This window comes from Larimichthys crocea, chromosome I, assembly GCF_000972845.2.
Source record: "Larimichthys crocea isolate SSNF chromosome I, L_crocea_2.0, whole genome shotgun sequence".
Lineage (NCBI taxonomy): Eukaryota > Metazoa > Chordata > Actinopteri > Sciaenidae > Larimichthys > Larimichthys crocea.
The window spans coordinates 13,623,704-13,767,882 of NC_040011.1; the positions used below are offsets into that span (position 1 = coordinate 13,623,704).

General features: G+C 40.4%; 1 protein-coding gene and 2 long non-coding RNA genes across 6 annotated transcripts; 2 read left to right on the plus strand and 1 right to left on the minus strand.

Moving 5' to 3' along the window:
* Positions 1-1,282: 1,282 nt before the first annotated feature.
* On the plus strand, positions 1,283-82,805 carry LOC113747351 (uncharacterized). Its single transcript, XR_003463595.1, has 3 exons — positions 1,283-1,441; positions 12,139-12,208; positions 82,704-82,805. It is a non-coding gene; the product is annotated as an uncharacterized LOC113747351 (long non-coding RNA).
* LOC109138377 (uncharacterized) lies at positions 27,290-84,976 on the minus strand. Of its 4 annotated transcripts, none has more exons than XR_003463591.1 (3): positions 84,202-84,976; positions 82,190-83,793; positions 27,290-27,528 (listed from the first exon to the last, which is right to left on the minus strand). It is a non-coding gene; the product is annotated as an uncharacterized LOC109138377 (long non-coding RNA). The 4 variants fall into 4 exon arrangements; XR_003463592.1 differs by lacking the exon at positions 27,290-27,528 and adding an exon at positions 80,688-80,939; XR_003463590.1 differs by lacking the exon at positions 27,290-27,528 and having other exon boundaries at positions 81,703-82,293; positions 83,629-83,793; positions 84,202-84,975.
* Positions 84,977-85,239: 263 nt separating this feature from the next.
* slitrk4 (SLIT and NTRK-like family, member 4) lies at positions 85,240-91,024 on the plus strand. Its single transcript, XM_027283807.1, has 2 exons — positions 85,240-86,752; positions 87,722-91,024. The coding sequence occupies exon 2, from the start codon at positions 87,764-87,766 to the stop codon at positions 90,353-90,355; it is 2,592 nt and encodes an 863-aa protein (XP_027139608.1). The 5' UTR covers positions 85,240-86,752; positions 87,722-87,763; the 3' UTR covers positions 90,356-91,024.
* Positions 91,025-144,179: the final 53,155 nt, after the last annotated feature.

The following is a 144,179-nucleotide window of genomic DNA, read 5'->3' on the forward strand; positions in this document are numbered from 1 at the left end:
TCATGTACACAATGCCTGTCGACACACGTCCTTTAATGTATGCTTAGGGAACTAAAAACCTTTCCATGCCCACCCATTAAACACCCAAGTCCCATCCCAATTAACCTTTTATTGAATAAATAAAAATATGTATCAAGAGGATAACAGCAAAAGAGACGGAGGCTTCATCCTCCACTCTGTTTTCATACCGTTGAGTCTGTTGGATTGTATTGTCCATTATAGACACTGGTAAAGAAACACACACACATACACACACAAGTAAAGGCAGTGTTCGACCGCACACTGTTACTGGCCCTATAGAGAATTAATACCCAATAAAAAGCTAATTATCTAATAAAGCAACTGACAGACAAGTGATTTATTGCATCAATAAAGTCCTCCAACACTGCCGTAAACAATGTAAACAGAACGTATATAAATGGCCATCGCCATGAGCTGCTTGTGCTGGTGACAGACAATTTCTGCGTGCTGCTATTTCTATTCTATTCTGAGATTACTGTGTCGTCTTTTTAACGTCATTGTAAAACAAAGCACACATCCTCAGACAATAACAGGTCAGTGATGAGTTACTGTATCTCTTCAATAAAATTCAAAGCGCCGCTCGTCACAGCACAAATTAATCTGTTAAAACGGCTCAGTTCATTTGAGATAAATGATTCATAATATGCCCTTGTACTCGTAACTTCATTATGTGCTCAGCTAAAGCCTTTCTGTTTTCTTGTGTTTGCAGACACATAGGTTATGAAGCGTTATCTATGAAAATGATGTGTTTTAATGAGCCTGGAGTCCCTGGCTGACAGAGTCCATCTTTCATTTAGATGCCGGGCTTGTTTCAACTAAAGCTGGACTGGGAACAGACGAGGGCTCGACAAAGACGAGTGAAACCCCAAATTATTCTGGCAGAACCGGCAGCAGCACTAATGGCTGTGCTGTGCTGCCAAAGCCTCCTTGAGTTGTGTGATCAGTGGTAATTGAACAAAGCTGATGGTCTGAAATGACAGTTTGTTTTTTCTTCTACAGCTTTTATCGAGGCAAGCATGAGGTGATGTCACTATAATTGCTTTGCGTACCTCTGAAGACAGCAGTTTTTAAATGGTGCAATACTTCCTTTACTCAGGTTAATTTAATGTATTTCTTACATGTGTTTGCATTATGTAATGGTTTCCCCTTAAAATACAGTATAAAGTCAGTTGTATAACTAAAAAAAATCTAACACAATGATGATTTCAGATCCAATTCAGTGATTTTGACAGTGACAGGATTTTACAGAACAGAACACTGTGCAGCCACTAGATGGTGTCTGTTATGTTTTTGCATGATACGAGCCTCATTGCTTGCCCTTTGAACCTGCTAGGATGCCATTTTGTTTGTCCTTGCACTCAAAGAACACATGTTGGAAAACATGCATCTTCTTTTTGGGTCACTTGTAGCAGTGTTGTCTGTAAGTACAGTGTTTTATAAGATGTATATATTTGCATGATTGTTGGATGGCTAGATTAGGCCATGTTTTTGTGTTGTGTACTTGTCATTGCCCACCGAGTGAACCGTGGTTTTAATGGGGTTCAGTTTGCAGTGGTGCACTGTAAATATATCTTTCTGTGATTACAGTGTGTTGAGGTCTAGTTGAGGAAGGGGAACCTTCTTTTTCGATAGCAGGACAACATGAACTCTTCAGAAGTGTGTTATCCATTCTGGGTACTCTTTTCAGCCAAGCACTCTCTCAACACTGTGATGAACTCAAGTAACCAGGTTACAGTTGGGTCTTTCCATTAAGCTGAATTCCTGTAAACAAACTTCTTCTGACATAAAGTGAGGCCTAAACATATTTCTGAAGAGATACAAGGGCACGTGCCAGATAATGTTATCGTTTGCCATAGACCACTGGTTCTCAACCTTTTAGAGATGTAACTCATTAATAATCAGGTTGTCATTAAACATGTGTGTATATAGTGTTTTTGAGTTCTTGTTCCCCTTAGTCAATGTCACATCTCTGACATCTGCTTCTTGTCTCTAACGCCACACTAACTGCCACAGTGTTATTTTTTTTTTCATTCTCCCCAACCATCTGGTGATCCGTGGAAATGATCTTGTTACCCCCTCGTGGAGAAACCTCTGCTGTAGACAACAGTGTTTATATGTATTAAGCAACACAGATTGCACAGCCATGTGTTGTTTACATCTACACACTGTATAAGATGAATTCTGGGGGTTTTCCATGAAATTAAGCGTGCCGTGGTAACTAGTTTCAGAGCAATATGTAGATAATAAAAAATGACTGAAGGCATCTCAATCCAGCTCCGACATGGCAAAGCAGTGTCGCGGGTTTGTACATATATATCAGTGTAGACATGCCAAGACTCAAATGAAGCATTGGAATCCACAATTCCAAAAATATGAGCGTGACAGTGATGCCGATTACCTTGTTTGCTTAACTCTGAAGGTATTTAAGGGGAAATTAACTTCATCCTGAGTTGAAACAATTCCAGTCGAGGCATGCTACATCTACTTGCACCTCAGACAGCAGCGTGCTGATTGGTCATACATCATGCTATGACAGTGATAATAGAAACAGTGCATCAGCTCACAATATTAAACCCAGGAAGGCAACAGAAACTCATAGAAGAATCCCTGCAATGCTGCAGGATTCTCTGCTGTTTTTGTGGAAATTAAGAGTTTAGAGTGATTCAGTAACTCATACGGGAATTGAATCTCAACGTAATATTAGATTCAGATTTGGTGGTTTTCTTTTAGTTTGTGCTCAATAAAATATTATATTTGGGATTCTGAAACCTTCTGTAAAATTCATAACCAAATCTTTAAAATGGTAGCATTTCACAGCTAACTAAATCATAATTAACTGTGCACCAGTTTTATTGAGGGAGGTGGTGTGGCTCATATTCCCCCAGATCTTCTTAAGAAACCCATTGTAAAAAGGTGGACTGTCATTTTTACACTTCAGTTATTGTACAGGTTTAGAGGTGGTAGTATATGGGTTTTGTTCCTTTCGGACTGGACCAGGTCAGCTATTTTCTGCTTTCAGTCTGTGTGCTAAGCTAACAGACTGCCGGCTGTAGCTTCATATTTGCTCCACAGTCACATGATATCAATCTTTTCCCCTAATACTCGCAGAGAGAAAATAAATTGTGCTGACACCCGCTCAGTTTTGAGAATCCCTCAGGAGAGAATTATTATGTCACTCTGCAGTACTACTCTTCCCAGGCAGCTTGACTGGGAAGATCATGATATCACAATCACCTGAGAATGCATCTTGCCAGGCTTCAAAGAATAATGGTTGTGTCCAAACAATTGTCATTTGGATCAACCGGTATCCTATGTGGGCTACTGGCACTTATAGCATGATCCCTGGGTGTAGTTTAATGCTAAATGTGTGTGAAAAGTGACCGTTTGTTCAGAAACAACAGTGGCAGCTGCTAAAGAAGACTCACTTTGGTAGGAGTTTGATGACTACTATGTTCTGTTAATCTGATTGGTTGACGTTCAGCCATGAAAGATGGTGACAGACATCGTCTAAGTACATCTAAGTAACAATGGCTTCTTAAATGGTTTGTTAGACACAACCATCTGAGATCAGTCAGGTTAGTGCTCCTTAGTTTTAGGCACTTTAGCATCTTTCAGCTCAGTATTTTGGTTTTGTGGCCTGTTACAGTACTTTACTACTTTGTAACTGTACTGTAACTGCTTTCATTAACTTTGACCCTCCTTTGAACTGGTGGCTGATTTCAATAAATAAGCTCTGATGAACCCATTGGAAACCAGCTATCAACTAGTCAGAGCTATGAGATTATAATGTAAGGTGAAGTTTGATATGCTTATCTACGTCTTAAAATATGTCAGAAAATAGTGAAAAAAAAAAACAGAAAATAGCCGGTTACAAGTTCCCACAGCCCGAGGTAACATCTCCATAAGTTTTCATGGGCCAAAGGCCAACAGATGTTGAATTTACAACATGAAGCAAAAAAGGAGAAACTCCTGTTTACTGGCCAAAGGGTGTGATATTCAGGAAAACAAAATAACAACCATGACACTGCTGAAAAATATTCTTTATGGAACAGCTTATGTCCTCTCACTTTGACTCTGCTGGTTTGTTTGATGTAACTTTGTAGACAAGTTTCTTTGGTGCATGTTGTACTACAAGAGTTGGAGAGTCCACATCCACCACAAAGGCTGATGTATGGCTGCTTGGTCCAAGAGATGGTGCTGTGGTTTTGGCACAGTGGGAGAAGTCAAATCACCAGATCACACACAGTTTCCTTTCAGCTAAGAAGACATTATACTACACAAAAGTCAGTGTCAGTGTTAGAAAGTGAAGTTAAGTTCAGGAACAGGGACATAAATGTATCATGTACAGACGTCTGCTGTGGTAGCTGACGTTGTTTTGTAAGACGTCTCGAACACTGCAGCGTTTATGTTAAATGACCATTAAAGTTGAAGACATCTCACCACTGCGTTTCTAAAAGTAAACCAAGACGCGTGCTGCCGTTACAGACGGACTCCGAGGGGGGTTCATCTTCTGTTCAGCCCCCATTTATCATCACTTAATACAAAAGATATGGAGCTCGGCAGGCATCATGAAGGAAGAAACTCATTTGCTTTCACAGTTTCTTACTTTGTGCTCGGAAATGAATGATTAAAGTTCCTGTCACAGCAGGAACTGAAGTTAGTGGTTAGTGTTTGCAGCCCACACATACTGAATGTATTATCGTCATAGTCATCACAGTGCTATCATTGGACATCTCATAAAAAATGTTTTGTTTTGTTTTTTTAAATCGAGTTGTTAGATTTTCCTAGAGCTTTAAACCATCTCTCTCTGCTATGTTTAAACATTTCTTCACTCTTCACATCTCCAGAGCTCAATACAAAAGAATGAGAAAAGGGAAAATTTTTGAGTCAGGCCACTGTTTGATCGAATTAAATGTCAGCTGCTCTCTTCATCATTGGTCAGTTGTTGGGAGTGACGAAAACCGAAACCCCTCTTGAGGCTGGCTACACAACATTTCAATCACCATAAGAGCTCGTAACCATCTCAGCTGGCTCCTTACGATGCAAAGGAGCAGCGGCTCTACTCCTTAACCTATCTCTAACACCGAAACCCCACCGGGCCCGTCTGCAGTCAAGCGTCAAAAATAGAACAGACGCGTGATGCGTAGTCGGGCGTAGAGACGCTTCTGGGACACGGACCACGGCGGAGCCGGTGGGGTTTAATACATTGACTAGAATGTCTGCGTATTACTTGCGATGACACGACACTCATGCACCGCGCCGTGGACGGTGGGGTTTGGGCGTAAGACTGAGCCCAGCCACCTGGCAGAGAGAGCTCATTTTAGCCGCTTGTATCTGCGATCTCATTCTTTCAGTCACCACCCAAAGTTCAGGACCATAGGTGAGGGTTGGAATGTAGATGGACTGAAAACCATCCAGCTTCGCTCGCTTTTCCCCACAAGTTGTACTGTAGAGGCCACACTAACCCGACGGTCCATCTTGCGCTCCATTTTTTCCATCACAAGACCCCAAGATACTTAAACTCCTTTGCTTAAGACTTAAAGTTATGCATAACTAACAGCGTGGTCACCTTGATTGACAGGTAGGTGCCATTACAAATGGCTTGTTTCAGAAACCAGGTGTTATTTGGCCCAACTCAGGTCCACCGATGATCCACGACTTCGCAGATTTTCAGATTAGTTGAGAGGAAGTAGCAGGACAGGAAAGATTGTAGCGTCTGGAGCCCCATATTCTGAGCATCAAAAACTCTTTTCAGAAACCTGTGGATGACATCATGCTTATGCCGTCCATTCTTTATACTGGCAGTGGTTACAGCCTGGGTTTGATGATGATGGGTGTGTTTTGCATAAATCTCACGCCTGGTGAAGCTTTGAACTTCACATCGAGGCTTAATGCAGTGTTATGTTGTATTACTCCTTAAAGAAAGATCTGACTGATGTCTACGGAGAACAGCAATGGACACACACACACACACACACACACACACAGCTGTGTCTCTTTGCCAGTGTGCTCACATTGTCGCACCGCTCCTCGAGGGAAAGTATATTTGCTTCATAAAACAGATGGTTTAGTATCCTGAGAGTGTTTCTCTTTTCATTCCACGTGTCTGTCTTCCTGCCTTTCTCACTCCCTCAATCAATTCCATCTCTCCGTCTTTTCATCACTCTCTCTTTTGTACCTCGTCGGTTCCCCTCATTCCCCAAACAGCAGATGATCTGACATCGTTACTGAAAGATTTTTTTTTTTTTCCCCCTTTTAGAAAGAGGACAACTAAGTGGAGCTCTGGGATATTTGTTTTCAAAAGGCATCACTTCCACACCACGGGGAGAAAAAAGAAAGGAGGGAGGAAATGAAAGGTAGAGAATGAGGGATGGGAAATGATATAGATCCGAACAGTTGAGAAAGAGAGAGAAAGAAAGGAAGCAGGGTGGGGAGACAGACCTGATGACGGTGCTGAACCGAGTGCTGCGTTCGAGTTCCAGGCCTCTGAGATATTTGTTTTCAAAAGTGTACCTCAGAGCTTTAGGTACAGGAGGAACAAAGACGGATGAGGGAATAAGGAAGGGATAGTCTGATGTGTGCTTCAAAGACACTGCCAAATAGTGAAGGGACCACATTTATCAAGTATTTTAGAGTCCCTCCAGAGTTGAATTACAACTAAAAATACTCCTATTTTATAGACTTGAGTTATTTACCGTGTATGCAAATTCTACAATAGATTAACAGCTCATATCTCATAATGATATTTATCGATAAAACATTTGCAATAAGCTGTAAAGAACCACTGACTGAGCCACTCGCAGAACTTAAACTACAATTTAGAATATCCTGCTCAGCCCGATCCAATCACTTTACTTTACAGTGCTTATAATAATGCTGTGCTTTGCATGTATTGTGCAATATTGCACACTCAGCGATGATGTGGGGCACATCTCTTCTCCTTACTCCAGTTCCCCTTTCCACCCCATCCCATTAACATGATTTGGTATTTTTCAATAAGGGCACATGTCACTGCATCCTGTCACTGTGTCACAAAAATGGCACATGGTTCCATTAAACAGGATGAACCGGAGTCATTGTACTGTAACATTAGCTGCTCCTGTGAGTTTTACTTGCTTTTGCCTTGTGCTAACTTAATTTAAAAGGATAGTTTGGGTATTTTGAAGTGGAAGTGAAGTATGAGATATTATGCATAGTCGGTCTATTACAGACAATCGTCAGCACACCCCCAGTTTGGACAAGCAGTGGACAGGGTCAGCAGAAAAACACATTGTAATTTAGTTTCTATCTGTTTAGGTGTACCATATATCTAGAATATTTCCGCCACCTCAACTTGCTGTGAGGTTTTTTTATTTATTTTTTGGCACTAGAACCTTTGTATCGGCACACATAAGCCCAACTGCGCCAGCATTATTATGCTGCAGATCAGCTATTTGGATCAGAGTAACAGTAACAGTGACGGAGCCAAAAAAATAATAATAATACAAGTACGCACCATTTTTGAAGTTTGATATCAGTCTGATCTCACGACTTCCTGACCCAAACAGCTGATCTGTGATATAGTGTGCAGTTCTATGCTGACTGCTGTCTACTGTCGGTAATGCCCTGACTATGCACGATTCTTTAACTTTATTAGTGAGGTTTGCGGTAGGTCCACTATATTTTATGGAACAGAAGACATGATCACAGGTGGAAATGATTAATGTGAAACATTAAAATCAACTACAGATTGTTTTAGTTGAGGTCAGTTTGTTTTCTATGTGCTTTTCCTGCTATGACAGATCAAAATGTCTGCTGTATTAAGATGTCAGACTTTTTTATTTGATCTATGGACAATTTGAAGAAGGTATGTGATAGGGAAACTTATTAAAATGCTTTTGTGCAGCATGTGGAACAGATCTGTGCATCATTGTACCCAAATGTCCTTTTTTTTCTGTTTTCCAATATGCCCAATCCAAAATCAGTTAGTCTCCACACGCCTGCTTTCCACATCCCAACATTGTGACGAGCTGCTCTGATTAATTACTGAGCGAACATACAATATGAACCATCATCAATCACTCACTGAGCTAAATCTGCTCTGAAACTCAATTATTGAAAATTAGTAAAACTTTGTTGTAACTTAAGTGGAAGTGCTCTTTATTTCAGGTGAAATGAGGTGACTTTACTATAAAACTGTACACAGTATGAGATATCAAAGTGGATTAATGCTTTAGCATTTCATTAGTACTGAAACTGTTGGTTGTGTTACGACTTGTTACAAAGCTACATTATTCATGTTCCAGTAAGTCAAAGCATTATATTCTTTATATTATCCATCCATCCATTTTCCATAACTTTGCATCTTTATCAGGGTTGCAGGGAGCTGGAGACAATCCCAGCTGGAATTGGGTGGAAGGCAGGGTACACCTTGGACAAGTCGCCAACCCATCTTTACTCCATCGTCTTAAAGTACAGCGAAAAATTCTTCATTCTGTGAAATTTTGGCCACTTAGGACTGATTTCCTTCTCTGAAACGCTTGATAAATATGAGCCCTGGAGTGCTTGTGAATTTCTGTAAACATTATCTCTCATAAGTCTCATACTCGAAGCCTTTTTAGTATGGACAAATGTGGCTGCCGATAAATTCTGCCAACATCCTGCACAGTACTAAACATTTCCTGCAAAATGTAAAGTCTTTTATAGTTGATTTGTTTGTTCAGCAGTTCACTAAACTTGTTTATTTGCTTCCACATAACAGATGGAAACGTACCTAATTTGCATTTTATGTTGTAATATTTTAAATGTTTCTGTTTACATGAGAGTTGAATGGATATTAACTTCAACAAATGGGAAGGAAATGGAAAAAATGTAGAGCCGGAGTGAGGCATGCCCACGCACACAGGTGATGTAGCATTTTTACATGCGCATGTTCTCTGAAATTAGAATTTATAAGAGGGTAATATCCTCCTCTTTGACCTGAGTGATATTTCACCTCGCTTCACTGAGCTGGATTTATAACTCCAGTACGATGCAGCAATAAAATAAATATTACACTGTCTAACGAAGGAGGGTAGAGAGTTGTTGCCTGTATCTGTCAGCTTCGGTGAGGCTGATTTACGGCTCTGATACAGCTGTAATGCAGTAAAATCTAGTGTCTGTCTGTGCAAGGTGTCTCTTTGATGGTTTAACTGATTGCAGACTTCAACCCTGGAGACGAAGGGATAAAACTTCCAAAACAACTCAGGGTTTTTGAAGTGATGGTCTTGGACCTTTGGGTGGGGCTTGAGTGTGTTCTCAGAATACATCATTTTGCTCCGTTTAGTAGAATCAGCATAGAGGGAAGATGTATTATGATGACTTCATTAATAAGACCACTTAAAGCGCTGATTTCTCCCCACCTCTACAACTGTGGAAGGCAACAAGTATGTTTACAACACTGTGAAAAAAGCAAATTAAACCCATGAGGGACTGTGTACCTGGGGAAAAAACATTCAGCCTCATATCTGGACTCCTGACATGTATGTGTGTCAATGTGTCATTGGGCTGTTGCTAACCTATAGGTAAATGCTATGCTTCAATTTGCTTCCATTAGTGCTCTCTACATAGTACACTGTGTCGTTCCTGCAGTAGCACTCTAATTTCGGCAAGGTATTGTTTTCCCAATTCAAATATTGCCGTTCTGGTATTGACAATTGCAACACTTTACTGATTCCTCTTCATATAATTACCACCAGGCAACATATTTCTGCCAACATTCATTTGCCAAAATATAAAATATATGTACATTTATTCCTTGGTCACCATTTTTCCAATGCCAGTGGTATCTCCCCTTCTGCTACATAGCCAAAATGGTGACCATTGAAGAAGACAAGTGTCCAGCATTCCACACTCAACTTGGAGCACCAGCGAGCTTAGTCCTTCCCCCGTACAGGTGACGAAAATGCTGTGTTCATGGTTTCGAAAGTTGTACTTGGTCGGTGGGTTAAGCACTGTATCATTGCTAAGTTGGTCCAGTACGCTTCTGAAAAACAAAAATGATCCTTAAGTGTAAAGCATGTTAACTCATGTTAAAACTGGACAAGCAGAACCTTTTTATAGTTGATACCAGCAGGACTGTAAAGACGTGGCTGTTTGATGTGAGACTTGGCAGAGAAAATCCAAGGGACAACGACTGGTTGATGGGAAGATGGTGGATAACTGAGTCAGAGAAAACAGGTGTCAAGTGTCATGGACAAGCAGAAAGCGTAGCACATGAACAAACCGTGAGCAGACCTATGATCCCCCGAGGACTGACTGTTTGTGCGGAGCTTTTACGGGAAGAGGCGATTTCTTGATGGCAGACAGGTGTGCTGATTGCTGATTAAGGGCAGGGGGGTAGCGAGCAGAACCAAGGAACCGGAGTGAGGAAAGGAGACGACAGGAACACAAACACAGACAGAGACAAATGGGAACACAGGGGACAAACAATGAAGCAAGGCTGTGCCCATGACACTTTCCTTCCACCGTGTCAAAACCTGGCAACTACATTATCCACAACTGACACAATTTATCAGACTTCACACATCTCCCTCAGGAGATGCAGAGACATACAACTTTGTACATGTGCAGTAGTACTCCACGACACCTAGAAACAGTTTTTTTTAGTCTGGAAATGACCACAAATCATGTTTTTCAACCACATTTGTGGAGATGCAGACAGGAGTCTTTAAAAACACGGCTGATGAGAGATGAACCTGTGAAAACCTATTTAAAAAAAGCTTCTGTCATTATTAGTGAAAGTAAATCCCTGACTTAAAGAGCGTCAGCTATGCACTTAGAATAATAACTTGGATGAAATGAGCGCGTTTCTACTCCTTTTCACAAGTGGTACTTACGTTTCTATCAATGGTTGATGACAGAAAACACGTTCAGACTGTCAATGATAGAGAGGACATTGTCTTGTCATTCCAAGACAATGAGATGAAACTGTGGATTCTTCTCTGGAAAGTCTTCACTCTTTTGTCTCAGTCGGCGTGGTTTGAACTTGAATGAAATGACTCCAGCACACTGACAAGGCCTCCTGCTGTCTGAATTGGGGTTATGAGGGAAGTGTACAGGTAATACCAGTCTGAGGGGGGGTTATTTTTTCAGTCATCTTTGCTGTTATGTCTCTCTCTCTTCATCTACCACTGTGACATCTCATTTTGCATGACACTTCCACTGCAAATGTAACACAAACAGCTTGGTGCCAAGTTAGAGGTATTCCCGATGCTGAAATCACTCTAAGTGGACTTGTCAGTTCTGTTAAAGCTCTTTCATAGAATCACTTTAAGGCAACTCAACATGAGATTTAGTTGGCATGTGAAATGGCACCATTAAAAAAAAAAAAAAAAACTGGCAAAAGTAAAGCAATATAACCTTCTGTATGGTATAATCAGCCAAAACAGAAATTGTTTGCTAAAAATATCCGAGGTTCTAAAGTAAGACAAGAGACATACAAGTGTGTCAGACAAAGCGGGAGCTGCTACGTGCCCTGAAATCAAGTACCATGGCAGAGGCACATGGGAGAGTCTTGCCTTCGGGGCTTTCTGCCAGAAAGGTTTTCTAGCATGATCTATTCCAAAAGCTAACCATGTAGTTTAGGCTTCCCGGGCAGAAAAGGCTTTCTAGCAGTGAGCCTCGAGGGCAAACTTCTCCCGAGTGCGGACCATTTTCGGACAGTTTGACATCATCTGATTTGATCAGTCCCGGGATGCAGTGTATACGGACATTCGTCCATTCAGCAGCACAATCTGGTGACTATACAGTACATGGGGCTGCTCATGGGTGCATGCAAAAGTAAGCTTTGGAAAAGACTACAAAACCTGTGCTGCTCCTCATCTCTGCTTTGAGGCTGGAGGCTACATTAGTTGCTACTAGTGTAACACAGCCTAATCTGACTTGGCGGTCATTGTGGGTAACGTAGGCTCGGATTTCACAAGGAAGAAGAAGAATATGTGGAATGCAAAGGATGATATTACTGTAGTGGTTCTGTTGCATCAATGTTCATGCATTCTCTTCATTATACTGCCCATCATGTTAGAGTGACTCTTACATTTCAAAATGGCCAAACAAATATTTATGTGCATGTGTTATGTCTTTGTCATATGTTACCAGGGACCCCCAAGATCATGCTAAGACAGCAGAGGGATGACCACAAAACCCGAGCAGATCACTGGAGAATGAGGTCAGTATACTGAACACATCTCCTTGTGCCCTCTACACTGAAACCTACACAAATCCCGTCAGGGTATAAATGTATGACACCTGACTCATTTACATGCAGAACAAGTCATCTTGTCCCTCTAACCCGTCCCTCCCTCTCTGCCTTTTTTACTTCCATCATTCATTTAACCCCCGTCCATCCATTTAGTTATCTCCTGCACTCACTCCCCCTCTCTCTGTCTGTCTTCTTTTTTTCTTCCTGCTGCTTCATTTTTATCCAACGAGTCTGATCATTTATCTCCATTTGAGGTGGCAGGAAGTTCATCCCCCCCACGAAATGTAATCTCCCTCTTTGTCTCTCTCTCTCTCTCTCTTAGTCTCTCCCATATGCATTCTCTCCTTTCCTCAGCGTTTTCACCGCTCTTTCAGTCACTGATTTCTTTGTTCCCATTCAATCCTCTCTCTCATTGTCTCTCGCCCCATCTTATCCACTGTACCATAAACTGTCTGCTAATAGACGGCAGTGCCACAGACGGCTCTACAAAAACTACCTTATCTCGAGCATTCTCCGTCCAACATATATTACATTAGTCAATGCACTTTCCAGATGTTTGTCTAGCAAGAATATGGGCTATAAGGGGACAAATTATTTATGACAACTTTACTCAGTTGTAAAAATTTAGTCTCAGACTGCTAGCCCAGAATCCAGTGGGTCACACCGATGTCACCAGTCTGAGTGTTTTTTGAGGGTTGGATGTTGGATGCTGTCCAGCCTTGGAGACCAGGTGTCTCTTTAGTTAGTTATGTTTAATGTTCATCCAACTGACTTCACAAAAAATATAATTTTCCCCAAATAAACCCATGTCTGATCTAAGATTAATAATTCATGCCTCGCTAAAGGACCACAGTAGTGATATTATTTTTACTTTGTCAGTACTCTTCACATTTTTCATTGCGCCAATGTTTATTCATGCTATGCTGTTTTGTGTGAAATGTAGATCCAGACAACAAGATGCAATCCATGCATTCATACCTGGTGTTAAACATTCCTTTAGCTGGCTGCCTTGCAAACATGCTTGTTTGGATTGGCATCATACAATTATCCAACGCTTTTTGCGAGGGGATACTTGTTCATCACTGTTAGAACTTGTAGCTCTTCCAGGCTTGAACACCTTATGGCCACAGGGTGTTGTGCATACATGTAAATGTGTCAGTCAAATTATTATCTCAGTAGGCGGGTTTCATTCTGTTTTCTGCATCATACATATCATATATTCAGATTTTTTCTTGTCCAACCTTGAGCACTCTCTGCTGAGTATTCAATATATTCATTTCATGAAGACTGGCTCAACTCAGATTATGCATTTCTGTCCTTATCCTTTTCGTTTTGAGCAAATCAGCACACAAGCTGTGCGGGCTCCATGTTGTCAAAATATTCAAAATAAGGCTAATACATCAGAGAGAAGGGCTGCACATGCCTGTTTGTTGAAATGTGTTTTATCGCTTCGCCTCTGTGTTCCTTGGTGTCTTTCTTTGTCTTATTTTTCATGACACACAAACACATTATTTTCAGCTTCAGCTGTGCCATAGCCTTTGGCTCTCCTGCAGTAACATGCTGCGAATGTCTCTGTGTTAATTTAGTCAGTTTGTCAGCAGCTGCCATTTCAAATCATCGCCCGCGCATATATATTAAAGCTCCTTTGCTCCCCGCACACACAACTTCATGTTTCTGTGACAACGTGTTGCCAAAACGCACAGATAAAGAGTCAATGTAATTCTGTAAGGCTGCAGGGTACAGGTGTGTTTATTTATGTGTGAGTGCCCATTAAAGATTCATGGCTCCTGGGAATTTGTCATTTCCAGCCAACGTGAAGCATGTGCTGCTGGCAAATGGGAGAACGTTACACATCACAACTTTTGGTTAGGAATACAAATGCTGTTTTCGTGCGTCCGTGTTGATACATGAATTAAACGTTTCCAATAAGTAGTGGCCAATAAACAGTGCAACATGCTGCAGTTTCCATGTTTGTTTGAGGCCAAACATAAAAATGGATTGTTTGTCTAAGTGCATCATTTACAGCCAAACCTACTTAAATATACTAAAATGCTGTATGTCAGTAAAAATGCTGTAATAGAACGAGTAACTGTGCGCGAGCGTGAGGACCTTACATGTCTGTGTGTGAGCATCCAGGCAGGATATTGGATATGATGAAACTATATTGGTCTCTAATCCTCAGGAGAATTTAATGCATCTGGTGGTGAGTTCAAATCCCTGCTGTCAACAAAGAACTGTCATCTGAACTGCAAGATTAAATGTAAAACTTACTTTGGGAAGTACTGCAATGCAGGGAAGAAAGAATTAACATTTATTATTATTTTTCAGGGCATATGTATAGAGTTTAAAGGTAAAACGAAATTATTCTTTGCCTGAGGGGAATTCGATTTGAAGTGTAGGAGACAGATACAAAAAAATAGATATGACATTAGTCTAATGTTAGTATTAGTAGCAGCAGATTAATGAATGAACTAAGTGGAAAGTTTCTTAATTTTCTAATTAGGCGTAGATGTTTTTCAAATTAACATCTTTTTGCTTTTAAGAAGTTTGGTACACACTACAAACAACAGACTAAATATTAATCCATTGTGGAATAAACAAAAAGATAATGGGATAGCACCATTACTGTTTGGTGTTATTCTACCCATTGATAGTTTTACTCTTAATTTCAAAAGCTGTTTTCATCATTTTCTGTCATTATTTTAAATCAACGAAGCGGACCACTTGACTGATTTAGCAAAAACCCAGAGAATGAGCTGAAGTTTATTATCTCACCTCGTTTTACTTGTTCGAAGGATAACATCATTTTGAGTTGTTGGTTTGTAATAGCATGAGCATTTTGTGTTGTGAATAAACACAGCGATTTCTCAGTGTATTCAGACTTCATCGTCCAAACCACATAACACAACCTGTCATCTGTGTGGATATAGGCTAATGATTTAATGCAGAAATTGTGTTGTTTGGCTACAGAGGAATGAGACAAAGGAAAGTGAGAATCCATTTCACGGAATTACCTCCGACTCGTAAATAAAAATGTTGGATGATGTGATCCGTGGTCACTCTGCGACACATGGAGTTTTCAATCTATATGCATGTCCATTTTATATTCTGATTCTGTTTCAGGTTATCAGTCATTGTTTTCGTGTTCAGTTGGGTCAGATGAAAAGGGTCGTGTTTTTGGGGGACATGGAGCCACATTTGAAATGAATATACTTTTCATGGTGGGCAGAGACAATAATGTCCCCTCATGCATGGCAAAGTGTTTCCTTGGCTTTGATTATATGTCAAGTTATGTTTGTTCCTTCAATGTTCAATCAACACTGCGGTGAAAACGTGATTGCAGGGTCGACAGGTCACACGATATTTAAATTAACATTCATGAGATAAATTTATAATCTTACCCTTTTTAAAAGCCCATGAATGTCAAGTGCAATCATTTGAATAAATACATTTAATGGACTAAAAGTGGTCATGGACTGTATGATGTTTTCTATAATATTAAAAGCCTCTCAACTGAATAGTCAAAATATGATATTACAATGATAAGTTGAAGCAAGATAAATAAAAAAAAGTGACAGACTGTCAGCTTGTGGAGGTTTTCATTAGCCTTCATAATATAGTCTATATAAATAACACTTTTTGGACACATTGCCCACTCTTACTTTATATTTTGATTGATTGTCACTTCTTTTGACGGTAGACTTTTCATCTTTCTCCTGTATGTCAGAGTGATTGACGAGGCTTTTCTTAAAAGTACTGACAGTGTATGACAGTTTAACAGTTGCAATTACAACCTATTAAGATGCATTCCTGTCCAATCTTGAGAACTTTCCGTCAGTGACTTTGACATGTATTCGGAGTTACATGAGATCTAATTCACTGAAGCTCGGTGTGTACTGTTTGTTGATGTTGCTTGTTGACTAGGCTAACAACTTGACGAGTGTCACCTTGTCCTGTCCCACCAGTTTGACATCTTTTGTGTTTCACAGGGCTGTCTCTGCTAGTCTGAAGACAAGAAGTCACTTAAGACCACATCATCTTACTGGGGACATTGTTTGTTATTCTAGGTTTGTGTTTCTTTAGGTGGTGCTCCCAGTAATGAGAGTGATTACTAACCACAGACACTAAATTACAAGACTCATATCAGTTCCAGTGAAAAACAAACAGGAAAATGTGTATGTCCATAATGAAACGGTGCATTCAACAGAACCTACTGTACATCATGCATCAATTCATTAAACCCCATTCGATTTGTAATCTAATATACCTCACATTCAACCTTGTTAATTACTGCAATTATCTACAAATGTTAAATGAAACACACTTTATAAATGTTGTCGCGTTAATGTATGTAAATGCACTTGTTTACATGGACGTATGTAAATGTGGCAGCCACAATGCAACAGTGAGTACTGCAGCTATGAAGCGTTAAGTAGCAAAAGCTTAACCTTTTCAATCTGTGGGAATCAAACATGTTCAAATACAATAAAACGAGTTATCATCTCCAGTTGTGAGACATCATGGAGGGAAATGTTGGGTGTTTAGGTGGTTTCCATGGAGAAACACTCAACAATGATTAATGTTTACCTTCCCTAAGATGTAGACAGACACAGTGCATCCATCAGGCTAATTAAGGAAACAAGTGTCGAGTGGTAAGAACAAACTCCATAGTAACTGGGTGCATCGCACTGCGGGAATAACCAAAAAGGAAATTCAACCAAGGCATCATCCGTCAATGTAAGAGACACCAGGAACGCATCCACAGGTAACTGAGCAGATAATCCATGTTAATTCCCATCAGCCACTCAGTGTGTGAGCACTCACACGCACATGCATGCTGAATGGAAGCATCGCACGCCAGCCACCCTCAGGGCATAAAGTCGTCATACTGTGTAAATAAATCCATGCAATCAACACATAAACAGAAGACTGCATTATGTTCTGTCCAATTAAGCAGCTCATGAACAGCCACTGTAACACAAGCAGAGACTGCACGCGGCGGTGATGCGCGGATCACGGTGATATCTGTTGGCATAGCGAATAAGCCACAGATCAGGCAGGCCAAGTTGGAAAAAAAAACATGAGTTGTTATGAGGTGTGGGTGGGTAAAATAATACATATTAATGTCGAAGTCTGCAGCGATCCCACAGTAAGTGCGCCTCCCCGTTCAGAGGGACGCTGTACAGATTTACGTACAAGGCGCAGCAGCATAATAAATGCTTTGTGTTTCGTTCACACATCCAAAAGGTCACACACACACACAGTCCTGATTTACACAGTGAAATAGTTTAGTGAAGCTGTCGTCCTCCTGATAAATCCTGAGCTCCATCAGATTTTATTTTTTAGGAAGCTAAAGAGTTTCTTCTGTCCTGTCAAGATCAAAACTGCAGTTTTGTTGCAATGCACAACGTTATTGCAGGCTTGGAAATCTTAATCTATAATCATTAAAGTATAAATCTCATACATCAATACAGTGTGGAAAAAGAATCATCCAGAGAGCTTGCACTGCTCAACATCATTTAAAAGGCAATATAGCCTACAGCAGCAGTTTTTCAAAGTCTGACACTGCGGGCCTGCCCCCAGACAAAGCTTAGAAAATGGAACCCCCCCCTCAACCCACTCCTTTGGTTTGCTTGCTCAGTTTTGCCTTCCTGGATGTCTATGCCATCACTATCATGTTATTTAATCCCAAAGACTAATATAGCCTAAAAGTATTGTTCTTCCACTTCAGAATCAACTAAATACATAATAGAAATCTATTGGTTTCTACCCAGGACCCAAAACTGTTATATCTCTTTAACCAAATCCAGTCTACGTCACATGTCCTCCTCTGAAACTGTTTGGAACCCCCCAGGGGAGGCCCACAGGGACCTCTCGCCTACAGGGACCAGTGGATGTGGACTGAAATGTCAATGAAGGTGCATGTCTTTAAACAGAGAAGAAAAAAAAAATCATTGGTTCAGGTGGGTGGTGGATCGATGATTGATACATTACGCAGATTCTGATGACATCAGAGCCGATCTGTGCATCACCACCTTACGGGCTTTAAAAGGTGTCGTAGTAGGCAGAGTTGTAATTGCACCTTTTTTTCTCTCTGTATCACTGTTTTTGTTATATCTTGGATCTATAATATTCTTTAAAGTACATGTTATAAATACTCAATTTTATACTATATTGCAGGCCATATACTCCACATAGTAATGTCACATTGATCAAAGTGACACACAGCAGTGTCTTGGATCATGGAGGCACACTGTAGCATTCATAGTGCTCAGATCATATTTTTATGATATTTCTATTCGGTAGCATCTGCACTGCCGATGATGACAGCCACCTCTGTGACAACATACATTTACGGGAGACACTACTGCTGATTATGAGGATTATGGGTATAGGTTGTTGGGATTAGGGTCACGTCCCCCCTCTGTTAATTTTTAACAGCTCACAGGCTGGTCGATGCCCTGTCGACATCGTATAGGTCTTTAGCACACGTGTACTCAATGCTACATATACACACCCCGAGGCTCAAGTGCACTGCAAACTGACACTGCTCACATGTTCTCTCTCTCTCTGTCTCGATATTAATTCCCTCAACCACCCTCTTTCACTGTATTTGTTTGTGTGTGTGTGTGTGTGTGTCACTTTCTTGCTCTATGATCTTTGTACCATGTTCATTGACGCCGCTGACCTTAGCTTGGCAAGCGGAGATCACATAGCCCACAGGACACATACAATAAACACACGCACACCTCTGCTCGCCACTCACTGCGGCGTTGTAACCAGAGCTCAGTCACCTTTGCTTCGGAGGAAGAATTCTACGAAGCCATTGTGTGCTGTAAAATTATACTGTCGCCACGCATGAATTAACGCAATGACAGTTTGGGAAATTGGCTCGCATCCCATTTTGACTGTCAGGGCACAAACCTTATTGAAGTTATTATTACCTGCGCTGCACTCAAATCAGAAAGATGTACATTTCATAAACTAAAAGGTTGATTCCTTTGTGTTGTCAGTAGTTTGTGCCACTATAAAAACCTCTAACACATCGTTTACCTCTTATCTTTTACCATGCCAGCATTTTATGGCATGTGACATACAAAATAACTTCTGTTCTCGCCAGATTTGGCAGCTTTTAACATTCCTTTAGTCACTGTCTTTAAAAAAAGCACATAGCGACGATTCTATAGGTGTTTTTTTTTGGCAGATCTTTGCTTCTCTCTTGAAGAAACTCAGCAGTATTTCACAGTGAATATACTCTTATGTTGTTGTACTTGTTTGGACTGACTGTTGGCAACGGGAGGTGGTTGGCATAGCCTGGCATAAAAAAGTGAAAGCAGGGAAAATCGAACAGAGCCAGACTCTGTCCAAAGTTATGTTTGGTTGTTAAGTCCATATAAACAGATACGTGATCATGTGTTGACACGATTTCTCAAGGAACACAGTAAATCCACCTACTTATGCGCAGTAGATGGATACGGTACGGTACTGTTGCCAGATATGGACGGTGGGTTGAATACTACTGGCTCTTCATCACCCAGAAATAAGAAAGTTTGGACGTGTAACTGCTTGTATTTCACAAAATATTGAATTAATCATTTAAAACTCAGAACTTATAGTTAAAAAAAAAATAATAATAATAAATGGATAAATACCAGTAATATACGATGTGGATCACATTTGGAAAATAGACCTTTGGTAGACAGCCCACTTCCTTCACGTCTGCTCCAGTTAACGAGAGGCCATTCAAGTTTTAATTAATACTAGAACTTTACCAGAAGTAGAACTCGAGCTTCAAGGTCTGGCCTCATTTGATGGGAAAGTACTACACCAATAAATATTTTCATGATTGTTATAAGTTATTTTGAGGTAAACTGATGTTGGAAACCGTTAGATTAGTTGATAACCAATAATATTAATTGACTAAAATAATAATTTAACAGTACCCTTTAACCTCTTTAAGTATAATTACTAACTGATTCAAGATTCAACACATATAAAGACATAAGGAGCTGCACTTTTCATGAACTGCTAAACTTAACCTACCTCTCTCACATATAGGCACACTCACAACTTCTAAATAATTCAAACAAGTCTTTCCTTGTTAATCTTTAATTCTGTAAGTTAAACGTTACTCATATAGTCTGCAGTGTGGCACAGGCCTTTAGCTTGTCTTAGAAAGGGAGAACATTTACAACATTTTATAGATCGACCAGTTAGGAATCAGGGATTTGCACCGGGGTGAAGTGCTCTGCACTGTGCAGCAGGCAGAGGCGTTCATACATGCGTTCGGTACTAGAACACCTCAGACCGAGATCGATGATGGACTTTGTAGCTGTATCATCAGATCTGTGGCAATATGTCTTGAAGATTGGAGCAGAGCTGTCAAGTGATCACTGTAACATCTTCAAGTGCACCCTCATTCATCCCGGGGGAGGTTGGCGACATGAAATCATGTTCAAAGCCTCCGCTGTAGCAGCTCGTAGGAGCTGTGGTCAGAAGGTCATCAGTGCCTGTCGTGGCTGCAACCTAAAAGACAACCGGTGGTGAAGGAAGCCGAGCTTTCTGTTTTCTTATTATTAGGTAATGCAGATAAATCTGACATTATAATTCAAAAACATGAAACAGAGACAATTTGAACCAAGGTGTGGCCGTTAAAAATGCATAAAGATTAAGCGAAGAACACTGATCTGATCCAGGGACAGAGGTGAAATGTGTCAGATTTAAAAAAATCTGAAATGGTAACGCATGTTAAATATCTTTACGCTATAATTTGAGAATTTTTTTCATGGCAAGGTAGAATTATGTAGCATTTGACACAGGCTTTAGGATTTTAGACTTACTGAAGCAGCACATGGACCGTGAGGCTCCACACTGTACAAACATCTGATGCTGTGAGGTCTCCACATGAACAGAGCACAGGCTGAACATGAACAGACTACTGTATCTGATATATCCACACGCCGTTCTTTCCATGCATTTCAAACTGGTTTGAAGCTCTCAGATTCTGTCGACTCTGTAGACCAGAGAGTGACTGCATATATGAAAGAGAGAACACTTTTCCAGACTGAATATTTCCATCGGGATATTGAGGAATATAAATGAATATTTGGATTTTAATGCAATCTATACATTGTAGAACTCCCAGCACAGTGTTACAGTATGAGCAGGGGCATATCCAGGGGGTGGCTTAGGGTGGCCCAGACCAATAAAACTCAATTGGTCGCTCAAGGTCGCAGCCCATTATCCTAAATCATGACTGCCTGTCAGCCCGATCAGAGACGGGACTTTAGTTTCAACTGTTGGACGAATAAACTGGAAAACTTTTGTACAAATGTTTACATCCACAGCTATTTTGTCACCTATAAATAATATATTACTTACTGCTACAATTTGTTTGATTACTTCATTACATTTATGGTGCAATAGTCTGTCAGGGATTCTGTGGAATATGAGGATCCCATAGCCTTCAGGTGTCTTCTTAAAAGAAAAGCAGTTGTGTCTCATTAAAATGTATCTTCAGTCCCTTCATCATTTTATCACTTCACACTGTCTGTGTATGCTTGTCCAGGTTTGATAACCAAATGTCGCCACATTATCATGGCAGTGGTTATTTTAGCTGTATGTTCTCAGCGCAATAAAAACATACAACTGGATACGGTTGCAACAGTTATAAAAATGTGCATATTTAATAACCTATTGTAAGTAACTGCATTTTATACTAGTCTCAGCAGACAACTAAAAAGACACACACCCATCCCCTCTCTCTCTTACACACACACACACACACACACACACACACACACACACAGGCTAATCAGTAATCCCCTCCTCTCCCAGAGCGGTCACTCTGCTTCCAGCTGTCTATCTCCTGGACACGGCGATTACAGCAGGTCCTCTCTGTTTAATGTCCTTGCGCTTGGCTACTTACGGGTCGTACCTTAAATGAACCTTATGTAGATAAAACGAGATTGTCTAATTGTAGAGAGTCATTTTAAAAGTCGGGAGCCGACTTGCCAACTGTCTGTTCATACATAGGGATAAGGTAAACTAATATGGCTATGATGGGACTACTAATGTCAGGGAACCCCATGTGTGAGTTGTCCTGCCCTCACAGGTGAAGAAAACCTTAACGAGAACACCAGAGAACTGCAAACGCCCTCACACTCCTTAGAAGAGGTCTAATATAGATTCCAGAAAGACAAAGCAGACAAAGGACAAACTGCATGAGCCTCCTACATCGTTCCAGATTAAGCATGGTTTTTTATTGAACTATTTCAAAACCTTTTCTCTGAGTCCGGCCCAGAATAAACGCAGAAAGTAGCCAATAGTTTTTAAACCAGCATAGTTGAGGATGTTTAAATTATTTCCTGTTAATTCAATCATCTGTCCTTTTGTGCAATATACTTGTTATTGACATTCTCTGTCACACATGATGACAAAGTAAAGTGAATCCAAGACATGATTCCTACATGTTCATGTTTGTGGTCCTATGTATCCATACCTTGTGACAGGGAAACTCCCACACATTGATTTGTTTGTGGCAGAGTCGGTTAGTCTCCTCTCCACTACGGCGCTGTGGCTTGTGGTTGTGAATGCATTGCTCTCAAAGTGTAACTGCAGACATGAATTTGAATTCAGATGATCGAGCACAGATGCACACTTATCATGCACACACAAAGATAATTATGCTGTGTCCATGGTTGTACTTCTGCGTCATCTCTTGCAGCGTTATTCCCAAAAATCTGCTGGTCACAGCAATCAACTACGAATTTAATCAAGAGACTGGAAAGTTCTGCAGTACATAGCTTTTTTAATATAACTGATTATGCCTCAGTGTACCTAAGCCAGAGCGATTCTGTCCACCCGACCACAAACTAACTGACTTTTCTAGTCACACACAGTCTGTGCACTGATTCCTGTCACGGGTAAGAGAAGTGCACTGGTCAATGTTAACCTGGAACACCAACACTATCTGTAACATAATGAGGCCCAATAAATGTTTTACTGCTAGCCAATGTATACAGCAGCCTAATGGTCATATATAATACATGAAGACCCCTGACACTTATATAACCTGGACATATATAATTTATTTGTTTAGAAGCACTTGTTTCTGCACTGTTTTTCTCATGCATACATGTATATAAGGTGCAGTATGGACTACATCATGTGTCTCTGAACACACTTAGAATGCAGAGCACGTAATCCGGACATTAAAACAATAAATACATACGTACAGATGCACATATTTTTTTTTATTTTTTAAAAGCATGTCTGATGAATGAGTTACGCCAAATGACAGGCAGCATTATTCATTGTTTGACAAATTGATGCGTTCAGTCCTGCTTAGATGCAATATTTAGATCATGCACGGATGCGCACATACACATGTGAACATATACAAACATATCGCCGCTTACAAACGACAAAGGTGCGTTCATATTACAAATTCAGTGGATAGACAGAACAGAGAGATGAGGTGTGAGGGTCACTTAACATGTATTAATCATTTGTATCGACTGACAGCTCGAAAGCGTGGAGAAGAATAGCAGAACAGCACAACGGGATTAAAATAAAGACGGATGAATGAAGAAGGACTAATGTCAGAATGAGTCAGCTGACAGTGAATGCGTAATCGATAGTTCCACTCATTTAGCTACAGGTTGTGCTGTAATCTATAATCCTAGTTGTGACTTTCTGAAATTTCAACTTTGTTTTTGTGTTTTTTTGTAACTCCAAGTAAGGGATAATGTATGCTGGATGTACGTTATACTGATTATCATCAATTATATGTCAAATGTCCATACCTTCTTATTTGTGATTTAGTCTTACTTACATATGTACATACTGGTTTGACGTTTCCCGTTGTGTGTAAGTGTGTCTACCTCTTCATGCAGCTTCATGCACATGTCTGCTTTTTGCAGGAAACTTAAGTCTTCATGTGACATTTTACCCTTTTTAAATAACTCGCTGCTTAATTATCACCTAGACTACAAAGACGGGATTCAAATTTACAAGTGCTGAGCACAATGTATTAGCGGTCCATGACACAGCCCGTCTTATTACCTGATCCAGCTTTGCAGTGTAACCTCGTCATGTCAGGCACCGAGTCTGATGCAGTAATTCCATTCACAAGGGTTTAAAAGCCTCTTTTTAAGATATGATTTACAGGAATAAGTTTATAGCGTGTAATGTGAGCGATCAGACTGAATTTATGGATCCATAAATGTACGTCTTTATGTATAGAATTTGTAAGGTTAACACTTTTTTTTACTACAGACACCTGGCTCTTCCTTAAACATGCAGCGCAGTCTTTCATTGTTCACGGTGTCAGCAGAACTCTACATCACTTGATGTTCATACTACTATAGATGGATCGGCCTTAGAAATAAGGCGTGACACATCCTCTGAGCATTCAACTGTTTTAAAAGAGGCCTACATCCACTTGGTAGAGCGTTGGTACATGTCATATTTATACTGTATAAGACTATTGTGTGTAGGCCATCCTTGTGTAGAGTTTAACCGCTTTATATTAAATGATACTGTAGGAGGCACTTAAAGCAACTGAAATGCTACAGTGGTGTAGAGCTTGGCCTTTTAGACAATGTTTTACCCCAAGAGTCTTTACACACCACTATGAACACTGTATTACAGTAACAAAAGTCATCTTCATGAATTACTTCACTCAAGTGATCTATGAATCAGAGCCAAGGGAGTTACTGTATATGTGGATAAAACCCAATTCTCTTTCAAATTGCACATACAACAGTCAAACAACCTTCTAATGGCAGAACTTTGTCTAAAAACGCAAATAAAAAGGCCCAATTATTGCAAAACAAACATCTATGCTTATCTGAAACGGAAGCTCAGTATCTTCAAAAAGAGAAATTAATGATAAAAATAGATTGTTTTTTCTTCTGTTATACTGCTGTTCCTCAGCAAATAACCCAACAGAACAAAACGAGTTGGGGGACCCTTGTTGCGTGTCACGGTGCTCTTCGTCACCATAGAAGCAGATAAAAATACAGAAGGTTACACATGGACAAGATGACACAAATTCATTTCTTCATTCAAAAAATAAAATTGAAAATAACACTACCATGCAAAACCATGATGCATCTTCTCGGTATTTACATCAGAAACTTGCTTTAAAGGCTTTATTTATCAGCAAGTGTTTGTCCAAGTAACAAAACCCATAGAGGAACATGTTTGCCCAACAACTATTAAAACTATACCTCAATGAGTCACACTTTGACACCATGAGCCGAAAAAGGCAAAAGGTACAAAGATGCAAAGAGATATGTAGCCTTAAATCTGAATAATGTTAAAAAGAAATGACACAAGTGGATAAATCCAGAATAATATATGAAATAAGAAATAAGAAAACATAACCTACAACATTAGATCCCAAACTCAACAGAGGTCAACTAAGCTTTAAAGTGCATCAGGCTTCAACTTAACAGATCAAAACTAAATACACCGGTCCTCCAAATGACACACAAGGAGAAATGTGACTTACAACATTAAAAATTTAAAAATATAAAATCATAAATAATTTATTAAAAGAACTGATCTGCAAAGAAAGAAAAAAAAACTGCTACCAGCAAATGACATCAAGACCAAACAAATGTTTTTGAGGATTCTGATATGAAGAGATGGATGAAGGTGCTTCTTTCTGTTGGTGTCCTTCCACCTCTACTTCTTCTGTGTTTCTTGCATAATAAAGAACCATGTGGCGAAGTGCGTGCACCACATTTAGAAAACACACTGCCATAAAGTGTAATATGTGACACACAAATGCCAGAGTGTAAAATGTAACCAAATATAAAGAAACTCTAACACTGGTGGGCAGCAGCTGCTGCCGCCACCACCACACATGGTGGCTAACCTTTATTACAATGAACACACACATTGTCGCTTATTTCGACTCCATCCCACACACACACCGTCCTGCTGCCACAAATACTCACTCGAGCAACAAATGCACTATTTACTCCTGTTTGTGTAAAATCAGCTGAAAACTGCAGCGACCATCTGTTTTAAGAAGCTGCAAAAACCCTTTTTACAAAGCATCTTATTATATTTTCATGACCCATTTTTTAAAGATTTACAATAGGAACAAATGAAGTTTTGTCTGAGGGGAACTGACAAGTGTGAAAATATTGAGTTGAGGATTTTGTGTGTGTTTTAGTCCTTTTGTCGTGTTCACCAAACTGCTGCTGCTCTTATGTCTGACTGTTCTCCACTCAGCTCTCTTCAGCGGGAGAGATAAAATTAAAGTGTTGGAGAATGCAGGCATCGATCCCACTACCTCTCGCATGTTAAGTGAGTGCTCTACCATTTGAGCTACTTCCCCTGTACACAACATTATATCACATAGACACAAGCTGCCATGGTTTTGCTACCAGTCACTAGTTAGTCGTATAAGACCCTCCATCCATTCCAGGATGTCTGTTGTTCTTCTGAAAAGAAGTTCCCTCCGAGTGCTCAGTGCCCAGACTGTTACTGTGTGGTAGAGGCAATCTTTCTTAGACATTGTGATCGCCATAGGGAATCCAAAGAAAGCAGCAAAGATGACCACTATCACAAGATGGTTGTGGACACTGGAAGTGAATCAGACCAATCTCAAACAGTGGTAGAAATGCAAGGTGAAAGGTTGGCAAAGTCTGCAGGGAATCAACTCATACTGTAGGAGTCCTGTGGCTCCCAATGTCCTACCACCAACAGCCAATGTCCTTCATGCTGTTGCTCTACAGCAGCTGGTCGAAGCCCACATGTCTGGTCTTCCACAAGGCGTTGCAGGACAAGCATAAACTCAAAGGAAAGCTCGTTCTGTTGGGTATGGGAATGTAACCAATGGCTGGGTTGTCATATATAAATAAATCATGGATCTAAGTTAAGAAAGAAGCCTAAAGCTCTGTAACAGGATGCTTATTTCCTGACCCGAGCCTTTAGCAGTTGAAGTGAAGACACTGGACTGCCAGGTTAGCTGAAGCAGGATTCATCAGCAATGTTGCTTTATGTGTAACCACATGTGTTCCTACATGTAGGTGACGTTCTTGTTGCTTCCTTTTCCTGTCAGGTGATTAATCCGTACATACCCATGGACGGTGCAGTCCCGTATGTTTAAGTCGGCCGTCTGTCTCTCGAAATGATGTATTTTTCCATATCTCAGTGATTTACGTCTGCTGCTTTCCATCTGTACATCCCTGGGGGTTTGATTGCTCTCCTCGCTGAATCTTTAGCGTGCTGCTTTCATTCCTTCAGCCTGCAGAACGTGTCCTTTCCTGTCAAAAAAACAACAAAAAACGACTGCATAACCGTCATTACAGTCATTTGAATTTCATGACAAAAGCATTCCTCGGATGCATTTTTTTTTTTTGCAGATTGGCCTCGTCAGACGGAAACTCATATTCCATTAAACTTTAGGGCCAGCGAGCTTAAGCTGTCGTTTGACGCGTTTTGATCTTGTTTTCATCTGGTGTAGCATGGACAGTGCTAATAGGATCCAGCTCTGGTTGGAAAACCAAGAATTTTTAACTGCGCTAAGTCTTCTTCTTCTTCTTATCAAACTCTGGCAAACAGCAATTAATATTCGCACAAGCCATGTAAGCACTTTTGTTGCATATGAAGACCCTTGACCACTCTCTGTTCCACTCCTAACATGCTTTTGACTACATGTTACAGGGGGATTAAGATGCAAATTGTTGCTTTAATCTTTCAAGTAAAATTAGCTTTCGTGGTGTGGAGTTAAGTAAGCGCACACTGTATTCTGTTAAATCATGAGCACTGCGATCAGTATGCAAAGCTCAGCCTCACTGGCATATCCAAACACGTGATGTCATTCGTATGTGTAATGTGTGTGAATGCTGCAATATTTGTTGTAAACTTTAATTATGTGTGTACTTTCACATTTGATATACAGTCGGTCATGCAAGCACTGTAACACACACACACACAGTATAATCTGTTGCTGCTATTTAATCTGCATGGATGTTGACTAACCAAATCATGATTGATGTCTTCATCGTTAAATGTTTTCTTTTTTTCAGTCACACACACACACACACACCCTGAGATTTATATACAGTCTGACTGAAAGCCGCACGGCTGACGTCTTCATAAGTCTTGTGTTTCCTGCGCCAAGTGAGCTCCACAGAAGAGGAGATGAATGTAAATCCATGCCTATAGATTATCCATTCTCCTCGCACAAAAACTGCCTGCCACAATCCCCCCCGTTCACCCTCTTTATATTTCTTCCCTTCATATGGATTTCAGCAGTCAAATCGTATTATGTAGAGACACCCCGGTGGCTCGCTGGGCAAGGACGTGTGCTGTGCTCTTGCAATTTTCTGTCACTTTCCCCATGAGCCATTCCTTCCCGTCTACTAGAAGCAGGAGTTGTTTCGAAGCTCAGAAGTGTCATGAATGAATTCATTCAAATCTGATGCTTTATTCATTCTCTTTGCTCAAATCTCATTATGACAATACTCGTATGCTTTTTGCATCATTTATCTGCTAAAACTTCTGTGGGAGGGGTTGTACCGGTTCCATTGTGCAGCTGTGGGTTCAGAGATGGGTTGAGAGGACAGACTACAGGTGAACACCATGAAATTTATAAATAAACATTATGAAATTCTGCAGCTAATTTGCATACATTTCCAGAACAGAAATCTAAACATCTGATTTAAAATGGTTGACGTATTAGAGTTTCATTTTGGACGTCATTTTTTAAGACTCCATAAATCAGAATCAATGTCAACAGCAATAAAAAAAAAAAAAAATCAATGTTCACCATGTTGTATAAATCAGGTTAAGAATGACATGTGAAGAAGCCCATCTGTAATAACCTTCAGAATATAGATCGTAATAAAACGAGAAGGTTTGGCCTCTATAAGAGCTCAAGAAAATAGCTTTTACCATATGGACTGTACTCCAGACAACTAAAAAGACATCACCATGATTATTTACAGTAAGACAATTGTTGCTTTGTGAACTAAAAATCATGTTTAAATATGCAAATATCTGCACACATAACATGCACAAGATGCAGTAATATATACATCTAAATGTGTATTCTGTGTGTCTTCTTTAGATTAGTCTGATAGAAGACAAAATCAGCTAAATAGCTCAATTATGTCTTTATATGTAACGTCTCTCCAATGTGAAGTATCCACTTATGCAAGGTCATGATGTAGCAAAAAAAAAAAATAATAAAAGGACCGGAACCCCACGCCCGGTGGGAGGTTCATTCAGTGGAAGACAGTTCTTGGTATTTTGGTGGAAGATGTTTCTGCTGACAACTGTAGATGTACCTGAACATCGTTAGACTGATGTTTTATCAACAAGAACAAACTAAATAGTTGTGCAAATGTGCATCATTGAAGGAATCATGCTCAAAATAAATATTTTTAATAGGTTTATTAAACAGAGATGTGTGTTTACTGCACCGACATCCAACATTAACATTAATGTGCTGAAGGCAGGAACGTCAGTAAATCTGCATCTATCCTTAAATTAACATGAGTAATTCTTACAGTATCTGTTCTCCACAGCTGTTTTAGAGTGCGTGCAAAGCTTCTTCTTCTTCAGTTCATTAAGTCTCTGCAGCCATCTGAAGGCAGCACGACATATGTGCGTCATATGCTGTTAAATCTGTAGTCTCTGATTTGAGAGGTGAAGTCACGCAACCGCCTCCATCAAAACACGTGCAAATGACACCAGGCTGCTTCAGAGTAACCACACACACCTCTACACACACCGGGCTGCTGTGTTATAACTTGATATTCTGTTGTTTATGTGCTAGACGTCGGATTACAGTGGGTCAAGAGCCCGTTGTGTAATTGCCACTACACTATCGAACCTATATTCACCTACAGCCGACCCTTTTGCACTTTGCACCGCTGCACCTGCACAGACTACACAAAGCAGGTGTGCTTAGGGATGTTGTTGTGTTCAAACATTACAATATGACCCCCAAGTGGATATATTTCTGAGAGGTAAGAAAAGATGCTTAATATATCACCAAAGTCAAAGAAATATGAAGGATATCTTCCTCTTGAGTTCAGTATTAGTCTTTTATGTTTACAGATGATGGCAGCTTGAGCAGAGTTGCTTTTCCCAGTAAAAAAGTGACAGAAAAGCTTTGAGAAGCACTGATTCAAAACCCTCACCTGACAACATAGTTTTTGAGAATTTGCATGTGTAATTCATAGAACCTCCAGGAGCTAAAACCGTGCATATATGCACGTAGATGTTTACTTTAAGATGCATGAATGCATAGATGTACTGCGCGAGGTGATGAGGCTTTGAGGCTACATTACAGTCCACAGTCGTTGGTTGGGTGAAATCAGAATGTAAAGCAAGAGTTCACAAACTTTATAACATGCTTACAGTATTTGTTTTCTTGCTGGGAGTTGGACATGGAAATCATTATAACTTCCTAATACTGCAGCAGTTCTGCAGCTGGTAAGCTTGGTATAAAGACTGGAACCAGCTAGCCAACGGTCAAGTTGTCACTGTTCATCATTTAAACTAACCCCTGGATCCCACTGGTTACAGCTCTGTGACATTGCAGCCTATCCCACCAGGAGTGTTTTGCCTGTCAGACATGCTCAGATTTGGATATTTCCTTGGTTCATGTGCTCCTGCTATGAGTGCTTCTACGCACTTCTTGCATATTCTTTGCGGAGCACACTGGAGAGCCACTTCTTGGATGTTTCTGAAAGGCGCCGTGGTCCTTCTGGTGGAATCACAATCATTGACTGCAACAGCCACAATCAGCTCCATCAGCTGGTGCCTGTTGGGATCCAGCAGTTACGTACAGCACACAACTCCCTGTAAAACCGCAACTTCCCATTTCTATATTTCTGCTTAGAGATTGATGAAATGAGATACATGTTAATTAGTCAGCTGTAGATTGGAGAATTCAAAGAGATCCAATGTAGCATTTGTTCCTTTGCTTCCAGTCCAATACCTGACCATCAATGAACAAACATCTTTTTTTTTATCAGCAGGTGTTTAAAGTTCACTTTTACTGTAAACAACTCATGTTTATATCACCTAACCAGAAATCCTATTAAAGAGGCTTCACGTGAATGTGCCCTGCAATAAGCGTCCTTTCTATTAGATGACAGGCGAATGCAAATTCATGCCTGGAGATTATACATTCTCCTCGAGGGGAAACAGAAACCGTCACAGCATCCTTTGATTCCAGCCAAATAGTCCAGTCAAATCCATTATCCATGCGGAGCCTGGGAGAAGAAGAAGGGGGGATCTCCTGTCTTCACCAAGAACATTCCTGTCACTCATTTCCATCATAATCCGCTGCTTTCTATGTTTCCTGTCAAGACCATGGAAGATGCTACACACAGGAGAGGAACACAAATCTCATTCTGTTTGTTTATTTTGTCCCTGAGCTATGTCTTCAAGAGTAATCCTAAAGGCTGATATTCTGAACTGAAAAATGAAGTGAGGATTTTCCCTCAAGATTTCAGACTCATCCTATACTCAGATATTCACTCCTAAAACTGATTTTTCTGCAGGCCTAACACCATCCATCGCTCTTTGAAATCTTTAAAATATGACACCGCTGTCTGTCATGCTGTCTCTTTTGATACTGCCACAAGGAGTTAGTCAGAAAAACTCGATGTGTACATTATTTATCTTGACTGATTATTCCCAAATGAATTCCAATAGCATAGTCCAAGTGTATGCATGTGCGTATGTGTCTCGAGGTAACAAATGGATGAGTGGAACTTAAAGAGTATCCTGCTTGCCAATAAAATGCTGCATGTAGTTTAATTAAAAACATAATTTGTTCATTATCCTGTTCTTCTGTCTGAAGCTGCCTTCACGTGACAAGGAATTTACCCTTAGCTTACCGTAAAGTACGGTGTAGAGTGTTTGCAGAGGCAAGTGTGCTGTCATCAACAAGAAAAACAAAAATATAAATAAATCCATAAGACATAGGATTTACTTATTGTCTGCTCATCTGCCTGGCATAGTTAACTTACATGAACAGCAAAGCTATCTACACACTACTACACAGATCAGCTATGATATTATGACCGCTGGCAGTTTGAAATGGAAGAAGGTGGCTCTGAAGATGAAGCATGTCTACTGTTACATCACATGGTTACATGGCCGGGTGCATGTGCGTCACTTAGCAGTATAATACACCTCAAAGCAAAAATGTGCAGGAGTGGTTTGAAGAACACAAGTTCAAGGTGTTTACTTGGCCTTACTTGGAATTCCTCGGATCTTAATCCAATCAAGCATCCGTGGAATGCACTAGATAAACAAGTCCAATCAATGGAGGATCCACCTCACAACTTCCAGAGGTGTAGTGCAGTCCATGCCTCGGCAGGCTCAGTGTAGAGGGACCTACACAATATTAGATGGTTATAATGGCTGAGTAGTGTATGTGTTCATTGACAAAGCCAGATTTGGCATTTCTCCGTGGATTACTTTTCCTAGTGAGATTGTAATATTTTTAATGTGTGTGTCTCATGGCATTGAGTCGGAGAGATAAATTTCTTCCATCACCTTCTGCTGCACTCTGTGGCAATTTCGAGGGTAACGCTTCACCTAGTTGGGTTTTGCTGCCCTCCCCATAGGAAATGCCAATTAATCAACAGCGCTGTGTCTCTGGTGTGGAAACATTCAGGTTTCTAGGATCCGCAATCTCCCAGGACCCAAAGTGGGTGTCCAACACACACACACACACACACACCATTATCAAGAAGGCCCAGCAGAGGATGCACTCAGGAAGCTCAACCTGCCTAAGGAGGTGATTTAATTTAATTTTACACCGCCCATTATTCAGTCTGTTCTCTCTTCATCCATCACTGTCTGGTTTGGATCAGCCGCCAAACGGTCAGGAAACATTACTGCAGATCCATCATACACCGGACACAACCTACCTCTGGAAGGTGCTACTTAACGCCAAAATGTACAACCACAGAAGTAGTTTCTTCCCACAGGCCAGCATCACTCGGATGTACAGTTAACATCAGAAGATCACATTTACCTTGTCGAATCCGTTGTCTTGAGAGCATCGTAACATCGGAGTGAGATTCCTGGTATTTGTATGCATACCTGTCCAAAATATTCTGATTCTGAAATAATGACACAGAAGCTTGAGTCACTTAGTTGGGCATCTGCGTTACATACAAGAAAAAATGGATTGCTCCTCAAAAAAGAGAGGAAGTTAAGTAAGCTGAGACATTGAAAGAAAGACCCCTTCAACAAAATGAGAAACCCAAAACCACGACGTATCTTCATTTCTCTCTTCTGTTCAGTTATGGTCACATTCCCTCCCTCCATCACCACTGCAGCTGTCCCTCAAACATCACCTCAGACATTAAACATTAGATATCAGCTACACCATAACTTCAGTGTCCTCCTTCTCCTCCTCCTGCTGTCAAACCTCAAATTAAATTTGCATGCCTCTCACGTAACTCGGAACTCTTAAGCCAAAGCTCACTGTTGTTGTTTTTAGGACTTTTAATACTTGCACATTCATCCTGAATGGTAATCTACACACCTGTGTCATGGGTGTCTAATTATTAAATGTTAACTCACACGTGACAGCCAATCAGAATCAAGAACTCTCAGTGGCATTGGCGTAATTTCATTTAATTAAACATTGTTTGTGCTTCTACATGAACAGCAAAGGCTTTTAGAGGCCACGGCCATTAGTCCATATGTGTACGCGACTGATTGCACACTTTTATACTCCCCTTGCTCCCTGTCTGCTCTAACTATGAATACATTGTCTGCTGACATTTGAAAATGCAGCTACTGAAAACTAAGTGTTTTTTTTTTTTTTTTCTTGAAATGAAATACATAGCAGGTTCTTGTAAATCAGATGGAAGGAGTCACAACTGTGATTTAATTAAGATTCCACAACTGTGTACCTTGGAGCAACATGCACAATCACGATGTCAAAAGGGAGAAGCGGTTTCAGATTAGACTGATCGAAAAACAATTTTCATCCCGCTTCATTTGCACTCCCTGTTTATTTCCTCTTTGCGCTGTTATGTATCCACCTTTAGACCTTGTACCACTCTATCAATCAGAATTCACTTGCAAGACATCCCAGCATCCCATGTGTGTGTGTGTGTGTGTGTGAATCACGGTTGACGTGATCTCCCAATAGTTCTTTTTATCCCCTTTGTCAGTAATTACTGTTGCTTGCACACAACAGATAAATACCACAGCTCCACCTCATCCCTCATCCTGGGTCTAAACTGCACCACCGCGCTGAAGCTGTTGCTGTTTCATAAATCTCTGAGGACATGCCACGGCAGTTATGACTTAAAATGGCAATGTTTGCACACGGCAGGCTGGGAGTAACAATCTGATAATTCTGGAAAATACCACAGATGGGCCGTCTCACATACAGGCCACAAGGCTCCCACCTGCGATGTGGCAAAAAAATAAAAAAATGTATTTGGCCAAAACAAAACTGTGCCAGTGCCAGCCGTGAACCACCCATCTGTGTAATGTTAGAGGTCAAGCAGGAAATAATCAAATAATTAAATGAATAAAGGTTGTCAAAAAACTAAAATGAATAATTGCATAAATTAACAATAAAACTTTGAACTTTGGAAAAGTGAATTTGGGGAGTTCAGGATGGTATATTTGGTACGTGAGAGGGAGCAGGAGCACTGTGATGATGACGTTAATGACATCAAGAAATAAAACGGTTCCCCTGCTCTCCTATCGGCCACTTTAATAAAGCGAAACAGTTTCTATACTTAAAATGAATATCCCAGATTAGATCCACTTCTCACTGGTAGATGTCCAAATATATTTTACACTATGAAATACCGTTGTCTGTTTTATCGTGTCTGACAGTACTCGGGCATAATATGAGAGCACGTTTTGTAGTTTATTAACCTGACATAGTTTCCTTGTTTCTTTGTATTTTTACAAGATCGATGTATCAAACGTGTGACGTTACAGGAGTCCTGCTCGGCGATAAACCCAGACAAGACTTATGACCTGAATCTGCAGCACACTTCAGCTTTATAGAGCTTCATACAGAGTTTTAGCTCGTTGTTTTTCTGTCTGGCTGCAACTTTTTTTTACTGTTTTGGTTCACTCTCGCTGCTCTCACGGCGTTGCTTTCGGGCAGCTGTAAAACAGTTTACGCCGCCTGCTCAGCAGCAAACACAACATACGACATACAGACGCAGACTAGCTGATGAACATAGTGTTTGAAAAAATACAATATGTGTCATATTTCAGTCATCACATTCATCTCTGAATGGTGTTGTCAAAGACAGAGGACATGACGTGTGTGTGTGTGTGTGTGTTTGTGTTTTTTTCTTTTGTATGAGTGTTTATATGTGTCCTATTGTCTATGTATTGTTGTGTTTGTGTGTCGCCCTTTACATCTGCCTTTGTGTTTGTGTGTGTGTGTGTGTGTGTGTGTGCGTAACTGTGCATGATCCATGTTAGCTGTCCTCTCTGGCTATAATGGGCCAAGCTGGCAACCTGCTGCCAGCCTGACGTTTGACAGAAAACAATGCATATTCATCTATCTCCCTCACACACACACACACACACACACACACACACACACACACACACCGGGTGGCTCCCCGTGGTTCGGCTGCCACCGAGCCGTATGGACAATTAGTCAAGGCCGCAGCCTTCACCTTTAAAGTGTTCTTTCTTTTTTTCTTTGTCCTCCTTTTCAAAGTTTTCTTCTTTTTCTTCATTTACACCTGAACTTTCTCTTTTAAGACTCTCATCTGATTCTCTGCTCAGTCTCTTATCTCCACCTCCATTTAAAAAATAAATAAATATTCCACATATTCGCCTCTTCCCTACATCCAAATGTCAATTTTAATGTTATCCCTCAGTCCTGTCTGTGTCCTGTTGTCTCCTGACAGCGTCTTGTCCTCGGTGTTTTGTGGTAAAAATAGATTTGTTTTCAGGACAATCGTAAAATAATTGTACCGAAGGTAGGGAAAAATATCTGAAAACGTTCCTGGTGCAGAGTCAAAGATGGCAGATTTGAAAATTACAGACACGCTTCGATAATGATTACTTTAGCTCCCCGCTCTAAAACTCATTTGGACTTCTGTCTATACAAAGTCTTCCTGTTATTTGCTTTCCATTTATTTCATCGGCTGTCACAACTTTGCCTCCCTTTGCATCATACGCTCGAACATTAAACTTATTCGACAGCTTCTTTGGCGCCTCAAAAACTGCAAACTCAATACTACCAGAGGCTGCGAGAACGAACAGGCTTTCATCCAATCGTTTTTATGCAAATGATGATGCATCACATCTTCATAAAGTTGCAGCGAGAAAAGAAGTTTTAGTGATGGCTTGGGGTGAAAACAAAGTTGCCGCTGAAGAAATTATAAGCCGTAGAGATGATCAGACAGACAAATTATTCATTTTCACTGCACCTGAACTCGAAAATGAGTTTGAACATTATGAAATATTTCTGGAAGTCTGTCTCCTTGGTGATGATGCAACGATGGCTTCATTTTCAGGATTAGAAGTGAAATGAATCACAGAAAGTTTAAGGTCAATCATGGCAGAATGACTTTGGGTTCAGGATTTCAACTCGGGCTGTGTTTCTGCTGTAGAGTGGACCTTCACACAGAACTAGATACTTCAGCACAAACCTCCAGGTGTGCTTATATGACATCAGCCGACCCAGACAAATTATATAAGAGCAAATATAAAGACTTTGAGCTGCTTGGCTAAGTCACAAAAATACTGATGTTGACTGGGCTGCGGTAGCACATAGACTTACAGATCAAATCTAACAAGCCACTGTTCAGGAAAACGTTAATGTATTGCTTGGCAACAATGCAGTTTCAGTTATACAATTATTTGTGTTGGTGGAGCCAAATATACGATTAAATAAACAAACAAATCATATTCTGTCACTTATTACTGTAAAATAAAAAAAATGGAGCTTGTTGTATGAAAGCAATTTCACCCGAGTGTTAATTTTGTCACCCATTTTTCAATTTAGTCTTAATCTTGTTTCAAAGTTCATTTTTAGTCTTAGTCACTTTTAGTCTTTCACAAATCATTTTTGTTAGTCATATTTTAGTCGACTAAAAGTCTCAAAATTTTAGTCCATGTTTATTAATTCCAGTTCACTTGTGTTCCACAACTAACACATTGATTAAATGCCTTGATTGAATTGAAGGAATTCATCTTCAATGCAACTTTGTGTCTAAGTGTCTTGTCTGTTGTTTCAATACACACTTAATATGCACTTGATTTCATTTTTTAAATCTACTAATAGCAGGTACACCCTATTATGACATGTTCTGTCATCTTCTACATGCAATTGTTAAATTTCAATATAAATAAATAGATTTTATGCCAGTTGCATCTATTAAAATGTTCAAATGTTTTTGTTTATTTTTTATTTCATGCATGACATTTTCGTCTCGTTTTTATCCGTCAACAAAAACGCACATTGGCACATTTTTGTCAGTGTTTTTAGAACATATCGTCTCGTCATCGTCTCGGCTTCGTCAAGGGATAAAGGGTTGTTGACGAACATATTTCGTCTCGTCTCGTCTGACGAAATTAACTCTCTTAATTGTTTCACACTGGAGATTGTGATGTTCATGGACCCTCATTCTGCGTTTGGTGGCTGCGACACATTCCAATAAAGTTGGTACAGCAGCAACAAAAGACTGTGGCAAAACATTTTGTGAAAAACAGTTTGAAAGTGTTTCTCAGTGCACAACTGCAATGAATTTAGGGATTTTCACTGAAACACTTCAGAAAACCGCTGAACACAGTTCATTTCTACAAATGCAAGTTAAGACTCTACCATGCAAAGAGAAAGCTGTGTATCAACAACACCGAGAGGCACAGTTGACTTCTTTGAGCTCATCTGCAAGGGACTTACAGAAAGTGAACAGGTTATTAGTCCACGTTACAAATTACTTTAGGAAAACAACACCATAGAGTCCTCCAGGCTAAAGACAAAAAAGAAAAAAGGACATCCAGATTGTTTCCAGCACAAAGTTCAAAATCCAGCATCTGTGATAGTATGGGAGTGCATTAGTGCCCATGGCATGATGGTTAACCTGCACATCTGTGAGGGCAACACTGATGCTGAGAGGTACATACAAGTTTTTGAGCAACATATGCTGCCGACACCTCCACATCCGGCAGGTTTTCCAACAGCGTGGCTTCAAAGTTAAACAGTTAGATATCGGATGATACAGATTTGCGTTCTGTTTTTACTTAGCATCGCTTTCTTTGCCATGTTTTAATTATATGTTCATCAATACCTTCAGCCTTTTTTGATTTCCCTACGGGAAACACTAATGTTTCATCGTCACCTTTTCTGACATCACAGCTGGCTGAGAGTTGCTGTTGCTGTTGTGATGTCGAGGTTTGACTGACAGCTGCAGATGACAGAAGTCTTGCTTCGATGTGAGCTGGTCTCTTTTTTATGTCACTCTTCTCCTGCACTGCTGTAACCTGGCTGACCCCCGCACAAGGCAAACAGAGAACTTCCACTTTGCACAGCCACTTAAATGTGTCTCAACACACTGTAATGAAAACTTCCCTTCCACATAAAGAAAATATCTCCTCCTAAAACAGAATTGGCACATCTTCTTCTGTTTGGTCTTTTTTTTTCTCTCTTCCAGTCCTTTAGATTTTTATCCTCTCTTCCTCCCTCCTTCATTTCGTTCCCCTCCTCCTCCTCTGCTCTCATCTGTTCTCTTTCTCTTCCTGTCACTTGTCAAAAGCTTTTTTTTTCCCTTCTCATTTGCTTCTGCTCTTTTTCTCTCTCCACTTCTCCTCTCCCTTGGCCTCGTTCCAAACCTTTCCTTAGAATTTCATTTTGTAACTCACCCACTCACCGACTTGAATTTCACTTTCAGCTATTTTATGCCACAAAGTCTTTACAGTAATTTAATAAAAAAACACATCTCTAATGTATGTTTTGTTTTTTTTGTCATTAGGTTACGCCACTTCCTTCGCTCTCTCCCTCGCTCTGTTCATATGTATATGTTATCGTCTTCTCTTTAACCTTGTTCCATTCTGTCTTTTCCTGTGAAACATGTCCTGGCACATTAGACTAAAGCTTTATTTCTACAACAGTTGTGACACTGAGTGGTCTGGAAGTTTTCAAAGCCTCCAGCAGCTCTACTTTTACTTCCTGCGCGGATGACATTGGCCAAACTGCTGAGGTTGTGTGTGCGCTCCCTGGAAACACTTCTCCTGTTTTTATATAAATAAGAGTTTTCAAAGAATCGTGTGAAAGCAACAGCACGACCGTGCGATTCGATGGTTGTCCTGAAGAGAAAAGACAGATATGGGTCATCTTGGAGGACACGTTTTTTTGGGTTTAAATAACGTTGATGTTATATTATTTCAAACTTAAAATATCTTCTCCCTCCGTGACACGGAGCTCCATTGTCATCCAGAAACAATTAAAAAACACACGAAAGAGTCAGACTGTTGCACTGGGTGACATCGTCCTTGATTACTTTGAACACACACTGTATTTAGACTTAATCCCACATACACAGTCCTGCTGCTGGGAATTCTCACTACAGCACCAAATGCGGATTAATCCACCGCTGGAAATAATCCCTAACAAATGGACTCTTTGCTCCTTTTTGAGCTTTTGACTTTCTCGACCAAGTTAAGTTGTAAAAACTAAAGTAAGCAGCTGCTTTAGGAAATTACTAAGCCTTTTTTTATGTAACTTTATGTTTGTGTACTGTTTTTAAATATTCATGTCTTCAATAAGAAGCAGTGGATACGGGGTAGGAAAGTCAGAGAGCATTGAGAGACAAACTAACCGTTAGTGTGAATTTGTTCATGGGATTTGTTGCCAATAAATCATATATAGAATACCGACAGTCTTATTTTTAAAGTATCAAGGAAACTTAAATAAACCTTGCTTGTTAATGTGATTTTGAATTAGATCTGGACAGCTGCCTGTTCTGCATTTGAGGAGGGTAAAATCTAATTTCTTTTCTCTTTTTACTTTTCCACTGTGACCAGTAATGAGAGTTCACTGACAATCCTTTTTGCTGAAAAACAAAATGGGTTTTTAGAACACTTAAAGCTGGAGGACAAGAGGATGAATGAATTAATCACTAAAACTACAGCAGTCCTATTATATCAGTTAAGGCTGCAGCACAACGATTATACAATATGTGATTCATCTTTAACTTTTTCGCTTCATTGATTCATTGTCAGATCAAGACATTGATGTGTGAAAAATCAGTGGTGTGGGCAGGTGCTGGGGAGAATGGAGAAAAGTGCATGAAGATGTTGGATAGATGCTAAAAGAAAAAACACCAAACAAACCCAGGAGAGCTCAGAGAGAGAAAGAAGCAAACTGAACTCGCCAGCTTCATGATCTGCACTCTGCTAGCCTGTATCCTGCAAGGGGAGGAGAAAACACAAGCAGGGAAGGCAGAGAGGTGCAAGGAGAGGTCGTCAACAACTCATTGCATGAGAAGAAACAGACGGGTTAATCCACTCATGTAAAAAGACAACACCTGCTCCAACATGACTTGATTCAACGTACGGTTTAAAAGATTTATCAAACTCTGGGGAAGACCAAAACCAGAGAGGAGGACCTTTTCTAAAGACCCACACTCAGCGGACCAGTCAAACTTGACCTAAGCTCGAAGCAGATCTGTCAGTGTAGCTGTAAAGATGGAAAAGTTGAAGCTCTGATGGTAGCCTACCATGCAGAAAACCACATCAGTTTCTTCTTGGTGTTTGGAACTAAAAAAACATTGGATAGCCTGAAATGAACACACCTCATCCGAACCAACCTCTGCAACTAATCCAAGTTGACTGTCAGCCTATCAAACAACTCATGGATATGACGGACATGTTCTTCCCAAGTGTCACTCCAGATGATTCCACCGCACAGAGGCTACACGGTTCATGAGCCTCTGAAAGGTAGCTGAAGAGCTTCACAAGCCAAAAGGCATTACATTGTAAGAACTGAATCCAGATGGTGTCATGACTGGCCCTCAGACACAGCAGGACGTGTCAGTAATACTTCAGTAAGTCAGATTTGCTAACATACTTGGCTGGACTAAGTTGGTTTGTTTGTCTTTTGGAAGTTTGTGCAGGGTGACCCCACCTGAGATCGGAGGGTTCACGCTTTTCAGGGAAAACACAGTCAAAATGTTTCATTTCAGCATTATCACTAAATCATGACTTGATGGTTCAAGTTCAATAAGATTAGAACTTCAGAAAATAGCTCAGGAAAACTCTTTTACACTCATCCAAGTGCTCTGAAAGGGAAGGCAAACCTGCCTCAGAATCTTTGAGGTGGCCTTCTCAAAAGAACGTCGTCAGGTGACGATTTCCACTCGCGCACAGGAAAGAAAGTTCCCAGCCTGCCACAAAGAACAGAGTTTAAGCATGGTGCAAACACACTCGGACTACGAGACAAAGACGGACAAGCATAATAGGCCTCAACAGTTGTATAGTTGTACGACACTTGACACACACAGACCAGAAATATCTACCTATCTATCAATCTATCTATCTATATCTATTCCCTCTTTTCAACCATCCGTCTTATTTTAATTAATGAATAAGCCAGTCGGTTCAGAGCTGTCAGAGTGTGTGTTTGCTCTCATCATGTTTCCTCTCCTGTGCTCCAGTTTCCCTGCGTGGCCTTACAGTAGGGACAACCAGCACCATCAATATTTAAAACGCATTCTAATTAAGCTCCGGCTGCACCCTTGGCGCCTGCGATGAGCAAAGGGGTGAAATTAAAGGCGCCCCTCACCCTCCACTGCCTCCACGGTCCCCATTGGCTTTTCATCAACCTGAAATCAACAACAACAACAACAAATTGACGCTCACTCTCCACAATCTGCAGGAGGCGGGAGGGTGGGCTGGGAGTAGGGGTCTGAGTGTAGGGGGGTGCAGGAGTGGGTGGACAGTGCACAGTGAAACATGGTTCATCTAATGGAGGGTTAAATATTTATGGCCACCTTGATCCTTCTGTACAATGTGGCTGTGCCGATGGATGACTGATGTATGTAGGTTAACCTGGGAGAAAAAAGGAAGGGGGGGGTCTGTCTATGTATGCTGGAGTGTATGTTTGCGTGTGTGTGTGTGTTGGTTTATGTTCCTTCGTGATCATGTTGCATTGTTGACAATGAGGAAAACGTTCCCCATTTGATTAAAGTGACCTAAAGAGACACACTTATAGTGTAGACAGTCACTGTGTGTGTGTGTGTGTGTGTGTGTGTGTGTGCATGTACGGGTGTGTGTCTGATGGCAGCAAATCTGGTTTCAGTCGAGCGGACAGCAGAACGGAAAGGGAAAGCATCAGACAGATGAGAAAAAAAAGAGATAAAAAAATGATCTGTTATTTTACAGTCGGAGAATGTTTAGCACATGTTGTGTGCAGAGCAGCTTCTTTGTGTGTGTATGTGTGTGTGTGTGTGTGTTAAACCTGTAAGAACGATGCCTCACCTGTGTGTTTCTGCACAAAATCATTATGACATCATGCCCGCCACGTTCCTCTGACCAGTGTCATTTTATTATTTTTCTTGAACGCCGAACAATGATGGATTACTCGAACAAAAAAAGCTGTCAACACGTCACTTAGAAATGCATTGTTTTTTAACTGGACAGCTTAGACATGTATTATACTTTAATCGAGAGGCTTAGAAATCCATTTTGTCTTTCAAAAATAAACCCACCGTAAAGTATGAAGTAAGAATAAACCACGTTTAAAAACCAAATGTCCCCTTGGTTAAAGGTCAATTCTTCCCTAGTTAAAAATAAAGAAAAACAAAACAAACGTGGGTGGAGGTCTGCTGGGAATTATGCGAGGTCACTGGAGCCCATGTAGTACTGAGAATGATTATGTTGTGGTGTTTATTAACAAAGCGACATGTCAATCAAACAGTCTGTCATCTAATCAGCCCATCAGGTTCTGTGTAAAAACAAACACATGTTCATGTCATACGGTTAGTGTAATTATATATGCAGTTTTATACTGTCAGTCAACCAACTCTAATCGTACCATCATGGGTTGTGACGTGTGATGTGAGTGCTTCCCATTGTAAGTTTTTATCATCCATTCCATACGGCATTAGCAGCACAAATACAACTTATTTAAAAGCAACTTTGTTACATAGAGGAATAGAACAATGGGACGAACACTGTCCCCTGCATGAAGAAGCTGACCTGTTACAGACCTCTGCACTACGAAGGCCAAATTCCACCAGACACAAATGCGACAAGCGGGTCTCCACTCAACTCCCCGAACTTCCCACTGTAAACAGCCGAAATGAAAACAATTTAGCTACCCAGCATATTTATCTATTTAAACATTTAGGAGCACATAAACCAAAGAACATGTCAGACCCTCCAGGAATTCGCGATGTTGCGTTTTGCAGCTTCAACGCGACTTGAACAGTGAATTCCCGTGAATTCAGGGCGGTGTTGCAATTTTAACCAATCACCACGATTTTTCCGCAACTTCCGCGTAGATTCAACTCGGCGGGTCAGGGACGCTCGCACAGTGCGGGAGGATCCCCTCGTGGGACCTCTCCCCGGCACTGGCTGGCCTCCACCGGGCGCATTTCCTTCCCGCGACTGGCTCTGGGTCGGCTTGGAAAGGCTCGGGGGAGAAGGTGGCTCACGGCTCTGGATGCAAGCTTCACAGCGTCCTCCCACCCAGACCACGCCGCTTCCCGGGGCCATGGACGTAGTGCTTGCTACGCCCTCTCCGGGGCTCACCCGCCGGCGCCACTGTCAAATTGCAACTTATCGCGACTTTCACTTCCTCCCGCAACAAAAATGTAAAAAGCACCGCAACTTTCACCGCAATTTTTTTGAAAACCTCATGCAACATCAGGCATTTTAGGCTTCAACTATTTTAAAAAAGGCCCGCGAAATCCTGGTGGGACTGACATGTGGAGTAAGTCAACAAAGTCTGATGGGTCAATGGCTGTGCCTCTGTTTCTGGTGGGGTTTGAACACGTGGAGAACCCGGTGACCCGTGTGGTTCCACTGTTCCACTACATTCACACCAAATCAAGTGCTGTTGTTAGTCATTGAGGGTTGTGCAGTAATGTTTAGGGGTGTGGGCATGTAGTTGCTGTCAAACAACAAATAACACTGACACCGCTCCCTCTCTTCATTCACTCTGTAGCTCAGTTGACCACGGCATTGACGCGCGCACTACCCATGTCACTTTGTGTGAATAAGGCCTTACTTTTCAGAACATTACCTCCTGCGTTGGCACTGATCACTGGCATTTAACATATTTTTAAGGTACATAAATACAGATCATATTCTAGGGATTTATTATTGGTGCTTTCTCAGATGTGCAACCAATTAAACATCTTCTTTGCTGTTGATATTATCTCCAGATTTGTCTCTGATTTTTATTCATTTTTGATTTTTCAGTTGAAGTCTCACAACAAATTGATGTATTTTTTTTAACAAGTGTTTCAGCATTGATTTCCATGCCTACATTCGTGCAGTCTTTGTAGAATGTGCCATTGCCGGGCTTTTATGTTAATGTGTCTTTTCTCTCCTTAGATTTCCACTAGCTTTAGATTCCTCTCTGCGTTTGCTGATAACTTTCTTTTTTTTCCTTTTATACCGACTCTTTTTTATCGCTCTCTGTAGCACAGCCTGAATCTGCCTGTCTGATAAAATGTTTGTCAGATTTTGTTCACCTGCTTGCTCAATAGTTGTTGTTGTTTTGATCCCACCCATTGCGTTATATAGGGTATGTGCTTGTGTGCGTGCACGTGTGTGTGTGTGTGCACAATCCCAACCTCGCTGTGTTAAGTTAAAAAGACTAGTCTTCAAAGCTTTGTCAGTTAACAAGATGTATGGAAGTTCACAGCGAGGGAAGTATCTTGAAAGACGATTATTTCCACCTCATTACACACACATTTTGCTCTGTATCTCCCCACTCATGCGCACGCAGTCACATGTACAAAGATCATGAAAGACATCTCTTCCCACACATACATGCATACACACACACACACACACACACACACACACACAGCTTCTAATAAGGGTCTGATTGAAGTGCTGATGCTTTAGAAAGGGGTGAGCCCCGTGTTTTGAACCCATGAGGGACTCGATCCATCAACCAATGCAGTGACAGCTTCACAACACATGCAGAGATGAAGGAGTGCGAGTGCGTGTGTCTTAGCTTTGTAGTTAGGCGTCCTGCATTACCTAACCACCGCGAATGAGCCCACCTACCCTGAGGGTGTGTATGAGCAGCGTATGTGTGGATGCAAATATGTCCTCCGGCCTGCTTGCATCCCACATGTATTTTATATACAGTCTCAATTCATCTTTATTAGATTACACATGCGGTTATTATTCGGGACCATATAGAACGTATAGAAACGCTCCTCGCATTCGTGACGCTGACTGACATCTCCGCTGTGGAGATGCGCACATCGAGTGTCAAGGGAGTAAATATGAGTTTATTTATGCTCAAATCACTGCAACACGACAGATATCACGGCTGATGGCAGAAGATGACATTCTTTGTCAAATCGATGCGCAGCCGAGTCAGACTGCCTTCACACAAACAACTAATTGATTCGCCCCTTCTTGATAAGCCCCCCCTCGCACGTGAAAACCAGCGGCAGAATGTTAAAGTGGTTTGATCTCAGGCGTTCTCTGATTTCTGACTCCATGAGCTCCCGTCGAAAGGTTGTGTCTATTTTAAACTTCCCGATCACGAGTTGGTTCATTTTTTTGGTGCAACATGTTCAACATGTGAGAAGAGTCGTTGCTTTGGGAGTCAATTACATACACAGATATAATCATCTTGTGTTTTTAATATATTACCGTTATCCAAACTGGGTGCTGCAGCACAATAAGGTGGAATAATTAGATTTAACGAGATCACTACTCTGTAGATTTCAGCTGTGAAATCTACAGTAATTTATTGTGCGTGTGCCCATTTTACAGTAGTATACTGTGTATTCAGTCGAAAACTACAGTACTTACAGAGTTACTGTGAAAATCTAAGTAATGCGTCATTACTGTAGAATATTACAGTGACCAACAATGTGCTGTAGAAAGTGTTTTCTTTTACAGTTACAACATGTAACATTGTAAACAAAAATACAGTGGAATACAGTAAGTTACTTGTCAACTTAGTTACTTAGTTACAGTGTACATTTAACCCTAACATATTAAAACAGAAGAAACAGAAAGAGGTAAACATGCCGTTATGTAGATGCTTGTAACATGACAGCTATCAGGCTCTCAAATATTAAGAATGAAGTCACTAGCTCCCGGATGGAATTTAAATTAGAGGAAGACCAGCAAAGTTTCCTGAAAAACATCAGGTAATTGCGGCTGTTCGCCCACATGTGTACTCCAGAGAGGATTAAAATCACAGACCAGGCCATTTTAAATCACCACACCTCCCCAAGAGACATACAGACGGTCTCAACGGAGCCGAATTCTGAATTTAGATTTAACACTAACTCTGTGATTGACAGGTCACAGTAAACCTGGCTCTGCGTTTGCCTTTCTTTCCCACTTTAAAATACGGCTGTCGAAACCGTGATAAAGTTTCTTTCAAAACTAACATCTAGACATCGATGACTGATGTCACGGTCACCTCCTCTGTTGTTCATTTCAGATACTGCCTGATGCTCACGCACTGAAGATTTTGCTGGCATGAATAAATGCTGGAGGTTTTGGCTTGTAACAAATCATTATGATAATGACACATTTGTTTTTCCCAGACAGCCTCACACACAGGATGTAAAATGCCAACACGGTGCGCTTCTGTCACCTGGGTCAAACTGATTAATTTGGCTGCCTCTTGCATTGAACAGTTAATGGATGTGGCATATTTGGAAAGTTACAGACAAACCTCAACTCTGAATTAATACGCCACTGTGTTTTCAGCAAACAGAGATTCTAACTCTACAAAACCATCTCTACTTCACACGAGCGTCAGTGTTTTTGAGCTTAATGGTTTCACTAACTGTCATCATTTAATTCTCATGAAGATGTCTGAATGGGAAAACCACAGTTTCACTGCTGTTTATGTGCTTAGAAATCTCAAACGTCTACAAATATGAGCTTATATCAGCTGTCATTTGTCATGCAACGTTTGGTAATGCAATTTAATGTTATCAGCACTGCTCAGATTTGAATTCACCTCGGAGAAAGACGCTAGGCATGTGTTTCAGATATGTTCAAAGTGTTAAAATGGAAAAACCTCCAAAGAGCCGTCACTTACAGGCAGTCACGATCGACTTTTCTTTCGGTATTTTTGTTGCTCAATCTGCTAATGCCCACATTCTGCTCTTAAGGCTCCTCTTGTGATTTAAATTTGGATGAAGACTTGCTGCCGTAGCTCTCTCTCCGCTCATTTCACCGTCTCTCCACTCCAACTGTCATAATAACCAACATAAAATCCGCTTGAGTAGGTGGAATGGCACTTTTGCTTAGAAGAAACAAAGCGTCTTGACAGATTTATGTTTTATGGGATGCACTGGGAGATAATAGCACAGTTTGTACTAGCCCACATCATTAATACTCAATTATAGACTTTTATGAAGTAGACTTTGCCACTGTGATGCCAGCAGACAGGTAAAAGCAGCACAAGATGCTCAGAACAATTACAAATTGTTGTTACTTACCTAAAATGAATGGAACGTGTGCTTACTGAAGTGTTAATGTCTTTTGAAACACATTTGGGCTTGTTGCTGCTGTCAGTGGCATAAAACTGAACGTTCTTTGTACACCTATGGTTACAGGGCAGACAGCAACCTTGCAGTGAATGCAGCATGACTTCGTAGCATGCAAATTGATCAAATTGTAAACCAACATAAAAGTCAGTCACACATAAATAACACACTGATTCAATGGCAACGTTATATAAGACAATCCAAAGCGTGATGTTTCCATTTCCAAAAAAACTTATGATGATGTACAAAACATTAAAATCTCATATTTAATTGAAAATTAATGACAACTTATCAAATGTTGAAGTGATTTTTATGCCAGCGACACATTTCAAATAAGTTTGGACTGTGGCAGCTGCGAAATGGAAAAGACAGCAATGGCAAGGAGTGGGTTGTGTGACTTAAACTGTATTCATCACAAATAAAAAGACAAAAAGAGAGATGTTAAATCTGGTTTTATTTTTATGCTAGCAATACAATTTCAGCCTACAACCTCAGTCCGGACTAATGTAGATAGAGGACAAATCATTGTACTTTGGTGATCCCCTGACTCTTCAGTGCCACCAGCAGGTCAAAGATTTTCCTCATCCAGTAAGGTATCACAACAGTTACAGGACTGGTTGATATGGAATATTATATAGACATAGATACCCTGGCAATCACCTGATGTTTCCTCAGGTGTCACCATGAAATAAATGCCGTGGTTTGTATCACCAGCAGAATCATCTTCACATATCTTATATTGACATGTTCAACTACTACTATGTTGGACACCTGCAGACATACGGGTAAAAAACATGAGTGACATTTCAAATAATGGCATTCCTGAGCTGACTATGACAATATGCCAAAAAATCCTGTAAATAAATGGACCGAAACTGAGCAAAAACCTCCTGGGATACAATGACTATTCATACAATAACTCACCAGAGGAAACACTCAAGGATCACAAATTCTCTGTTCCCATGCTGAGGGACCAAAGCCCAAAGTCAAAACTTTAATTTTACGGCTCCACTGAGATACAGCTGTGTTTAGAACATTTCTCGCTAAGAAGCCACCGCACTACTGGATTCCCCCTGCAGTGTCCATATTGGGTAATTGTCTAATTAGCAGCCAACTAATGTAATCTCCCATTTTCTCTCTGTCTCCCTTGCTTTTAGACACACACACATTCACACATTAGGCACTATTATGCTTTTTCTGCAAGGTAAAAAACCCTTTTCTGCTAAACTAATTGAAACGTGTGAACCTGCAGTAAAAGATTCAATGGTCTCGGAGCAGAAATCAATTATTATTATTGCTATGACAGAGAGAGAGAGAGAGATGGGGGAGGAGAGCGAGGAAGACAGGTTCCATTAAAAATTCAGAGGTACCTGTGCACTTGGGTAATGGCTGCAGACAGAGCTGTCCAGCGTCTTCCATTCCAGCTATTGTTGAGCTGTCACAGCAAAGGAGTTTGTGGATATGGAAAGAGGGTGAAACAGTTTATGCGATACATTAAGATCTCCTTGAGTGACAGGGCGGAGGTCTCACCAGTATATGACACAAACGTACGAGAAATCTCCAGGCGCTGGAGTTTTTTTACATTCATGACAAAGTGACAGCACATGGACACACACTGAGAGACACAATCACAACCAGAATAAGCATTGCAGAGAGGTCAGAGAACAGACTAAGGAAATGTAAATGTCAAAAATGTACACAGAGTTTTTGTCTTGTGAAATCTTCAATCTGCTGATTTGATTTAATTTGAATTTATTCATTTGAACCAGGGACAATGTACAAATAACATTAACCTTGTATAACACAAGGACTTGGGTAATGTACCAGGTTTTAGCAAATTGCTATTTCCAATCCGTACTCCCTTGCGAGGTAAGTAAAATAGTAGCGCTAGAGGAAAAGTCAGGGAATCCGCAAAGTCACTAAGTATTAACCTCTGGACACAACAGATATCTGCACCAAAGGTCTTAGCAATCCAGACAAAGGTTGTCAAGATAATTCAATAAAAGCTAAAAGATGGATCACCAATATCAGCAGGGTCTACCCTCTGGTGACCATGAACTAATAAAGTCTGTAACTGGTGGATGACCAACATACGTGGATGGTCAGACTAATGCCATTCCGCTAACATGGCTAACAATCACCTGTATGGTCGCCTCAAGCAAAAGATCACAACGACCCCAGATCTTACAAATGTTGGTGAGTAGAGTGTTATATTGTTTTGGGACATATTTCTAACTAAGCATTACAAAACTTCTGCCCTCACGATTAAAGTGTCGGGTTCACAACAAATATAAAAACTATAATTCCTAAAATTCCCAAATTGTCAAAATAATGAATGACAACTATAAGGTAACTACTGAATTTATAATCCCTAGTCATTACTATAAAAAAGTCACTACATAATATGTTATATGATTCTTACATAATAAGGTTCACAAATGAATTGTCTGTAAACTATGTGGACACTTTCATCAAATGTTCCTTGCATTACGAACACCATGTGCACAAGCATTTTTAGTATGGGTGGATATTTCTAGTGGGAGCAAAACCCAGAGGGCTAAAACTGTTGGAACTTTCTTTCTTTCTTTCTTTCTTTCTTTCTTTCTTTCTTTCTTTCTTTCTTTCTTTCTTTCCCTCCCTCTCTCAGAAGCAGACACACAAAGTCATTCATGCACAGTGTTTTTCAGTCTTCCCGCTGGCTAGAAACCTCCCTCCTCACTATTAAAGCGACACAGAGGTACTGAGATAAGGGGGAGCTTAGGGGTTAGGAATACCCGTGTGTGTGTGTGTGTGTGCATGTGTGTGTGTTTCAGCAACCCATTACACTCCAAGATAAAAATGCGTATATGTGTCGGAAAAAAAAAAGAGTGAGTGGGAGAGATGGAGGAATGTCAGCTCCCCTGGATTCACCATTCCCCAAACCAAGCCCAGTACTCTAATCAGAAACATAGAACTGCTTGAGGTTCGGAAACCACCGGGGCTGATAAATCATAAATGGCATGATCACATGATTTGATACACATAGGAAAGGCAGTAGAGTAAGGCAGGTACGTTTATCACTCGTCTTGTGATTGAAATGGATGAAGGCATTTTGCTGAAGCTTTTAACTCCTCCACCTGTCATAACAACGGATTTAATGACTAACATCAAATCCACTTTAGGGGGGGAAAGTGGCACTTTTCCATGGAAGAAACCGAGCTTCTTGACAGATTCATGTTTACTACAGTGGATTTTAAAACAATAGCACAACTGCCTATATAAACTACACAGTTATTGAAAATACAGCAACAAGGAAATGATCACACGTGTTACTTGGCACAGCTTCAGCCTCTAATATTCATCATGACCTTGTAGAATTGTGACTTGCTGAGACTCAGTGCCAGGCTTTGTAGTTTTTTGATGATCAGTGCATTTCTTTGTATTTTTATTGTAAGATGAAATCACTCCATATTAGATTAGTGGTTCCTAACCTTCGATGAACCCCCTAAAAGCAATCTATGAAGCAATGCTTCCTACTGTAGTACGTGTAGCCCAATGGCAGTGATGAGCAGTTCAACCACAGTTCTTCTTCTTTTTGTTGTATTTAAGGATTTAGAAAGAAAAGGTTCAAGTGTAAAATAATAAGTCAAATTTGATGAAGCAGAAATGTGTTTATTGTTGGTTCCCGTGTGTCTCCACAAGAACACCATGTTCGAAGATACTAAAGAACACCTAAAGTTTGCTGTAAATAAATACAAATTCAGACACTTAATTTATGACATTTTCTTTCAATTTTAATATATTATTATTGTCCAAGTGGGTTTGGGATTGAATCTTTCTGGAGGTTCAAGTCTCGTCATTGCCGTTTCGTGCTGAACTTTCAGGTGGTTTTCAAAGTCACAGAAGTTCAGAATGCATAATTCCATCTCTGGTCCAACAATTTTAACAGAAAGTTTATCATCTCCCATGTACTCCTTCTAGATGCCACAGTTCTCAGGATGAGAACTGCGGTCCTTATGTTAAGGTAAAGCTTTCAGACACATTAGTGTACATGATGGTTCAATGATTTCCAATTGTCACAAGGGAGAGCAGTTGCTTATCTGGTCCTCCCTTGATAAACTCTGGTCGACTCAGCTTGTACATCCAGTGGCAGGGCAGATAAGTAATCAGTGTGTTAGGCAGGCATTGATGGCGTCAGCCCAGTGTTCAAATAATGCAGAAGAAGCTTGCTGGGGACCAAAAAGATAGGTTAATGGTTGAAACTCCTGTCTGGTACTATCACCTTTTCAACCACGAAGGTGATGTTGAGCTGCTGACATGTTCAGGTTTAGATTAAAATCCCATCACTACTAGTTAGTGTTGTCGTCCTGTGTTCAGGGTTCCTGTTAGTGAGTTCAGCCTTACAGTACCCAGACACTGGTCCTCTGCAGAGTGAAATAAATATTCTTTATATGTATTTTCTTCTGCTGGCTAGTGATGCTTGCTGATAAAGCAAACCAGATGTCACTTTATACTACAACACTTTATGAGAGAAAAACGGAGAATAGTATATCACGTATAGCTAGTATGGCTTTATTTCCCACAAAATGGAAGACCTGAATAAATATTGTAAGCATATTAAAAGGAATATGCTGACAGTTTGATTTCCTAGACATTAGGAGAGCTGCAAAATTTGCCAGTATATATTTACTGACTTTAGCACTTTCTCAGACTAGCAAGCATGTCAGTGGCATGTTGTATCTAACATGTTGCTATTGCTATAGCAGTTGATCAACTAACTCTAGACCATGAAACCAAAGTAATTTGCTAAAAGACAAAAAAAAGGTTGGAGTTGGTAATGTAAAAATATTGGTTAATGCAGCTTTAAAGCTGTGATTGCAATATCACTTTGATGTAACGTGTGTTTTTATGTTATTTTAAGGTAGGCTTCAATGATTTGATCTTGAGAATTAATTCCTGAACAGGTTCATACTTCACATTATGAACCAAAACTGTCAGAAAATGTGTGTCTGCTCGTTCCCTCTGACTCGCCTTCACTGTGAGCTCCGTATTACGCACACCATCCCAAGGCAATGCAATTTAACTCGGAATAGCAGTAACAATGAAATGTCATTGCTAATGAATACAGGGATGTCATGAAATTCAATAACCGTGTAAACACAGACTAGAAGCAGAGGAAATAGAAATATTTTCTGACAGAGTAGCTACTGAACATAGGAACTCATGCTAACATCACCATGGTTACCATTGCAGATTAGTACTGCAGGAAACGCCAGATGATACTACCACTAAAAGATCTTACGTTTCAGGGATGTGCTTTTTATTATTATTATTCTGGTTAACATTACTGTATACTTCTAAAGCACACTCAGTCACTAAGTACACAGGTCATATAAGATGATGTACGTATACTGTAGAGAGCCGAGATCTTAACAGACACGTACTTTGAATAATGGACAGTGACTGGACTGTGGACTTTGAAATATAGGCTAAAATAATGTATATACACAACAGAAACCTAAGACTACATTATATAGATGCGTTATCCTGTTTTAGAACAGAATCTTCCGTTTTTTGATTTTATGGCATTTCTTGAAATAAACATGGACTTTAGCTCGGTAACATTACTCAAGTAGAAACTATCGCATTGCTTCTGCTAGAACTCCTGATGAATGCAGGCGTTTGTGCAACACCTCTACACCAAGCACTGTTGTCAATGTTTTGTTATTTATTTATTTTTCTTTTCTTTCTCCTGTAAATGCCTGATGACAGATGCTGGCTGTTAGAGTAACTGACAGTGGTAAGAAAAAAAACAAAAAAAAAACCCAACAAAAAATGAATAAATAAATGAAATAAAGTCCCTGGGCTGTATTCCAAGATAATCCTTAAAGCATACAATAGTAGATTTTCATTTCAGCCTTTCACGTTAAAGCTAGTAAAATATCCCAAAGTGCTTAATCTTCAAGTTACACTTGCTGGAGATTCCCAGGCAGGCTAATTAAAGTGAATCAGTTAATTAAATCCCTGCAGCCATCTGAAGGCAGTCGGACAGGCATGTGATAAATCTGCAGCTCTTGAGTTAAAGTGCCGCACAGCTCAGAGCTTTTACTTACAATGATGCCCTGTGTTTATCATAAGTCATGTTTAAATGACAACAGGCTGCTGCAGAGTACCCACACCAACCTCTGAACACGCCGAACTGATCAGTTATTGTCAGTGTATGATGACACAGAGACGCTGGACTAGTTTTTTTAGATGTCCAATTGTAGCCCAGCTGCTATATTTAGCCACCGAGGCCTCATTGATGCTGCCAGCATCCCATCCATCAGTTGGTGGAAGGTGATAGCTCGAAACCCGAGACGGATAACAATGTGCAGCACTGGTGTTCGACCCATGAGCGTGGCGTTTTAATGTTTGCCAGATATGTCACTCAAATGAGGTTAGGCAGCAATATCAATTAGCTAACATGCTATTAAAACATTTGCCAGTGAATGCAGCTGATGAGCCAAATTCATTTCACTTCGAGGGCCAGGTTTGTATCATGGCCTGTATGTAATGGAAAATCTGAGGTCAGGTAATTTTGTATTAGTTTGAGGTGAGTCATAAAATTGGAAAAGATTATTATTGTGACCATGACAACAAAGTTTAGCATTCAACCCCAAAAATGATGAAGTGGTTTTTGTGCGCAGACCTATCTAAACATTAACAGTGCTAGTTGATACAGGTACCAGAACTGAGAACTGCGTCATTTATAGAGAGCATGGACACAAATGTGCAATCTGTTTTGGCATAATGTCAGAAATGTCTTTTTCTTGACTTTTGTTCAGTTACATATTATTAAATCCTGATGTAGCACCAAGTCGCTCTTCAAGGTGCTGATGAAACGAATGCCCATGTTCATCTAACGATAAATGGGCTCCAGTGATGACGGCATCTTTCTTTCGGTTGGTTAATTTACCACTTTGGCACTAAAACATCTGAACAACTATTGACATGAGATTCTGACCAGACTATCCTACTGACTTTGGTGGTCCTACATTTCACGCATGAGGTGACATTCATGGTCTAGAAGTGGGATGTAATAACATTTGGGATCTCTTAACTTTTTCTCTAGTAGTAGTCTCATCTAATCTATTAACTCATCTAATACGTCATGACCAAAACAAAAGACATCCACATCAGCCTCAGCGGTACTTTGTGTTGAAGAGGAAACGTTGGCATACTAAACTAAAGATGGTGCTTGTTGCTATGGTGGCATGGCTACTGCATGGTAGCATTGCACAACAAAAAGTCAACCAGGGTTGTGGGGCTTCTTGCCCCTTTGAACTCAGCCATTTTTACTTTGAGATTTACTTTTTAATGAAAGGCAGATTTAATTATATTCATCCCTGTGCAGTGGAGTGATCAAATAATACAATTTAGTTGAATAAAGGCCACTGGTTGAGTATTACAAGCATCAGCAATCACCAGTAAAAAGCCTTTGACTCACAATTGTTTGCTTATTATGAACCTAATAGGCTGCGCACAACACACAGTTCAGAACTCACTCACTCCTTTGAATGTCATTCTTGTATATTCACACATAAACCACTCGGGCTGACATTCTCATTTCCCTTCTCCTAACCGGCCCTAACTGTTTTAGTGTGATAGACTATACTGACACAATTCTCTTCATCATAGTGTGTATACATCGGGGCTAATTCGCAGCCATGTGTGACAATATTTAGGCGAACACACACACACATACACACACATAGAGAGAACACACACATCTCTGCAGAGCCACGCGCCAGGAACAATCTGCTCTAATGATTTCTGATGTGATTGGATTTCTCTTCATGGCCACTGGGCTGTGTGTCCAATTCTGCCTGCCACTGATTTGGCTTCCAATGAAGACCCTCTAACAATGTGGAGGTTATGAATCACTCTGGGTGGCAAATCCAGAGTACTGACCCTCCAACTCAAACCCTTTCCTCTTCCCCTTCATCCTCTTCCCAATCATGCTCCTTCCTTCCCCCATCCTCTCCATCTCCATTTCCAATTTTATATTTCATCTGTCCTGTCCTCTTTCATCATTCATGTCCAGTCTCTCTCTCTCTCTCTCTCTCTCTCTCTCTCTCTCTCTCGATATCCCATTATTTGATTTAGAGTTTTCTTGACCTGCTTACTTTTCCGTTGTTGCTTTTGATTTGTATTTCCTCTCTTCAGTTTTTATTTTTAGTCCTCCCTTCTCCCTCTCTGTTTTCTTGCTTCCTTTTGCATCAGACCTTTCCTTTTGAAGTGTGGATATTGTTTCATTAAATTATGAACTGGACATCAGTGCCTGTAAAATCCTGATCCTACCCCTCTATTTTGTGAGTGCAGGTGCAATATTTCTATGTTTTCCTACAAATGTTGTTAAAATATATGTTTAATAGAATACATATATTGTAATGAAGAATTTGTTTTAAAGTGAATTACTGTTATTATTTTGAAAACCATACGCCTTGCACTTTTGATGGCATTAATTCCTTCTTTCATTCTAGACCTTTCCCCAGGGAAGTACTTTTTGTTTTTACTTTTATGTTCATATATATGTGGTAAGTTAATTTAAACAAGTGTAAAGTAAGTCCATCAACACTTTTATCTTTTAGAGCTTATCTTACACTTACCTTCATGCATAAATCTGCTAATCATGTGTGTACCACACCGCTGCCATGTTGGCAGTCCTGCCTCTGCCTCCTCCTGGCTAATCTAAAAATCGGCATGGATCATTGGTGGACCTGTGGTGGGCTGAATCAAGCCTGGGTGCTCAAACAAGCCATCTGTAATGCCACCTTCACAAATTCACCCTCAGCACAGTTGTCTTTAACTGGGATATTAGCAATAAAGACCAAAATCGTATAATATGCCGTGTTTATTTCTCTCGCATTGGGAATTTTAATATGGAGGCTAATGGAGAGTGACTTGTTCTGTAGCCAGTCTCGAGTGGACGTTTGAGGAACTGCAGTTTTTGACAGTGCCATATAGGGTTAACTTCACAGCTCCACTTTGCTAAATGAGCACAGGGAGCATTGATAGTAGTTTGTCTACAATTGCATCTGTATGTAAATGTCATATAGGTTTATATCATCTGTTTTTATGCTGTAATATTCTTTTTAGAAAGAAATCTGTTGGTCATTTATAATTCTACAATTGCAGTTAAATCATTTTCATGCTATCTTTTTAGTGCTATGCTATGTTGTGTTGTGTTGTGCGCCACACAACACAACACAGAATATGACCCACTTGCTCACCACACAACGTTAACATTAAGCAGAGGTAATGTCTACCAGAGTGGCCCTCTTCCTTTCATGAAAATCATATTTTCACAAGTTTTATTTGCCCAATTATTATTTAGACGTTTAATGTTGCTGTGGTTGTGACCACAAGGCAAGCCTGAGAATGAGAGCCTGTATATGAAACCAGGCTTGAGACCACAGAGAGGACAAATAGCTCAATAAGTGCAACAGAAACAAACAATTGTTCTTTCAAATCTACTTTGGTGGAAAATTGTGTTTCGGTGCCTGGATATGCAATGAACCATTTATCAAATTTAAATAAGCCTCCTTGGCTCGCATGAATGTCCAGCTAAAAAGCCTTATACAAGAATAAAGATGGTTGTAGTTGCAATTACCTAATCAGAAATGCTTTTAAGAGGAATCAAAAGCAAAGTGACAAACACACCAAATTAATGAAGGAAGTGATAGACTTCTAATAGGAAATATTGCACATATCAAACCACAGATGGTTCTGACATTTCTTGTTATTATGTCAGACTGTCTAATGTTGTTTGAAATTCCTGTCTCATTGATGCAATTTTTGCAGAAGACATTTTTGCACCTCATAAGAAAAGCGCACATGTAATTGATAACATTTAAAACAAATGCAGTCCATTTAGGTGAGCTCGCTGTGGGGTTCTGGTATTATACATGCAGGCTCACTGTCATGTCTGAATGGAACTGAACCACGTTCAGTGAAATGTGTCGCAGCTTTGCTTTTCCTGCTATGACAAGTCAAAATGTCTATGTGGGGAGGTTGTGTCTGACCATTTTTGGAACTTTCTGAAACTAATCACGCTCATGTTTTAGACTAACTGTACTGATTGTGCTGGTTGTTTATCCTCTGGGGTCCGAGCAATGGTCCTATCAATTGCTTTTGCAATCATGGCCGATTGCTCGGACCCCAGAGGATTAACTGACAGAAGCTGTTTGCTGGGATCCATATTCCCCTCAGCTAAGACTGGTGCATACAAAAGCAACAGTCTGTATTATGGAGCCATCTGGAATCAGGTAGACTGGAGATTTGTACACTTGATCAACGGGCTGTGTTTGACATGTGTTTTCTTTGTCTTCAGTACACTCCCTGGTTACATGTATTGCTACTGCGTAATTACTCTTATTGGCAATGTGAGCTGACACGAGGAGGCTATGACATGAGCCTTTTATCCCCGTGTTTGACTACGGCTATTCGGAACAGGTATAAACACTGATGTACTTGGATACCATGTGATAGAACCTGCTCTATTTGATGCATGCTGAACTCTTCACACGTACAGTGTAGACAAACACATTCACATGTATGTCCAGTCCGCCTGACCTGCACATCTTTGAACTGTGGAAGGAAGGATCAAGACACACAAAGGGGATGAAAAATCCACATCCCTTCCCATAAAAGGCCTTAGCTGATGGATGGATTCAATCCCAACCTCTTGCAGTGAGGGGACATTACTATCAACTGTGCCACCATGCTTCCCCCTACAGAGTTATTAATACGGACAGAATGGGATGGAAAGTGAACACATTCTCAGGATTTTCTCGTCCGAAGATGGCCCGGGGAATTCTGGTATGAACTTATAAGAGAATAATATTACTCATGCATGAACCAAAATTGTTAATTATTGACACAAACTGCTACTGTATGACTTACATAATTAATGTCTTCATCAAAGTTGATCATATTACTTGCTAAACTGGAGCATGTTTCTTATTTCTCTGTCAGTTTTCATTCTGAAAAAGGCGACTACAGATTTTTTAATAAAAAGTTTCTTAGACCAGTACTATCCCAAACAGACAAACAGACAAACCAAACATTGGCTCTAGATGGGACCCGTTTCACATCCACTGTAGTTTCTCCTTCATGCTTGAAACAGTAATCGGTGAGCTGCAATCTGTAACTTCACTATTAGATGTCACTAAATCTTACACAGTGCACCTTAGAAAAAACAACAACAACAAAGCAAACGAGAAGAAAATCACTATTTCAGTAATTCCTTATTCTAAAAACACAGTTTCAACATTATTTCTTCAGCCATATCAGCTTACTCAACATGGGACCAAGAATAATTCTGCAGGCATCAAGAGCTCAGGGGGCTGGAGTTTTTTTAAATTGGATTTATGAGCGTAAAAACGGCACCTCAGCCACTGTAAATCCTAGAAATGTGTACTTAAGTCATCAAGAACATGGACAGCCATGTGTCAAATGGTGCCCCATCTGATGGTGAGAAATATCCTGTAAATGTTGAGACACTCAGGAAGAAAAGAAAGGAGAAAGGAGGGAAGGATGAAGAAAAGTTGACAGATGAAAATTTCTCTTAGTTTTTCTGCCTTTTCTTTTTCTGACACAGCATGTTTGTCTCTTTCAAGTCTGTCTCTCAATTCAGTTGTGAAAGAAGGTTAGACCATTTGTTGCTACAAATCATTCTCAAGCTTTATTTGGTGGAAAAAAGTGGGCTGCTTTGTTGGATGATGCTGCTTAAATGAATCCTAACAGCCTTAGGAAGACTGCTGGGGAGGATACTAAAAACGACCCCAACTCAGTCGACATATTTCACCCAGGAGTGTGAAAAACAAAACACTGACCCAGACATAATTCTGAAATAGCTTGCAGAAAGAGTGCATACAGATAACAGCAAGAGAAAGTTGAGGTGGTGGAGAGAAAATGCAGCAATGAGCGTCTATAGATCTTTTTCACAGCAGACATTTTTGGCAAAGGCCCGGCTGTAACTGATAACATTAAAAATGGACACATTCCATTTAGGCAATCCAGTTCCAGGGTCCTAGTATTCTGCATCAATGTCCTGGCATACTTGGATATTGGATGGAACTGGGCCATCATTGACAGAGTAAAAGAAAAGAAGGTGGTTAAAAGGGTCTATAGAAGGAATAGAGAGAGCATGAGCAGTCCGCTGATATTGATGAATCAAGATGCTCTCAGCAGGTGCTGATCAGCTAAGGCATGTACAAAGCTGGTCGCTCATTAATCATTTGGTATAAGGCTACCTGCAATTTTGGACTTCCTGGGAGTCACTGAAGGTTCCTGGAAATGAGTTACCACTTGTTTTCTAAAGAATCCAATAAAGGATCTCCTTGTGCTGCAACCTTGAAGGGCCACAGATGAAACTCTGGGGTGTATTCTTTCTCGCTTTAAAGAAAAATACCAAGACATTGAAAGGTAGTTACAAAGTAATCTAAAATAAAAGGAAAATATCAGTATTCATCCATCCTAAATATGAAACTATGGATGCAGGAAGGAATGACCAAGTCATTTTTCTTGGGCAAGTCAAGTGAATTCCTCAGTTAAGGTAAATGAAGTCTCAAGTCACTCTCTCTGAATCTAAATTATATAATGATTTTAACTGAAGTAAATGTAATCAAACAAAAAGCAAATAACTTTATAAAATCGTGTAGAATCTCTTAAATTCGACTAATTATGATCTTATCCAAAGACCATCAGGTAATGACAATGACCGCAAAGACTGTGGTGTGGTTTGAACTCTTTGTCCACATTATATTTGTTCTCTGCTGTATCTGCACCAATAAACACTCCTGTGACGTTAATTATCTTTTAGATCTGAATCTGCAGCCAGAGGTTGTTTGAAAGCCACAGAGAGAAGGACTGGCACCTGAGCCTGTTCTTGTTTTGTTTAGTTTTTATTTCAGTTTTTATTGGTGTCATTTGGCTTGACATTACTCGAGTCAGAAGGCAGCTTATACGACTTTTTTTTCCAGACATGCAGCTGTATTGCCCGATGCCTGTAAACAGGTTTTGATGTATGAAATTGATGGAGTTTCCCTTTAATACGCTGCACTTGAAATTTATGAAACCCAAATCTGGCCACTGCCACAGGTTTTAGACAACAAAGTGGCCGAACCAAACTGTATTTGACAGGTACCTAGTTTTGGGTTCGGTAACGGAAATCTGGATATGTCTTTCAAACTTTTTACTGTCCCCTGTTGTGGTGTCTATAAAGTAACTGCAAATTATAATACTATAAAAATGTAATTATCTAACAACATGTCTGATTTTGTTGGGAGTACGCAGTTGTTCAAATGACGCCTCATTAAGGTGAAGTATTATATCCGATAAAAGCCTGTCCTGGGTGGCCTCAGAAGAAAGATGACGAGACATCTGTCCTGTCGGGGTAATAAAGATAGTCTGCAGCATTTTGTTTTTTTCTTGAAGTGCCTGCTAAATGTGGATGGTTCTGATATCTTTGTATTTGACTCAGGCACAGCCAAGGTCCCATGAGTGTGGAACTGGGACAATGCGCTCAAATGTACTGGCTCCAGACACTAGTTAGGACATAAAGGCAGAGGAGGGCTTTTTGCCCTATCTCCTTCCACAGTTGTCCCCAGTAGACTATGTTGTTTGCACCAGGCAGCACAGACGGTGGCCCAATTATCTCATTATTTCAATCAGATTTTTTTTTTTTTTTAATTATCATTCTGTTGTGAGTTTCTCTGCTTTTATCGTGGCTGCATTATTTCCATTTTCGAGGTCTGTCAAAGCTAAAAGCCTCACAAGTTCTGTGCTGATCTTTAAATGTCATTGCTAGACCAGTCATTAAGTTGACAGACAGAGCATTTGGTAGTCCATCTACTCCCCCATAACGACAGACAGAGCATTTGGTAGTCCATCTACTCCCCCATAACTACCTTTTAACTTTTTGACTGTACGTCCACGTGCAATCCGCCTCTAGTGGCTCGACTTTTAAATGTTTAAAAAGACTCTTCTAATATCCTCACATAATCACATTTTTAAAGGTGTCAAATCTCAACTTCGTACTGAAGGTTTTTATTCACTTCATCTTGATCTCTTTATTACAAAAAAAAGTTATTTGACAACAGAACTGACAGTTCTGTACAACAACAGCCTGCAGAAAACACATCCATGGATACATTGTACAATTGTTGCTGCCTTCTCCCATCTCACTCTGCTCTTCTGCTGTAAAAGCGGCAAGGATTTCATACTTTTGGCAACACGGTGCAATTAAAATTGATGCTTAAAGAAGAAACACCACCAAGTCATTCCTTTATAAACTTAATATAAGCAACCCCTATAAGGGTCTTCCTGAATATTACCACTTTACAGTTAAACCTTTATATTATCAGCCATGGCATGCTTGCAAAGCACTTTACTACTTCTGGCAGAATGGTAGCAACTGATGCAGTTAGGAGGCTGTGAATGCATAAACAGGGAGGAGGATGCATCAGTATATAAAAACAAACCAACCATGGATAGTGCAGTTTGGATTAGCTGACTCAAGAAATGGATACCCATTACACTTTACTGTATGCAACAAATGAACTTGGCAAGTGGGCATGGATTGTCGCTGTATTTTAGTAAGAGGACTTTTGGACAGAAGTTCACAAAAAGAGTTTCACAGCTCACAAAATAGTTTTCTTAGACAAACTGCCTGCAGCAAAGCCTCAACAATATATGAATGGAAGCACATCAATCACTATCCAGCGGCCATTCTTGCGGCTCTTTGGCACGATGGTGCTAAATACTAATGTGAAGATGGAGATGCCATGTTATTATGCAGACGATTTTTGTGATAGAACTGGATTTAAAGGAGCTGTAAATATAAACCGATTGTAAAATTGTTGTTGTCCATAGTACATTGATAGAACCTAGTAGAACGATGCCTCAGTATGAATAAAATGATAGAAAGTTTAATGAAGTTTAAAAACAAGATTCCACAGAGGGGGGGAAATGAAAGCAAGATGCAGTTGTCGCACAGGAGATGTAAGTGGTTAAAATAAGTTCTAATAAATGACAGAATGTGGAGACACCCACTCAAGACTGGGACCTGTTGACAACGCACTGGGGATCAAGAAACAGGAATGACAGACAGTATACGGAAGAGTCTGACAGAAGGGAATGAGAGGAGGAAATATGTGATGGTGCAGTTGTGAATCCTCCTACTCAATCGTGGGACCCTGCTGAATACATCAAATGGAAAGGAAAGAGGATTTGGGATCAAGGCAACGCACTGACGTTTTGTTTTCCTTTGCTGTAGTCACATGGACACTGTTTCTCATTGCTTCAAAAAGTCAGGTTCAACTTTTTCTTTTTTCTTTTTTTTTGTTTTGTTCTCCATATATTGTCGCAGCACCCAAATTTTCTCTTTTAACAAACCAGGTTGTAATATTTAAATGTGAAAGAGGATTTGTTGATTCGTCTGCTGAGGAGGTTGACAAGTTGAGTGAGCTTGCTAACTGTGAATGAGCAAATCTGTTGCTTGGTTGCTAATGGGACAATAAGTTTGCACAATTTATGAAAGGACAATGTTGTATCATCAGTTCTTCCCCTTTTGTTGGATAGTTCATCCTTTCACAGGGCTGCCACAGGCCCTATTTTGAACCGCCATGCTTTTACAGTAGCCTAGAATGGACAAATCAAACACTGGCTCTAAATAATTAATGTTTTCCACGCTGTAGCTTCTCCTTCATGCCAGGAAAGGGATTGTAAGGCGAGGCAATCTTACACACTCCTTCAATACAGTTAAGAAGCTAATATTTCCTACATGTTGGACTCTTTCAGGTCACAACTTGAATGAATCATCATAAATGTTTGTTGGCTTGGTGTGGCCTTAAACAGCGAAATGTCTCATACCAAATACAGCTGAAACCTGAGTGCCTGGCTCTGAAGGTTGTATGTTGTGATGTTCCTGATTGGACTATATTAATATATATCACATACACCACTGTACTATGACAACACAGCATTTTACTGGAAAACACCTGAAAGGAAGGACTCCCAAATCATGACACGGCCATGACTCATCATCTTCATGAATGTGCCGCGCTCCCAAATGCATCTCATTAGTGTATAACAATGAGTCAGACCCCTCCATGTGTGATGTGTCAGTATTGACCTACGCTCTCTCTAATCTACCAAATTAAAAGACCTTCTGCTATGAAGACTAAACATCAGTTGGTTACTGTCTATCTGGGAAGTATTCATAACACTTTGCTGATACAATTAGTTACACAGTCATCTGTTTCATAGGAAACATAATATGTGCACATTTGCATGCAACCCTTAATGGTAAATAAATGAGAAAAAAAATGATCAGAAAGATAAGCACCGGCCTCAATGACGTGCCTCTTGCTCACATTTCTCATCATTTCCAACAAGTATCTGAAACTCTCTAGACGTCTTCCTTTATGGCAGAATGATAAGTCACACTTGAGAAGCGGGAGACGACAGGAAGCAGCTCACAGGCACTTCAGTATTTAACGCTGATGTTGATTTGACATTTCAGTTACTGTGATACATCGGAGGAGAACGAGCGATGGGAGAGAGCGGGGGAATCGGGGAGCTGGCTTTCTCTCCGCCTCTCCATCATTGTCACTGGTTTTCTGAAGCGTCATATTTTAATATAGCAAATAATTAAATTGTGAAACTTGTGAAACAGCCGGCACATTAGACACACTTTTTGCAAGCTGCATTGTTACTGCAGTTTCTGAACGACGGTGTGGATAATCACCTGCAGCCTGTATGCACACTTCCAACTCAGCCCTTATATGAAAGGCTGCATTCCCTCTACACAATATAATGTGTCTCCTGGTATGTGCATCCTTTCGGGGTCCAGTATATGTGTGTGTTTATCTAGAGAGCATATGACTGCCTGAATATGTGAGTGTTTAAGAGCATGTATAAGTTGAATTGTGTGTGCGTGTGTGTGTGCGCTGTAATCCCTCTATTTTCTCCAAGGCTGGACAGAAAATGTCAGCAAGTCAAAGCTATTAGAGCACAGAGCTGACCTTTCATTCATCTAGCTCTTACTGCTGTGTGTGTGTGTGTGTGTGTGTGTGTGTGTGTGTGTGTGTGTGTGTGTGTGTGTGTGCTCGTAAGACAAAATTCATGTAGTACGCTACAGCACACGACCAAGGAGGTAGATAAAAGCATTTTTGTACAAAAAGGAAATTATTTCAATATACAATTTCTTGTATGATATTCCATTGCAGCTCTACAGGGTAACAAAAATAAGCAAAATAAAGGCTGGATAATTGTTTCCATTGCTAAATGTATCCCTCCAACAGCAGATTTTTGATTTGTCATCATATTAGTGGGAGAATCAGCTCTTCTCTTTTGTATGTTCTGATTTTTTTAAAGGCTAAAATAAGTTACCAGCCAAGTGTAGCAAAGGAAATTGCTGATATTGTAACTTATAAGCCAACTTTACCATCTTCTACTACTTGGTTAGGTCCAAGGAAGGTCGCCAACGCTGAGCCTCACGCTAAGTAAATGTCTGACATTGACTCCTGCTTGTTCAGGAATTCAGAAATGGAACATGGACAAAATATAAAGGCAGATGCTATTAGCGCCCAGGTGTCAGTAGCCAACAATGTTATTGGCACCCAAACACCTGCTACCTTTCTGCCAGAAAACCTTTTACAAACACCGGACCTTAACCCAGAATACCTGCCATCTTTGTCGCGTGTGAAACCAAAAAAGTCAACATTGACTTATTTTAACCCAAACTGTGATCTTTTCCCGAGTCTGTCCAAGTAGTTTTGTTGCTAAATGAAGTTGTAGCTGGGTGAAAATCCCATTGACCCTTTCGTCCACCATGACCTCATCCAGGTGCAAATAGGAATATAGGATTTTTGATGTACATATGAGACTATGGGTGCAATGACACTTCAATTGTGTCCTAAAAAGAAAATCTTTGAAAGTCACACCAACTTGATCTATGCAACTTACAGCTCTGTACTGGCTTCAACTAAACTTTAAAACCTTTTTCCTTTAACTCTCATGCTGGCAGGTTAGAAATATAAACAAAAGATATAATGAAATAATTTCAGACTAGTTTGATTCAAGTCTCGTGGACTTTAACTGCTTGAAATTCTGATTTTTTATTTTTTACCATCCAAAGAAGAATTTTCAAGGATTTCTGAATTCTAGCTTCTTTACCGTACTGCTTGAAGAAATGTTAAGTGTAGAGACTGCTGACCCTACTTGGAGTGAGATATCATGCAATACACCCTCAATTTAATTTCATTTCTTTTCACAAGCGTCTCTATCTTGGAGCAAGAATCTCTATTAGCATAATGGTGGAAACCAATGGCCAGCTTTTCAGCATTGAACCTTGATTTGATTCCCAGAGGTGCCGTCTGTTTCCCAGGTTGGATTTCTTGGATAATCCAACAAATCTTACATGATTCCTAAGTTGCGCTTTTACTTCCATCGACATGAATTCCAACAAATCCCACAGTGAGTCCCATGTGGCCACTTGATTCCCATTGGGCTCATGTATATCTCATGATTTGTTTCTGGCTTGATTTTTTGAAAGCAGGGAGGTGTGAAAAGTATCTCCTTAATCCCAGTAAGTCAAGGTGAGTTTGACACAAATATGCAGTGTCCCATGTCCCAATTCCAGTTTTATTTCCATTTGACTGCCCTACATCCTATCCCACTGTAGTAATAGTATTACTAAAAATGGTTGGTGGGACTTTGGAAAGCTCCATTCAGTAACCACACCCGGCTGTTGCTTGCCAAGAGAAGATGTATTTGGATGTATTAAGTCCAGTCCACTAAGTTAGGCTAAACATGTCTTGACTGATGCTGTCCCCAAAGCACCAACTTGAGACATTGTCCTAGCGAAATGAATAATTAAGACATCTTACTTTTAATTTGACTTTTTATCTTGTGATCAAACTAAATATTTGATGAGCACCCTTTACACCTGCCAAGTCGGATGTTGAGAGATTTTTTGTTCTCAAAGGCTTTCCATACCTTCAAGATGAAAATGTACAATGCAACATTTACTAGGTCAGGGTCTTTACTTTAAAGGCAGTGATGTATACTCTTCTATACCCTCTCTTTCGCTTTCCCCTATTTCCCTGACATATTCATGTCTTTAACCTTCCCTCTCATTTTTCATCTGTCTCCAGATGAATCTTCCTCTCCTCCCGTCCATTTTAAATATCTTCTCTGTGCCATGACTCCAGCTATTTCCATTTTAATTGACATGTGGTACAGGTACATGCTGTGATCGGAGTTGGTGAGAATTGGGGGGGGGTGTAAATAATGAACAGATCAACACCTCATACATACTTGCTTCATGTACATCAAACCACCATGTCAGCAACAAGGGGTTGGCAAGACCTGGCGGTGAAAGTGTATGCATGTGCATGTGTGCCTTTGTTTTGCATTGATTTCATACATTGATGCCTGTGTTTGTTCATGCTTGATTTGAAGAGCGGGTGAATATAGCTATGATTAAAGCAGACATGGTTGATTTTCTTTGCGTGGGAGTAGGTGTTTGGACGTCTACTTAAATGTATGTGCATTCTATTTATTTTTCCATTTCTCTGAGGGCCAAGATATGGAAAATTGTTCTCTGTGAGAATTTCAAAGACTTCACTTGATACTTAAGGAGGAAGGGTTAAAGCAATTTCCATAAACTGGGAGCATATTGGATCACTTTGGTCGCTTTCATTACTGTACTTCAATATATTTTTATAATAGCAGCCTGTGATCTGTGTAACAAAGAATATCAAAAGCACAAAAGAATTATTTCCATTTTGTGTGCCAAGATTCCCACCAGTAGTCATTCCCAGTGGATTCTATAGATGTTTCTCCTTAAATGTGTTTGCATGAAAGGGAGATCTCCATAACCTTACTAATATCAGAGCAATATTTCTTTATCAACCCCAGAGGAATCAAATCCTGCTTATTCAAAGCAGGCATTTTAACTTGTGATAGAAATAAAAGCACAAGTATAACTAACATCATTAATGGTGGATCTGTTCCAAAAATTCTAGTTGGACATTATCTTGGATTATGCTGATTTAAAATACTGAAATATATTCGATTAAGCCAATATATCACTGAGGTTTACATAAACAGGAAAGTTGGGGCTCTAAACCACCAACACATCTCATTACTGTGTGTTTATTTTGTGAGCTTTGTTTCTGTGAAAAACATATTTTGTCATCCTCCCAAAAATGTGATCTTTGGACATTCATCAGATTTCATCAGACAGTGATGACCTTCGTCGTGTGCATCCCACTCTCGCCCCTGTGATGCCTCTGCACACCAAGTTTAGAAAAATAAATAAATATTTAGTAATTTACAAGAATAAACAGCAAAGATAAAGCATACAGGGAATCTCTTTATCATGCCATGAACCCAGAGATTTATTACTTGACCCATTGGAGGGATCACAACCCACAACCCACAACCCAAGATCATTTGGAGATTCCATCCTACCTAAATGGTTCAAAGAAAATAAAGTTGCCACTGAAAGCATAAATCTCCTTAACGTAGTCATTACTTTTATTTCAGCTCAGCTGGATCTTTTTTTTTTTATTGTTTTGTTCTCCATAGTTTAGTTTCCCAAGTACCATTTCATGTCTCTGTGTCTGTGGTTGTGTTCTCTCAAAGCATGGTGGGTGTATCTCTTTGGCTTTGGATTGACACAACCCCAGTAAAGGATTTCAGTCACCTGTAATCTACTCCTGAATGTAAGGCATGTAAAATATGCACACCTCCTTTGCCTCGCTGCTATGACAAAGCCAAATTTAATCATACCTGCGTGTGTCTCCACCGTTTTCATCAACCATTTTCATCATTTCTTCCTTAACAAAATAAAATGGAAATGTAATCAAACACATGGGCTGAAATCCAATTGGAATTCTCTGCAGAGCGTATTATTTTCTATGTTGTATTCTGATCATATGCTTACTCACAAAGCCCCTCTCATGCCGTTCTCCTGTCATTACCAGTTAAAGTGGCACAGCTGAGGTGTTGCGGTGCCTCCTTTCATTTCAACTTGTCGTCAGTTACTGAATCAAACCCCTGGACTGATGCTAATTCAGTGCTCACTTGATATCTTACTTGTCACATCACTGTGGCCAAGGGTTTCACATTTTATATAGCGGGGAATACGAAGGTTAACTACGGCCACATGTTCAATCAGTCACAACATGACCAACTGATACTGATTAGGAAAAACAGTGGTCATCGGTTGGTCCACACACAAGTAAAACAACATGAAATACGTCAATAAAGTAAATTGTGGAGCTTGTCAGAGTGTTATTGAGCGTGACTAACGACATTTCTTTATTTAGCTTATGTGATTGGGTTGGTAGGTTTGATCCAGACTGAAACATCTTGACAAATATTGGACGGCTTAGCACAAGATTTCATCCATGGTCCCCATAAAATGTATCCTATTGACGTCCCGGTTCCCGGGACTTGGCTTGGAACCAGATGGTGGTCGATTCAAGCCAAGCTCGGACTATAGTATGGAGTGCGGCCTGATAGCTGAAGAGGTGCTGGTGTCACCTTCTAGGCACTGCCAAGGTATAAGAAGGGACTGAACCCTTCCTAGGGCACCACTATGTGGCAGCCCATCACTCCACCATCTCCCCAGATTTGAATGTCTATTTGTGTTTTGGGCCTATTTCTGTAAAACTTGACTAAAAAAAAGAAAGCCCCCATTGAGTGATCAATAAAGTGTATCATAGTACAGTACAGGAAAGAAGAAAGTTCCATCGGCTACGAAGCTTTCTTTAATGTTATTGAAGCACGGAGCGAAAAAGAGTAGTGTTTATAGGACGGGCCATATGATAGGGCAATTACCACAAAACAGTCCACGTCCATGATTCAAATGGCAGCCAGGAGATCATTGTTACATGTCACCCCCCTCTCTCTCTCCTCACGTTTCTATCTCTCGATCTGGCGTCTCCATTCAGAGATATCAGCTGTTACATATGCATGTCTAGCACTTAAATATATTCTCTTTCAAACGTTTATTTGGCATGTGTCATACATTTGATCTCCAAAAATTCCTTCAAAATGCACTTTTTTAGGATTGTTATGGTGGCCGTGGTTATTTGTTCTGCATCTACATGCTGCACATGTAGATACTCCGCATATGTGCCATGCAAACAAGCCCAGAGCACGAACTCTAAGTGACCTAACATATTTTACCTCCGCCGCCATTCGCAATCTCCTCTGGACTTTTATTATCTTTTATACCAGTGTGCAGACGTGATGATGCAATTGAAATGCTAAACGGCCCCACCCAACCCTCCAGCTCTCTGTGATCCCACCAGCTCCACTCACCCTAATGAACCCAGACACTGATTACAAGCCCCCCCTTCAAACAGAAAACACCGGCCCTTCCAACTCAATTTCCTCACTCACATTGTCAAGTCGCAACTACAAAGAGGCTCGTGCTCCTCTCCAGCGGGCGTGTTGTTAATATTTGATGTGATGAGCTACTTCGTACAAATAATACAGACACCGTCATTGTTTCTGCTGATGTAGAAAACTCTGAGGTTGTTTCAATTAAACGAGAAATATAAGGGTCTGATTAAGAAGGTGGCAGACACAGTTAAATGAGACATTTGGGGGTGATATAAATTTGATTCATGCATGATATGAACTGTTAAAAGGAGAGGGCAAAGAAAGAGGAGTGGGGTATTATTAAGAAGGGTGTCAGTGCACTTAAATAAGACAGTTATAACAATGGGACTTTTAGTGATAATGTAAATTTGATTTTAATGCATCAGGGCTGGATAAGGGACTGACTGGAGGTAGAGGAAGGGGGGTGAGAGAGACTGATAGGGTAATTAACAGCGTGACAGATATACTTGACTCAGAAATATAGGTTATACGCACTTTATTGAGGTATTCAGGACATTGTTGGATGGTGATGAGAGAGAGAGAGCCAGAGATAGAGAGGTGAGGGAGTCCAATGTGCTTAACTGAGACATTTAGGTCAATTTTATTTTCACTGCTATAATTAAACATATTTCATTCTAAATTCTTAGACAGTCTGAGAGGTATATAACAGCTTTCAAATTGAGCTGATATTTCAAGTTCAAGACTCGCCTCCACCCCCCAAGTGGGAAATTTACCAAGCGGCAAAGTCATTTTTTAAACCAGACTAAAGACACGCGTGAAATACAGAAGCGTTTAAGGCAAATTAAGTGTCAATAAATGGAAGGAGTACAGAGAGAGGTGTGACATGTTTAAGTGTGTGATTTAAGCATGTTTGCTGCATGAGGGATAAGGGCTTCAGACTATTTGATTAAGCCTTGATTAAGTGCTCATCTGAAGGGAAAAACTCGATTTCGCCTCACTCAGCCCACACTTTTATACAAACATAAGTGACAGTGGTTTAATGACTGGCTTATCTTCATGGTTACATTAAAGCATGTCCTCAGCCCCACACACACATCTGTGATTTAGTAAGGATAAGTGGTTACAGAAAATGGATGTATCTGTGTGTGTCCGTTAAGGGCTGTTTGAATGGATAGGGAAAATCAGGACTCGGTAGGTAGAATAAAGAATGGGTACATCATCTTCCTGCAACTACTAAGTTCATGAGAGATATGTATGTGTATGGTGTGACATGAGCACAGCTCTAAGTTGTTATGAGTCCAACTCTCAAATCGATATATTTCTTTGTTTAAGTTCTGGTACCCACTACCGTAGCATAAATGAAGTTGACATCAGCATAGTGGGTACGTCACTTGCTGCTGACAGGTTAGGGCAAAAACAAAACAACACGACCCCACAAGAATAATAAGAAATTGTCTGACATGAACACAAGGTCAGCCTGAATGAATGAAGTCAAACCGAATTCTACTTCAGTCTGATTACCAGGCTAACAAAATGTGGCATTTTTATTTCACATGGGACGATTTCTATATTCGTTGGATGAAGGTTTTTCATCTCAGTTTATTAGCTGAATTCTGCATATGGAACCAAAAATGGTTTGTTTGACATAAAAATAAAAAAAAAGTCATGACTACATGTTTACATCCATACAAAATGTGCATGAAAAGCATATGTCCTTTGAATTTATCCATGACTTCAATTCTAAATGCAATCATAGGCGGCCAATTGTAAACTTCACTTGAAGAACCAGTGTGTAGCATTAAGTGGCATCTGACATATATTAAATGTTCATTCAATGGTAACAATAACATTATTTTCATATGTTATATTATAATAATCTGTATATAACTTTCATGTGATTATATAGTAATAATGCATTTCATATTCAGTCATATTCTGTAAATAGAGCCTCCTACATGTTACACACTTTAGCCTTTAGCAACACCAAATTCTTCCATTGGAATTTATTTTAGGTTTCATAAAAACACAAAGGTTTGAAAAATACATGGCATTGTCAGCTCTTCTTCCATAGTGTAACGACTAGGAGTCACCATACTCAGAAATGTTTAAAATCCTACACATAGGGCATCACAAGTCATCCATTTTTGATGTCTAATGAGAGACTGAACCAGTGGATTCACCTCATTAAACTTCAGGTCGGGTTTTATATCATTTTTACAGCCCAGATCAGACTGTTCAGACCAAATCTATAACCCACGCAGTCCAGCCTCAGATCAGGATTTCCCTTCCAAATGCCAGGATATAAAATGGCCTGATAATCTTATGGTGTGTCCCCAGCCTCAGAAAAATAGATGAGATGGCCTGTGGGTCAGATAGATGGTCCGCTTACAGAAAAGGTTGGAAGAACTCCAAGTGTTCCAAAGATACTCATGTCTCTGGTGATATATGTGCATTTATTGAAGACGTGAAGGAATATCACTCATTTTATTGATTTTGTAACAGCATCTTTACTGGGAAAAAATTTAACAATATAACAATTATTAATAACCAAATATTGCAAAATTTAGTTTGAGAACACATGTGTAACTGTGGCTGAAAAATGGCAATTATACACCGAAGCCAAACGATAAATTGTAGTGTAACAGTAGCACAAATACAGCAGACTCAGAATTTGATGAAACTGACTCAGTCAGTTACAAAACAAGGACTTTTCAAGAACTTCCGAGGCCTATTTCCCTCACATGCAGGGACCCAATGCAGCATAGTTCACTGATCAACACTGATGAAAAACTGATGAAACACTGATCAATGTTAGTGTAAGAAAACTGAAACAGTGAATCAGTTATGCAGGTGTAGGAGACACATCAATTAGAGCACTTTCGATGACCTGTGTGTATTTACCTGCCCTCAAATTCACAAACTTTTAAGGATTTCAAGGACCATGTGGGAATCACGTCAACCTAACGTCAAAAGAAAGACAAACGATGTAAGCTCTGCATTATTGCATTCAAAGAAACAACAGAAATAATGTGACTCTACCGAGGTCTTTTTCAGGCTCTTTAACCACGAGAATGTCTGGAAAGCTCCGATCTAAAGCGGTGCTTATCAGGCACAAGCTGGGCTGGGAACCAACGAGTGGGCTGTGGAAAGATTAAACATCCCTAAATCATTTTGCACAAACAGCTGACGGGTTTTAACCCGGAAAAAAAGTCTAATTTAGTTTGAAGCCGCGGGCTGTGCGATGCTGCCAAAACATTTGATATTCCTGTAATCGAAGATAAACAGCAAAAAAATAAATAATAATAACACTGTAGGCTAGTAGGTTAGTAGCCTCCAAAAATGTCTCATTTAAACATCCTTGACGTAAGACGGTCCTCCAAGAGGGAAGGTTCAAACGTGATCAGAAATGTATTTCACAGTAAGGTGAAGAATATACTGATTCAGATTTGTATTTATGCTACATATTCAAGGAGTACGGCCTGTCAGACTGCGGTAAACCCGAAGAGATTACCTCCGTTTTCAGGCTGAAAAGCAGTCAAACCATTGTACTCCCAATCACACACAAGTCCTTATGTGGCTTAATCTGACTTCTTTTTGGATTACTTGACTTCGGGAAATCTGCGTAATAGAAAACAAAACGACCTTTGCTTTCTTCTGTGATTATTGAGCTTCCACACAATTCCCCACTATTGCCATTCCACATCACTCCGCTGTATCCTCGAGGGCAACTGAGCCAACAACCACAATACTTGACTTCTTTTACTGCAGTGAAATTGTTTTGTTACGACTTTTCCCTGAATGAAATTCCACTGTTACTAGAGTATACGTTTGGTTCTGCTCCACAGCTACATCGAGTACACTGACTCATGGCCTGTGAGTCATTACCGTTTGTTTCTGTTTCTGTTGTTTGTCTGACTTCTCGCCGAACTTTTTTTCTTTCCCTCGTGTCACTATTACACTGGTGTGGAATACTGAATGAACCACTCATTTCTGTTGAGGATATTTTAACTTTTGCTCACAGAGGTAATCATTGAATTTCTATTTCTTTCTCACTGGTAACATCTATATTTGATTGGCTTGCGTCCATAGTTGTTCTACATTCCACTTCCCAGAGGTTACTCGTCAAACAGAATGTTTATTGGCAGGATTTTTTTTTTTGGTTTGTTTTTAATCCTTCAAATGAATTCCTGCTATAAAGTCTTGAGTTAAGGCAATACAAGAGCTCTTTGCATTGCCTGTTAATGGACAACATCATGCATGAACACATACACACACCCAGTGCTTTATGACCATAAACAACAAATTGAAATGTAGAAGAAATTGCCCAAAAAAAGTTCTACCAGATACTGGCCCAGAGTCCCAATTCAATAGTGATCTAATAATAAAGTATAGATGATGTGCCGATGGTAAGAGAAACCCTCCAAGACACATACGAGTATTTTCTGATAACCCTTTTCAAAGTTACTTTCAGGCAATCAAATCAACTTGGTTAATCGTAGGGAAAAACTGTCGTCATGGTTTCAAGAAACCAAAGTTCACTGTTGGTATGAGAGAGTTCACAGACTCTGGTTTCTCTGCTGTCTCATTTGTACTGTTGCAAAACCATTTACCCTAACTTCCTAGCAGTGCTACAACAATGTCACGCTACTTCTGCCCTTGGTTTTAAAACATGACAGATCATTATTTGCATGGCCAAACGAGGCCATTTGTGGGAGAAAACATGGGTCGTTGAAGGCATTTAAAGCATTGTGTCCCCTGCTGTGACTGTTTAGCAATAGAAAATATTTTAGCAATGATTTTATCTATTTAATTTCCCATTGCTCTTGTAGATTCTTCACTGTGGCACAAAAATCCATCAGCACCACATTCAAAACATGTAATTAATACATATGAGACAGACCATGGATGTTGCTACATTCATGCCATCCTGCATTTACATCATGAAATAAACATTTATCAAAATCACTGTCAAGATAGGTAAGATACATTTCCTTTTAAACCCTTATTACTTCACATAAAACATATTTTTTAATGTTTTATTTTTGAAGAGTTGAGTCATCATCAGCCAGCATCTAGTGGCCATTTAAGGTATTGCATCTTGAAACACCATACTCTTGATCCAACAATCAGCCGTTTAAACACATTAAAAATATAAATTCAAATAAATGTTCTGCGTATGATGTGATGATGATTTAACTATTAATTCATGAAAAAAAATGTTTATTTTTTATTATTATTACTTTTTTATTTTATTTTATTAATGGTCATACTACAATTATCACTGTAATTGAGGGATCTGAATATTTTGGCCTTTGCTCCAGTGAACTGGCTTGCTTGTGTACACTGCAGCGTCGGGGAATCAGAGAACTGGCTCCTCTCAGCCTGCAAGCCACACTTATTGGCTCACAGCCTCGCTGCACAATGGCTCTTTTCTTTTCCCGTACCCTGTCCTATATCATTATCGCCATGTACCAGGGAAAGATAATGATATGTACATCTATTCAACCTGGGTGACATGCCTCATAGGGAGCCACCGAGCAGGCAATCCCAGTTTCTCCTCGCTCAAACTCTCTCTCCTCTTTCTTTTTATCCCTCTCTCTTCCTCGGCAGACATTGGGCATTTGTTATTTGTCCCCTAACCTACTATGTTTTCACTCACAATGATTTATAAATAGGGTGCTGCTTAGCATATCAAAAGACACTGAGGCAGGGAGGGAGAGAGAGTGGCTGAAGATGGTGTAGAGGCAGAGAGGGAGAAGAGACTGAGAGTTTATGAACTCAGGTGTCTGCAGCACTGTCACTCATACAGTACACTGTGTTGATGTAATGGATAGCTGTGGTTGTGACTGTCTGACTCACTGCTCAGGGGTTCATTTAGACCACCGTAGGATTCTTTAATGTTCACTGAGAACCGTCAGTCAAATGAGAATCGTTTCGTACTCAATCAACGAAGCTCTATCTAAAAAAAAATGACAACCACAAGTTGTTTTTCATTAAAAAAACAGAATTTTCTCTTTAATTTGATACTAAATATCTTGCATTTCTATCTATTTGAGCTGGATTCAACATACAATGTTTATATGTGTAAAAGAGACTCAAACAACCTCCGTCTCCGGTAGGGAGAACCAGATGAGTCACGCTGTTTGGTGATTTCGAAACATGATGTGAGCCGATCATTCGACTTCACAATGTCTTTGTCACTTTCCACTCTGCACGGAGGGTCAGAATCTCCCTCAGAACACAATCTTACAGCTTCCATAAGATTGTAAACCCCGGGGACGCTTTGTCAGGAGACACTTATGGATGGAAACCAGGTGGCAACCTGTGAAAATCATAGAGATTATCTTAATGGTGTATATTTCAGACCGTGGTTACGGATGACAACTTAAGCTATCTACAATACAAAGCTGAAAAAAAGTGATGGTCACTATCATGAAAATAGAGAACAGGTGTTTGTGGTTTCCCCGGTAGCTCACTGACCTTAATCCTGACCTTAGTGGTTCAATTCAATCCGAGCCTTTTGCTGCAAAGTAATCCCCTCTCTCTTCCCTGTCTCTCTCCAGACCGTGAGAAAAAAAAGATATATGTCACATGATAAAATGTGCATTCCCTATTTCATAAAACCTCATGTGTGTCTCTATGTATTGTCTCATCCTATTGACGAGATTCTTCATAATAATCCAGACAAGGCTGTTTCTGTAGACAGATACAGAGATAGATGGAGATAAACAGAGTTCTGTTTGCTGGCCCAACACATGGAGACAGCCTGTTGGAGAGCAGAATATGAAGCATGAAACAAGAGGTTGTTATTTCCCTTGACAAAGTGAATTAAGGGCAGGTCAAGGGTCTTGAATAACTTTTTCAGACGCAACAGCATATCTTCCTTGTTACTAAATATGCTGGCATCCATATAGCACAAAAAAAAGAGCAGCAGGACTGACCACATGAAGTAGGCTAATACAGGACGAGGTGTCCTCATACCCAAAAACAATGGACACCTAGTCCTGTCTTGTCCCACTTTCCAGTATGCCATAAAAAGACAGGCTATGTTCAAATCATCATCCACTTTTAACTATTTGTTTGGCAGCTTAACCCAGGATGGTGTACAGTAGTTTTCACATGAGAGCATGAATGGGAAATGTGCTTATTTGCTGAGAGTTATGTAAATACAGGAAATCACCGAGCCTGGCTCTGTCCACTGCGAACAAAATCTGCCAACCGGCAGCTTTACTGACGCATCCGGTTTGTTTTGTGTGTAGAGAAATTGTATTAGTGACCTTTAGAGGTGCTGGGAGGCAGATTTTGTACCTTTGCTGCTGCCAGTCATTTGACCATTTTAAGTTTTTATGTTTGTTTTACAGTAAAATAGCATTACGTATAAAACATATTACTATATGGCTCTTTTATTGTTTCTAAGAAATCATCCTAATGCAAGGGGGCAGGTGTAACTATCAGTCCTCACAATTCATATTTGCTGACTAATCACCCGAAGCTGTGTGTTAAATATACTGTACATATTAACAGACTGTCCTGAAAGAAGCCCTAACCAGCCTGACCCACTATCAGAGTACAGTGCACATGTGAACAAAGCCTCTGTGTGTTCATGTGGAAACTAGGGCTCGGGCCGAGTCTTGGCTGAGCGGCAGGCCAAGCCCGTTGGGACACCGAGGTGCATCTGAGCCCAATTAACCTCTGTCTATATCTTTGTATGTCTCGGTGGACGCAGTAGATGAGCCCTGGTCTGAACTATGACAGCACCCTGAAAAGACACCACGGACAACTGGATGCATCCGAGAAAGAGGGTGGACATTTATTTTTTTTATAGCACAGGTTGTGTGTATTTAAAGCTGGTGCGGGCCTGTGTCCTATGTCCTTCTATCTGTAGGACAACAAACACTCTTTATGTCTCTGACTCTGCATTATTTGCATATTCCCACTTGCTCTGTGCATCTCGGCTGTTTGTTATAAATAGGGGGGCATCTCACACCATGGAACATGCTGCTAAATAAATAACGAGCAAACACTGCCGATTTATGTAAAACTAGCCAGCATTGTAAGCATTTATTTACCATTTTTCATCGTTTCATCGAGAAATGGGCAGCATGCTTTGGCTCAGAACAGGATGTCACTGTCAGGGTTAAAGCTGTCCTGCAGCGCTGATGGCATAAAATAATTCTGCCTGGATTATTACAAACAAAATAAGTGTCACCCTTTATTTGGCTCACCAAAAAACTCGACTTATCTGATTATAACATGTCAGAATGATGCAGAGTCTTTCCTCGTGAATGCTAATGTTATTTTTTTAAGGTTTCGGATTACATAGCCTGTAGAGGTGCAGCAAATACAGACGTGTTAAGTATCTCATTTTAGCCACCTGATATCCGACAAACAAGAGACAAGCCGAATAAAGTGTTATCTCTTCAGCGTTTCCAGTCCTATTTTTAACCCTATCCCGACAGCAATGGTCAGTGACGGTGAACGTGACGCAATTCTTTTCTGTTGTTTCTGACACTGACCTGGTTTTTTTACTGAGCGTATGAAGAAATCACGTTGACTCTGACATTTTCAACCCTCTGCGGTCTTAAATGCGACACTGATTTGAGTCAGTGAGACCTCATCCTCTGCAGTCATATCAGTATTCATGCATTTTACATCTCTTTGACTTCCACAGGGACATTGGTGGTCTGGACCAGTGCTTTCTAACATATGCGACCTCTGTTCAGAGTTTACGACCTTCCTTTTTTTCTGCATTTCATCCTCCCACATGCATGTCTCTTAAGAATTACATTGCAGAAATCTTTCCTATCTCACAGACTCTCAAAATAACCCCCCGTCTCCTAGAAATTACATTCATATGAAGCTAATTTGCAACAATATACATTTTGAAAGAAACACAGCACTACCCAGATTACATTCATTATTAACTTACCGTGCTGAGAAAACATTGGTAGTCGCAAAGTGTTGATACTGAAGGTGGCAGCTAAATGTTCACTGACAATGTACTTTCAACTGTTTTTCTACTAAATCCACTCTTGTTATGCAGTACCAATGTAGCAACTCAAACATGATTAACTGTATTGTTCTGCCGCCTACAGCACTTGATTAATGTTCAGGGGAAAACGTGATATTAAATACTGAGAGAGTTTAAAATGATTTGAAGCATGGGAACTGATGTGTTTGTTAACATTTAACTGAATATTTCTCTAATCTGAATCTGAGCGTAAGTAGCATTCTGGATTTGAACAGACACTAAAGACCTCTATCTGTACTTAAAAGTAGCATGGGTGTTTCTCAGACGTGTTTGCACTGACGTTTTCTTCATTGTCGATAATTGATTAGGCAGCGAGACCACTTCTTCTTCTTCTTCGTCTTTTTGTAGCACTTTATAGCACTGGTTTCGAAGCTACAGTACATCATGTTACTTCCTTACTTCTGCACAAGCCTATTGGGATGCGATGTCTTAGATACTGTTCTTGTGCAACTCAGCAGGTCAGTTCAGAATCATAACCTGTCCAGACCGGTATCAGATGTAGGGCACGGACCACACTGTGAGAGACAATCAATAAAAAGTGAGTAGTGAGGCTTCGGTGTGACCTACACACTGGATATCTTTAGCAATGCTCGAACATACTCGTGACTCGAGCCGTTCTTGAGTTACATTAGAGCATCTGGAGGGGGCACTTTGCTGGTTGGATGTATCAGTTGACTTTTGTTGGGCAGCAGGGAGTAGATACTGATGATAATGACCTGGATAAGTGCTTATACTTGGATTGTATTGTTGTATTATCTAAGTATGATGTAAGACAGTGATACTGCAGTTGTAATGTTTAGGTTTGAATTGGTCTTTTTATATTCTAATCTAGTATTTTTGGTCATTTTGCATTTGTACTAATCTCCCATGTGACAATGTTCGCACTTAAATCAGCTGGCCGAGGAGTTTCAACACTTGAAGCTATCCACTTTAACATATTTTCGGCTGTGGCTCGGAGGTAGAGCGTGTTGTCTACTGATCGGCCGATCGATCCCCGGCTCGCTCCAGTCCACATGTCGAAGATGCTGAATCCCAAATTGCTCCCAAAGGCTACGCCGCGAGTGTGTGGGCGTGAATGAGCATTAGTTTCTAACTCTGATGAGAAGTTGACATGATAAAGAATCACTGCTATCTGAATGCAGTCGAGTCAGAATGATGCACGGACGTCAATGTCAGAGGGCCATTAGTCTGGATTTCAATCTAAAATCTTAAAATAGCTTTGATTACACCAATGTGCTGTGTGGAAACGTGTAGGACAGCCTTGCTGTTGATGATTTACCAACTAAGGTGAATATAAACAGGAGAATAACCCGAACTTTGTTAGAAACATAACGTGCATCTACTTTCTCTCACAATCCATTTGAAATATTAACATAGATTTTCATATCTGGTGTTTAATGTGTCTCATTACAGTGTTTTAAGGGACAATATACTGCATGTATACTTCTGGCAGCAAGGAATCACTGCACCAGATGAATTTCCATGAATCCATGAATCCTGAACAAATGCTCTTCCTCCTCCCTGTGTAACGTTTGCTAAAAACCACAGACGTCCACGAAGATTTAGTCTAGAAAGAAAGAGGCGGACAGACAGAAATGTTATTGGATTGGGTCTTTTTATGGGATTTGTTGACATTACAAAAATATATAATAGCGACTCTCTTGACGTTTGAGTGAAGGCAGCACTCGTTATTATCACTATGAGGATTCAAACTGGTGATCTTGGACTCTCAGCTCTGCTTATCGAGGCTTATCACTCGCACTTACACCACTGACACCGGCGTTAGATTTACAGCTCGGAGCAGTAAAATGTTAGCGATCTTAAAGACGGCATCGCGTTCGGCCCATTTTTACTGCTTACATTAGACTTTCATAAACTGCAGACGGAGCGTCAGAATGAAAGACTGCAGGCCTCTTTTCACTGGATCATCACATCATATGTCTCGTATTGAGAACAGATTTACTGCAGGCTAGAAGACTGTGGAGGATGCACGGGTTCCAGTGTGTGCCTCACTTTTTCATCACTGTATCAGAGTGTTAGACCAAGGACGTAACTATGGTTTCAGATGTGGGGGGGCACAAAAAAAAACATAAGTACGTGGATAATGAATGCTATTTTTGACATTTAACATATGCAGATCAAGTATTAAATTATGAAGCTGGTCATGTTATGTTGATAGAGACCATACTTAAGGGCAGATAAATCTGTGTATTATATTTTACTGCATTATCTAATATTTTCATTCACTTTTAGCATATTTCAGGACAGTAATGAGTGTAAAAAATGTAGATTAGGTGATTTTTTTTTTACCAAACAAATGTATTTTTTTTGCCATGTGTCTGCAGTCTTTGTTTTGGGCTTTAGGCAGATCCTTCACCTATCAGGTTAGGGCTGGTTGTAGCCTGTGGGACAAAACCCAGGTCAAAACACAATGCATTATAAGCAACATTTGCATCATCTTCTCTTTCCTCTCAACCGGATGAAACAATAAACTTGTGGTCCTGACTTAAATCATTTACCCCACTAAATAGAATTTGAACGAAAGAAAAGAAACACCTCAACTTTCACAGACTCATTGTGAAATAATTGACTTTTCATTTGTTTCCGTAAAAGAGAAATAATTTGGCTTTCTTGGCTGGATCAGATTTGCATCAATATCACTTTTTCTTTCATTGCTGGCAAACAGCTTCAGCAGGACAACAGGTGTGTGTGATCCAAAAAGCCATTGATCAGGGAACGTGGCGACGTGCCACGCAACTAATGAAAAAAAAAAATGAACTGGAATGAAGAAGCCTCACCTGAGCAGCGTTCACCTACCTGTCTCCATGAAATGAGGCGCAGTTGCTTTTCCGTCCAGATGGGGGCAACACACCAAACACTAAACTTTTCAGCACAGGAGACATTCCCAGCATTCACAGTGACTGTAAGGGACAAAAACAAAGAGCAAATGAGGGGATGCGACACACGAACTCCCTTTTTAAACATATTAAAAAGCTTTATTTTAATCCAACAAATGGGATTAGAGCACACGACATTCAGGTTTTCTTTTCCCCCCAGTGTTTGGACACAGGAAGCAGTGTCTCAGCCACATGGCCAGACTACCAATGACAGCTGAGACGGAAGCAGAGGCCTTGCCAACTGTCTGGCTCATTCTCTAGTAGGCCTGCTTCCCTCAGGCCACTCACAGCCAGTGTAGGAACATATCCAAGCCTGTCAAATATCAGCACGCTCGTACATACACACACACACACACACACACACTCTCATAGCCCCATGTATTAATCTACACATGCTGTGGGGGGAATGCTTTAATTTTGCTCTTTTAATGCAGGTGTCCGGGCTTTCTTCTGAAGACACTCATGAGAACACAACCACACCCCAGTCTGCATACATTACCCCGAATCAATCAATCGAGCGAGATGGAGCTGCTGGATTCAGCCGGACGAGACGTAATTGAGACTGAATGTTCCATCAAAACATGATAACTTACAGTTTGAAGGAGCCTTGATTGCCAGCTGGCTTTGTGGATGTTTTATTTTTTTTTTTCTAAAAGCATCATAAATGCATTTACGATTCACTCTTCAGACGTCGTGCACCGTCCCGTACGATAGATCGGCTGTCACGGCATGTCCGTCAAACGTGAAATTATCATGGTCGAAGATGATACACGACGTTCAATTAGGCACTTTCCAGAACAGGAATGTCATTATCAAGATAACCTGCAGTTCAATGAATCACATTAAACATCGTACGGTACAGTGGAGCTTTGGTTGGCTTTTTGTGAAGCTCTCCGACACAACGCGCTGCAAATACTGAACTGTTTCTTTGGTGTGATGCAGTGTTGTGATTGTGCACTGGACGTAGTAGAAGGCTCAGTGTTTTTTTTAGGGGGAAAATTATTCAAACTCAACATCTGCTTGAGTTGGAATGTTTCTGTTTAGAACTATTAACACATAACTTGCACAAAGCAGCATAATTATGCATAATAAGGACTGTGACGTACCAAACTTCATAGGAAAATGTGCTGATTATAACGTTTCCCCTGTATAATTAATTTGCTCTTTGGCACTGCATATTAATATTTACTAATTACTACATGAGGTACGCTATGAATGTGTTCAAAATAAAGTACTACTGACAGATAAAAGAGTCTTTGCAGTCATATCGTTTGGAATCAACAAAAGAGGATGAGTATCAGTCAGACTGTGTGTCTTTGAGTTCTAATGAATACATCTTCTATGTGAAGAATTATTTACATCAAGAGTTATTAATATTTCTTGGCAGGCGGAGCCCCAGGTAGCTCAACATGTGCCCCCCGTGTACAAAGGTTAAGTCCTTGCTGCAGTGACGTGGGTTCGACTCCAGCCTGTGGTCCTTTGTAGCGTGTTATCTCCCCTCTTTCCTTTTTATCTCGGGCTGTCCTGTCAAATAAAAGAAGAAGACATATCCAAACAAATAATTTTAAAAAATTATATTTCCAAGCAGCAGTTGGAGGTGGTGACACAGAGAAATGTTCTTAAAATGAAATAGAGATGCAAATGATATCCCAAATGTTGTGTTGCTCCATGTTAGACAGGCAAAGATGCTTCCATGGATATAAACAACAACCAAATCATGACAGCATCCAATATTTGAATCATATTTTAATTTGAAATCCCACCTCCACACTGCATGTTCATAAAGTTTGGTAACTGTTGTGGCATCACTGCTGCGTCACCATAACCTCCAGTGTTAAACAAACACACCCATGCCATCACGTTTACCCATCATCCCTCACTCCAGCCTTGTTTTTTTTTTTTTTTTTTTTGTGCGTCACTTGGCACTGTCACCTGTTGCAAGAGGAAACCAGAGGTGACGCTTCCGGTGAGGCCGAACACTGTCGGGTTTCAGGTGCGACTCCCCCTCTTCCTCCTCCCCCTCCTCCTCCTCCTCCTCATGGGTGTCACGGGAGCGGCGGGCGCGCCGCGCCACGCGGCCACTGAAAACTCAGCCCATCGCACGTGAATGAATAAAGAAATATTCCCACAGAAAAGGAGACGGTTCGCTTTTTAAGAAGCTTACACGATACTTTTGGAGATAAATGATTGTAGAAGCAGAGGTGTAGCCGTACCTTAGGGCGCTCATCTCCTCCTCTCCAACCGCTCCATCCATCTCCTCCTCTCCTCCTCCGATCCGTCCTCTCCTGCAAAACACACAGAAAAGAGGAAAGATGTGAAGCGCATAAGCCTCCGATTGACTGATCTCCCACCTCCTTCTCCTTTTTTTTCTCCTCCTCTTGCAGCCCGTCTGACTGCAGCACTCTTGAATAATAACCCTCCTCTCCCTCTCCTCCTCCTTTCCCTCCCTTCTCCTCTCTCTCTCTCTCCCTTCTACTTAAAATGCCGCTCACAGGCGCGCTCCCGTGCGCACTCTCTCTCTCTCTCTCTCTCTCTCTCTCTCTCTCCAATCGGACCTCGGGGACGCGCTCAGGGCCCCGCGTCGCGCAAGTCGAGTTCAATGCGACGATTTGGCACGATTTAGGAAGATTTCATTGTTCCCCACCCCAAACACACGCGCTCCCCTCCTCGCCTTTCACCAGATTTGATCTTGATCTCTTTGGAGGTTACACACAGAGGAAAACAAACAAACAAACAAACAAACAAAAAAACAGGTGTGTATTAAAAAGATAAATATATATAGGACGAGTATAAGATCATAATAAAGTGATAAAGATGCAGACATTAAAGTGCGCGCTCCAAATAACGAATCTGTTTCAAGGTTTTTTTTTTCATTTTTGGTGATAGACCCCCCCCCCTCTCTTTCTCTCTCCCTCCCACCTCCCTCCCTCCCCTTCTCTCTCTCTCTCTCTCTCCCTCTCTCTCTGCATCTCTGCATTCTCCTCTTTTATTCGTGTGGGAAGCTCAGTGAATGCGGCTGCAGAAGGAGCCAGCATACTTATGCGCCTGACACGGATACTGTTCTGTCTTACAGGAGGAAGAAACACAAGCTCGGTTTCCTCTCTTCCAGCAGCAGCAGCTGCGTCCGTTTCGTTTCCAACTGGATATTTTTTTTGGCTTTAAAAGAAAAAAAGAAAGAAAGAAAAGAAAGAAAGAAACAACCCCCACCCCCCTCCCTCCAACGTTTCTTCTCCAAGTTCATTTTTAATTACATTTTGTTATGTGTGGACCGATGGAAGCGGGAGAAAGCGCGGAGTTTCCAGCTCCACACTCACACCGCAGCGGACTAAAGGCTGAATAACTGCATTATTCATTTTTACGCACCGGTTTCTGTTGTCCCGACTTGTCTCTCTTGTTTCTCTCCGTGCTTTCCGTTTTTTTTTCCTAGTAAGGAGAAGGAGCTTCGACACCACCATATCCATTCTCTAAACATCCGTGTGTTTTTTTTTTTTTTTTGGTTAATTTCCCCTCCCGTTGGATGGAGACCGAAATGAGCATCTCTTCTGCCGCTGCGTGCAGATAAACTGAAAAAGAGAAAACAACTGTTCTCCACGGATTTATGCTGCCTCGATGGAGAATAATATACTGATACACATAACCTGATGGAAGCGTACTGGCTGCTTTTGCCCTCTGAAGCAGTATCCCAGTGCACAACTTCGCTCGAAACAAAACCAGTTTTTATTCGTTGGGTCGTTGGGGGTTTGTGAGCCGAGCTGAAGCCAGGCGCACAGCGTTGGCCATCCTCTCTCTCTCCCACCTTTCTGTCCTCTACTCTGCTCATCTTCCTCCTCCAGTTTTTCCCCCTTTAAAAAAACTCTAAGAATGACGGACTTATTCCACCGCATCACCGACCACCTTACGCCTTTTTTCACGCCTTGGAGTTGCCGGACGCGCCGTCAAGATCTCTAAAAAAAAAAAAAAGCTGTCTGCCTCTCCCTTTCTCTCCGACTCTGTCTTTCTCTCTCTCTCTCTTTTTCTCTCTTTCCTTTCTCCCAGTCTCTCTTTATCTCTCTCTCTGAATCTCCTGCAACCCAAATGAATGCTCTCCCATGGAGGTAGTACAACCACCTTGGGGACCGAACGACCAGAGGGGTGATTTTTCCAAGCAAGAGGAGCCCGTCAGTAAGAGACGCATCGGGTGAAATCGGAGCCACCACCACCGCCACCCCCCCCACCCACCCCCACCTCTTCCTTTCTTCTCCATCTCCACCGCACCCCCCTCCTCCTCCTCCTCCTCCTTTCCAGTTTTGCCTGGCTCTGGGTTGATATACAGTAAGCCTGCATGGGGATATAGGGGCTGGAGAGAAAACCTTGTTGCGCCCCTAGAACTGTCTACTGCTCTACTTCAGCTGGGAGGACCGTTTGCGCACGTCTCCATCCATGTCTCACCAACGCTGCCCCGTGTCTCCAGAGGGAGCCGCATTCGGTACCACTTCAGCTTTGGGTAAGTCTAATTTATTCATCCTTTAAAATGTTTGTTTGTTTTTTAGATTAAAGATTTTAGGAGCATTTTTTTTCTTTCGTTTTCCATTTGGTGCCAAATATGGGAAAAAATATGGTTGTCTGTGATAAATTCGTGCAGCTCGAACCCTCTCAATATGTCAGCAATGGGCACAGTCCCAATTCTTCCTCTCCCCTTTTGCTCTCACAGTTGCTTTCCTAACAAATAACCTGAATGTGCTGCTCAGTAGTGCCGCTGCTGCTGCTGCTGCTGCTGGTGCTTCTGGCTTCAAATGAGACCTCCATGAAAAAAAAGAAAAAAATGAAAAAGAAAAGGGGGGTTATAGAGAACTGCAGCCGTTTGACTTTGATTATGTTGAATATGCTGAGAGGGGAAGAATAGAGTCGTGCTGCTGTCTTAGACATTTTCCAAGACGATGCTTCATGCTTTTGGACGTCAGAATAAGATGCATAGATGTGCAGCAGCTCATGGGTTTGAGTCATTTCCAGAGCATATGGTACTTTTTTCTTTTTTTTTTTTTTTTTTGCCCCTGCAGTACTAAATAATCTGCATCAAGCATTTGTGTTGTCTAATGATCAGGGTGAATCATTGTGTCAAAGCCAAAGCTACTCACTGCAATGATTCCAATAAAGAAAAGAGAAATGATTAAGATCATTGGTGATTTGCATATTGTCACATTGACAGTAAAATGTAAAAATAAGATTCCTGGTGTGATTTTTTAGATTAAAAAGAAAGTGTGATAAAATATTGCAATTTCTCTATAATCAATATCAAATATAGATTTTGATGGTTTGCCTTCTGTGTGTGTGTGTGTGTGTGTGTGCATGCATGCGTCTCTGGGCTTGTTTGCACATATGTATGCCTGTGTGTGTGTGTGTGTGTGTGTGTGTGTGTGTGTGTGTGTGAATGTTCGTGCATGCACCTGTCTTTTTTTTTTTTCTCTCTCCAAAGGTTACTAAATGGTTTTCTGGGGGAGGATTTCTAACTGGCGAGATGCTGCTCGTACTCCTGCTGGCAGCCTTTTCTTCTACCATCTCCGGCTCCTTCTCCTCCTCCCTCTCCTCCCCCTCCATGTCGGACGGACCCCAGATGGCAGATCCGTCCGCCTCGGACTTGATGGCCGAGACCTGCAGCGCCTGCTCCTGCATGTCGGTGGAAAACGTGCTGTACGTCAACTGCGAGAAGATCACTGTGTATCGACCCACGCAGCTCATACCGCCGGCCTCGTCCCTCTACCACCTGAACTTTCAGAACAACTTCTTGATCATACTCTACCCGAACTCGTTCCTCAACTTCACCCATGCTGTGTCACTGCAGCTCGGGAACAATAAACTGCAGAACATTGAAGGCGGCGCGTTCCTGGGGATGAGCGCGTTGAAACAGCTGCACCTGAACAATAATGAGTTAAAGGTGCTGCGAGCAGACACTTTCCAAGGGATAGAAAACTTGGAATACCTTCAGGCTGACTACAACTTGATAAAATACATTGAAAAGGGGGCATTTAACAAACTGCACAAGCTGAAAGTGCTCATCCTGAATGATAATCTCATACAGGCACTTCCTGACAACATATTTCGCTTTGCCTCGCTCACACATCTGGATATAAGAGGGAACAGGATCCAGAAGCTTCCTTATTTGGGAGTTCTGGAGCATATCGGGCGTATTGTAGAGCTGCAGCTGGATGACAACCCCTGGAATTGTACCTGTGATTTAGCACCTCTCAAGGCATGGCTTGAAAACATGCCCTATAACATTTTTATCGGTGAGGCCATATGTGAAACACCAAGTGACTTGTACGGGAGGCTCCTGAAAGAAACCAACAAACAGGAGCTTTGCCCCATGGGAACGGGAAGTGACTTTGATGTTAGGATGCCTCCTGTACCGCCTGACAATGGGCAGTCACCTTCCAAAATGTCCCCAACCACCATGGTTCCTATAGCCACAAAAGCGCCAAAAACCACTGACTCATCTAAGATTTACGGAAATGGTATTGTGGCTGGTTTACCACCTTTTGGAAGAAATAGCCAGATTGTTTCCTTTCAGACACGGACTCCTCCACTGTTGTGTCCACAACCTTGCAGCTGTAAAGCCCACCCCTCTGACTTTGGCATCAGCGTCAGCTGTCAGGAGAGGAGTATTAAAAATTTAGCCGATCTCATCCCCAAACCCCCAAATGCCAAGAAACTTCATCTGAGTGGAAATTACATCAGAGACATTAGCCCAGCTGATTTCCAAGGGTTTGAGGGTTTAGATCTGCTACATCTCGGCAGCAATCAAATTGTCACAGTCCAGAAAGGTGTGTTTGCTAACCTCACTAACCTGAGGAGACTGTACCTGAATGGAAACCAGCTAGAACAGTTACACCCAGAGATGTTTTTGGGCCTCTCAAACCTGCAGTACCTATATTTGGAATACAATGCCATAAAAGAAATCTTAGCAGGCACCTTTGACTCCATGCCGAACCTACAACTCCTGTATCTCAACAACAACGTCCTGAGGAGTCTCCCCGCCTACGTGTTTGCGGGTGTCTCTTTAGCCAGACTGAATCTGAAAAACAACCACTTCATGACCCTGCCAGTGAGTGGTGTCTTGGACCAGCTGCGATCGTTGACCCAGATAGACCTGGAAGGGAACCCGTGGGAGTGTTCCTGCGATCTTGTCGCCCTCAAACTCTGGCTAGAGAAGCTTAGTGATGGAGTGGCTGCCAAAGAGGTGAAATGTGCCTCCCCTGTGCAGTTCTCCAACATAGAGCTGCGCCTCTTGAAAAATGAGATCCTGTGTCCTAAGCTTGTTGCAAGACCGCCGTTTATTCTGACTGACACCAACCCCGTTACGACCACAGCGTCGCCTGCCGGAGTCGGCAAAGCACCACCGGGAGGTCCCGTGCCTCTCTCCATCATGATCCTCAGTATCCTCGTAGTTCTTATCCTCACTGTGTTCGTGGCCTTTTGCCTTCTAGTCTTTGTCCTGAGGCGGAATAAAAAACCAGCGGGCAGGCAGGAGGGGCTTGGGAATCAGGAGTGTGGCTCCATGTCGTTGCAGCTCCGCAGGCACAGCCACAAATCTGGCAAGAAAGGCTCCATCCCAGGAGACGACTTGGGAGGCGAGACATTCATCCCCCAGACCATTGAGCACATTGGCAAGAGCCACACCTGTGGGATCGGACGCTCCTCAGACATGGATGCTGGGTTCAAGTTTGCAGACTCGCAGAGGCAGAAGATCATCCTCCGGAACAGCGCTGACAAGGATAAAGACTCACTTTCCACCCTGGAGCGCAACAAACGCCTCAGCACCATAGACGAACTTGAGGAGTTCCTCCCCCACCGAGAGCCCAGCATGTTCATCCAGAACTTTCTGGACAGCAAAAGAGATTTCAACAGTATAGGGATGGGTGGGTACGAAATCCGTTACCCGGAGAAAACGCTGGATAAAAAGATGAAGAAGTCGTCGCTGATAGGCGGGAACCACAGTAAGATCGTGGTGGAGCAAAGAAAAAGTGAGTATTACGAGTTGAAAGCCAAGCTCCAAGGAACGCCTGATTACCTGCAGGTGCTCGAGGAGCAGACTGCACTGAGTAAAATGTAGGGATTGTTGCGTTTGATTTAGTGCATTGATTACACACACACACACACACACACACACACACACACACGCACACACACACACACACATACACACACATACACGAGGGAGTCAGACAGACACAGGCAGATAGACAGCCAAACACATCTGCCTTACTCTGGTTCTTTCTGACCACACACACACACACACACACACACACACACACCATTCAACCACCCAGATCTCTTGCTTTCTGTCTTCATCTCCCTCTCTGCAGCCACACACACATGCACACACACACACACACACAATCCCACACACAGCAAAAAAGTGCCTTCTGGAAATCCTTAATGACCAATGCAGAGATGGACAAAATGGCTCCACACTACAAAAAGCTATTACTAGAATCAGCGTGGATCTATTTCACAGTAAAAGACCTTTTGGATTATCCATGCCACTACATGTATGAATACATACATACCACAGGACACCCTAAAAAGCAACCAGACAGTCATAGTCTTTTTTGCTGCTATTGAAATGGGTACTTATCTTCTTCTTTTTTTTTTTTTGTTCTTCTTGTTGTTCTTTTTTTCTCCTCCTTTTGTTTTTTTGTTTTTTTCCCAACCAAATCAAAAGGGTCTTGAAAACAGTGCTTGAGAATATACCTCGCCGTCTTCAACCCTCATTTAAAAAAAGAAAAAAAAAGAGAAAAAAGAAAAAGGAGGGCATGTTGGTTGTTGTTCTTTTGCTCTGGAAAGTATCCAAAAACCACTACGTCTGGGATGAAATTAACAGAACTGAACGGATACTATTTTTTAATTTTTTTTTTGTTTTTATATTTGCGGGGGATATCTGTTTGTTCTTGGGGATGCTCTCTGGAGTCAGCTGCAGACTCTCTGCCATCTTGTCTGGATTACACAACCAGTAGCAGTACACCTGCTCTTTGCCGGGAGGCTAAACGGCTCCTGTCTTTACAATTCATGGGAATTGGAGGCACTGCAGAACTCTTTTGGGGAATGATTTTGTGACTTTGTGTAAAGAGCCATGTTAAATATAGTGTCTTCTGAATGGAGTTGTGTTTCTCTTCAAAAAAATTGCTACTTACAGTAACTGTATGTTTTGGGTGAAATCTAAACGGCACATACACTGTCAGAGGACGTTGTTTCTGAAAAATGAAAAAACCCAAGGATAAAAAATTACAAAGCTGCTTGCCATGTAAGCGTAACCTGGAATTTATTTTGTAAGTCTTACATTATTTGTATCTGTGGGACTGGTTTGTAAATTACAAGAAAGGACAAACATATACACGTGCGCACAAACACACACACACACACACGCAAACACACATACTGTACGACGGAGCATCATCATCAAGAGACTACAAGCCAGAATTGTCAAACAAACCGCTAATATAATTGAATCGGTGAACCACCTCCCCCTTGTCAGCTCTCAATTCGTAGTAAAAAGAAAAAAAAGTAATTAACAACATAGTTAATTTATTTTTCTATGCAGGATTATTTAAAGAGTTATTGGTATTATTTAAAAAGAAAAAAAAAAGAATAATACAGAAAGAGTGGAAAGGACTTGATAGAATGATGCACCACAGCTAATTCAGGCCACCAAGAAGTGACTGTTGAGTCAATTCAAGGGTTTTTGTTTCTCTCAGTTACCTGAAGAACTTGACCCGCTGGACGAGGGTTGTGAAATGTGATCTGTGATGTTTCCTTTTTATTGTGTCGCACGACAAGCTGAGGCCTGATAGAGTCTGTGAAGTTTCAAGCAGTTTCCTTATTCTTATATCTCCCACAGTATCTTGTAAAAGGTTTCTTATTAACATTATGCAACCAAAATAAATGTGCATTAAACTTGATATGGTTCCAGAATTGTTGGGGCGGTGGGTGGGCGGAGGGGATGGGAGGGGATACGGAGACGAGGACGGCTGCAAAATTGAAGCTCTAAATTGTTAGATCTGGGCAGAATCATATCATAAAAAACACCATGTGCAATATTAGTAAAAAAAATGCTCAGTCATGACAGCTTCAAATAATTTTTGTTTAATTTATTTAGTTTGAGGGTTATATTGTCAAGACAGGTTCTATTTCGAAATTCTTTTATCAACCTAACTCTATCCGGTCCTTATTTAAAAAAAGTATTGTTACGTTAAAATTATGAGTGTTTATTGACATTACAAATGAATAGAATGTATCTTGGAAAGTATAATAAATACAATTTTCTATCGGTCATAAATCTCCTGTATATTGGTTAATTTTCTCTTGTATAATCATGTTGAAATCAAGGTATTAAAATCAGCACCTATTTGCACTGTGTCCCCCTATTTCTTTTAGTTAACATCCTTTTCTAGGCTGCTTTACGTTAAAAATATCTATCTATATATACATTGTTCCACCAAAAAACTGCCAACTCCTTTATGTCCTACTTTTTTTTTGTTCATGAAACAAGCTGGATTGTCTGACAGCTCAGTGTTGGACAGACTCCCGCTCAAGTGACAGAATATTGTACTTGTTCCTGTACAAACACTAGCTACCCTTCAAGCAGAATATATGTTTGCTGAGTCTGTTTGTGGAAGCTGCTGCTTGTTACACTTAAGGCCATGAAACTAGTTAAGAATCACAAGTTGTTGGTGTTATTAAACCTTGATGTCAAATTAAATGAAGCTTGAAGCTGCTGTGGTTCTCCTAGGCATTGTTCAAAGATGTAATATATCCAAAAAATTGCCTCTCTTAATGTGTACTTTCTTTCTCTGTCCATTTCTGTTGTTTCCATTCCCAAACATCCCAAATCCGCTCTTACGTTTCAAAGCTTTTGATGGGTTTATTTGCCGCCCACCTTGTCTAGAAGGTATCATCACTCCACCTGTTTTCAAACATTCACGCTTCGTCCCATTTTAAGGGTTAAAAATCCAGATTTCCTGCTTCTGTGTTAATCCAACCTATAGGGCTTTTGGGAAACCAAGTAGCAGAAAGTATGAGTCATCCAGACGCAAGAGAATTGTCCTCATTAATTATTAATACCCTTGGCAGTTATGAACTAAAAAAAGGGATGTGTGAGGGGGGCCGGAGGGAGGGTATGAATCTGATACGTCCACCCCCTCCAATCCCTCCCTCCCTCTCTCTTCCCCATTCTTCCTCCTTCTCCTCTGTCATATTTTCGATCACACCGCTCTGTAATGCAACAGAAATATCATTCGGATACTTAAAAAAAGACTTGAGATTGGCTGGGAAAAAGTGTCTTTTCAGCCCAACATTTTACTGCAGTGCCTTGGCTCCATATGCGGGGTTCTGTTCCTGGAAGCTCCGGGGGTCCTCGAGGGGGTATACTGACATCACCATAAATGGGAGAAATAGTTTATTTTCACTGTAATTTAACTCGTTAGACATTATTACAATGGAAAATGTACCAAAAAACCTGATGGTTGCCTTTTTTTTTTTTCTCCTCCTCACCTACTCTACAGACTGTGAGGCAGATCTGTGCTGTCAAATCATCTCTGTTGTGCCTCATATCTATTATCATATGATGTGGTGTTGCTTGGTGGCATATATATATATTAAGGGGCAGAACTGTAGTAGGATGCATTTGAAAAGCACTGCTGGAAAAAGACGGTAGCATGCAAAACCTTTCGAATTGGCCACAAGGGGCGCTGTGAGCTAAGAACACAGCAGACAGTGTGAAACAGTGTGACTGATCTGCAGGAGGAAAACTGATGTTTGAACGTTTCTGGTTAGAACTGAATAGTGGGAAAAGAAGAAAATAAATACATTTCATCCATTCTTTTAAAGCAGCGTCTTCATTCTACCTCTTTCTCTGAGAATTTAAAGGTAAAGGACATTTCAGAGGCTGCATAAACAGGCTCATGATGGTGATGATGATTCTTATTAATTTAAAGAACGAGTAATGAGACTAAATGTGAACATTAGGTCAAGGTTTACTTGGAAAACAAGTATCAAAGCAGCAAAAAAGGGGAAAGTATCCTGGACCAACTCGTAGAACAGTACTTTGATCCTCAACCTGGGGCGTTTATGCTTCATAGACTTCATTGTGAATAACCAGATAGTCATGTCTCTTACAGTGCTTGAAATTAAAAAATAAAATAAAAAAAAGAACGAGGGGCTGTCAATCAAGGAGTGCAACAGGTGACGGCAGACTAGAAGCAGACATTGTCACAAGCCAAAAAGAAAATAGTACAGTACAGTCATGCCATGACAGCACAGGTTCAGACAAATACAATAATTTAGATTATTTTATTTCTCTTTTTCAAATTGGACATTTGCACAATAAGAGTATTTAACACAGGGTTAATGACTCTAAGACTGTACTTTTTATTTTATTTTTTTTACATTTCATGGAAACGTGGTTGTTTTGGGTGCAGATGTTACCTGTGAATAGTGTCTCAGTTACCACGGTCTCTTCATGTGTTCTGCATCTCTTTCCTTTTTGTTTTTACTGCATATCATTTCACACTGGTAAACAGTTTCATCTCCTTCATCTTTGATATTCCCTTGTGTCTCATTTTTAATCCCGTTTCCTCCCTTTGCCATGAGTTTATCATCATTAAAAGAGTAACAATGCATTCTATATCTTTTTTTTCTAAAGGATAGAAAGAAATGTAATTTATTCATATTATCTATTCTGTCTACAGTCAGCGTTTAGAATCTTATTGACCAATGAAAATATTCTTGCATCATATGTAGGCTAGATAGGAGGATAGCTTTGGATAAAGAACGTTTTGAGTTTTGATTCAAGGATAGATGACAAGCTCATCTAGCGATATCTCTGAATCGAGCCTGCAGACTGATGGACGAAAGTCAGTGTCAGATGGCCGTTAGCCTGGATTATGCTGATTTCAATCTAAAATAGTCATACAGCTTTGATTAGGCCAATGTGGAAACATGTAGTACAGCCTTGCTATTGGGTTATTTACACCTAACAACGTACAGAACTCGTTAATGTGCATATCCACTTTTGCTCGTTAAACCATTTTCATCAGACAGCATATCAACAATATGTTTTTTTTGAGTGAAATATTTAAATAGAGGACTTACTAGAAGCTTTTAACGAGAAATCATGCCCATACCATATTCAAACCATTCATATCACATCATGTCAAAAGCGTGATCTGCAGTTTTGACTTTGATTTACTTTCCTACCATTCCATGCAACAATTGGTTTTCATGAATTGTAATGTATATGAAGTTTGCACTACATTACCTAACATTTATGTAACACTGACAACAATGCAGACCTGATATAGATAGATTAGAATCGATTGAAACCAATGGTTGTCTGGAATAACGTTAAAAAACATTTCTGAAATGTACCGGTACAGTTTGCAAAATGGTTAATTGTGATGTGAAGTTAATCTTTTGGTATAAAACATGTTAAACCACTGGTACAGTTCTTTAAAATGCTGTGTGTAATAATGGTTCCAGTGTTAGCTCCAGCAGTTTTCAGTATTTTATCACTTTCATACAATGTTTCTGTTAGAACCTGTTGTGCATCTATCACCATTGCTTGCTCTGTTAACTTTCCACCCTAAGCTACATGCTTCATTATGCAACCATTGACTCATAAGTTTCTTTGTTTGTTTTTCCCTGTGTACTTTGTTGCATTAATGTGTTAGTTGCTTTAATTACACTGTTATTTTCTCTATGACACCTTATTAAGCTGTGGGGGCACATTTGTAGCAGCGGTGGGCCATGTCCGCTGAATGCCAACAATGTGCTCAGGAATGGTAACGAAGCATTTCTGGCATCCGCTGCGGTCAGGCGGCCATTTGAGGAGGGATGAAAGGGGGATGGCATCTCCCCGGGTTACCACAAATTACCAGACGCATCCCCAATGAGAGGAAAACAATGTCTCACCTCCCCACCAGCTGCCTCATTAAGCGTGGACAAATCCACCAGCGCTGCTCTGTTGTAGAGGCTTGGCTCCCATTTTCACACCATTTAAGGACATTCATGAACGCCAGTGAGATTACATCACCTGTCTGATGAGGACACCTCAGCTTCAGGGTGTCAGTCTATCAGAGTTTAATTTGGATGCAGGATCCAGATGAATCATCATCTGGAAGGCAAAGCAATTCTTTATCCCCTAAAGTCAAGAAACTTGAGCATCACTGTGCAAACTTTCAGCAGCGGCACGGCATCTTTTCACCAGACAGCATTAGGAAAATCTTCCTGGCTTTAATTTAATGCAGCAACACGTTAAAGGACAGCACTCCATGAGAATTTCACAGCCCCTCCAGGGCCACGACATTAAATTAATTTAATTTCTCAGTCAAATTCTGTCTTTTCAATACTTTTTCTTTTCTTGGTCTGAGAAGGAGAATGAGTTCCTGACCAAAAGGAGATATCCGCCTTCTAGAGAAAGTGACACCTGCTCTTACAAGAGAGAAAGAACTAATGTAAAACTCAATGAAACTGTTATGTTACGTATGTGAGGCTGATACACACAGTCATATTTTGTCATGTCATATGATTCCCTGCCAATCAAAGCATAGTTTTGTGTGTCATGCATGTTCCTTTTCACAGTCAAACCACCTCTGTTGAATGGCTGGCAATTAATCTAGAGGAGGAGTTAATGGGTCATGTCGTGTCACGTTGTGACACGTTGTGTCATGTTAGTACATAAATAAGTTAGTGAGCTTGGATTTCCAGTGTGGGAGGATTGTAGGACTGAGACAAATCAGTGTGGAATCACAAAGGGGTTTATCTATGGAGCAATAGTTATGTTAGAAAAAGGTTGCTGGTGATAATTGTTGGGGAAAGGTGACCTTAAAAATGTTTTAATAATGTACATCTTTAAAGTCCAAGTGCTTACATGTACACTGGCGTTCTATAGACTGTCAACTTTAACCTGAACGCCCACAGTTCACCTTCACATGTTTTTGTTTTGCATGTTGCTTGATTAGACCGCTGTAGACTGTGTGAGTTCAGACTCTCTGCGCTTGATTGACATCTCCCTCACCCTAATTTGGTTGCACCTGTTAGGGCAGGTCAACTTCTCCTGTAATCACCCCTTTTTTTTTTTTCTATTTCACAGATGACATTTTGACTTTTCATTGCAGCAACAACACAAGTGTAACACGTTTCATTAGTAGTGGCTCACTTCCATCAAGTGTCCCAGTCATGTGCGCGATACCAGGATGCTGAAACAAGCTTGATTGGTTATTAATCTGAATTTACTTTACCTGCTTATGAAAGATCAAACTGTTACTTTGGAAAGGTACAAAGTTATGTTATGTAACTTTTCTTAGCTGTTCCCGGAACAGTTTCAATTCCTTATCTTCTGTGCGTTGTGTTGTGGGAGAATGCACGTCAACAGTACATTGTGTATGTCTGGTTTTGTCACATTTCTCAAAATTTGCTTAGAATTAGTTTGCAGTATGCAAATGTAACACAAACAGCTACTACACACATCTCTGCGTTAGCACACAATGGTGGAGCATTGATTTCGTGTAGGCTTTCTGTTTTTAAAGTCCTCTCCTTTCACGATCATCCCTCCTTTCTCCCACATCTTCTCTTTTTGTTTGCATCCATGTGCTTATTTCTCTTGAAGAGAAAGACAGATAAGTAAAAGTACCAATATCACAAGAAAGATTTGTGTCTGTTAATAGAAAATGGTTTCCTATGCGCATACTGTTGGGTAGATTAGATAATAGTTTAGACTCTCAGACTTTTCTCAACAGTAAGCAGTAAATTCCACCTTTGGGAGAATGTAGCAGAGTACATGTGTTACATCTCACTAAACAGAAATACTCAAGCAAAGTACCATTGACTCAACAGTATACTTAAAGTGCGTGACTTGACTTAAATGTACTTAGCTACCTTAGACAGCTGAAGCTTTAAATCACAGTCATTTTGAATCATCACATCGAAGCCGCCACAAGCTTTGAAAGTCATTAAAAGCCTTATAATTTGACAGATTACCCTTGAAAATCATTATTAAACCAATGCACGTGAGCACGGGAGCAGCTGCATGTGTAACTTATCCCAGCACAGGCTGTGATTAATGCGCTGCTGTTTCCTCTGGGTGCAAACCTACACCTGTTTCTATTTTATTACATTGATCTATGAGAGATCAATGAAGGCAAGGGAACAATCGCAGACAAGTAGAGGAGACATACGTAGACCTTTGGGACCCTCACTAGAGGTTACCCGCTTGTTTTTGTGTATGTGTGTGAACATGTGAACAGTCTTCCCAGGGGAGTACATAAGAGGTTTCCCTTTGCTCTTTCTCACTAATCAATGGCTTATATTTAATCGGGAAAATCGAACCTCCCTGAACAGCTAAGAAAAGCTTCATTTAACAAATTGAGTAAACTAAAATGTAAGGCACTAAATGTCCTTGTTATTTCTTGCTATCACTTATAAACACAACACCGTTCCACCAGTAACCAGGTCATGAATGTTCATTTCATCATGGCTCTTTTCCATCATTTTTAAAAACAGTCTAAGTGAAATACAACATGCTGCAGACTTTTACGATTCACAGGTCATCTCTAATGACTGCAACACCAAGCAAGTCATGGGATACCACCTCACGGTGCCTGCGGTTACAGCCGCAATCATCCTTCTTCCTTTCTCCCTGCCTGCCAATCTGTCTTGTTTGCCTTTCTTTCCATCCATCCATCGTTTCGCTTCCCTGTCTTTTCTCTTTCCTGTACCTGAGATGAATTATGATCCGTAGTCTTACCTGATACATTGTGATTGATTGGGCTTTCTCGCTAACTAATGAATTGGCCCCTCAAGGACATGTAGCGGGGGCCAGCTTTGGTATTAATGTGGACTCTGCTGAAGGCAGCTCAAAGACTCCTGACATCATGGATTTAGCGCTTACAGTGTTGGGGGGGTTTAATTTTTTAAATAGCTACCAATTGCATTTCTAATAGCTTTTGCATATTGTCTCATGGCGACATTCTGCAGAGAAATTATGGTCTTTCTGGGTTTTTTTTTTTCTTGTGATGGAAAATACACTCAGTGAAGCACAGAGTGGAACATGTTTGTTAGAAAATCTTTTGGATTTTGGTTTCTTTAAACATCTTGTTGAAATGGTTGATGTACTGTGTTTATGTATGTAATTAGTTGCACCAGTCAATAGTTTCATATAAACAAAGCATTAACTGACTTATAGTGAAATATACCCCACACTCTGCATGTACAATCAGCTCCACAGAGCTGTTCTCTTAAGCCATTGTTTTGTTCTTACAGCCCTCATGTTCCTGTCTTTCTTCAAGCTCGCTGCTGTACGTAGCAAGAAGCTGTTATCAGGGAAAAGGGGGATGATGAACCCACTAATGCACTAACTGTTCTGCACCAAACAGCTAACAGAGGTGACTAGCTGGTGAACATGGTGGAGCTTTTAGCAGCAAAAGAGTTGGTGGAGACCAAAAGTAGAACTGAACTCAGGCCAGAAACGTGACTCCAGATGAATGACAGTTTTGGTCCACGTCTACAGGGTGTGTAAACAGTTAAAGTCAGGTGATGGTGGTGGAAGTCAGGTGGATATATCAAGACTTTATGACTTGTGTGAAATATACGAAAATCTACTTTAGCTGTCATTTCAGTGAACCTCTATTGAGAACATACGTAGCCTATGATCTTTCCTTAATGTGACAAAGTAGTTTTTGTCTGGCTGCACCAAAATGTGACAACATTAATCATGCAAGATTCAATTCTGAAAGTATAGACGTTGCATATTTACTCTTGCTGATTTGACAGCTGAGCCCTGCACACCTAGAAGTGATGCTCGAGGGTATAGTCCCATCTTTGGGAAGCGAGTGAAAATGTGTTGCAAGCTGGCTTAGCGTGAGTCAAATAAATGCTAAATATTATTCTAATGTTATTCTGATTTCACTTCCCCAAACTGCCTATTTTATCATGCATTGCTCTGATACATCAAAATATTTTATGCATTCATCATCTGTTTCTGTGTGTTTATCTCATTTCCAAACTGAATCAGCACCTGCTGTGATGGTTGGTCATGCAAAAACAAGCGTGTGGGTTCAAAAAATACTTTGAAATCTCGATACATTTCAGTCATTTTTAATAGAGCTTTTTCAGTGTAGTTATGGGAACGCCAACACATTTCGTCTTATTGGTCAACTGCAGAAAACAAATGCCACATTTGCCTTTTACTGTTTCATTTCAAAGAGGTCTGTCTTTGTTTTGTGTCAAACAGCTGCATGAAGATGGTGAATACCTATTGATTTCTCCTCCTGCATCATATGAAAACATTTATCAACATACACACACAGGCCGCTGAGAATTGATGACACATTTTTCAAGCCATGAAGTGAAATATGGATCTGTTTGCTACCGAGCAGATGGAGCCAAATCAAGATGAAGATCAACGTTAACGTGCATCTTGTTTAAAGTCAGAGGCCAATCCATTAATCTTCGTGTGTGTTTCATAATTCCTATGATGGTAGGCGAGGAGGGGGTACGTTTGCAGCACCTTCAATATATATTTTTCTGCTCTATCATTGTTCGGTTTTCATATTTAGAATGTCACGTTAATTAATAATGCCAAGGGTGCCAATATCGATTTGTGCGGGGGAAACATGTGGCAATTAAACCTCATGTGAGCCTGGGATAACAGCACGTGACTAATTCAACCTACTGTTTACTTTTTTAAAATGATATTTTCATGTTGGAAACGATTGCACTCCTGTTCATTTCTCCCTGAGATAACAGGCTGCTCAGCATGAATTTGAAAACCAAAAACATTGAGCTTAAACAGGTAGGTGGTTTTTACTGGAAAGATTCACAATTTAACCAAATAAATTGGACCAAATGGTTCCAATACAGGTCCAAATCCAGATGGATTATTTGTATATAACATTTATTTAATCAGGTATCTCTTTGAGTTCAAGTTTTGCAGGAGAGTACCGAGTCCAGCAGCGAGAAAGAATACTTACTTAGGCAAACCTATGTAGTTCTGATCCCTGAAATACCAAGGTCTTCAACAAAGTAGGGTATTAAAAACTGGGCGACAATACAGGACTCAGTTCAAAGACCTTGCCATTTTGTGTTAAGGTGCCAAACGGTGTTATGTTCCCAAACAAGCTTTGCAATATATCATATTACAACAAATCATACACATGTGGGGTCCATGAGGGTCTGAGACTCTGGAGCAGTTGCCCATTTTGCCATAGGGGTAATCCATATTACCATAACATTTAAACCGCATCCAACATCTGTGCTACTCAGTGCTATGAAGTTAGATTGGCACCTACTGCCACTCGAAATATTGTCCACATTGTAGATCAACAACAGTATCCAAGGGTATTTATCTATAAATCCCCTTGGATACTGTTGTTGGTGATTATTTACCTCTTCATCACTTGCTTTAAAGACCGAACAGCCAAAACGGTATTTCTTTAGGTCAAGTGTAGATGAGCAATACTGGCACTGATTACTGGGACATATGAAAATGGCATGAATGTGAAAAGCTGGATGGTTGCCCACTTTTGTTGCCATTCTTTATAAACCAACAACAATATCTTGACAATGTCTAATTGTGTATCCCTGCATCTTGTTATGGTTTGCACCTTCCATAACACACAGTTTGCCTTTCCAGTCACGAGATGTGTTTCGCATTGTGCTGCCTTATGTAACCCGTCTCAGGAAACACAACAGTCACTGGATGAACTACTTTCACAGTATAGATACTGTACGGTGTCCACGGTTTGCCCATAGTGCTGCTGTTTGTTCAGTCAGTGATACATTAATCTGTGCAGCAAGTAGGTCTTTTACTCACATAAAATAACATGACATTTTAATTTAAACATCTGAATCCATTCCTTTGCATCTGGGGATGTAATATTTACACTGTCTGTGTGTGTGTGTGTGTGTGTCTGTATATATAAGTGCATGGCTTTGCATATAGGATCTGAAGCTCATTTGCCAGTATGAATACTGACCTTTACAGCATTCAAACCCAGAGAAAACATGAAATGGGACCAGTGTGTGTGTGTGTGTGTGTGTGAGTGAACTGCAGTGTTTCCTTACCTGCAGTGCTTTCATGCTCTCATATTACCAGTTCTCTATCTCTTATCTCTCTCTCTCCCTCTCTCTCCAACACCTCCTCTCTCTCTCTCCTCTCGCTGTCTCTCTCTCTCTCTCTCTTGCTCGCTCGCTTGCCAAGCCAGCCGGTGTTGACGATGCACTAGCTGTTGAAAGAGAATGAGTGTGTGTTCGTGTGTGTGTGTGCTGTTGACAGAGCTGAGAGATTTAATTGACACCCACAGAGAGAATTATACAAGCTTCCAAATGCTGTGTGAGTGTGTGTTTTAATGTTTCTCTGTGTCCGTGTGTGTGTTTTTATGCTCATGCCCACCCATGAAAGATGCGCGCATGTGAACAGGGTCTCGATTGTGCACTGATCATGTTTTTTACGGAGGCAGTTCACATTCATGTTTAACTTTTCTCCTCCAACAATCCCCTCGTTCTCTCTTTCACTCTCTCCTTCCATCTTTTATGCTCATTCATTCTGTATTCTCTTTCTCCGCTTCGCTCTTATCTCGTCCTCTGAAGTGCTGCATAATAACAATCTTTAATCCATTGTCTTTTTTTTTTTACAGCATGCTGCAATACAAACTCAGGGAATTACAACACATCCCTCAAGCTGTTATCTCCCTCCTATCTGCCTCTGTGATTTGATACGAAACCGTATTCACACACACAAGTGTGTGTTGCTGTAGTTGCGAGGATCCTCTATCGGTTGTGTTTATGGTCTAAGAATTAAGGGTAAGTAGGGTAAGTAAAGTAGCATAGCATGAAAATACTGTATTATAAGTATATATCTGCCATTCAAACCTTAATTTAAAGATGCTGTGTTTCTATGTCAGTTTCCCAGTCACCATGACAACGGCAGCACATGTAGATGCAGCGACCGGTAGCTCCTTCAAACTTAATTACATTTTACTGAAATATCATTAAATGATGACCTCAACAAAAATTGTCAAACTGACCGGATCACAAGATGATGGCATAGGGTGCACATGCAGATACTGCAGATGATAGCTCCTTCAGGCTCAGCTATTTGTGTTATCATCTGTTTGGGTTATATTGCTGAAACTAGAAATCACAAAAAGAAGCACAGGGTTTGGTCTTCCCTGCCACGAGCCATGGTGAACCCATCTTGGATGGCTAGCTAATATCTGGATGAAATGGGACTTAGGCTATAGCCAATCAACAGGAAACCAGACTGTTGTGTCCACGTCTTTACAGAGACCTGCTCCATTAATATCCCGAACCAAGCTGATCGAGCTCAGGACTCATGTAGGACCAGCGAAGAGGGGACTCCCATCTGGACCCTGGTGCTCAAACTCAGTCAAAGTGGGTGGACTGCATCAGCATCATGTTGTGTTTTCATTCCACCGGAAACAAATTGTAGATTAACACTGAAAGACATCAAAACTAGAATTTAACACATATGGAATTATGCAGTATACAGCATAAAAAAAACAACTAACTGCATGTGTGGTTCCCACCGTGAAGCATGGAGGAAGAGGTGTGATGGTGTGGGGGTGCTTTCTCACTGCTCTCATAACATAGCAGCAGGCAGATCACCTTCTCAGGTCAAACCAGTAATGGAGCATTCATCAGCTAAAGTGGCAGGAGGCATAATGTGTCTTATAGCCCACAAAATAAATTCTGGCCTATAGTCAAAACCCTTTCCCGTAAATGTGAACCCATAGATGTATTGTGTACTTTAGGATATACATTACAAACTCTGCAAAGGATAGTTGTACCTGCTGCTCATATTCATATTATTAAAGTAGATAAAGAGATTGAGAAAATGTTTTCCCTCTCATGTCCTCTGATTGTGCTTCAAACTGTAACTTACAGAGAGCGTGGACTGTGAGCTCTGAGCACAGAGGGAGTGTTAGTCTGTGTACAAGAGACATTTCCAGACCACCAGGAAGAGGACCTTTGGCGAGGCGGCAATGCAGACAGGGAGCAGAGCTGGTGTCGTGCCAGAACTGGAGCTGGGCAAGCGGGCAGTGTAACTGGGCTTAAGCAACCTCTACGGACACACTGAGAGAGAAAAGACCGAAGAGGTCATTGACAGAGGAAGAAGAGAAGAGAAAAGTGCAAGCGAGCAAGAAGCCGCTGGACAAGAGTAAATCTGGGACTGACTTTTAGTGGTTGGCGATGACGCCCGGCTGGACTTCTTACTGTTGGACTTGTAAGTAATATTAGTCGCCTGCTATATGTCTTGTGTTTTTGGCACATGCTTTGGCTTTTAGCAAAATTATCCCCTCGCTAGTTTTTGATCACAAGTAATATGATCATAACAGATGTGCACAGATGTCCATATTTACATCAATGGTATTGCATTCTGAAACTGTGGGTGCTAATCAATCAATCAATCACAAAAAAATGCACATATTGATTGATTGTAATGTTACTTTAAATCTTAACCTGTAGGGTAAATAATACAAATACATATGAGATAAATGTAAAATAAAAATAAAATGTCAATGAATTTATAAATAAATAAATAGAAAAAGAAAACAGCCATACCACTTAAAAATATACTTAAGTAAAGAATTTGAATACATTTTGTCTAACCTTAAAAAATATACTTAAGTAAAGAATTTGAATAAGTAATAATAGGTCTTAGATCAGACCTTAAACTGAAAAACACCATATATCATTCCTCTGAAAGATTTGTCTTGTTCTGTGTCCTCTTTCTTCTGCAGAACATGAAACTCTATCTGTACACACAATACGAAAATGAGCATGTGCTCATAAATACCCAAACATGCATAGTTTATTGCAATAACATGTATACCTTCACATAAATCCAGCTCCGTAGACAGACAAAGATCACACAGTGCTGTGAGAAATAACATATGTTTGATCCACTTCTTTATCTGTCCCTCTGCTGCCCAATTGCCTTTTACAGCCCTGAGAAAGCACTTTCATGCGTGATAAATTTTACATCATTCTCCGTGTGGTTTCTCTCATCCTGGAATATGCAGATGATGTGGCAAAATCAATAAGCATGTGACATTAGATAATCCTGTGGATGGGTGTTTGCTTAAGGATGTGTATGAGGGAGTCAACACGCAGGAACACATGTGCTAGTGTACTGGTGTTTGTTCGTGCGTGTTTGTCTTTCTGTTTCCAAAGTCATGTGTGTTGAAATGTGGTGAATCATCAGTCACCATATATCTCCACGTTTGAGGATTTAAACTTTTTTTTCTATGAGAATCAGAATCAGATTTATTGCCAAGTAGGTTTTCACTCACAAGGAATTTGTCTTGGTGTAATTGGTACAAAACAAACATTGAGTAGGAAGATAAAAAAATCAAGTATTAAAAAATATAAACAATGTAAATATATATACAATATGTTCTAAAATGAAAGAGCTGTATGCTTCTCTATACGGAAGCTGCATATTGCCAGCATTTGGGATCTTATTGACCAATGAAAAGATGTTTTGTTGCATGGTGCATGTACGTTAAATAGACGGAGGATGAATAATGTTGACTTTTGATTCAAGGAGAGACGACAAGTTCTGCGATCTCTCTGAACTCAGTCAGGATGATGACTAGGCTGTGGGCCTCTTTTGACCTCACTGTTGGTTTTGTAAGGTTGTGATACTTCTAAGTAAACAAAGCTGATGCTGATCAAACTGTTTGTTCTCCTTTTTTTCCCCAAATGAGAATCGATAAAGAATTGAAACGTTAAGCAGAATCGATAATCGATTTCAGTTTATCAACTGAGGTGGACCACGAGAGCTGAGGCTCCAAATCCACCGCACGTAAGCTATTTTCTGACTTTTCAACAGTGACAATATGTCGACAGTATGTTTGTAGAACCATAACTGTGATTCATCCACACGAGCTACCACAAATTTGCGACCATGTGTGCGATGAAATAAAAAGAATTATGCCAAAATGACGCAATCCACGTGACTAACGTGTGTTTGTTTGGTTCAAAGGAAGCTCTCTTTGCGTAAGAACATGAATCACATCAGTGAACGGACTGTGTGAGGGGAAGGGGAGAAGAAAAAAAACAGGTAAATATAGAAGCGTCGCTTATAGTACTGATATATATCACAGAGTAATCTTTAACATTCAGGAGCGTGATACCGTATGGACAACAATCTAAATAACACATTTCCATATAAATGAACGTTCTGCACTCAGCGTGAAAGTCAACCCACCGTGATTCATCGTGATGCACGTGAGTCTTCCCCACTCAGTGAGAATGACTATAACCTCTCTCAGCTGTGTAGTGGCATTTGTGGAGGCGCTCTGCATCCTATACATTTCAGCAGTTATTACCGTAGGGTTAAAAGTCGGCATCCTCTTAAAATGTAGAAAACGAGCTGAAACAAACACGAGAGGGAACAACTGCAGATTGCAAAGACTATTATTACATGACTGAATTATATTTTCTTGTCAAAGTAACACACTGCACAAACCGTCACGCATCAGATGTGTTCCAAAGCAGTTGTAGCTCAAAGCAGTCGGCTCAGTCAACAGTCGGGCTTTTGGATTTGTTAGGTAGCTACAGTAACTAGCCAGCAGGCAAAGCAATGCAACCAATATTGAATGTGAGTCACTGTAAATGTTAGCTTTGTATGAGTTTGCCAAACAATCTTAATCGTACTCACGGTACGCAAGATGATAAAAACACCAGGGAGATCGTGGAAATTAGGAAGTGTACAAGTGAGCTTCTTTGAAGATGATGACATAAGTAGAGTTGTAAAAATCCAGTGTTACTCTCTCAGACCTCCTAATATGTTGAAGTCACAGGTCCCTTTGTGTTTCAGAGTGAGATATCTTAGCAACCATAGGATCTATTTTTATGAATCTGTAGAGGTAAAAACAAATTGTAACTTTTCATTTAATACATTTAGTTTTATTCTTATGCTTAAATATCACAATATATACTTGATAAACTGGCACATCTTGTTCTTGCTCTTCCTTTTTTCCCCCTTTCCTCTAGCATCGCAAGCAGGTTGACAGTTTTTAAGTTGTCATATCTCCAACTGGATTGGATTGTCATGACATCCACGGTCCCGAGAGGATGACTTGACCTTTAATTCGACACCATGATTGGGTTACAATTTCAGTTCTCACAGTATCTTGGTTTATGAGTAAATACTGTCCATGAACATGGTAAACAGTATACCTGTTCAACTTGTTAGCATTGTCATTCTGACATTGGCATTTCACTCAAAATGTACCTAAGAGCAGCCTCGGTTGATAATGTGTCCTCTCTCACTCTGTCACATTCTGTAAATCCATTTTGTCTCTCTTGTCCTCTTTATGATTATTCTTTACAAAACTGTATTCAGTTCTGTTTTACTTTCTTGATTGTATTAAACTGTGCTTTGTGATGAAACAATGAAATATGTTCAGTAATCTTTGTGCAGCTTCTCTTTTGAAGGCTAAAATGTTTTTGCCTTGTGCTGGTTTTTAAACCAGCAAAGCTTTTTTTTTTTTCCATTATTATTTTTTTTTCTGACCTTCAGTGAGTGCAGTGATGAACGAGATAAAGAAAATCACTTTTCTTTTTGACAGCAGGAAAGCTTTGCTTATGTTAAGGGACAGGAGGCTTCCCTGTGCAGGATCATGGTAACACGTTTGAATTGGGATAGATGAAATTTGTCAAAATAACCTTAAAAAATCAGCTTTTGACTGAAAACTTGGCTTCAACTCCTCCAACTGCCGAGGGGAGAGTAAACTTGCAAGTGACAGCTCTTAAGTGTGAATGTACTTGATGAGAACACTTGAAGGCCATTGCTTGGTCTCAAATACATAAACTTTTTTTTTTTCTATTCCTAAGGGAGAAAATCTATACTGACAGTCTGAATAAATAGTTTTCAAGCCTTGGGGGACCTGCGACATGCAAATTAGTGTCGCCTTCAGTATCAGAGGGATAAAGCAGCTCTTTGGGTATGACCAGAAAGAGAAAAAAACAAATTAAGTATCAAGATACAAACTCATGATATCATGAAGAGACATTTTTTGGATTTGATTCATGTCTCCTAGTACTTTGGTTTGAGATAATCCATCCAAATTAGTTATATATGAGCTATAAATCACAGCGTATGAGCAACTGTCTCATTATTCACAGTCTCTAAATGAAAACAAAATCCTGGAGTTTCTCTCAAGTCAGTCCTAGACTGGTTTAAAATGTCAGATAATAACCAGACTAACAATGTGTTGCATGAAAATTCTGCGTAGATCAAGTGCCCCTTAACCCCTATAGAGACCTAGAACACCCGCTCTATATAACACCAGGGAGCACCTGCCATTTGAAAATCATTCCTAGTGTACGGGAATGAATGTAACATCGGGACATACCCAACTCTCATTGCTGGAGACGGAGACTGTTGGAAAGTTTGCCAAAGAGTTGGTAGGGATGACTAATTTGCACATAAATTCGAACATCTTCTTTTCACATAAGTTGCCAAAGAAACTAGCACTTGTGATAGTCAATTTCTTGTATGGGACTTTACATTTAAAATCACATAAATATATAACAATCACAGATCTGATTTGTACGATAAGTGATGTCTCAGGATATTTCAAATTCAAGTTAATGTAATGAATGAGCACAGCCCAGCTAATGGCATTAGTCTAATTACAGGTCACATTTAACTGAATCTAACCCCCGTTCCAAGCTAATCTTTATTTTCTGCTCGATGCAGCTCTTTCATCTGCCTCTCACTGGCACCTGAAGAGGCCTTTTGGCTTTAGCACCTCGCTGCAGTGCTGCATCTAAAATTATAACTCTCAAAGTGGGCCAAAGAGATTTAGATTTTCACTGCACTGATGTGTAGGTGCCCCGATGCTGAGCTAGAGAGGTCTTCATCTTCAGCTTCACATATTGTTTCATTTGAAGCTTTGACTTTTGGAATTGCACCGCACCTGATTTGGATACAGAATGTCGTGCTTGTCAGTTTCCTTCCCGGCACTGCTGTTAGTGTTTTCAGAGCCTACAGTGCAAGCTAATACATCATAGTAACAATACAGAGATGAATTCTTGTTTGACTGTGTCAGAACTGAAGGGTTGCTGCATTCAATTTTCACTTTGCTTCCTGTCAGTCACCAGGCGCCAAAACAATGAATTGGAAGTCTGTTGTTGCCTTAGAAACTTGACGTTCTAGGCAACAGAGTTTACCTCATGCTAGATTTGACATTATACGGTGCAGATTACACGAGCTCATGAGTAAATATAAACTTGTACCTGCATAGCAGGATTGTTGACAGTAGAAAAAAAGGTATTGAAGACAGTAGAAAAGTGTGATACAGCTCTAAAATACACTCTGTGGAGACGTGGGTGAGACTTATTAAGAGATATTTATATCTCCACGTTAAAACCTAGCAACACCTTTAATTAAAGTAGAATTATGGGTGAATATTAAACAGCCTGAGGTGAGTCTAGGGAGATCATTGACTGCAACTTCCTTAGAGTTGGAGGACCTGGGTGGGACAGTTAAACAGGAGATTTCCTGATGTCCCTAGTCCTGAGTCATCATGGTAATCCTGTATTGATTCTACATTTGATCTTGGACTCCCCATTATTAAAATGAATAGCATTTTGTCAGGGCCCAAATGTCCACATCTTTCAGACCTCCATTTGTTGCTAATTTACCTTCAAGCCCGAGATAACCCTGATGACAGCAGTATACAACTTGACAAAGTTCCCTCACAGTTACATATAGAAGACAACAAGTGTTTTCAAAGGCATCACAGCCGGATTACCAGCTGTGCAATTTGCTTTCCTGGGGCCCCCTAACATCAGGTTTATTACATGTAAATTGGTTTTGGTGATGTGATTAACTGTAAGTTCTGGAAGAATCTGCCCCACAAACTAATTACGGACTTCATTAATTTAGTTTAGATTGCACTCACATTGTGCATATTGCAAAACAAAGTTGTGTTCAATCTGTGCCATGATGCCAATGAATAAAATTGACTTTGACGTGTAAAATTCTCTAATGAAGAGGGAAAAATGTAGCCGAGTAAAATCACAATCGCACGTTACAATAACAAACTATCAGTTTAATTAAAATGCTATCTCATTCAATGCTATTCAGTTCAGTTTTATTTATATAGTTCCAAATTATAACAGATGTTATGACAGTTTCCCAATAGAGCAAGTCTAGATCGTAGTCTTTATAATATCATTTACAGAGACGGAACAATTCCTACCGGGAGCAAGCACTTGGTGACAGTGGCAAGGAACAACTTCCTTTAAACAGGCGGAAACCTTGAGCAGAAACCAGCTCTTTGGTGCCAGAACCAGTGTGTGTTTCTTTTAAGTGAAGGTAAAATGATATACCCCCATCAAAACCAGTTCCAGGTCTTTCCAGTGGGACTGTTGGTCAGGGAATTGACGATAACTTCAGATCTGGGGAAAAACTGGACGTTCTGTTTGATTCAAGGTAGGAAATCTGCTAGTCTCTTTTTGACTTTTTAATGGCTCTTTAGATCTGTGAAGACATCTCCCAGGACTATGTGACCATTTTTTCTGAGGCTTTTCTCTCTCATATCCATCTTTCTAAAAGTCTGACAACCTTGGGGGAAATATTTACGAATGATATTGTATAATACGTTTTACATTTGCGTTCCTGCAAACTCCACCAAAAGACCACTTAATTTTGTATTCTCACAAAATCTGTAGGACAAACTTAATTCCAGTTTTTAATTTTTAATGTAACCTCAAGTCTGGTCTTGTTATAGTTTAAGAACAGCCAGACTTGCTCTGAAAAATTGGGACTCTGTGCACAGATGGTAATAGTTAATTTAGCTCATGTTCAGCTTCCAAAGGAGACTCTACAAAATGATGTTTTTTTTTGCGCTCTAGTGGATGCTGTAGGTGCCCACCACTGTGCCTTTCTGACAGTATAAACACCCACCGTTCCATTTCTCTCCAATACTACACTTTTACCCACCTACTGTTCTCAAAAAACATGTTGTTTCTGTCACGAACATTGGGAGCATAATTCAGAGATGCAAAACAAAAAAAAAAAGAAGAAGGAAGGGTATGAATAAATAAAGACACTGTTGTCCACCTGCTGACTTCTGGGTATTGTTGGAGCAAACAGTTAATTCGCTGAGTGACACGAGTGTCATATTTGCATAGTAAACACAAAAGGTGATGTAGGGTATGCTTTGAAGATCTACAAAAAAACCTCTAAGGCAGGAGACCCTCAACTAAATTGTTTTTTTTTTTACACTACCACTGTGTAGGCTGTGTAGGTATATGTGTATGTGTTCGGTTTTTGTCCTATTCCAGTATGTAGGACTGAGGTGATACCGCATTGGCCCAGCACGAGGAAGGTGGGGTTACGCCGGAGGCCTGGCACAGGGATGTGCAGAGCCGGGAGTGGTGGAGCCTCTTCTCACGCACCGACTCGGAGCGCTCCATGAGCCACAACAAGGCTTTTTAAACCTGGGGCGCTGCACCATCGGGGCGGCTTGTTTTGTACTGTGTGCTGTGAGCTCGCCCCGTCTAATGATATTCAAAACATATGTGGAAATTGTGGAGGTTGGTGAGAGGTATTTCTGGGACTGGGCAGGGATTAGTTTAGTTATATATTCACTGATAACACGAGAATATTTTTGTTAGATTCACTAGTTTAGGGGTGCTGTGATGTTTTTTGTTATCAATAAAAGTAGCTTAGTTAGTGAGGTTTTTGTTTCTCGTTTTGTTTAACTCGATCTAGAATATTATAGGCTCTGTTTAGAGTTCTCTTTTTGTTATACTTGGTTATTCTTTTGAACACTCTTTTGCCTCACCTTCTTCTGTTAAAACAATTTGAACTTTCATTTAATAAAAATTCCTTTGTTAACCTTAACATCTGGTTTTTATTTTACTTCTTCATACATTTTGTGCTGGTCATAACAATCAAAAAGTTAAATGAAGAGCAAAATCTTTTACAAATCAACTAAACAGACAATACAGGTATGTTAAATTCTTTTAACTTAACATCCTTATGGACCATTAATTATATTAATATACAGAGTTATACTATATACTGATTTGCTTTGCCAAATATGTTTTCGAGGATTTGGTGCTTGGAACATTGTTTCAAACCTATACCATGTTCAGGTGTGTTCAAACAAAAATAAAAAAAGTTTTGCCTGACATTATTTACCTATTGCAAATATGTCAACTGGACTGTTTAAACTGCTGCAAGCTACCTGCACAATCTAATATGTGTTTTGTGTGAGCACTCAGCCTCTGCCTAATCTCAGAATTCACTCCAGGCCGTAATTTTACTCAAGTTTCTCTCCAGTGTTCAATGTCCTCAACATTGAACATTAAATGTCCTCAACATCCTTTCTGAAGTGAAGCCAATGTGGGCAGTGCCAAAACAAAACTACAGTTCCTCAAATGGCCACTTGAGGCTGGCTACAACAAGTCAATGTCCAAGCCCCTGTATTAAAATGTCCAACTTCACAGCAGAAATAGACTATAGAATATAATTTTATATAACTCAGCCTTTTTAATCACATTGATGCTTAAAGTTATGCAGTCACATGTGGCTTGATTGTGAGTGACCAGGCTTTATTCACCCACCTCAGCTCCAACGAAGATGTCTTTGCCCATTTTTGCATTAGTAGCAGTTTGCCGGAGGCACAACGGCTTCACAACAGCTCTTCAGAAACCCGTGGATGACGTAACAGATACTGCATCCATATTTTATGCAGTCTGTGTCCTCCACGCAGTCATAAATCCTCTGGACGAGCAAAACATTTCTTGTTCAAGCTGAAACGTGTTCAACCTGTGCTGACGCCCCTTTTGTTTGGACCCATTTTGCTTTAAATTCTGACGCGTTCCAGCAACCTTGTGACCTTAGATGAGCCTGGTCTGACTCGAGTACGTTTCTAAACAATGCTTACGAAAATACATAATTAAACGAAGAGCACCGTTTTCCTTGAGTTGCTTCAACATGCTGATTGGTAAACTGAACGTGCTGCTGGTGTCCTTAACAACAGTGGATCCAGCGACATGCAGCATTCACTGAGGAGAAATAATTAAGTGATAAAGTCTACGCAGAGTCACTAGATTTGTCTCTAAGCGTTCAAGTCACCACATCTAGCAAGAGAGCTGGAGACTCAATTAGATCGTGCAAGTGAGACTCTGCCTGAACTACCAGCGTGCTGCATTATGAATGATTTGCAGTGAACACAGTGCAGATGTGTGCAGTATAAATGTTCTCTGGTTATAATGATAAGAAACTGGAATGTGAGTGGCACAAGTTGCTCACTTAAATGAGTGTCTTTTTTTTTTGTAGGACACGATGCTGCCAAATAAGCAGTGAAAGGTTTTGTTTTATCTGTTTCTGCTGCTAAAAGACCTAACATGATGATATAAGTGATGACCAAACATGAAAAAGCACAACCCGGATTGTAAAATACTTGAATTTTCCTTGAAAAGCCCTCCAGCGTGACCTGAGATTAAGACGAGTGGCACGACGGTGTCACCCTGTCCCTTGCAGCGGCGGAAAAAAATGAATACCAGTCACGCTCTCTGACCCGGTCCAGCCTCTCAAAGCAGTTGAGAAATCAAATAGTGTGTTGTTTTAGAGACATGACAGTGCCACCAAAACACCTGAGCTCAGCAAATGGGTTCGCGGCCCCTTCCTTGCCCTCTCTCGTCCTTCCTTCCCTCCAACCACTCATCTCTCCATCATCTCCCCTATTGACCTCCGCTCGCTGCAGCCTCCATTTAACTGTCCTCCTCCTTCCACACATGCCTCTTCATCTCACTCCACCTTTATCTATGCGGCCTATGTCTCCTTCTCTTCAGCCCTTTATCTATCCTCCTCGCTCATCTCTCCTTTTCATCCGTCCTTTTTTTTACACTCTTCTCGCCTCCTCTTCCTCAGCCTCCCAGCCTTTCTTTCCAGAGATGCTTTCATTATTCTCTCTCAGTCTGTCCGTTATACCACCCACACATAGCTACACACACACACACACACACACACTGTCCTCTTATTTCCCGTCAGCCCAAGCCCCATTTGACCTTAGTAAATGCAGCCATAGAACGTCTATTGATTTATGCATACAGATGTAGTGTGTCTGTGTGTGTGTGTGTGTGCGTGTGTGTGTTCACCCTCCTCAATGTCACATGCTTGTTAGCTTCCCAAGTTGCTTTCAGAGTGTGTGTGAGTGTGTGTGTATTAGTCAGAAAAAGCAAGAGTGAGTGTTATGTGCATGCAGCTTGTTTGTGTGTGCATATATGTCTGTGTGTGTGTGTGTGTGTGTGGTGTTGCCAAGCCCGGGCCCGATTGAGATGGAGAGGGTGTCGCAGGGTTGCTCGTCTGCATGCACAATCATCCGCACCCCAATATAGTTTGATGGACGGCTCCTCCGCCCAACCAAGGCGCAGAGATAAGGACGGGGCAGCGCTGCCATTGGCAGATGTAGGAGATGGATTGACCCACAGGGCCTCGTGCTCCCTCCGACTCTCTCATTCCCATGCTGAATAATGTAGCTGTTTGTTTGATGAAGAAGTGAGGGGATGATACAGAGGGAGAAAGGTTGGAGGGAAAGTAAGGAGCAATCTGGGAAATTAAAGGAAGTCTTAAGCATTGAAGGGAAAGAGCAAGAAATCCAATCTGTGCGAAAAGGAAAAGGGGACGTGAGAGAATAATCAAACGAGAGGAGAGGAACAGGAGTGTGCGCAACACGAGAAATTAAGTGTACGAAGCAAAGTGCAAGAAAGCCACAAGAGGAGGAAACCCAAGAGGGTGAAATGGGAAAGTAATCTGTGCATTATTGTGTCAAAAACACTGAGAGAGAGAGCAGCGAGAGTAGGCGTTGGAGGCATTAGAGAGGAACATAAGAGTGAGAAAGGTTGTGAATGAGCTGGGAGGAGTGTGAGTGATCCCTGATTTACTGTTGTGTAACCTTTCCACACGCTGCCGTGCAGAACTTTTGCTGGTTTATCCAGAGCACCTTTGCAGTGGATGCATAATGGATTTGTAGGACTGGTGGTCAGGAGGGAACTGAATCCCACTGTTTGGTTTGTGCATTCTCGTGTATTGGAACAGTCAGCATGCAAGCATGCAAGGAAAAGACATCATCAGCATCTTTAATTTGATTTGATTTTTTTTTTTTTTTTTAGTTTAGAGGTCACATTTAAGGCAGGAGTTGAGTCTGGTGCCTCAGTACATCCATTACTACAGATTATAATAGCACATGAGAGAGTTTCATTAAGGTATCTGTAGAACCTGTTATATGTTGGAAAGGGGTCCTAAAAGTTGTAAAACTGGTCAAGTTTTCAATGGAATTATGTCCAAGTTGAATTCAACCAGTCCAAGGGCACTGCCTCCGATGTCCACGCGATGTTGCAGAGACGTGTCAACCAAGACAGCCACACAACATCCAGAGCCTTGAGGAACTCCGGGCGGACCTCATCCACCCCCGGGGCCTTGCCACCGAGGAGCTTTTTGACTACCTCAGCCCCAGAGATGGACGAGACCGCCACAGGGTCCCCAGACTCTGCCTCCACAAAGGAAGACGTGCTGGTGGGATTGAGGAGGTCTTCAAAGTATTCCCTCCACCGACCCAAGACGTCCCCATTAGAGGTCAGCAGCACCCCGTCCCCACTGAACACAGTGTTGACAGTGCACTGCTTCCCCCACCTGAGCCGCCGGATGGTTGTCCAGAACCTCCTCAAAGCCGTTCGAAAGTTGTTCTCCATGGTCTCACCGAACTCTTCCCACGCCCGTGTTTTTGCCTCCGCAACCGCCGAGGCCGCACTCCGCTTAGCACATCGATACCCATCAACTGCTTCACGAGTCACATGCCAAAAAGGTTCTGTAGGACTCCTTCTTCAGCTTGACGGCATCCCTCACCGCCAGTGTCCACCAGCGGGTTCAAGGGGCCGCTGCCGCGACAGGCACCGACCACCTTACGGCCACACCTCCAAAACCAAAACCACACAGACTGATTGGCTGATTCAACAGTAAACTTTAACTTAGAAAAACAAAACGGGAAAGTAAAATCCACCATCCTCAAACAAACACAAAACCTCACATTTCTCAAGTGGCGTACCAACAACACGATGACCAGGGAGCAATAAAGACCGACCACCCCCGGCTCTCCCACTAACTTGACTTTGTACTCTGGCCAAACTGTCATGTTTCATATTTGTGTCAAATTTCATAATTAATCCAATCACAAGGGAAGGAATGATGGATTGTTTGTTGATTTATAATAAAAAGCTAAGGAATCAGTTACGCAGTACTGTAATGTCTACTTTCATGTGGTGGTTAATAGCAAATTTTAAACTTTGGGACTGAATATCTATGCGTCAAATTTAAATATGATACCTTTCTCTGTTGGGTGGAGTCATTTCTGTTGACTACACACTGTTATTAACCCAGACATCCGTGCTTCCACCATAATGAAAATGCGTTCAGTTTCATTCTGCTGCCGCAGTATTGGCTGCATTTCTAGAGAGCACAACACATAAATCAGCTGCTGTTTAATCTAAAGGCTCGTCGTCTGGCTTCTGGCCTGCCTGTATGTTGTGCTTTCCAACACTGACATTACCGCTGTCGGCATTGTTCCGCTGAACCCAGATTCACTGAGTGTGAAAGCTCGAATGTTTGGATCGATCAGCATTCACCCTCTTCTGATGATAAAGGTAAACTGTGTCAATGTGGAAATAAACAAAAGAGTTAAGAGTAGTAAGATAAATCAACAAACTTGCAATCCATCATTTAATAACAATCTAATGGAATTCCTTTTGTTGCTGCCAGGAAACTGAAATATGCTGAAGGATTCTGCCAGAACTGAACTCATGGACCAGAGTTGGGTTTTTTCCCTTCCCAGTGTGTAAGTGTGTTACATTTTAAACATTTGATGAATCTATTTCAACATGTGGGAAGTGTATGCAGGATTTTCTGGACCCATTCATACAGCTACAGCTTCATGGCATAGGTTTACAGGAGAGAGTGTAGAAATTGGTATTTTTGCAATTGAATCCCGCCTGTTTCAGTGTGCATTACCACCTATGCAAATGTAGACACTTGTATCATTATTATCACTATGATCATATCAGCCAATAACTTTGCCAACAGCCACACACCAAACAATTACAACAACACAAGGCAGTCCAATAACAACAAGCTCAGCTCGTCTTTCAGCTTTTTATTTCACCAAACTCTCACCAACGACTGAAAGTCAGTCACACATTTACTCTTATCTGGAGGCCATTTGCTCGGTCACTCCCTCCTTTTCTCTCAACTTTTTTCCGTCAACATCCTCTTCACCTCTGTCATCATATCCATAAAGAGTTCTTGCCAAGGTCCGGTTCTGGCAAGGCATCGGCTGCTCTCCTTGTCCGTATTAGCCGGCCTGAAATTCTCTTTCCACTGGTCCAAAATGTTTGTAACCTGACAGCAGCTATAGTTCACAACGGTTTACTTCACTGTCCATCAAGGAACTCAATAATCGAGTTGATGCAGAGCAACTGGACGACACCAGAAGGAAAGCATAAAACATTTTCTCCGTAAAATATGATCCCCTTATCTTTACTACTTGTTGTTTAGAACATAATAGACCCATCGAGTCTGAAGAGAGGCATACAATCACATGGGTAACCGGGATAGATCACTAACTAATGAATACATTCACAACCATCTCGGATGCTGATGAAAACAAATGTGCAACATTGATTGCAGTGCCGTGGAACTAATTACGCTGGATCGTACACGCATTCATGTTATTGTGTCTTCCCCCAAACATCTTCTGATGTCTTTATAATGACTCTCGTTGGCCACGAGCAGATTGATTTGTATAGTGTCCACAAAATGTCACATAATACTTTTTTGTCCATGGAGTGTATTGTTGAGGCTCAGCTGGTCTCAGTGCTGCCTGTCATTCATGTTTATGAGCTGTCAAAACTGAAACTCTGTGCAGCCCACAGCTGAGGTAACTTACATCCTGCAAGGAACAGACGGTCAGCCTGCAGTGACAAAAATCAACACTGATGTGCAAAATGTTTTTGAAGCGGATGCATCTGCTGCGTCCATGTATTGTTATTGACCTCCCTGCCATGTGGCTGCTCACTGCGAGCCAACATGCCATGAGCAAATGGTTAATGCCCTGGAGCCAAAAAGCTGATTTCTGTCACAAAATGAGGATTAAGGCCAAACATTTCTGCTCATAGTCACACCAAAAATGCAGAATATAATCTGCGTATTTAGTGATTTAATTGTGACAACATTGTACGTTAAAGCTTCCAACATATTTACTCCCCAAAGTGGGTGAATGATGTGTTTCTCCCTTGTCTACACCTGCACAAACTCCTAACATAATTGTTTTTGGATTGTGGGTCAAAAAGGCTACAGAATCCCAGCTTCACACGGGAGCCTGTTAACAGCTTTAGCCAAATCTGGCTTTGTAGGAAATGTGACTGAATGGGCCATCAGCTCAGTCAGCTCGGGACAAATACTGGCGATAGCGTCTGTAAACCAGCCAGGCCACAGCGAGGCCAGACTAAATAGGTCATGGGGGCCTGGCGCTGCCGGATACCCAGGAGAAAATAGACAGGGGTTTGTTTTCATGAGTCTCAATCTCAAGGTAAGACTCTGCCTGAATTTCCTCGGATGAAAATGCAGCATCCTTAAAAAAAACGTGTGTGAGCGCACAGCGGGACGGACAATGTGTGTTTGACGTCATTTGCATAGCTGCTTATCAGCTGTTGATAGAAACGTTGACCATATTGGGGACTGGATGAGTGCCTTTCTGGTTCAGGGACACTCTCTGTAACCAATCTGCCTTTCTAAGCCGTAGTAAGCCGTGATAAGCTAGTTTGAAAGTTGCTGCCGGTCTGCTGTATGCCTAAAGCATCGGGCGACGTATATGTGTGAGTGTGTGTGTGTGTGTGTGCCTGTGTGCCATAATGCCCAGAGGAGGTTGTTGGGCTGTAGATAGGCCACATACAATGTTCCCATTTGAGATAGAGAGAGACAGGGTGGGAGCGATGAAGGGAAACAGACAGAACTGGAGGGAGGAAGTGAGTATTTTTTGGGTCATGTGGGTTGCCCTATTTAGTGTTTTTTTGCCAACATCTCAAAGGCACAGTACGCACACACACACACACACACACACACACACACACACACACACTCTGGCACCCAGTCACACACCAACAATCCATTCTGCTGAGCAACATCAAAAAGGTCTGTTTGCCTGAGCAGCTTTTCGATAATACTTGTCATCAATAAATCATGCAGTTCTGTTTCTGATGTTTCCTTGATTTTTTTTTTTTTTTTTTACAGGAGCAGATCACAACTCTGCAGCATGTGCTGAAAAGAAGCTTCCAATAAACAGAACCTTCAATCCATGTGTGTGTGTTTACCTATCTGTTTATTGCACTTCAGGTTTCTCGACAGCTTTCACTGCAATGGTGCGAAATCTGCAATCTGCATTCATACTAAATGTAAGGATAGCATCCTGCGGAAATCATATTACCTGCAAAATGTTCTCAGTGTGTGTGTGTGTGTGTGTGTGTGTGTGTGTGTGTCTCAGAGCTGTTTGTCAATTACAGTAAAAACTGATTTTAGGGTACAATGAAAAATAGTTGTGTGAGAAAAAGTGAAGCAGCTTCCGTATGAACACAAAGATATGTTTCTAGTGGTGTAAATACTCAGGTTCAGCAGAACAGTGTGTGCAGTCTGCATCTCAGTGCCAGTATTAGCATTTCCAATCCTTTGCTTGTCTCCTTTTAAGTCGAAGACCTCTCCTCTGCTGCCACCTCACCAACTGCACTTGATGTTGCTGTATATTACTGTAAGAAGGTTGGAAAACAATTGAAGAAAACTTTAAGGCAAGTGCATTGTAATTATAGTACAAGACAAACATTGTTGTATCCATTATAACAACCTGATCCAATAGCATCACTTTGATAGTATAATGTAGGTACGTAACCCTAACCCTTGGTATTATTTGAAGTGTATAAAAGATGGTGCCAATATAATACCTAAGTGCATACCAAGGTAATACTTTGTCATTTAAAAAAAGAATGTTTCTCTGCAAATCACCTTCTCTTTTTTATAACAAACACTTCTTCTTCTTTATGGCTTCATCTAATACGAGGTGGTCATCTGTTTAAGGATGGTACATGTCTCTACTTCCTTTTATCTGGTTCTGGTTCTGGTTTTCTATTCTGGAGTCAGTGGATGTTCAAGCTTCTCAAAAAGCTAGTAAGTGAAGCTTTAGTTCAGGATAGTTCACCACAGACATGTGGATCCAAGTTCAAGACTAAACACGTCAATCCAATGCCAACTGCTCGGTTGCTATTTTGTTTGGCATCGAAAAGATACTGAAGTTTGATACACAGCCCCACAATTCTGTATGGTACACTTGTCCTCTAATATCTATGGATGGCCCACAGACTGCTCAGCTAAATATGTTTCAGAGGGTCACCAAAATAAGAGACCTAATGACCATCAAGAGGACTTTAAAGACTGTAGAACAATGAGTTGGTATTAGTTATGAACCATGGTAAAGTATGCATAAACAGTGCTATGGATGATGCCCAACACTGCCATCACTTTACTGATTATTGCTGCAATGTTTTCTGACTATGTAACTTTAGGTATTTATTCTTTGCCTAACACACAGAAAGAGAGTCCTTCTGTTGCATGGTTACAGCATTGTATATTTCCTTCCTCTGAAGTAGTCTTTGTGAGAGGGTTTCATTTACAATAGCAGTTCTTAGAGTTCTTAGTCATGAGCCATCAAGGCCGAAGAATCTGCAGATTTTGACTCCACTCAAACACTGTAGCAGCTCATTTCACCATTTAGCTCCTCTGCTTTTGTTGCGGTTATGTTAATCAGTGGAACCAGCTGCTGTAGTGCTTGGCTGGAATGAAAACCAACAGACTCTCAGGCCTCGATGGGACAAGTTTGAAAAGCATTAATGTGCGGTATTCAGGAAGCTGACATCGGGATGCTGGGGTGCTTTTGAGTCGAAAAGAGAGGGGGAGTGTTAGTTTGTGTGGAAGAAATCAAATCAGCAGAGTAATTGCATTGCACTACCATTTCCCTACCTTTGATGGTTCTGGCTTATGTCATCCCTGAGGAGTGTTGGACAGTTGCAGATAAATGTCAGCCATCTGTGTGAGTGTAGCACTTCCTATTCGGTGGCATTCAGTCACACCTGACTCTACATGTGTGTGGATTTAGTCAGGATGTCAGTGGCTTTGTACCTTCAATCTAGCTTTAATGTACAAGTGTTGTAGCAGTATATACAAGTAAGTGCGTCTTTGCTACTGCAGCAGTAGACTGACATTGTGTGCCATAAATGTCAAGTCTACCTGCCATGATGATAGTGTTTTAGGACCAAACAGTTCTGGGGACTTCCTGAGAGGAACTGGCAGATCCATGGGAGCCCCCATGGATCCACATACCTGGCTTAAGGTAGACAATAGTTGCCTTACCAATGTCACATCTGAGTGTCGTGATGTAGGATGTTGTGGTTGGGATGCTGTGTTTGTTAGGTGTTGTAGGGTTTTGTGATAGTGACAAAGTTGGGAAAGAAACTTGCTTAAGAAAAGGCCAATGTGACACTGGCTCGTGTGTACTTGTGTCATTCAAGATTAATCTTGTGTTTGGAGGCTACCTAGTCTGAAATGGTGCTTATAAGTCCTTCAAAACTGTGTTCTCAGAACTATAAGTGTTCCCTGTTGTTGCAGTGTTGACACAGTTTACGAAAAAAAAGATACTCTGTTCTGAAAAACCTATTGCAAAGGCGAAGCAGAACCATCATTGTGGTAGTTTTAACCGCAACTAAATGAGCACCTATGCAGCTATGTCACCTGTTGCAAACTCCACAACACAATTTTTAAGCTCAGCTGCAGTGCATCATGGGGGTCCGAAACTGTCGCGGGGACCCCACAGAGAACCTCTGATCACAACACAGTGTGCCTCAAATCTGTTTTTGAGAGCTGGGAAGATGCACTATCAAGTTAAAGTGTGGACTATTCTTCTGTCCTGCAGGGGAGGAGTTCGCTTGCTTAGGTTTACTGATGTGTTGTTACCATGGTTACAAAAACAACTGCTTGGTTAAAGTCATGTAATGAATTTGTTCATTGTCAAAAGAAATCAACATCTGCTGTCAGTACGACTCATCCTAAACCTCCTTCAAACTCGTCCCTCTGTGGACTTTTGATTCATTTCTAGTAGGAAATGAAAAATCTACAGAGTTGCAATCAAGTTGCTATCGCCTGACAAGTGCAAATGCCCAAAGGTTCTACATAATTTCAGGCCAGAGGCAGAATTCCTCTTATCACACATATATTCATGGAGATAATGGCAGGAACACTACTTCCAACTCTGCCAAACTAATAAGATTTCTCAAATGTTTTTGCTCAATTGTCACCTTGAAAGGGGTCATTCTTCTTTTTTTTCTTTTCTTTATTCATGTGAACCTCATGAAGACAAATGAGATTGAGTTTTGGAGTCTCAACCCCACCTGGGAATATCAGGCTGGCTGACTGTGTCCTCCTTCAAACCACTTCTCAAAATGAACTTTTATAGAAATGCAGAAAATAATAAAATGTTTTTTTTTCTTATTGTAATGTGGTTAGAAAACCTTACTTGGGAGACAAGAACTATCGTGCCATGGAGGCTGTGAAGGTTATCAGGTAGTCCACATTGCCTCAAGAATTGTGATCTGGTTTGGATTAGTACTCTGGGATTAAGCAATCAGATGGCCACTTCTTCCTCTGACTTAAAATACAAATGCATGCAAATAACTCACAGTAACTTCTTGAGGCTGCTCAGGCTGGCTTATCAGCATGCGTCAGTTTTAGAGGCGTCACTAGAAAGACTTTTGTCTCAGCTTGCATTGACTTGGACTTCATACATGCATATGCCCACACCATCTTTACTGCAAAAGTCATTAAATACGGTCATGCTTGGTCAGTGGCCCTACCTGTCGAACATGAATAATCTGGACGTGCTCATCATTATGTTTTCATGTAGTTGAGTCGGTTGAAGTCAGATGACATGGAGTGAGAAGAGGTTTGGGTTGATGGGTGGGTCAAACAGTCACAGGGCCTTTCTAGCAGGATACTGCTGTTTCTATCAAAGGTCAACTTTGACTTCTGTTTAAAGGTAAGACTTAGTACAGTAGGAGTATTTATTTGCAGGAACTGAATACAACATGCATAAGTATGTTTTAATTAGTGTATAATCATCTGGAAATAACAATTACAATTGGAGCGGTTCCTCGTCCATCCGACCTTTAACTTATGTTAACGCTAAATTACAATACATTGGTTACTTGTGTTGCGTTCTGTACTTATTTTAAACCAAACCACGTTATTTTCTTAAGCTAACAAGGTCGTGTTTGTACCTAAACAAAACCAAACTGCTGTGTTTGAGGAGCTGAGAGTGTGAACATGTTGATATGCCTCTGCTGCATATAAGCCCATTCTGCTTTGGACTCATTTTACCCTTTCTTGAGTTTTGATGTATATATTATTTGTTTGCCCACTGGCTACAACAAGACTTTCCCTCAGCTGGTCAATGAGCTAATATGAACATGATTCTAGTAGAAAAGCCCACAGCCTAAAAATATGCCCACCACAAAAACATCATCTGCCAACACAGCCATTACAAAACACACACACACACACACACACACACACTGACACATGCTGAGGACAAGCTCTGCACCTCCCCTGCTGCATGTTGTGCACAAACAAGTCATGTCAGTTTTTTCCGGTCACAGGCTTTCTCCATTGCCAAAACATTTGAATGGATGTTGATCCATAAATATTTAATTGGCCCATCATACCCCCTGAGAGGAGTCTCCAAACCCTCAATAACTGACTAACAAGACTAAGCGAAGAGGAGGAGTAAGCTCAGCACGGATGAACACCAGAAGAGAAGTGTGTGTTCTTCCGAATGGGTGGATGCATCAAAGCGCAGCGTGGCAGTGATGTTCCATTGACGTTCGCAGCAGGAAAGGGAGAGGGCACGGATGGAGAGTGACGAAGGGAGGGTGAAGGAGGACAGGGGGTGAGGGAAGAAGGAGGAGAGACGCCTCAGTGACATGTGGGAACGATACGATATCCATTTTTAAAATTAGACGTATAGAATGGGTTAGTGGAAGGGCGGTGAGGAGTGTAAGATGTTCAGTGTGATGGATGGAGGAGGAAGGTGAAACAGGAGTTATATACCGATATAGGGAATTTTTTATTTGCGGCTCATTCTGTTTATAATTTTATTTGGGTGCCAGCGATTCAAAGATTACAGTTCAGAGTTGGCGCTTTGGTCCAAACAATCGTTTTAAAAGCTGACATATGCCACAGCTTCTGTCATTTCCCTGTGTTTATGTTGACCTCATCAGATGCAACCAGATGCTTGCAATGATTGCCGGTTAACTGTTGCATGCCGAGATCAAAATGCTATTCCTGTCTTATCTATCTCGAAGCAGACCTACAGCAGAATATAAAATGTTCCATTAAGATGGATGGATATAAGTTTCACACACTTCTTTTTTTCTTATTTAACTTGACGTGTCCTTTAAATAAAACACACTGACTGCGGCTGCAGTTTGGAATGTTACAGTGATCTGCTGAATAATGCAGCGAGTGATCTTTAGTCCACCAGTGATCTGAACTCTCTCACATCACATCACATCGCCTGATCTAATTCATCTTTATATCGCCTGGTGGTAAGAAGACAACCTCCTGTTGTCTCTATTTGTGCTGTATTATTTTAAATGAAGCTCGGTGCAAGTTCAATCCGGAACACTATCTTTCACTCTCTCTCTGTATTACCGTAATAAGCTGACTATGAGCATTTGCTCTTTTTACCACGATGACTGTCAGCCAGTCAAGTCTTTGCTGTCAAGCTTTGAATCTGTTCTCCCCTCTGCTCTCTGCTGCTGTGCAAAATCACTGCAATGTTCATCCGCTCCGTTCATCTCCAGTTCGTCATGTCCAATGATCATATCTTCAGCCTTCTCGTCATCACTTCACCACCATCATCAGTGTTTAGGTTTCTTGTATTGATCGCGGCTTCACCATTTATTGTTGTGCACATCAAAAAATATTTTATTCATTCAAAAGGAAGCCTCTGTCGATATATCTAATCACACAGCGGTTGTCTTTATTTATGATGATTGCGTCAGTCGGAGTCAGGATCATAAAATAATGATTTGCAACAATAACTAATGTGAGAGTGATTCTGGGATGCCCGATAAATTCTGTGAAGGCAGGAGCTTTAATGTTTCTTTTTGTCACTTCACCTCTAGTGTAGGATATATATTGCAGTTTCACACAAAATGTGACTGATTTATCAGATTTCTTTAAATTAAATTTCTCGTAGCGATAGAAAACTATGATCAGAATAATGCTTCAGTTGTGTTGTGTTCTATTTTCAACATCTAAACTCCCCCACTGCTGACATCCATTATAGTTCCATGTCATGATCATGAACTGACCATACAGGGTTAATAACAGCTGTGCTGTCATCGCTGAGAAGTTCACAGGGAAGTTATTCTCATACTGATAGGAAGTTTAGGCAACTTCTATAAATGGTTAAGGAAAGATAGTGGTCAAAGAAACCCGCCTAAACTGTTGACATGAAATGTAAATAATAGTCTCTTGTGTCCTGAGACACTGTTGTCAGCAGAGCAACCACTATCACGCAACCACAGGAGCTTTCAAGAAAATCTAAACAGAGGTTATTTTAAGCATCTGAATTAACGAACAATGCTGTTACTTTGACGGTGAGGACAGTTTGGAACATATTGTTTAAAGAAAGAAGGACAGGGGGCTTGGAAGAAGAGAATGTAAGGTGAGGCTGGCGTGTGATTGAGGAAGATGAAGACATGGAGAGAAAATAAAGGGATAAGGAACGAAGGATAGAGGGAACATGAGTGTCAGAAGTAGGAAGGGAGGTGGGAAATAAAGATATGAAGCAGAGGAAGAGTAGATCGGGGGAAGAAAACTGAGTAAGACAGAGATTAACTGTGTTCTGACCTCTAGCTACAGCATCACTGAGCTGCTGTCTGTCTGATTAGAGCTGTCGAATACCAACTGTGGCACCAAGGACACCAAAGTGATAGGCAGTGATCGGCAGGATTTAAAGGAGAAATAATTAATCTATAACCTTTGTTGACCTCTATTGGGTTATGGTAAGAATTGCAACTTCATTAATGGAGAAAAATATTTCATTGTTTCAGTGTGAGTCAGCCACCTGAGCGCTCTCCACCACCCCCAAATGTCCACTCAGTTGGGTCAATTGCAACTGAGTGTCCACGTATGCAACTACAGAATGTTCTGACACCAGAAGACCAAATGTGAGACACTTCTGGCCTACATGTGGCTGCTACTTTTAAATAGTTTATTACAGTGCAAATAGGGAATGCTGGGCTGAAAGTCAAAACCAGCCTAGGACTGGACTTGACACTGGAGTCAGTCCAATTCTGGCCAGCAAGGTCAGAGAGGGTGATCTGGAATCCAATTGGGAACCTTTGTCACCCCATCTGGCAGAGTCAGAATTGACTGGATTGTTAGTATCATGGTTGGATTACTAAACAGGTGTAGGACCTTGGACCAGCACCTCTGATATGACAGCACTTTTAACTTTTATTGATGGAGAGTCAAATCAAACGACCACGCAGAGATTCAAAATGACCATAAAGAGACGAAAAGACAAGACAAAGAGAAAGAAAACAACAGGGCTTAAAATGTAACACTCATCACATCACTGTTTTTTACTCAACTGTGTCCCCATCTGACCCTCTCCTTTCCAAAGTTTCTGAAGCCACCCCTGACTCTGGCATGTCATTTATCATTAGTCTGGCATTAACACACAGCCTTTCGAGATATTTGTTAGACCTCTGTTTAGATGAAGCTATTATATTAACAAAACAGAGTGATGTATCGACTGCTCACATAGTTCTGTCTGCAAACATGTTAGCCTGTAACTGATCCAAACTGCAGAAAGTCAGAACACCAAAGACAGAATGATGAATATTATTTCTTGCTTTTGGTTTTTCATATTGTCCAGATTTAATCTTTGCTACAGAGTCAATCATCTATGATTGATAACGCGACAAAGTTTTCGAAAGTGCCTGAAACAAAGTTAACCTCGTTGAGAGCTTTTCTCTGGCCGTGATTAAAATGAATGCTGGCTCTCCGCAGCAACTGGCTGCTAAACTTGTGTCTGTGTTGTGAATTCATGGTGAGAGTTGGAATATGAAGTGCCGGAGGTGCCGAGAGAAGACAACAATAAATAAGAAATATGTACTGACAGAAGAGACAGACGACGGGAAAAGAGGAGAAGGCAGAATATGAGAAAATTAGTTTGAAGTGCGAGTAACGAAGTGATTTTGACACATCATTGTAAGTCTAAACATCTTCACTAGAGCAGCATCATCCTGCTTTCTCTTTGTTAGACTTCATGTCGGCTCCTTTTTTCCACTGTCTCTTAGATCGACCATATGACAGCCTCTTCTTCTTATATCACACAGAATCAACAGAAATGTAGTTTTTCTACAACAATATTCCAGACGTCTCTCTGTTTGTACACATCGAGTCAACCAAAGTCTTCTGTTGTGGTGATTTTTTTGCATTTTGTCAGATGTTGAGTTGTAATTTTAATAAAACCAATCTATACCCATATGCACAAGTTATTTAGTACTCTCTAGCAGTTGGGCTATCTGCATACAATATATGGCCACAAGTAGACTATCTAATACTAGTTTATTTTAATGCTACAGCATCAAATAACATTTCAGAGATTGGTTTAGGTTGGTTTCCTGTTCCATCATCACAGCATATCTGTGCACAAAGCCAGATCTATAAAGAAATGATTTTCCAAGTTCGGTATAGGTGACCTTGAGTGACCTACATAGAGCTCTGATCTCAACACCACCCACATTGTGCCCTACATCAGTGTCCAGCCTCACTAAAGGCTTGGTGACACCAAAAAGTTACACAGCAAAGTAGGTGGTATGAACAGCTTAGTAAACTCAGCCACATGACACGGACATGCTAGCCAGCCAGAAACATGCTGGTACTAGCTCAGAACTAACCAGCTTAAAATTGACAATGATTAAGCCTCTGGGGCGGGGTAACAGCCAATATTTCTGGACTGCACTGTGTAGCCAGCAGATATCTGGATATGGGATATCTGGGCCAAGACCTCTGCAGCAACTTGATATGAGAAAATGAAAAAAAAAAAGTCAATGTTCTGCTAATCTCTACAAACAGATATAGATGTATGAATGTCGATAACTAGAAAAAAAGCTAAAGTTGTTGAAAACTTGTTGCCCCTTGCCTGCAGATTTTACATTCATATGCAGATTTATGTTTGTAGAGATTAAGGGCTAGTTGATAAACTGCTATAGCAACACACTACATGCAAAATGACACTGATGTCCACTGATGTCTCCAGCAAGTTTATATAAAAAAGCATGATGCTTCACAGATAATGGGCCTCTTCTTTCTGCTTCCCCTTTCCCTCAAGGGTCAGCACTGTTTGACATGCACATTGGTGCTGTTGAACCAATTGCAACTTCACCACAGCTGAACTTGATGTCTAATCTTGACAGATTGTGGCGATCACCTTTGAATTAATTGCAATGTTGCGGCTTTAAATGCTGGTGAGACAGGGCCAGGTTCCAGACTAGAAAAACATCAGAGGAGGTCATGGAATAATATGTTTTAACACATCAGATATAGTTGTATTGTTCAGTTCTTAACACATTTGTTCATGTGTTCACTTTGCACTGCCCTGAGCCATTCAACGCACATTAAAAAATAACCCCTGAAATATTTCAAGTCTAAGAGCACCTTTGAAATAATAATAATAATAATAATAATAATATAATAAATAATAATAATAATAATAATAATAATAATAATATAAAAGCTCAAAAACATGTTCTATTTTAAATTCACACTTAGAATTGTTTAGTTCTTCTTCAGGATACATACATGTGCATACAGTGTATGCATGTGACTTACGTTGTGGCTACTGTAGCCTACTGTTTGGCTTAATTAAGCAACTGCTTAATGTCAATGCTATTAATCCTTGTCAGTGTCTGCTTTCGTGGCAGTGCTAGAAAAGATAAATGAAGAAAGAAGAATGTTGACATGTGTGAGTGAATATGTGAATTTTTTGCTGCAGTCGTGGGAAAACCGGAGTCTACATTTCTCGCCTATGTGTGGCTTTTTTGTGAAAACAGCGATTAGTTGCCCCGCCGCTGTCTTGATATAATGTAAGCCGAGTGCTGTTGCCTTCCTCCCTGTATTATCTGGTTTTGGAACAGGCCTCTCGGGATAGAGATTAAGAGGGACAGAAATAAAGAGGTGCCATGAATAAAATCCATGTTGAGGTCTCCTAAAAATATGCTTTCATAGAGAGCGGAGTTCCTTCATTACATGGAATATAGGATTTTAATTTCAGTTTAATCATCGTTTTTAATTATTATACTTCATCCAACAAATAACAGACAGCTTGTTCAGAAATTTTGGAGATTTACTGTACTTTCTGAGCACACATCGTTTCATACGGAGTCTGCGGAGATAGTTTGATGAAAACTTCGGGGTTTGTCCTCTTCCAAGCAAATGTGCATCTCACTGGAATATGATTTACTGGTAAAACAGTTTTGAGATTAATTTTAAAAGCTTTGCATAACATACAAAAAAAGGCTATTTGGACTAAAAAATGATGTGACATGTTTCCCCAAAATACCATATGGTGCTGCGTAGGCTCAGGCAAGCAAAGATGTCCATTAGCAAATTGATGTGACACAAATAACACATTATTTGTCACATGGATGCGAGGTGGTGTGTGCACAACAAAGATGAACTCTAAAAATCCTAAAAATAAACCTGAAATAACTGATTATTACAACTGGCATATAGCAGAATCCCTTATATAGTCAGGATTCAGAAGACCACAGAAAACCAGCGATTGGTGTCCACACATTTTTATGTCATTAACACTGTAAATTACTTGCTGGATGGATTATGTTTTCAGTGATTGTGGGACACAAAACAGCCTCTGATTGCATTTGTGCAGTGGTCTGCAGCTGCAAACTACATTTATTTATTTTTTTTGTACCGCTGTATAGGCATGAATGGGAGACTTTTTACTATTTTAAAATCAATATCCCGGTGGTTGATTTTTCGCTGATTAACAGATCATTTTGTGTATCCTTTTAATCATAGGATAATGTCACGTTGGTTGGAAAAACCCGAGCTGAACAGTCTGATTACCTGTGTGAACCTCCAAACAAACCAAACTGGTTAAACATGGACAGAGTAACCTGATTACCTGTGCAAACCATCATAGAAACCAACCTAACCAAGCGAGCTAAACCTGAGCTGAATATTTGTCTCTGTCTGAATATTTTGCCTTTTGTCACTACATTAGACCATAAACAGATAGACAAGAGCACACCGACTAAGAAAATAAACTGATCTTTGACTCCTGATGAACATCTTTCTTCCTCCAAACCAAATTTCTACACGACCCCTCAAGCTCTGAAATTATCAGTCAATACCATAGACCCTTTCGAGGAGCCATTGTGCACAAGAACAGGAGGGAAAAGGACAGAGTGAAGTGACAGAAGAGAAAACTAAGAGTTATTGAACACGGATGTTCATTGTTTTGTTAGCTACGGTACAGCTGCAGATTGGCTGCTCGGGGTCATATTTGTGCAAATAATGTAAAGTACATATAAACATACCTTTAGGGATGATGGGGCAGAGAAAGTGTCATATCATATTTTGTATGTTTTCCAGTTTCCTACCAGCAATCAGAGTCGGTTTCTTTTAAACATAAAGGTGAACTGTATCCTCAACCGAGAAGTTTTAGATGCCGAAACCATCTATCAACCAAAGAGATGGCAGCTCAGAAACAAGCTAAGATGAGTCCATTTTGGAAGGCATCCATTTTGATGTTGCAGGAATGTTACAGTGAAAATAGTCCCAAAGACTTAGCAAGTAATTTAAGTGAGCTTTTAAAAGTTGTGGGAACTGACCCAACTACTGAACTGAACCCACTACTCATTGTTATGGGTAACACAAGGTCACATGTGGGCCTTGAGGTCCTCGGCAGTATTAATTGTTTGTCTTTGACTAGGTGTCAACACTGTGGTGTCCAGGGTCGAAGAGACCTATTGCTGTGAGGTTCCAGTCTGTGTAAACAGACATCTGTGTCTCCAGACTAGAATATGCTGACAATAGCACCTCCATGAGTAAAGACATTCTCTTTGAGTAATTCTGGGCGTGTAGTATTTGTGGTGTTATCTTGGGGTTTAGAGTCGATCCACCAGCACGAGTTGGGCAGAATGTGAGACCGACTCAGGCACTTCTGATGAACTTTGAGAGTGTCTCTAATTCTCCTTGGCCAAGCGTCAATAAATAATACAGCATAAGACATCAGAGGCTCCTGAACACTTTCTTCCTTCCTGACCTCACCATTGACCTTTGGCTTCAGCAATTTCTCCACAACACTCATTACGTATTTTTTTGGTTCTAGTCTACACTTCAACACTTCACTAGTGTTAGAGATAGCTGCTTTTAGCAAGACACTTTACGAAAATTTAATATTAATCCCACCCTGCTGTGTTCTGTTTTGTTCCATTGACAAGTTGGACTCGAGTGTCTCTTAAAGATTATTGCAAAGCAATGCTGTTTCAAATTCCAATGCCAAGTGCTCCGAGATTTTATTAACAAAGCTGCTGCTTTTTTTTTCTTTTTTTTTCCAGTTGACTGTAGAGTAGCAGTAACAGTTGGCTCCCAGCCACAGTGCATGAATACATTAATGATGATGCATGGAAAGCTTGTAACTCAGATTTTTCCCATTTTCTCCCTTGAGTGGAAAGTTTACATAACCTTCAATGTGCTGAGTAAGTTGTGTAATCCTTAGACTCATTACAAACCCACTTAAAATTTTAAAGGGTAGAGGCGAAAAAAATCAATTGGCAAAACAAGAGCTCAGTTTTTTTTTAAGCTGTTGAACAGCTTACGTTTTGGAAAATCCTGGGCGGCATCTGAAAGGAAACATTACTGAGAACAAAATGCATGCTTCCTGCCTGGCTAAGTGACTGACTGACTGATTAAGTGACCTGTCACTGGTTTAAGTTCAACAAATCCTGCTGCTATGAGTGACATGTTGACAGCTCGGTAAATTAAATCCTGCATTTTACTGCCAAGCAAGCCACTCAGGCAATGCATGGCCTTTTTCTCTGGGATTTGCATGGAGAGTGTAGAACACACACACACACACAAACGTGCACACACACACGGAGGATGGACCAGCAAACAACACAAAACATGATCAGTCACTCATGAGGATGAGCCCCCTTGTGTTCACCACACACACACACACACACACACACACACACACGAATACACACAAACTGTATATGTCAGTAATATTTCTCCTTGCTCTAGAAAGCAGCTCCACATGGCCTGGTTATATTACCTTAGCAACAAGCTGCCTTATATCCTGAGCTGGGTGTGTTGACGTGTGTGTTCGTGAGAGCCATACACTGATTTTTTTTGTGCAGCAGATCGCAATGTATGTGTGTTATAGTGTGTGTTTTAGAAAATATCAGTGGATATGTAAGGGTCTACTGATTACACACATGCATAAACCTGGATTTCAGTTCTTTGCATCAGCATGCGGGTCTATTGTGACCTGATATGGTTTAACATTCACATAACAATTATTGGATTACATTTATACAGGCCTGTTACCAGCAGCTCAATAGCTCTGCTGCTTGGGGCTTACTGTAATTGTTGCAGTTATGGTTAATTAGCTTGCGAACACTGAGGATTCAATCTCAAATCAATAAGGGGGGGTTGTACGGCGTGCTGACCCACAGGTCCTTTAAAAAAAAAGAAAGAAAAAAAGGAAGCACTCCGGGAAATGAAGAGCTGGTATCACAACTGTTATGAGTGGCATTTTAGCATCAACAATTCAATACCTCCTCCATTTTAAGACCGCTATAATAGCGCGATTACTGTAACAAGTAAGATCATCATTGAGAAGACTGGCAGCCTTAACAGTGTCAGTGAATTCTACATTGTTTGCCAGTGAAATGAATTTGGCAAGACATCTTATTGTTTTGATGCAGAAGAAATGGAAATGAATGCGATTCTCTCAGCTCGAATGGAGCTTTTAAAGAATCTGGCAGCAGCACATGGTTCGAGTAAAAGGCTGATAGAGGTATCGCTCTCAAAATTTGTATCCTATTTAAGCCAAATATGCCTGGCATAGGTATTGTAGACAGGAAACAAGGTGCACTGAGATTATTTTATGAATCTTGGCCCTTACAGGAACTGTCGTATGGATTTAAGGCTACCTATTTTCTTCAATATGCTGTAATTTTCTTGACAGTAATTACAGGTATCATTTTAACCTGGACACACTTTTTTCAGCCACCTCATCCACGTTTGATAATCAACCACATCAACCTGGGCTCGAGTAATCTTGCTTAGATGATCGAGACAAGACTTGGGGAAGTATTCAGCATCAGGATAGTTTCTGTATATCTTTTATTGACCTTCTTTGAAAAATTCAAACATGTTCTTGGTTTTGCACCTGCACTTGGTTGTGAAGGCCAATTTATTAATCATTCAAATCAATATTTCATTACAGACTAGACTAGATAAAAAAAAAAGAAAAGAAAGGAAACATATGAAAAGCTAAAAAAGGAAGTTTAAAAAAACACTCTTGACTTTGCCAATTTCAAAAACCTTTTATCTCTTTTTTGTTATAAGAAAAGTGGTCAATTCCTCTTTGAGATGTTCTAGCCTTGCAGAGTTGAAAATTCATGGGAGTCATTCTCTTTGAAGGAGCAAAACAACAGATAATGGAAAATGAACCTGCATCTCTTGAGCATATTGCAGTTGCTAGGTTATCCTGATCCCTAAGCTCCCTGTATCATGTCATTCCCATCCTCCGCCTGCCCACCACATATGTTTTTTTCCATAGGTTATCTCACCCCATCCGTACCATCACAACCTCATTCCTACATCCATCTCTCACCATTACTCTTGTTATTTTGGAATCGCTTACACGTTCATCCATTTTATTCCCTCTGTATGTTGCGAGCAGATGCACATAATTGCAGTGTTGGAATGGTGTTCCCTCTCGTTGATTTCCCCCTGGGTTGAAAAGGTGTAGATCTACAGTACGTGCCAGAATACTAACAGTTTGTTGTTTGAGGTTCAGTGGAAAAGAGTGCACCATCAAATCTTCATTTGCTTACTTTAAAAAATAAAATAATTAAAGGTTAAATGGACTTTTGACTTGTCAAAGCTGGAAAAAAAACATAAGTAGACTTAATAACAGTAACGACGACTCTGTCACAGTACCAGTGACACAATAAAAAGGCCTCTCCTCACTGGAATGCAGCTATCAATAATTCACCTGTGAGTTTCCTGATACAACGTGTCAAAATGTCTGCTGTGCAACCAGTCCAGGTAACAAGCAGAGCCATGGGAACCAGATACTGTGATCACAACTCTCACATCATCTTTCTTTTAAAATGCAAATATGACAACCTTCAGGTCTCAGTCCACATATTTAAATTCTGTTTATTTTTACGCACTGTTAAATATGTCAACCTGAAAAATGTAAAATTTGAATAACTGCTCAGGATCTGAATTTTGTCTAAGATAATTTGATTAGTGACGCCCTGAAATTTGTACCGTGTTGAAGCTCCAGGAAGTTAGTGCTACCGGCCACGAAAAAATCCCAGCACAAAACTATTACACTACGGACTTTATATGGATTAAACAAACAAGATAAAGCATGGTAATTAATGAGCATTAGAGCTGCTGCCCTCCTTTGGAGGGGTTTGAACCAGTCTGCAGCTAGTTATAGCTTCACATTTGGCATAGTTGAGTTGTAATGATCATTTCATATAATTCTCAGCAAGAAAGCAAGTATGTCTAGCAGGTGTACATTGTCAACCTCACCTATGAAGTCCCCATGAAAAGGAAAACAGAGTGCACCATCAGGAAAGCCTGTGAATCACCTCAGTAATGTAACATTATACCCAACATCTAGTGTCTGTCAGTAAAGAGGGTGTTGTAACTGCCTACGCCACGGAAAGAGTAACAACCATGTGTATTCAGCTTGTCAGTAAAAATGTGAATCATACATTTAGATATATTTTAACACTACCAATGTGTTTTTCTGCACTTTTGAAGTCTGACGCTGTTTTGGAGAATTATTAACAGGGCAGATACATAAAAAAAAGAAAAGTATTTTACATTTTTCAAACATAAAAATCAAGTGACCGGCATAACATGCATACAAAAAGTTTAATATCGCAAGAGAGTACGACCTTACAGATTTTTTATCAAATAGTAGCAACCAGTCCAATTTTCCCTGACTACTTTACCAGCTCTCAGGCCCCAAAGAGCCATCTGAGTGTCATACATGAAATGAAGAATTATCATTTTGGGGTATTTCAATGTGAGCTGAATTATTTGGATCCAAAATGGCGTGGTTGCCTCTCTGATTATCTGGTTCTCGGCAATGCAGCAAATTCTTTTGATGCACCAGTCAAAGCAAAATGATTCCATTGCTTTATACTTGAATGGGGGTGGAAGCGCCTCTCAGGTCATTATAGCTCAAGGCGGCCTAACTTGGCTTGATGGAAGATACCAGATATTGGGGCTGATACTACTTGACCTTTCCTGAACAGAGGGCTACACAATCTGTCCCGCTTAGCGACTTTGTGAGCCCTCGGGGACTCTGTTCAACAGAGCACAATCTCATTTAGAAATCATCTCTCTTGGCATTTGGGATAAAGGCAGACACTATAGTAAAATACCCATTATTAAATAAAAGCAAAACATGGAATTCAAGCATTACTCCATTAGTCAAGCTTTGCTAAAAACTACAGATGGAAAGTGCATAAATGCTAGAATATAACTTTTTTGAGAAAATTAAATTCAAAGCTAAGGTCGCTCTGATATATTAGTTTTGGCAAAGTAATTTAATGCCACGCCATCCCAGAAGAAACCGAAGGAACTGTCTTCAGAGAATCTCTTCTGCAGTCATTACACATACATAGATGAACATGGTAGAAGTGTTTCTAAAAGGCTGGTGAATATCCTCTGCAGAGTGAAGTATGTGGCCTTTTAATCAGCGGGAATATTTCCATGGCTGTCTTTGTTGAGCTGCTACAGTCACCCCTTTGGATGAAATAGTCTCATTTCTGTTTTGACGGACGCTGTTCAGCAGCTCCAAGGTTCCAACAATAATAGTAAGTGTAACATTTTACTTGCGAAGACAAATAATGACTTCACTAGTAACAGCTATGAAATACAATACTTGTTACTTTCTGTTTGACTTGTGAATTTTATGTGAACAAATCTCAAATAAAATAATGTACCATGGTCAACTTTAACTTTAACTCTAACTCTTCTAACTACTTTGCATTGGCCTTGAATGTACAGCAACATTGTCATTGAGCATAATCTGAGAGTCTCGGCTCTCAGCTTCACTGTAAATATAATGAGTCGACTTTGCTTAAAAAAAATATGCAAAGTCATTGCCTCAAAGAAAGTAATTTCTGTTGATTTAGATAAATTAGATTGCAGTAACTTATTTATTCTATGTTTGCAGTATTCAAATTAACTCATATAAATTGGATTACAGTAACTCAAATCGAATGGATTTCAGATATCTTTTTTTGTAGATTTAACTTAATATTCATGAATTGTAAAAGCTTGATTATCTTTAGTTTTACTCGTCTACTATATTCAGGTAAATTTAACTTTAATTTTCTTGACCTAAAAGAGTTCCACAATAAAAACACATTACCTAAAGGTAATGAGCCCCCAAAACACAGTGAATAGTGAACACTCATTGGATTTACTTAGTGCAATTACAATTTATTTGAAATGCTCAACAATGCATTCATGGCTCTGGAAACATGTTCTCTGGAAACATGTTCCAGAGCCATGGTTGACAAAAGAGTAAAATATTTACTTACCAAATAGGTGAACATTATCCAGTCATAGCCTACACAACAATGCTTTTAACGGAGCTCCGGTTTACCGAGGACTTGCCTGACTTGTGAACTGAAAAGAGCGCACGATTCGGAGACAAGGTTTGCGTCAGCCAGGTCTGCGCATGTCTGAAAGAACGCCCAAAGGACCCTGTGACATTAAATAATTTTTTCTAATTTAACTGAAGTGGAGTACATTAATGTTAAGCATGTTCTCCAACCCCAAATTACTAGTTACTTATTTAAGATTAGTCTTCATAGCAGGTTGATGATTTCTGAGTTTGGTTCAGAAGTGGAGAACAGTTGAAAAGATAACCTTTGTGAGTGGAGTGTTTACAGAACACTTTGAACAGTAAGTGGAAATTGCTGTCATTCCAGTGTGTTTTCATTTTTTCCTGCATTATAATCTTCTCTTCTGTGCATGCAGTGCTTCTGCTTTGTTGTGTTTCACCCTTCATTACAGGGCTAGATGAGTTTACGAATTTGCACAACTATGTTCTGTGTCTGTTCTGTCCCTTATGTTAATACACCTTCAAGAATCATAACTGTCCAGGACTCATTTTCTAAAGAAATGTTGCTACTGGAGGCCCCATATCGAACATGTCGAAACATGCGCTCTAATGGATCGACCTAACAGGCGATGGACAAACAGCGTTGTTATCTTGAATACTTTCAGTAACTTGTCCGACTGGTTTCACCAGTCACATGAACAAGTACAACAAATGTTTTCTACCTACAGAGAGGACATTATCTACTCTACAGTATGGCTTTCTGGCTATGAGTCATTCACACATGTATATTTACTCCAGCATTAGCGAATTCTCCAGGCAGTATCATTTGCGAAGTAATGGTAGACCTCGGTCGACGACATCTCTATGCTGGGATTTGTTTCAGCACATAATAATTCACACCTCTATGATTGCAAATGTATATTCCTAACACTGTCTGTGGTAATGTGTTAAGTCTGTTTTCCCAATAATAACTGGTGTGGCGAATGATTATTATCGAGAATAATGTTACAGAATTTATTCATGACAAATCTTTTCATATTCTGACCTCTGATTTTGTTTTCGTAGTTGTCATCCTTAATCCTAGCGAACGTGGAAGAGATGCTCACAAGACATTTTCTTTAAGGTCAAAACATGCACTCTATTATCATCACTCAATTTATTAGCATACAGTATCAGCATTGATTAGTTGCATCAATGAGTTAACCATATTTTGTAACGTGAACATACAGCTGCAGTTTAGACTAAATATTGGCTAAAAATGAATTCAGACTACTCAGGGTAATTTTAATATTTTGCTTAACATTATTTAGCATTGAAAAATAACTATAACCTATTAAATACTATACTAGCTAAGTGGCAGCATTCAATCTTCTGCATAATAACACATCTATAGCTTCCCGACCCCAGTCAAATTGGTAACCTATTAATCCTGTAATGTTACTGGGTCAACAACACCCGCTGTTGTAACCTGCCGATAGTCGACATTAATTACGCAAAACAAAACTCATCTTTCAAAATATTCCGCCAACACCAGCGTGATCTTCATTAGCTATGAAGCTGAGTTAGATAACTGCTGAAGTGCTGAACATGTTTGCCGTCTAGGTTTTATCTATGTCATCTTTCCATATGTTTTTTTTTCCAGGTTGTCCGTTAGGGTCTCAACGTCTTTAAACTCGTGATGTTATGATAGTCAAAGATCACGTTAATTGGCACACAAGCCGCAGGGGTGCGTGACATACTGTGGTTGCTGTAGCTAACAGTCTTCTCTAGTCGCACGCGATATGTGCTTAAGGTCTCACGCGATGTCGAAGAAAAACAGTTGAACAGTTTGTTGCTCTGGCCCGTTTCTCCCCCCTCATTTTTACGTTTCTTTTTCTCCCTCCATTAGTCTGTCATATTTTTATATTTTACCAGAGACGTTGTGTTGCTAATTTTATTTATTATTATCTTTTTTTTTTTTTTTTTAAAAAGGCACTCGTCATCAGTGACTGAGGAGACCAGCCAAACGCTGCTGTTAAGTACTTGCTCTTTCTTTCTCCATGTCCACTGTTATTGTTCACATTGTTCACATGCAAAAATATTGTTTTTTCAAGCTAGACTGTTCTGTTAGACTGTTCTAGACGGTATTTTAATTCAGTGTCTGAGGTTATGCTCGTGGGTTCAGTAAAGTTTGTCACTAATGATTGTATTGGAGACAGTTTCTTTCAAATATGGTAATGCAATGTTCTCAATGTTACTAATCTTACAATGTCTGCTGTACAAATGAGCACTTTGTAATAAACTACAGCAATGTTATGGAATGTTGCTTTATACCGGGGTTCTCAAACTTATTACTTAAAGGTCTGCATCTGATTTTTATTCAAGGTCAGAGGTTAGGAATGATTGTCAATAACAACAAAATTGAATCAGTTCAGTTATATTGTGTCTCTTCATTGAGCCAGCATGCATAGAAACCCTATGTTGATGATAGAACCTGAGGCAGACGCAGTTTGGTAGAAGTTATTAAGTGAAACAAGTTATCAGCTGAATAAGTTTAAAGTGAGAGCTCTGTACTGTCGGTTCTGGGAAACGGTGTTAGAGCTAGTGCTCCGCTCTGTGAGTTCTGGTTCTTGGTTCTTGGAAACAGCGTCAGAGTGAGCGCTCCTTGTGCTGTCCACTCTTTGCTACTCTCCTCCTCCGTGTCATCCGCTGGCTTAACCTGCTGCTTTTCTTCAGTTGAGCACACACAGATGAACAGTGATGGATGCATGTTGGAGCTGAATGTGTTCCTGATCCGCTCTAAGCACTAGGCAAGGCAAGACGTTATTAAAATACAAGAAAAGTCAAGCTGTGTGTTTGTTATCATTATTTACTGGCTGTCAGGATGAATGTGGCAGCCTAGGGCTGGGTGTTTGAAAAACCCTGCATACTTTGGTTTTAAATTGGTGAGGATTTATACGAATGCAAAAATAGCAGATTTTATAACACACTGGCATATACTGTAAAATTACCATAACCCACAATTCTCCAACTGTCATGTACTGTAATCCAAAATACGGTAATATACTGTTTCATAGATTACAGTAGATGTGCTGTAAAATTACTAGGGCGTTGTTATTTTACAGTGAAATTCTTTACAGTGACCAAATACCTGCAAAAACAATGACATGCCCTTCAGCATTAGACCGCTGACGCGTTCGACTACGATGGAGAACGTGATAAACATCATAATTGCTAAATATCATCAAGGTAGTATTGTCAATGTGAGCTTGTTCGCAGCACAACCCCTCTGAACTCGAGACTTAGAGCTGCAAGCGTGACTGTAGACTCTAGACTCGAGTCGACACCAACGTTTGTATGGAAAATTGGAATTTAGGGTAATAGCAAATAGCAAATAGCAAGCGAATGACCTGATGTAGAGGTAAACATCCCCGTCTAGAACTCATCTATCGAGGTGTTTTCAAGTGCCAAAATTTGAACATGGTTATTGAAGTTATTACAGGCAAAGGTTGAGTTGAATGGTACAAAAGCTTCAGGGGTGCGTGACATGCTGTTGTTGCTGCTAATAAATGAGCTGGTTGATGCCAAAATTAACAATGTTCATGGAAACATCTGAATTTGGTGCATGTGGTGGTTGACTCAACTATTAGCTCTAATGAAGAAAAGGTGGACGTGAAACACATACAGTTAATCAATTATGTAATTACTTCAGCATGTCCTACAATGAGTGGATGTTGGTAAATGTACTCACATTTATCTTCCACAGGCTGACTCTAAAATAGGCAGAGTTATTGATTACGTATCGATCACTGTGTTAAAACATCACACGATCTGCTGAAAAGGCCATTGCTGCAGCCAAGCAAATTGCAACACCCACTGTATTTGAGTGCCCACACATATCATATATTAGTAAGCCTGTTGCTAGATGGAGCATTGATAGTGGATGATTCTGCTAAATGTTCAATCACAGTGAACGTTTAAAAATATTGTTTTATCTCTAAGCAACCCACAAACGGCAGCCATTGAGCGGTTACGGTATTGATTGAGGTAAAAGTAACTAAAACAGAAAATGATTAGTTAGTATTATTAGTGTACTTTCATAGACCACTTTATACTTGTGAACTATTTTAAACATATGCCTTTTCTTTACAGTTAAGGTACAGTACACCTTGTTTATGCTCAGGCATTAATTGTACATTTAATTCTGCAAACCCATCATAAAGAAAAAATCCACGTCTCACAGAGTTGCATGCCTCAAAGCAGTCAGAGATGAACGAAACCTACTTTGCCATGTTTAGTGTCAGGAATAAACTCATACACTGAAAGGAAATATTCTTAAACTTGTTCATTATTGAACGTAGTTTTACTCCAAAAAAGGATACGTTCGTAATTGATGTTAAATTGTCGTAAAAAACACACGTTTAGTGCAATTCAAATGTGAAAGACGCGACGTAAAACTAATTATTGGTTAGTCTTTCCACTGTTTCTACAGCCACCAATTTTGTTGTTGATAATAAATACTCAATCCACCGTGTCAAGTGTGAAAATATTCTGGTAAAATTACTGTTTCAGTCAAAGGAGTCTGGTTTGGTGGCATTGAAGAGAACATAGATAACGACTTCAGTTTCCTATCAGAAAGGACCGTCTAATGGCAAATTACAGCGGGGGAAATATTCTAAGTATAGCGTAAACTGATACTGAATGTTTTAGGTGGCTAAAATATGTTTTCCTGCTGCCTCCCCATCCACAACAGTACATTGTTTAGCTTCTCTACAGGTCCTCTGAGGAAGACGTCGATCAAACGTCAGTGTCAATCAAAATGTCATCTACCATGTCTGCACAGTCTGTGTGTGTGGGTGTGAACAGCAAAATGAGCTGTGTTTGAACCGGGTTTTCTCAAAGTTATGAACAGTTATTTTCACTCAGATTTTTGTGGATCAACTTTCATGCCATACATGCATTTTTACTATTTCAAGCCACATTTCCAGAAGCTTTAATGTTGATGCATTACTGAGTTTATCCAAAGCATCCTTGGATCTAGACGACAAAATGAAAATCACAACATTGATATATTTTGCCAGCCCTGCTTATGATAAAATAGTGAAAAAACACAACTCAGTGCATTATCTCGACAGCTTCATGCCTAATCAACGTATATATTGAATGAATATGTTTTTTAGTGCTTCATATTTAATTTAAGAAAAGAAACTGACAGCTTACATTTGTGAAGAAACTGAACTGTCATGCCTGTGGTTTGATTATAACGTCTGATAAACTTAACTCTCTCAGCACTGAATAAATGAAGATCATCATATCATCTTTCTTTCAATTACTCCCTGTCCTAATGCCTCAAAACAATGACAGCACCTTTTTTGACGCCATCGTCTCAACTTTATGTTCTGACTATGTTTGTTCAGTAAGGTGTTTGCACAAAGGACCTTTTCTGATGAATGGCAAAGAATAATCATTCTCAAATCCAAAATCTTCATGCCTTCCTGCTTGATTTAATTTGTGTCTGTGAGTATCTTTGCTAAGTGCAAACAATCTTTAACTAACACAGAGATGTTTGTTGTTAATCCTGATTATGGTGTTCCTTTTAGGACATCCTCAGATCTCAAATGAAAAGGCATCAGAGTCGCCTAAAAGTCACTCAGTCTCAGAAAAACCTTTGTCATCTTCAGACAAAACGGCCTCATCCTCACATGAACCAAGAAACGAATGTGAAACTGAAACCACACGTCTCGTCAGTCAACTTAACCCACAAAATCATAGCTGGTTCCTCGTCTTCTAGCAAATTCACATGGATCGCTTTTTTGAGTTTCTAAAAGCTTGGAGGAACAAAACCAGCTAAGTTCATTGAGTGTTTAAAAAACACGTTAAATAAACTCAAGAAATGTAGTTCATTCAGCAACTACTCAGCAACACTGATAAACAAAACACATTTTCTTTGAATTTACTTTTTCTCAGTTTGAAGTGCAGAACTTGCCTGCTGTCAGAGCCACTGCACACCAAACTACAAAAAAGAAAGAGAAGCTTCAATGTCAATCAATGCATGCCAGGAAGTCTGCAAATATGCTGGTAATGGTCCTTTAGAAAATATTACTACCTGAAGTAGTTGAGTGGACTCAGCAGCACATTCATTCAACTCTTTTCAAGTATAAAGACTTGAAGTGAAGTGGTAAAAAAAAAAAAAAAGTTTGCCTATTAATATACAAGGACTGCTTAAGGACATTCAACTGGCTGCTTTGCATTTATTGGACATATAGTAAATGATAGTTTGGATAAGTTAAAAGCAGAGGGAATGGGTAACTAATGCTATCAATAAATAATAAATCTTTGAGACACTAAAATGTGTTTTTTGGGAATGTGTACGTATTAATTAAGGGGCCAGACATCCCCTAAAACTATTTTTCACAGAGTATCGAAATACATGTTTATTTTACTAATGACCGAAGACATGCAGGCAGTACAGCTTAAGGTGTATTTTTTTACCAAATTAGGTTCACAACAGAGTAATCTTGTGATATTCTGTGGCTCTGAAACTACTTTGTAGCAGTATAAAGCTGTTTGAAACAGTACCAGCATGAAAATATCTAAAAAGATAATACAAACAGGTTGGGGACTGAGAACCCCCAAATATGGTAAATTCAAATGACCGACGATGAAAGGTTTAAAAGAAATATTGCTGAACTGAAAACAGTCTGCATATAGCATAAAGAGAGAGCTCCTGACACTTTCAGCAGGATGCAGTGTTTTTATATTTAGGATTAATATTATGTAATATTGAAATATGTAAATGAGGGCATCAGAAAAGTACAGAGT

What these genes read in the sequence shown, in the direction of transcription:
- slitrk4 (XM_027283807.1), top strand. Translation starts at nt 87,764, where the DNA reads ATGCTGCTCGTACTCCTGCTGGCAGCCTTTTCTTCTACCATCTCCGGC.